The 108,407-nt window shown below is 38.5% G+C and overlaps 2 protein-coding genes and 1 non-coding gene across 5 annotated transcripts; 2 read left to right on the plus strand and 1 right to left on the minus strand.

Annotated features, from left to right (window-relative positions):
* The first annotated feature begins 530 nt into the window (after nucleotides 1-530).
* Nucleotides 531-108,015, plus strand: TLK2 (tousled like kinase 2). 3 transcript variants are annotated; one of them, XM_057536135.1, is made up of 22 exons: nucleotides 531-1,032; nucleotides 2,915-3,000; nucleotides 33,545-33,616; nucleotides 34,553-34,622; nucleotides 35,669-35,712; nucleotides 36,440-36,535; nucleotides 46,578-46,745; nucleotides 60,938-61,033; nucleotides 62,437-62,529; nucleotides 66,353-66,463; nucleotides 67,700-67,836; nucleotides 75,228-75,380; nucleotides 78,722-78,788; nucleotides 79,818-79,915; nucleotides 81,527-81,608; nucleotides 85,437-85,528; nucleotides 90,857-90,946; nucleotides 94,614-94,783; nucleotides 96,014-96,152; nucleotides 99,764-99,875; nucleotides 103,252-103,359; nucleotides 105,300-108,015. In XM_057536135.1, the coding sequence occupies exons 2-22, from the start codon at nucleotides 2,920-2,922 to the stop codon at nucleotides 105,471-105,473; spliced, it is 2,253 nt and encodes a 750-aa protein (XP_057392118.1). In that variant the 5' UTR covers nucleotides 531-1,032; nucleotides 2,915-2,919; the 3' UTR covers nucleotides 105,474-108,015. The 3 variants fall into 3 exon arrangements, with proteins under 3 accessions (XP_057392118.1, XP_057392119.1, XP_057392117.1); XM_057536136.1 differs by having other exon boundaries at nucleotides 2,918-3,000; XM_057536134.1 differs by lacking the exons at nucleotides 531-1,032; nucleotides 36,440-36,535 and adding an exon at nucleotides 1,219-1,354 and having other exon boundaries at nucleotides 2,918-3,000.
* Nucleotides 50,475-51,141, minus strand: LOC103003852 (protein LLP homolog). The gene has a single exon (XM_057536137.1). The coding sequence runs from the start codon at nucleotides 51,082-51,084 to the stop codon at nucleotides 50,701-50,703; it is 384 nt and encodes a 127-aa protein (XP_057392120.1). The 5' UTR covers nucleotides 51,085-51,141; the 3' UTR covers nucleotides 50,475-50,700.
* Nucleotides 68,847-68,918, plus strand: TRNAE-UUC (transfer RNA glutamic acid (anticodon UUC)). The gene has a single exon. It is a non-coding gene; the product is annotated as a tRNA-Glu (tRNA).
* Nucleotides 108,016-108,407: the final 392 nt, after the last annotated feature.

The raw sequence follows: 108,407 nt of genomic DNA on the forward strand, positions 1-108,407 counted from the left end.
ACGGGCTTTCTTCCTCTAAAATCCATCCTGGGCAGAGCAACCCCACTTCTCACCCAAACTCGTGGAGACCAGGGATTAGGCTGGCGCGGGGTTCGACGAGGCGGATCGGGGAAGCGCCCGGCCCCGGTGGCGAGGCCCCTCTAGCTCCGGTCCGCGACCCAGGGCGCCGGCCCAACCTCCTCGGCTGGGGCCGGTCCCGCGGGGCGAGGGCCGATTTTACGGAGGCGGCAGTGGGGGCTCCGGAGCTCCGGACCTGTCCGACCTCTCCTCGCGTCGCTGCCGGTCCGCCGGCGCCGCCCGTCCGCCCGCCCTCCCTCAGCCGCCCGGCAAGGCGGCGGCCTCCTCAGCCGGCGCGGGGTCCCCTGGTTAACCCCTGCCCGCCAGCCCGGCCGCTGATTGGAGGAGGCGGGGCGCCGGGGCAGCGGGGACCCCCCCACCTTCCTCGTCCCCTCCCCCTCCTCCCCCACTGTCGGCTCTTCCCCCACCCCCATTGGACCCCCCCTGCATCCCAGCCGTGCAAATCTCGCGAGGAAACACGCGGTTTCACTAGTGTGTTTACACCGATCACTACTAATCCGGACCGAACCGATCCGGATTAAGGGGCCGGAGGCGGGTCCTGGGCACCAGCGGTTCCGACCCCCCCGCCCTCCACGCCGCACCCGAGTGGCCCCTAGCCGAGTGGGCCCCCACCTCCCGGCAGGGCCTGGGCCCTTCTGTGCCTCCCTTGGCCTTTGTCCGGCGCCAGGAGACCGGTCCCGCGCCCCCCGCGGCCGCCCGGGCCCGGGCCCGCGTCGGGCGCCTGGCTCTGTACGCGAGCCCGGGGATCTGCGGCCTCCGAGGCCCCCCTCCCCCGCCCACCCTTTCGTGGAGCCCGGCGCCGGCGGCGGCTGCCCGGGCGGGGGGTTGCGGTGCTCAGGAGAGGCCCCGGCTCCGCCCCGGGCCTGCCCAGGGGGAGAGCAGAGCGGTCCTCAGCCGGGTCGGGTCGGGGCCCCTCCCGGGAGGAGCGTGGAGCGGCGGCAGCGGCGGCGGCAGGTGAGACGCTGAGCCCCGAGCGGGGGAGGGCGCCGGGCCTGAGGCATTAACCGTCCGGGCGACCCCCTCGGCTGAGGAGGCTGCGGCCCGGGCCCACACGGGGGCCGGCGCCGGGCCGCAGCTCCTCGGCTCTGAGGCGGGAGGGGCTTTCCGAGGGCTGCGGGTCGCTGAGGGGCCGGGCCGAAGATGGGGGAGGCCCAGGCGGCCCCGGCCTGGGAGTGGGGCCGGCGGCCGGCGGGGAGAGGGGGGCGCCTGGGCAGCTGGAGGCCCCGGCAGCTTCCCGGGCGCCCCCGAGAGCTGGCCCGCCCTCCCTCCGTGACAGGTGGGCCTGGAGTTGGGGAAAGTTTGGAGCCGGCGGGAGGCGAGGGGCGCCGGGACCAGGCCCCATCGGTCCTGCTTCCTGGCTGTGGGCTACAGGGAGGATCCCAGGCTAAGGCCCTGCTGGAATGGAACAGAGTGGATCTTTCCTTAACATGAGTTGACATTAAATGGAATAACCGCTGGGGCGTCATTTTCCGGGCCGGGCCTGAGGATGGAGGTTTAGGAAACGTGCCGAGAGACCCTGGGTCTTGAAGGGAGGTTGCAACCTCTGCCATTCCGGCCTCGATTAGGGCAGGGCGAGACGCGAGGAAGGCCACTTAGGGAAACACTCTCTCAATCTCTTTTCTTCTTCTTATTTTCTTTCCTTTTTCTTTTTTAAGATGCCTTTGTACCCTTCCGAGAATTTCCTAATTCCCTCTGTAACCTGCACTTGTCTGTGTGGGTGAAACTTTAATTTGCCACCCTTTCATTCCCCTTTGCCCCAGGCTCTCAATCCAGGAAGGGAAATGAAACTGGAGGACTTTGTAGGGGTTGTTACTGGAAATTGTGGAGGTGTTAGATTGCAGAGGAGCATGGTTCATTCATGTTTTCAGTGAACTTTTAAATCATGCCAATCATTCCAATAACTATTTAATAATATGTTCAGAGGGGTTCTATGTAATGGTATATGCACCTCTTCTACTTTTAATATTGGGGAGATTTCCAATGGGTTCTGCAAGAGTTGATCTCTTGCAAACGATGGAGGTATTTGCTGAGAGTAGCCTGTGCATTAATTGGTCGTGGAAGGAGTTTAAAAATGGTGTCCTCCTGCCCCTCCCTGCTTGGAAGGAGTGCTAAAAGCAGATGTCTAGAGAAACCTACTGCTCCAGGGAGTGGCAGAGAAAGATTTTGTAAAGGGATGGTTATGGAGCTATACTAATTTCCTGAGTGAATGCCGGTTGATGGTTTTACCATGGGTTCTCTATTAAATTTGAAGTAATTCCTTTTTTCATGAGCTACTATCTGCTCCTCAGAGCAAGGAGGCATATAATAGCATTATTTTAAGTTGTTAGCAGCTTCTGATTCATGCTGTATTTTTTTTTTTTTTTTTGCCTGCATTGGGTCTTCGTTGCTGCGTGTGGGCTTTCTCTAGTTGTGGTGAGTGGGGGGTTACTCATTGCGGTGGCTCATCTTGTTGCGGAGCACGGGCTCTGGGCGCGCGGGCTTCAGTAGTTGTGGCTCACGGGCTCTAGATTTCAGGCTCAGTAGTTGTGGCTCACGGGCTTAGTTGCTCCGCGGCATGTGGGATCTTCATGGACCAGGGCTCGAACCCGTGTCCCCTGTATTGGCAGGCGGATTCTCAACCACTGCTCAGAAGAGGACTTTTGAGCCACTTTATAATTTTAAATGTATTACTGTTTGATGCAGCACATTGTAGTTTATTACTTGTATGCCATATTTATTTGAGGTTTACCTGTACGTGACCATTCGGTGAAATGATTACTCTGAGTTTTGTTATATTTAAAAATCGGTTCCTCATGTTTTAGCTTTTATGGTCTCACAGGTACTTTTTCTTTTTCAGTAGAAATGATGGAAGAATTGCATAGCCTGGACCCCCGACGGCAGGAATTATTAGAGGCCAGGTTTACTGGAGTTGGTGTTAGTAAGGTGAGTAAAATGATGATAACAAACACTGCTTAGAGTCTAATGTAAACACATTTAAAAACTAAGAGCAATTTGGGTGGATCCTGCAGATACACTGAAGGGGAGACGATTTGGCTTACGGTTCCAATGAACTTTTAAGTCCTACCAGTTGTTCCAGTCATTTAACAGTATGCTTGAAGGTACTCTCTATGGGAGGATATACTTCTTTTTACCCTCTAATATGGGAGAGGTTTCCCATGGGTCTGTTGCAAGGATATTAACAGGATGTGTATATAGATTCTATGCCACATTTTGTCAAAGCTCAGCCACTCAGAAAAAACTGTTAATGAAAAGGTATTGGCATAGCTTCATTACGATGGACTTTCTGGATAGTTATATGTATGTAGAGTTTTGAAAAATCTGCCTCTGCTAAGTCTGTCAGTTCTCCAAATCTGCAGTTCAGCAGATTCCTCCTGGTTGTACCCCCAGACTGCTTTTTCTCTCCTTCTATTTTTCCTTCTTGTTCATTCTTTATTTTGTTCCAGGAGCATAAAATAAGATCAGGCCTCATTAATGAGCAGGTGTTAAGTTAAGCAGTGTTATGGCTTCCTATGCATTCTTATATACCTGCTACCTCACCCCTCTACTCTCGTAGGATGGCTTTAGTACAAAATGTAAAACAGATTTATGATTTTAATACAATATATAAAATATATTTGTGATGTTTTATTTAAAATCTTCACCAATCCAAGATGTTGCTTCCTTGGGCTTGAGACTCGAGAATTTTTGATCTTTGACTTCATGTGATACATTCCTTCCTGTGCTTTTCAAGAAATCTTATTTCTCATGGTGACTTAGATCTTAGTCTCATGCTTTGGTCAGTAGCGTCTTAATTTTTATTTATTTATTTATTTAGGCTGTGTTGGGTCTTTGTTGCTGCACGCGGGCTTTCTCTAGTTGCCGCGAGCGAGGGTTACTCTTCATCGCGGTGCGCGGGCTTCTCATTGCGGTGGCTTCTCTTGTTGCGGAGCACGGGCTCTAGGCGTGCGGGCTGCCGTAGTTGTGGCACTTGGGCTCAGTAGTTGTGGCTCGTGGGCTCTAGAGAGCAGACTCAGTACTTGTGGCGCACGGGCTTAGTTGCTCCGTGGCATGTGGGATCTTCCCGAACCAGGGCTCGAACCCATGTCCCCTGCATTAGCAAGCAGGTTCTTAACCACTGTGCCACCAGGGAAGCCCCAGTAGCTTCTTAAAGGAGGAGGTGTTTGTCAGGGTTTATTTGGAAAAACTGGCTGCTTTGAGGAGTCTCATAATTTTGGTGAGCTGGAATAGCCTGATAGTTTTTGTTCATTCAACAGCCAATGAGTACCTGCTGCATACTAGGCATTGTGCAGGGTGTTAGGGATGACGCCTCAGTACAGTGCTTCCAGGCCCCCCCACAGTGTGGAGAGGGCAAGTGCTGTAGACAGAAAGCTGATGCTGTGATGAGAGCTGCATTAGAGCTGTGGTGAGGTGCTACGGGAACACAGGATTTGTCACACATTTTGTAATTCTTGGTTTCTTGGCTTCTTTAATTAAGTAACTGACTTTTGTGGCACTTTGGAGCAGCTATACTCCTGACTGTTGCTGTATATTAAAGTTACGTGTGTAAATGTAAATTCTCTGATCTAGGTGAAGTAGCTTCAACTGTAAGTGAGCAGTATATTTGAGTATTAAATTGATTTCTGATTCAATTGACTACCTAATAATAACCTTTGTTGTGTCTTTTAACTGGGGAATTCACCAAAAGGCTCCTATCCAAATCTGTCTGTTCATATGGTCACCTACTGAGTAAAAGTGGGTTTGTATTCAAATTGTATACGGTTTAAACTCATTGGGCTTCCTTGTTAGGATGCTTTTCTTTCCTTCTGTTTTTAGGTTCATGGTAGCTGTATCCAAGCATACTTTCCATGGGGTAGAGCGTAAGTTATGGAAATGAGTAACATTGTGAATTTTGCTGCCCAGGCCCGACCTAAAATCATGTAACTAAGGTGTCAGAAAACTTTATCTGTTTAATAGGAGGTTCTCCCTTTGATACATAGAAAGAAGTTCCTTTATATCCAAAAGCTTTTATGCCATTAATTGTATGTTATTTTTGAAGTTTCCAATCATGGTAAGTATATTGATTAAAATAAATTTGTTATTCATGGACTAGCAGGAGAGTATTTTTACCCATAGCAAAGAAACTTGGGAAGAAAAAAAAAAAAGGCAAGTAAATTATCCTGTGTTTTGTGGAGTTAGGAAGAGGAAAAAGAAAATCTCCATTTTGCAGGACTTTTGCCTGCAAGACATTGTATCTCTCAGACCACTGATTTGAAACAGGAGTGGGGAGGTGGCCACAATACTGGGAGAAAAGGTGCTTTTGGATAAACTCCTCCTTCTAGCTTGGAATTCCTCATTATGGGTCATAATTTCTCAATGAGGATGTCACTGTGTTGATGACAGCTTTCATTTTTGCAGAGATCATGAGCACTTTCAGCCCTTGCTCCAAATGGGAGAGCAGAGTGACTTTCCTGTGATAGTGCCATCTAGCGGGACTGGTGCAGCCTCATGGGCTGTCTCTTGAGTTTCTGCTAACTATTCATAACATTTTCAGTACTTTTTGATGTCCATAGAAGGAAGAAAGTCAGTGCCACTGTGGATTCTTTCCTAGTGGACAGGGTGTTTTAAGTAGCTGCAGTCTTTGAACTTCCTGGTTATTGTAGATATTCTGTCATGTTGCCTTGAGTGTTTTGTACCTGCAAATTGGATATACATCACAAAACTTAGGCTAAAAGAAAATGGCCAAGCCACCGCATTTATTACTTTCAGTATTTAAGATGCTCTTTACTTATATTTAGGTTATTGGCAAATTAAAAATTTTCCTGTACATTGCATTTATATGCATTAATTTTATATAATTTTATGTATAATATTTAACTTATAATAATTGGTAAAACAAAGGCATTTGTTTTGCGCTTTGGGATGCACCATGTGGTTTTGTTTAAGAGATTGATGCTTTCTGTCATCAGTGAGTTGATAATAGAGGAAGGTAACCTGATGTGCACTAAGCTATAGCTGACTTTCCTCTAGTCTAGCTGCCACTTTTTAGGAGGACCTGTAGCCATACTCTTAGCATTTTTTTTTTTTTTAAAGATTTATTTATTGATTGATTGATTACTATGTTGGGTCTTCGTTTCTGTGCTAGGGCTTCCTGTAGTTGCGGCAAGCGGGGGCTACTCTTCATCGCGGTGCGCGGGCCTCTCACTATCACGGCCTCTCTTGTTGCGGAGCACAGGCTCCAGACGCGCAGGCTCAGTAATTGTGGCTCATGGGCCTAGTCGCTCCGCGGCATGTGGGATCTTCCCAGACCAGGGCGCGAACCCGTGTCCCCTGCATTAGCAGGCAGATTCTCAACCACTGCGCCACCAGGGAAGCCCTTAGCATTTTTGAGGTGATAGATTAATTGGATTATGAACCTACTTCTTCATTTCTTGTTGACTTGACATGTGAGCTATCCTTCTTTAAGTTCTCTTCCTTTAAGTGCTAGATAATCCACTTCCAGTAATGTGAAACTGACTGCACCTTGTATTCATATGTTTTCAATGAGGACTTAATGCAGTTTATATTCCCTACTCTCTCCCCTTTTGACAACTTAAATACAGGTAGTCTTGTCTCTGTGATTCTGGAGACTGTAAAGTAGGTGGATTTCCACCCTTACATGCACTGTTAACTGTACTTAGTTGAATTTTAATGCTAAGATAGTAACAAATACTCTTATAGTACTTTCTGTGTGCCAGATACTGTCCTGAGTACAATAAAAGCAATAAGTGAATTTAGATCTTTCATAACAGGGATACTAGTCTTAATAAACATTCCTTCTCTTTTTATAAGACATACTAACTAATGCCCACTGCATTGCTCCCACCAGTTGATTTATAGACTTACCAAGGGTCACTTTATGACAACTTGCACTTGTAATTATATAGTTCAATACAAAATTGTGTTAACCATTGACATATGATTGTAAAATGAAAGAATTGTTGATTCGGTGAAAACTAAGTTAATTGCCTTGGAAAGACAATATAAAATGAGTCAATAAGGAGATAAGTATAAAAATTTATTAAAAAAAATTTTTTTTTAATCTGGAAGAATTCTTCATTTAGATCCTTGGCAAGTATCTTTAAAGTTCTTGCTTCACTTTTAAAGAAATTGAAACTGGAAATTGTAGATGATGCATTATGGGTGTGGTTTGTGTAAGACAGTGTGAAACTATAGTCAGTGGATCTATAACTCAAAAGGCCTATATCAAAAGCTTGGCAACAGAATAAACATTTATATGTTTTAAGTTCAAAGAAAACGTTTAAGGTGTTTTTTTTAGGATTCCCCACTATCACTTACTTCTTTGATTAATGTCATTGGTTTCAGTTGTATTGAATGAAATGGATTATGCAGTGTGTTGATGGTATTGACAAGAAGAGCAAAATGAGAAGCCATGAAAGTGGGACTATCTCTTTTGGCACAGTAAGAACCTTCACTTTATAGAGCTTGAAGCAAGATCATGTAATTATAGGTAGTACCACATAGTAGATTATTGATGTCTTCTTAAAGAAAAATGATCTCTTTTCCTATCTTTTATAAATTTGTGAGTCTGATATGTGAACATTTTAAATGATCACATTTGATTCCTGAAAAGACCTTTAACCAGCCAATACCTTTCTCCTGTCATTTAGTGAATTGCATCAATTAGAAGATGTCAGTTATCAATATCTAGTGTTAGCTATTTCACATACCAGTGCCAGTAATTTTAAACAATGTGTTTAGGTGTTTATATTTAGTACATAGTTAGATGGTCAGTAAGCATAAGTGTTGAAAAATAGTTTATGTTTATACCGGTTAGTTTTAAGGAACTGTTGATAAATTTATTATTATGTTTGCTTTTATGTTACCTTCTCCTTTTCATTACAGATCTTCCTCGACTTACAGTGGGGTTATGTCTTGGTAAACTCATTGTAAGTTGAAAATATCAGAAGTTGAAAATGCATTTAACATACCTAACCTACCGAACATGGTAACTTAGCCTAGCCTACCTTAAACGTGCTCAGAACACTTACATTAACCTACTATTGGGCAAAATCATCTAACACAAAGTGTATTGTATAATAAAGTATTGAATATCTCATGTCATTTATTGAATACCATACTGAAAGTGAAAAGCAGAATGATTGTCTAGGTACAGAATGGTTGTAAGTGTCTTGGTTCTTTTACCCTCGTGATTGCATGGCTCACTGGGAGCTGTGCTGATGCCGCCGCCCAGCGTCATGAGAGAGCGTTGTGTCACGTATTACTAGCCTGGGAAAAGATCACAATTCAAAATTTGGAGTGTGGTTTTAACTGAATGTATATTATTTTTGCACCATCATAAGGTTGAAAAATCATTAAGTGGAACAATTATAAGTCGGGGACCATCTGTACTTTAGTATTTATTTAATTCTACCCTCATTTCACATGTAGTCAAGTATCAACTCATTTCTCTTCTTTCTCTAGTATTTGTCTGCTCCACTGCTACTGCCTTAATCCAGACCTTCCTCATTCATAACTGTAATAGCTAGTTTCTCCTAATCCCATTCATCTTTTTGTAAACTGCCACCAGTTATATTTCTAAAAATACCAATATTATTGTTTTACTCCCTTGCTTTAAAGGCTCCACATTGTCTACTGGATAGAGTTAAAACTCCCTAGCCAAACTTTTTAACTTCATGGATTGTTGTCTACTCCCCCACTGCTGGGCGCTGCTGCCTCAAACCATGACTGATCTAACCTGTAATGTTAGTAAACAGGGTTATGCTGTCTCCTCTACCGTTCCTTTTTATTTGTCAAATGAACTTCCAGTTTACTTTTCAAAGCATAATCCGGATATCCCTTCTGTATAGCTTTTCCAGATAGCTGCACCATCTACTTGCATTATCTTATTAGCACCTGATAACCTACTTTTATTATAACACATTTGTTTTCCCCATTAGTCTCCTTGAGAACATGGGTGATAACCTTTATTTCTGACTATTCAAGTGCTCAGCACATTGTATACACTGAATAAATCTTTGTTGAATTGGAAAAGAGTATTGAGAAGATGAAAATAGAGTTAATTGTCACCCATATAGGCATGTTTCTTCTTTTAATCTAGCTCCAAACTCTTGTCTAAGTTTGCATTTAAAGCAATGACATATATTTGGGCTTAAATCTTCCTTATGTTTCTTTTAAAATCTTTCTTATGCTTCTTTTACCTTCTTTTGAAATTTTTTTTTTATTTATTGAGTAATTATCTGCTATGAGAGACAAACATTCTCATACTATTTTCCCCCCACCTTCAAATTTTTGTCAGTTATATTATTATTTATTTTTAATATTCCATTTTTCCACCTTCTAGTTTGAAAGTTATGCGCTCTTTTATTGGTTACCACAGAAATTACTATATGTATCCTTAATTTATCAAAGATTAATGTTAAATCAATACCTTTGCCCTCCTTTTTGTCAATATAAGGGCCTTGAACATTTAACTCCATTATTCCTCTCCCACCTCACATGCTATTGTTCTGTATTTAATTGTATATGTATATATATTTAACTAGTAGGCTTTTAGAGCAGTTTTGTATTTATAGAAAATTGATCAGTTAATACAGAGAGTTGTCATATACTACCATCCCATCCCTCCAGTTTCCCCTATTATTAACATGTTGCATAAGTGTGGTAGACTTGTTACAATTGATAAACCGGTATTGATACATTATTATTAATGAAAGTCCATAGTTTAACATTAGGATTTACTCTTCGTGTTGTACAGTTCTATGGCTTTTGATAAATGAAAAAAGTCATGTATTCACCATTTGTATATATATTTTTAAGAGTCCACAGATTATTATTGCATCTGTTTTATAGTTACGTTTATTTTGCCTAACCTACATGTTCACCTATGTGTTTACCACTTTCTTTGTCATTCATTCCTTTTCACATCTCTGCCCTTCTCTCTGGAATATTTTTTCTTTTGCCTGAAATATATCCTTTGGAATTTCTCTAGTGTGGGTCTACCAGTGATTGTCTCTCTATTTTGTCTGCTTTAAAATGTCTGTTTTTGGTTTTATTCTTGAATGGTGGTATTTTTGCTAGTTTTAAAATTCTAAGTTGGTTGTTATTTTCTTTCAGTACATTGTTTACTATTGTCCACTGACTTCCATTATACTCTTTATTTTTAGTCTCATTGCCATTCTGTTGAAGGTAATCTATCTTTTCTTTGCCCATTTTCAAGATTTTCTCTTTGTCTTTGATCTTGTGCACTATAATGTAGGGATGAGAGATATGTCTAGATTGGATTACTTTTTATCTTTATTATTTTCCTGAGCTTTATTTACATCTGAATATTTTGGGGGAACCTGAGAATACACTTAAAAGAAATAGATTTTAGTTTTTAGAGCAGTTTTAGGCTCACAGCAAAATTGAGTGGAAGGTACAGAGATTTCCCAGATACCTCCTGGCCCTGCACATTTGTTATAACTGATGAACCTATACTGACATATTATCACCCAAAGTCCATAGTGTACATTAGGGTTCACGCTTGGTGTTGTACATTCTATGGGTTTGGTCAAATGTATAATGATATATATTTGTTATACTATCATACAGAGTAGTTTTACTGCCCTAAAATCCTCTGTGCTCCAGCTATTCATCCCTCCCTCCCCTAACCCTAGGCAACTACTGATCTTTTTAGTTTTGTCTTTTCTGGTATGTCATTGTAGTTGGAATCATACCGTATGTAGCCTTTTCAGATTGGCTTCTTTTACTTAGTAATGCTCATTTAAGTTTTCTCTGTGTCTTTTCATGGGTTGTTACCTCTTTTTTTTAAATTTTTTTTTTTTAAAGCACTGAATAGTATTTCATTGTCTGGATGTACCACAGTTTATTTATCTGTCCATTCACCTACTAAAGAATGTCTTGGTTTCTTCCAAGTTTTAGCAGTTATGAATAAAGCTGCTATAAACATCTGTATGCAGATTTTTATGAATGGTTGGATTATTTTGATTTATTCTGCTTGGAATTTATTGGATTTCTTAAATCTGTGGGTTGCTGGTTTTCATCAGTTCTAGAATATTCTCAGCCATTGTCTCTTCATATATTGCCTCTGCCTTCCACTCTGTCTTCTCTTTCTTGCACTCCATTTAAACATATGTGAGACCTTCTTACTGTATTTTCTCTGCCTCTTACCCTATCTTCTGGATTGCTGGTCTTTATTTCCCAGGGCTGAATACTGAGTAGGTTGTTCTGAAATTTCCTTGCACTTTTGTATTTCTTCTGATACCTCCACTTCTTTATTTTCTCTTTAAATTTGTCTAATCTCCATAATTCTATCCATTGAGTTTTCATGAGGGCTGGTGTATTCCTAGGTGGCTGTTACCCTGAAAGGGTAGCCCTGTGCTCTTTGTTTAAAGTGTAGGGTAGATTTCCCAGAATCCCCTCATTGGGCAGGTCCTGGGCTTTGACTTTCTTCTTTCTCCACACACTCAGGCCTCAAAGTACAGCTAGCTCAGTTTCAAAGCTTTTTCTTTAGAATTAAATCAGCAAATGCCCTCAAATAGAAATACTATTTTTTGAGTGCTGATCTTACCTTTCTGAATTCTTGTCTTATGGATTTTGGTGCAGTAATACCTTATTTCTCTTTTTCGCAGTCAGTAATATAAAATTGGTTGACACTTAACAAAGTGTACATGAACTCTTGTGCCACAGTGGTTAGAGAATCCATAACCATATCTAGTTTGCCCTTAGAGACTTTCATGGGGAATCTTGTTTCATAATTTGGACTGCTCTTGCTTTCTACCCAAGGAACACTCCTTTGCAGGTTAGAGCAGTCTGAAGGATCTGGAGTACTAGTAAAAGCTCTTCTCTTTTGGTTGATTAGTTTTGCCTGTTTTCCAGGGTTCTCATGACTAAGTCAGGCTCTTTGCTTTCTTCCCACTTTTCATACACTAGTTTTGTAGAATCTTATCTTTACTGTTTAACAATAGAACATAGTTATACTGTATTAGCCATCAGATACAAGCGGTATCATTCCCCTCACAGATATACCTTGTGCTGAGGAATGTTCACAGTCAAATGCTCACAGTAAGGGAATTTTGGTTGTTTTTTTGTTTGTTCTTTTACTTTTTGGCCGCACCATGCGGCATGTGGGATCTTAGTTCCCCAACCAGGGATCGAACCCTTCCCCCCTGCAGTGGAAGCAGGGAGTCTTAACCGCTGGACCGCCAGGGAAGTCCCTGGTTCAGTTTTTTTTTTTTAAACATGGATTTAATTTATTAAATAATTAATTTATTTTTGACTGTGTTGGGTCTTCGTTTCTGTGCGAGGGCTTTCTCTAGTTGTGGCAAGCGGGGGCCACTCTTCATCGTGGTGCGCGGGCCTCTCACTAGCGCGGCCTCTCTTGTTGCGGAGCACAGGCTCCAGATGCGCAGGCTCAGTAGTTGTGGCTCACGGGCCTCGCTGCTCCGCGGCATGTGGGATCTTCCCAGACCAGGGCTCGAACCCGTGTCCCCTGAATTAGCAGGCAGATTCTCAACCACTGCGCCACCAGGGAAGCCCCCTGGTTCAGTTTTTGATAATTTTAGAAACCTAATTGGTAATTTCCTGTGCAATTTGGAATACAGAGCTAAGAATGGGATTTCGTTATAGTCATATCTTACTCTTTTAACTTAACCTCCCTCTCCCCCCTTTTAACTGCATATACTGCAAAGTGTACTGGAATAGGAATAATCTAGCTTTGATTTCTAGTACCTTCTAAGAAGTTAATTAACTATATGACTTGGAAGTCAGTTCAATTCTGGGTGGTCCCAGTTTAAGAAAATTATTTTTGATGATCTGCACCAAAAGAGGGAGCCATATTTGAGAAAGGGGAAAACAAAACTAAAAATTCCATTTAGACATTAATACTATCAAAGAACGAGTAGTGGCGTTAAAATACAAAACCCTCAGGAACAAAGGCTAGAAAAAAATCTTGCCAAAATTCTTTCATTATGTGTATATAGACTTCTGGGAATTTGGATTGCAAATACCAAAGGAACAAGAAAAGCACTTTGTTCTGCCCGTTAAGTATACTCTGAGACAGTGGCAAGGAAAACAGAGGTGGAGCGTTTTTCTAAAAGTATTCTTTAAAAAAGGGTGATGTCTGTTTCCTAATTCTAACTAGATGAGGGAGATAAAGAGGTTGGTCATCAAACTTCACTTTTTTTTTTTAAACTGAAGTGTAGTTGATTTATGATGTTGTGTTAGTCTCTCTTGTACAGCAAAGTGATTCAGTTATATCTATCTATCTATCTATCTATCTATGTATATTCTTTTTCATATTCTTTTCCATCGTGGTTTGTTACAGGATATTGAATATAGTTGCCTGTGCTATACAATAAGACCTTCTTTATCCATTCTATATATAAATAGTTTGCATCTATTAATCCCAGACTCCCAGTCCAACCGTCCCCTGCCTCCCCTCCCCCTTGGCAACCACAAGTCTGTTCTCTATGTCTGTGAGTCTGTTTCTTTTTCGTAGGTAAGTTTATTTGTGCCATATTTTAGATTCCATATATAAGTGATATTATATGGTATTTGTCCTTGTCTGTCTGGCTTACCTCACTTAGTATGATAATCTCCAGTTCTATCCATGTTTCTGCAACTGACATTATTTCATTCTTTTTTTATGGCTGAGTGATATTCCATTGTATATACGTACAACTTCTTTATCCATTCATCTGTTGATGGACACTTAGATTGCTTCCATGTCTTGGCTGTTGTACATAGTGCTGCTATGAACATTAGATGCATGTATCGTTTTGAATTAGAATCTTCGTCTTTTCCGGATATATGCCCAGGAGTGGAATTGCAGGATCATATGGCAACTCTTTAGTTTTCTGAGGAACCTCCATACTGTTCTCCATAGTGGCTGCACCAATTTACATTCACACCAACAGTGTAGGAGGGTTCTCTTTTCTCCACATCCTCTCCAGCATTTGTTATTTGTAGGCTTTTTAATGATGGCCACTCTGACTGGTGTGAGTGGTACCTCATTGTAGTTTGGATTTGCATTTCTCTAATAGTTAGCGTTGTTGAGCATCTTTTCATATGCCTGTTTGCCATCCGTATGTCTTTGGAAGAATGTCTGTTTAGGTCTTCTGCCCATTTTTTGATTGGGTTGTTTTTTTGTTATTGAGTTGTATGAGCTGTTTGTATATTTTGGCAATTAAGTCTTTGTCAGTTGCATCGTTTGCAAATATTTTCTCCCAGTCCATAGGTTGTCTTTAAGTTTTATTTATGGTTTCCTTTCCTGAACTTCACTCTTTTCAAAATTGTAGTAAATATACATGACATAAAATTTACCATTCTAAGCATTTTTGAGTGTACAGTGCATTCACTTTGTTGTACAACCATCACCACCGTCCCTCTCAAGAACTTTTTCATCTTGCAAAAATGAAACTGTACTCATTAAACAATAAATCCACATTTACGCCTCCCCTTGGTCCCTGGCAACCACCATTCTACTTTGTTTCCATGAATTTGACTACTCTAGAAATGTCATATAAGTGGACTCATACGGTGTTTGTCTTTTTGTGACTGGCTTATTTTACTTAGCATAATATTCTCAAGGTTCATCCATGTTGTAGCATGTGTCGGAATTTCCTTTCTTTTCAAGGCTGAATAATATTATATGTACCACATTTTATTTATCCATGTATCTGTCAGTGGTCACTTGGGTTGCTTCTGTGTTTTGGCTACTGTGAGTAATGCTGCTGTGAACATGAGTGTACAGATATCTGTTCGAGTCCCTGCTTTCAGTTATTTTGGGTGTATATGCATAAGTGGAATGATTGGATTTTATTAAACTCACTCTTTTGTTGAAGCTTGACCTCCTCTAATCCCGTATCGTTGACAAAGCGCAGTCAGAAAATGGTGATTGTTTTTCTTTTAGTCCACATTTAGCAAAAGCCCTAGAAGTCTTGAAAATTTTGTTAGCATCTGCCCAACTAGTAATACTACTCAAATGGCAGTTATTTTTCCAAACGGTATTATTGGCCCAGGATGTTGACAAACTAAGTAACTTGGTGAGTTACATAGCATTGTTGAGCATCTTTTCACGTGCCTATTGGCCATCTGTATGTCTTCGGAGAAATGTCTATTTCAACGCCCTTTATTTTAACCAAAGCATAGTTTAGTTTTAAAATGGTAACAGTAAGTGGCTATCCAAATTTGCTGTACTAGAATTTTATTTTAACCAGTACTACCTCAAGTATTAAGTCCTGTGAAGACTGTTAATGTTGCCTACATAAACATAACAAGGTGATGGTATCTGTTGTAATAGATGTGACCTGTGTGACTGATAACTTTGCTTTTATAAAGAGTATGTGACTTTTATCACATAGTCTGCTGCCAGGGTTCATGTTGATTTAATTTCTGTTTTGTCTGTCTCCAGAGGAATACTAAGGATTAATTGTGGAATTAAAATGTAATCTGAAGGACCAGCTAATCTCAGGAGATGGTGCCTCTAGTTCAGGATATATTCTGTTATATTAATTAACTTCAGCAGGCAGATTTAATGTTCAAATTTGACAGAAGCTACTAGCATCAAACCAAAACTAACTTGTCCAATCTCCATTATATTAACAATTGACTAGCTAGAATCAAGGCACAAAATATTCCGTCAGCTTCTAATGAAAAGCTGTTTGACCAGCTCTGTGATAATCTGGATGAGATGAAGGAGAAGAACCATAATAGCTATATTGAAATTTTAGCGCCCAAATTTTTCAGCAGTTGAGTTCTGCTAACTCTTATTGAGTCTGTACTATGTATAGGTGTTACAGAGGATTAAAAAAAAATCAACCAGATGCACTGCGTACTCTTGAGGCACTTATACTCAGGCAGGCATGGACCCATATGTCTGTGGCACACAGCTGATGGTGGATATGGAGATGTGACGGTATTATGAGCCTAAAAGAAGGGGGCACAAGTACATATGTAAATTTACTCCCCTCCATTAAAAACAATATGGAGATGTGAAGGTATTATGAGCCTAAAAGGAGAGAGCGTAGTAATTAATTTGCTCGGGGGTCAGTTTGTGGAAGGATGAGACTTTTTGTTTCACAGTAAGATCACTATAGCTAAACAACCTAAGAAAAATTCTGATCAAATATTATTATGAATAAGTCACAGAATGATAGTATAGAATAACTTGGTTTTATTTTTTTAAAATATTTATTTATTTATTTGCCTGCACCTGGTCTTAGTTGCAGCACACGGGGTCTTCGTTGCCACGTGCGGGATCTTTAGTTGCAGCATGAGAACTCTAAGTTGTGGCACGTGGGATCTAGTTCCCTGACCAGGGATCGAACCCGGGCCCCTGCATTGGGAGCGCGGAGTCTTAGCCACTGGACCACCAGGGAAGTCCCCTAGAATAGCTTGGTTTTAAAGCTTAGCAAAACTGCTTAGGGTCTAAGGCAGAGTTTTGTTTTGTTTTTAAGAATTAATTTTGACTAGGTGATATATTTACATAGTACCAAATGCAGAAGATCTCAAAGATACACAATGAAACATCTCTGCTACGCTTTTCCTTTTTTTTTTTTTTTTGGCCACACCATGCGGCATGTGGGATCTTAGTTCCCCTACCAGGGATCGAACCTGTGCCCCCTGCATTGAGAGCATGGAGTCTTGACCACTTGACTGCCAGGGAAGTCCCTGCTATGCTTTTCCTATGTCCATCTGGTTCCCTTCCCTGGAGACAACTATTAGCAGTTTCTTGTATTTTATTTATGTGTGTGTGTGTATATCATATATATCACACATGATATGTATACGTTATATATATGTGTGCGTGTGCAAATACATATGTATATTCACCCCTCCATTTTTAAAAAATACAAAGACAAGTATGTTATATACATTATTGTGTATTTTCCTTTTCGTGTTTAAAATATTTTAGAAATTGTTTTATATTAGTACACATAGAGCTTCCTTGGCTTTTTTTCCCCAAGGCTGTTTAATATTCCATTGTGCAGCTGAACCATAATTTAACCAATTTCCTGTGGATGGACACTTAGATGGACAACACTGTTTTATTGACATAAGTAGTGCTATAGTGAATAGCTTTGTAATACACAGTGTCATTTCACACATGTTTACTGGATAAATCCCTAGAAGTGGAATTGCTAGATCAAAGGATATGAGCGTTTGTAATTTTGGTAGTTATAGCCATATTCCTCTCCATAGAGAAGAGGAATATAACTGTATTCCTCCATCAGTGAATGAGAACATTTGTTTCCCCATAGTTGAGTATGTTAAGGGAGTTAGTTAAGGGAGTCTGTGGACAGATGCTAGTGTTCCTGAACCTTGTAAAATGATAGGTAAAAACTTATATGTATGTATTTATGGCCGTGTCTTTTTCCGGGGGGACAGGTCCTCAGTTTTCACTACATTCTTAAAAAGTTCAGTGATTCAAAATAGGGTTAAAGGACTTCCCTGGTGACACAGTGGTTAAGAATCCGCCTGCCAATGCAGGGGACACGGGTTTGAGCCCTGGTCTGGGAAGATCCCACATGCCACGGAGCAACTAAGTCCATGCGCCACAACTACTGAGCCTGTGCGCCTAGAGCCCGTGCTCTGCAACGAAGAGTAGCCCCCACTTGCTGCAACTAGAGAAAGCCCGCGTGCAGCAACAAAGACCCAACACAGCCAAAAATAAAAAAATAAATAAAATTAAATCTTTTTTAAAAAAATAGGGTTAAAAACCACTATCTGGCAGTTAGTTGTTTTAAATTAGAACACAACGCTTTGAATCGTATTTCTCTTTTACAGAAGTATTTGAGCAGAAGCATGTAAGTAATTATTAGAGATGTTGTGTGGAAAGTTATTGTGTAGGAGAATGGACTAAATCTAATTCCCAATCTTTTATTATTCTTCCCTTCACTCCCTGGGAGGCCATGTTTTAAAAAGCCTGTTTTCTATTAAACTGAATTTATTAAGCAATACCTTATTTCCCCAGTTTTATTAATTAGAGCTTTAGAGCAGTATGAGGTGAGTTTTACTACATAGAGTTAATCCTTTCATCTATACTGAGTTGTTGAAATTTTAGCTAAAGTCAAGTCAGTTTATCATTTTAAATAGGCTGTGTAGGTGAAAAATAGTTCAGGACCCCCACTGTTATCTTCAGGACTTATTAGGGATCTAAGGAACAAATCTCTATACCAGATAACCTCCAAGGCCCTTTTGAGTTCTGTGTGTCAACAGTATATATTCTGAGGTTTTGATGAGGACCCATATTAAGTTCTAATACAAGTACTATTACAAATAAACTTTCACCATAACAGATTCCATAGGGCTTTCATATTTTGGGATAATGGAATTAATCTGTAATTACCGTATGCATATTATTGAAAGTCACAATTCTGTTAAGTCCTGGAGAAAAAAACAGGAGCTATCTAAAATGAATTAGAAAGTTAAAAGATTTAATTTTTTTAGAGACAGTTGGTGGTGTTATGTAAAGCCCTCTCTTTTTTGATGCTGTATTATTATTTGCTGGCTTGTTTTGAAAGGGCATTTTTCTAGGGATGATTTAGAATATTTCATGTGGGGAAAAGTGAGGTGAATCTATATGCCATACTAGATACTGGAGCAAAAGTTAAAAGGTCTTGCCTGTTAATAGCACTCAGGACAGTTTTTTAAAAAAATTGTTACATATTCTGGAATAGAACCTGAGGAGCTGTTTGTTGTACAGAATTATTTGTTGTAGATAACTTATTTTATCTAGTTCTCCAAAGTTTTATTTATTTCTGAATAGAAATTTAGAACAAAATTTTTGTTATGGGCTGTCCTTATAGAACTTTTTATAGTGACATTTGCTATAATGGGAATCTGCTTTTACTAACAAACCTTTGATTACAACGAATTTTTTTCTTTTTATTGGAGTATAGTTGATTTTCAATGTTGTGTTAGTTTCAGGAGTACAGCAAAGTGAATCAGTTATACATATACATATATCTACTCTTTTTTTAGATTCTTTTCCCATAGATCATTTGGAGGTTGGCTATGATAAGTTAAATATGCATACCACTAAGAAAATAACAAAACAGAGATAATAGCTAATGATCTCTTAGTGGAGATAAAATGGAATACTTGAAAAAATATGTATCTAAGTTCTAAAGAAGGATGGGGAGGAGGAAAAGAAACAAAAGATAGGAAAAAAAAAAAGTAACGTAGTAGGTTTAAACACAGATAATTAAATAAATTTGTAAATGGTCTAGCACTCCAATTAAAAGTGTCAGGTTAGATCATTGTTATGTGATCCAACTATGTGCTGTCTACAAGAAACCCACCTTATTTTTAACCCGTATCTTTGTATTTAAAAGGATGGAAAAAGATACCGTATAAACACTAAGTATAAAAGGATTGGCGTGCCTATAGTTGCATTAGACAAAGGAGACTTCAGAACAAGGAAAATATTACAAGGGGTAATGAAGGGCATTTCATAATGAAAAAAGGATCAATCCATTGAGAAGACTCAGCAGTTGTAAATGTTATGCATCCAATAACAGAGCAAAGCAAAAACTGACAGTTGAAAGGAGCAGTAGACGAATCCACAGCTTTAGTTGGAAATTGCAGTATTCTCTCTCAATAATTGATAGAACAAGCAGGCAAAAAAATCAGCAAGGATATAAAAGATTTGGACAATACTGTCAGTGAACTGTACCTAATTGACATTTATAGAACACTATACCCACATGCTTTTCAGGCGCACATGGAACATTTACCAAAATAGACTATATCCTGGGCTATAAAACTTGTTTCAACAAATTTAAAAGGATTAAAATTATATAGAGAGTATTCCGACTACAACGAAATTAAATAAGAAATCAAAAAGAAAAAGATACCTGGAAAATCTCCAAATATTTGCAAGTTAAATAACATACTTCTAAATAAACTTTAGATCAAAGAAGAATTCACAAGGGAAATTAGAAAATATTTTGACCTGAGTGAAAATGAAACACAGTCTATCAAAATTTGTGGTATGCAGCTAAAGCAGTGCTTTAGAAGGAAACAGTTTCAAAAGAAACATCTAAAATCAATGACCCAAGCTTCCGCCTTAAGAAGTTAGAAAAAGAGCAAACTAAGTAGGAGAGAAATAAAGAGTTGAAATAAATGAAATAGAAAGCAACTCTGAATAACCCTATATTAATTAAAGAAATTGGATTTGTAATTAAAAGCCCTTCCACAAAGAAAAGTCCAGGCCCACATGGCTTTATTGGTGAATTCTATCAAACATTTAAGGAAGAAATAATAACAGATTTTTCACAAATTTCAGAAAACACTTATGAGACCAGCATTACCTTGATACCAAACCAGGTAAAGACATTATGAAAAAAGAAAACCATAGCTCAGTATCCCTCATGAATATATATGCAAAAATCATTAACAAAATATTAGTAAATTGAATCTAGCTCTCTATATGTATCCTATATGTATGATAACACATCATGACCAATTGGGTTTAATCCCAATTGCAAGGTAGATTGAACATTAAAAGTCAATGTAATCTACCATATTGATAAAATAAAGGTGAAAAGCTGAATGATCTTGTAATAGATGCATAAAAAGCACTTGAACAGAGTTCAGCACAAATTTGTGATAAAAGCTATCAGCTGGTTAGGAATAGAAGGGAACTTCCTCAATCTGATAAAAGGCATCTGTTAAAAACCTGCAATGAACCTCATACTTAAATGGTGAAAGATTGAGTGCTTTCAACCTAATGTCCAGAACATGTCAAGGATATTTGTTCTCACAGCTTCAATTCAGCATGTTCTGAAGGTCCTAGCCAGATGCATTAAGGCAAGTAAAAGGAATAAGCTTATAGATTGGAAAGGAAAAGTAAAACTATGTTTATTTTTTAGATGTCTTATATTGCTTTGGCCAGAAAGTTCCTTTGGTATTTAAGTAAAAATAAAAGACACATTTTTCATTTTCACCAAGAACTTTGTTGAACAACGTATTCACTGTTTTGTTCTACGACCTTCTGCCATTTTTCAGGCAACTTCATAATTCCATCTTCCCAAAACTTTCTCTTCTTGAGCAAAGAACTGTTCCATGTGCATTTTACAGTCTTCCAGGGAATTGAAATTTTTTCCATTAAGAGAATTTTGTAAAGACTGAAATAAGTGGAAATCCAAAGGTGCAATGTCTGGTGAATACGGCAGATGAATCAGAACCATCCAGCCAAGCTGTAACAGTTTTTGCCTGGTTATCAAAGAAACATGTGGTCTTCTTGCATTATCCTAATGGAAGATTATGCGTTTTCTGTTGACTAATTCCAGACACTGTTCGTCGAGTGCTGTTTTCAGTTGGTCTAATTGAGAGCAGTACTTGTTGGAATTAATTGTTTGGTTTTCCAGAAGGAGCTCATAATAGAGGACTCCCTTCCAATCCCACCATATACACACCATCACCTTCTTTGGATGAAGACCGGTCTTTGGTGTGGTTGGTGGTGGTTCATTTCGCCTGCCCCACGATATCTTCTGTTCCACATTATCATACAGTATCCAGTTTTCATTGCCTGTCACAATTTGTTTTAAAAACGGAACGTTTTCGTTACGTTTAAGTAGAGAATTGCATTCAGAAATATAGTCAAGAGAGTTTTTTTCACTTAGCTTATGTGGAACCGAAACATCAAAGTGAGTAACGTAACCAAGCTGGTGCAAATGATTTTCAGTGCTTGATTTGGATATTTTGAGTATGTCGGCTATCTCCCGTGTGGTATAACGCTGATTGTTCTCAATTAATGTCTCGATTTGATTGCTATCAACTTCAACTGGTGTACCCAACCGTGGAGCATCGTCCAGCGAGGAATCTCCAGCATGAAACTTCGCAAACCACTTTTGACACGTTTGATCAGTCACAGCACCTTCTCCATACACTGCACAAATCTTTTTTTGCGTTTCAGTTGCATTTTTACCTTTCTTGAAATAATAAAGCATAATATGCTGAAAACATTGCTTTTTTTCCTTCCATCTTCAATATTAAAATGGCCACACAAAAATTCACCAATTTTGATGTTTTTTTAAAATGTACACTGATATGACAGCTGTCACAATGCAGTCTAACAAAATTGTTTCGAATGAAGTTAAAGACAACTAAGTGCCACTAGAGCCATCTTAGGGAAAAAATCGAACAAACTTTTTGGCCAACCCAATAGATGACATGATTATGCATGTAGAAAGTTCTGAGTAATTGATGTAAAAAAAAAAGCTACTAGAATTTAAGTTTAGCTAGGCTACAAGTTCAGTTTCTGAAATACATCAATTGTATTTATGTAAACTTGCAATGTACAGTTGGCAATTGAAATTTGAAAAGCAGTACAATTTACAGTAGCATCAAATAGTATAAATATAAAAACATTCCCCAAGAACAGAAGAGTGAGAATATTTCTTAGAGTTCCCTGTAATAGAAGTTGCTTTGTATTCCCATTTCATTAATGAGGACATTGAGGTACAAAGGATTAAAGAACATCATTTGTTTATGAGCACACCTTCGTTAAATACCTGTTATGTAATAGATACTGTGCTAGGGACATAGTATATAGTAGTGAGTAAAAGATTATCCCTTCACTCATGGAGTTTATAATCTAATGGAGATTGCAGGGAGAAATAGATTGAGGGTGCTGTGTTCCCAGCCTTGGTTTAGCATTTTTTATTTAGATCAGTGGTTCAAAGCCATTACCTTTTAGTTAGATCTTAAATATTGTGACTTGTTGAATAATCTGGCCTCTATGCGGGCAAACTATTTTATTGTAATATATGCCTGACAGTTTATAGAGCGGTTAAAACTGGTTGGCTTGGTTGTTTAAAGTTTCATGTTAAGGATGGTCCATGCATATCTTCCCATACTCCCATTGAGCACCAATTTTATTTCAGGCAGTATTTTACCCACCTCCCCAATATATAGTATTATTTAATCCTTGCAATATCCCTAAGGTGGGTGGTTTTTCCTTTTTTATCACAGATGAGAAGACTAGAGCTCATAGAGCTTAAGTGATTTGCCTAGTTTCATTCAGTGGTTCAGTGATTCAGTCCCACACCGACCTGACTTTAAACTGTCGGTACCAGCTATTCTCATTTTTCTATTGGTCACACCCCTGGGCCATCCCATTCTTTCCCATTCAGGAAATGCGAGTAAGTGAGATTAATTTTTATAGTGCTAAGTTTGAATCTTCCTTTTTTTTTTTTTAGAGAAAAACTTTTTAAAATTTTTTTATTTTGGCTGTGTTGGGCCTTCGTTGCTGCGCTCGGACTTTCTCTAGTTGCGGTGAGCGGGGGCTACTCTTCGTTGTGGTGCACAGGCTTCTCATTGTGGTGGCTTCTCTTGTTGCGGAGCATGGGCTCTAGGTGCACGGGCTTCAGTAATTGTGGCTCGCGGGCTCTAGAGCGCAGGCTCAGTAGTTGTGGCACACGGGCTTAGTTGCTCTGCGGCATGTGGGATCTTCCCGGACCAGGGCTCGAACCCGTGTCCCCTGCATTGGCAGGCAGATTCTTAACCACTGCGCCTCCAGGGAAGCCCGAGTGCACTGATCTTTAAGTTTTATTGAGATATAATTCACACAACATACAGTTTACTCAATTAAGGTATACAATTCAATGGCTCCAAGTGTATTTATAGAAATGTGAAACCATTACCACAGTCAATTTTGGAACATTTTCCTCACCTCAAAAACCAAAACCAAAACCAAAAAACCTTACCCCTTAGCTTTCACCCTCAAAATCCCTCTCTCTCTCAGCTCTAGGCAACCATTAGTCTACTTTTTGTCTTGATAGATTTTGCCTGTTCTGAACATTTAATATAAATGGAATCATAAAATATGTGGTCCTTTGTGATTGGCTTCTTTCACTTAGCATCATGTTTATAAGGTTTGTTCCTGTATCAGAACTTGATTTCTTTTTATTGCCAAATAATATTCCATTGTATGGATAGACCTCATTTTGTTTATTCATTCTTTCAGTCGATGGACGTTTGGGTTGTTTCCATTTTTTGGCTGTTATGAATAATGTGCCATGAACATTCATGTACATGTTTTTGTGTGCACATATGTTTTCATTTCTCTTGGGTATATTCCTAGGAGTGGAATTGCTGGGTCTTATGGTTAAGAGATAGTCCATTAAAGGATGAACATAATATAAAACTAAGGATCTATTTTTTTTTAGTCATTAGTTTAACCCTTTGAGGGACTGCCAGACTGTTTCTCAAAGTGGCTGTGCCATTTACCTCCCCACCAGCAGTGTATGAGGGTTAAACTTTCTCCATATCCTTGCCAACGTCGTATTATCTGTCTTGTTGGTTATATGTGCCAGATCTTGAGTAAATACATAGACTTCCATAGGCAGGTTGTCCAGGAGAAAAAACAAAGGATTTCTTATTCTTATTGTTGGACTTGCTTGTCTGGAAATGGATGTTAATAAGTTACATGGTTAGGATTTTGCCATTTATTTAGGACTGAAATACTACTAAAAATCATTAATATTAGTTAAGAATTTTCTTGACAGTATACTGTAATATTTTGTTTGCTTGCCAGAACACAAAGTCATTCATTTAAAATCACCCCACTGATTTGACTCTGCTATGGGGTGAAAAGGTGGTGCTAACTAATGACTAAAAAAAGTACAGAGACCCCTAGTTTTAACCCATTAGGTCTAGTCTTTAATGGAGTATCTTTTTTTTTTTTTTTTTTAATGGAGTATCTTTTAACTACCTCAGGTAGTTTGACTCTGTTGTCAGCTGTGCTCCTTTATACTTAAGTTTAACTTTTGTCTGCTGTTCTCAATCCCTTTTAAGATGCCAATTTAGTTCAAGGAGGAAATGAAGACTTTAGAAACTCAGCAAATGTTGACATTTAAATTTTTACAGGAGCGAAAGATTAACCTTTGGCCCCCACTTCTACAAGGTTTTCTTAGTTCATATAGGCTTCATTCATGTGCTAAAGGCTGATTGTCAACATTCGTATTTTAACCTCAGTTTTCATAAGTTTATAACTTGTCCACAAGGTTTTCTTTAGGCTTGTTACTGAAGTATTTTTAAGCCCCCCAAAAGTGCATTTAAGTATATTAAAAGTGTGTTGTACTTTGTTTTGGGGAGCCCTGCTTTTTTTTAAAACGAGAAACTTGACTCTTGTCTATTTTTTAAACTGTCCATTCGGTGTTTTACTTAAAAAAAATCATTAGCAGGAGACAGGGTAATCAGCTTAAATGTTAGCGTAGAAAATAGGGCTTTTACTGAGGAGTCTTAACTTATCATACTTTGTTAAAAAAATTTTTTTTTCTTTTATCTTTATTTAAAAAAATAAACTTGTGTCAAAGGCTGACTTTCAATAGATTGAAGATTAGGAATGAATCAATCTAGAGTTGGAAAATTAGAAAACAAAGAGGAAAATGGAGGAAGTAAATGGAATATAACAAAAGTGAGGACTTAGAAAGAGAAAAAACGAAATGGATGCTGTTAGTTATGTGATTAATATGAAAATCTCAGTGAAGTAGATAATTTCACTCAAAGATAGTAGAAATTAATGTTGACAAAAATAAGATGGAAAATCAGAATAGCCTCCTATAACCAAGGAAAAATCAAGATTATAAAATTATTTCCTCCTCCTCCTCTTCCTCCTACTCCTTTGAAGCAGTGCAAAAAAATCCACTCCCTGGTTACTGGTGATCTCTCCTAACCTTTCAAGAAGTAGATAATTCTAATGTTAAATAATAACATAGGAATAATAAACTTTGATAGCAAAACCTGACAGATATGAGGAAGTAAAAGTATAACCTGATTTCATTTATGAATATATAGATGTTTAAATTCAAGTAAAAATACTTGCGAATGGCTAATTATTTTATTTATTTCAGAGAGTTTATCCGAAGAATGTTGGACAAGTTCAACATTTTAAAAATGTATTAATAGGACTTCCCTGGTGGTGTAGTGGTTAAGAATCCGCCTGTCAATGCAGGGGACACGGGTTCAAGCCCTGGTCTGGGAGGATCCCACATGCCATGGAGCAACTAAGCCCTGTGCCACAACTACTGAGCCTGCGCTCTAGAGCCCGCGAGCCACAACTACTGAAGCCCGCGTGCCTAGAGCCGGTGCTCCACAACAAGAGAAGCCACCACAATGGGAAGCCTATGGACCGCAACAAAGAGTAGTCCCCACTCGCCGCAACTAGAGAAAGCCTGCGCACAGCAACGAAGACCCAATGCAGCCTAAATAAATAAATAAATTTATTTAAAAATATTTATGTAGCACTCACTTAAAAAAAAAGTATTACTGTATGTAGAGATGACTCTATACTAATATATCTAGAGTATAGTGCTACTGAATGGCTAGTAGCACATATTTTGAAGCCAGGTAACTTAGGTCTAGATCCTGGCTCTGCTTCTTGCCAGCTGTGTGACGGTGGGGAGTTCACTAAACTTCTCTTATAGTTTCCTCATCTAATAATGAGACTACTGATAGCTATCATATAAGGTTGTCATTAGTTTGCTAGGGCTGCCATAACATAGACCGGGCGGCTTAAACAACAGAAATTTACTTTCTCACAGTTCTGGAGGCTGGAAGTTCAAGATCAGGATGTCAGTAGGATTGATTGCTTTTGAGGCTTTCTCTCCTTGGCTTGCAGATGGCCACCTTCTCGCTATGTCCTCATATGGTCTTTCCTCTGTGTGTGTGCATGTCTGGTGCCTCTGTGTCCTAATTTCCACTTTGTATAAGGACATCAGTCGTATTGGATTAGGGTCCACCCTAATGACACATTTTAGCTTAGTTACCTCTTCAAAGGCCCTGTCTCCAAATACATTCTGAGGTTTTGGGGATTAGGACTTCAACGTATAAATTTGAGGAAGACACAGTTGAGCCCACATTACAGGTTGTTAGGAGGATTAAATGTGCTAATATAGAATACCTGACCGTGTAGCAAGCACTACCTAAGTATTGTTTACCATTATCATTACTTAACTATAGCAAGTAGTTATAGAATTCATATTAATAATAAATAAATAGCAAAAAGTAAAATAAATAATATATTAAAAACTTTAAAATACTTCTAGATTCAAAGGAAGTTGCAAAAAAAAAATGTACAGGGAGGTTCCATGTACCCCTTCTCTCCCAATGTGAGCACCTCATGTAATTATAGTACCATATTAAAATCAGGAAATTGACATTGGTGAAATCCACAGAACTCATTCGGATTTCATGTATACGCACATCATTTGTGTGTGTGTGTACATGTACTTCTGTGAAATTTTATCACTTGTGTAGCTTATTGTATCCACCACCACAATCAAGATGTAGAACTGCTCCAACAAGACTCTCTCCTGCTACTCCTTTGACAATATTGATTCTTCCAATCTAAGAACATACTATATCCTTCGTCTGTATGTCTATCTTCATGCCAGTGCTGTGTGTTTTGATTACTGTAGCTTTGTAATAAGTGGAAGTGGGAGACCTCCAACTCTAACTTTTTACAAGATTGTTTTGGCTCTTTGCAGTCTTATTACAGTTTTTAATGGTAAAGCACTAGAGGAGTCACCTTGAAAAAAGAAGAACAAAACAGTGTTCTTTATGGTGATTATTTTTGTTTTATTCAAAGCAGTAAAATATGAAACAAATAAGATATAAATTGTGGAAAGGAATGTATAAGCTTATTATTTATAAACGCTATGATTTATATCTAGACAACAAACTCAAGAGGAACAAACTGCGAGATGATTAGAAAGAATAACAGTTCAGTAAAGTGACTGGCTAAATGAAAATTATATAATTCCTGAATGTCAGCAGTATCAGAAAAATAGGAAAAATTGAATCCCAGTTATTTTAACTTGGGAGATGAAGACGAAGATGTCACAGTGGTGAATGGGAGTTAAACTTTGGTAACCCATAAGCTTTTATGCCTTTGGGGTTAATTTCCCCCTGGGGTTAGTAATTGAGGTCAAAGGCTTGAACTGGAACTGTATAAGGGTGGGAATTGGGAAGGGGCAAACCTGTCTATGAATTAAGACTAGTAAAACTGCCCACCAGTCCAGGACATAGGATGGAAGTGAGCTGCCTAACTTTGGATTGTGGATGTTAAAAGCCACAAGAAATGGAAACTCCAATTTTGTGTGGAAGTCCTGGGCAGGAAAGCTAATGTATAAATATGTTTGGAACTGATGAATGTTGTAGGGCACTGGCAGAGGTGACCATTAAACTTCCCTTGGGACTGACTGCTCCTTAACCCCTGAAATGTGGAGGACTCCCTCAAAGCCGAACATGAACTCATACAAAACTTATAAAGCACCTTAGTAAAAAGATGCAACAAATAGGAAAATTTACAATTGAAGGACTGATAATAATAGACTGGAACTTAATTATCTAGTATATAGTCCATATTCAGTTTCTGCCTTTGTCCCAATAATGTCCTTTATTGGTTTTGCTATCCAGAGTCAAATCAAGGATCATACATTGAATTTAGTCATGCCTTTTTATCCTCATCTAATTTAGTTCAGTTTTTTTCTGCCTTTTTTGTTTTTTAGTGATAGTGACATTTTTGAAAGATAACATTGTTTGCCTAAAAGCCTTTGGTTAGCTCCCTTACTAGACAGTAAGCTGTTTTAGAACAGGGACTGTATGTCATTTATCCCTGCTAATTAAATTTAATCTAATGATTTTATAATAATTTGGGATGCTGTGCATCAGAAAAGGATGGGGAAAGGGAGGATTAAGTGATTCTTAATCCTTTTTTTCTTTTCGTTAGACACACATACCCAAGGAACCACAAGGACCCTTGTGCCTCTTGCATCGATATTTCAAACACTACAATGTACACCACTGTTATGCACACTTTATAGTTTATGTCATTATCAGTAATTGCTAATAAAAAATAGGTTCTTCAGTTCTCTCTTGCCTGTATTCATCGCACTTGCCATTTCCTTTTTTTTTTATAAATTTATTTTATTTCATTTATTTTTGGCTACGTTGGGTCTTTGCTGCTGTGTGTGGGTTTTTCTCTATTTCCAGCGAGCGGTAGCTACTCCCCGCCGTGGTACGCGGGCTCCTCACCGCGGTGGCTTCTCCCGTTGCGCAGCACAGGCTCCAGGTGCACAGGCTTCAGTAGTTGTGGCATGCGGGCTTCAGTAGTTGTGGCTCGCGGGCTCTAGAGTGCAGGCTCAGTAGCTGTGGTACACGGGCCCAGTTGCCCCGCAGCATGTGGGATCCTCCCGGACCAGGGCTCGAACCCGTGTCCCCTGCATTGGCAGGTGGACTCCTAACCACTGCGCCACCAGGGAAGCCCCGCCATTTTCTTTTGAAAATGATGGATAGTTGGTGGGTAAAGTGGATAGTTAAAATATAGTGTACAGTTTTATTACTATCCAAGGGGGGGGCAGAATACTTCATAATGGTTACAATAAAGATAATTCACAAACGGAATATTTTAAGAATTTAGGCATAGAAAGATTCAATTTAAATTATTCTAGAATTCTTATGTAAATAAAGCTCTTTTTTTTTCAGTTAAAACATCATGGAACTCTTATTATATCTTTAAAGGAATAAGTCCTTTGTTGATTTATGTCACTGGGAATACATGATTTGATTTTATTTCTTATCCCTAGTTTCACTTTATTTTTTTATTTGCAGTTTCACAAGTATCTATGAAGCTCTCTGGTATATTGTGTTGATTACAGTTTAAAAATAGTGCTTTAAGGACACAGTGAAAAGAAAACTTAATACACCCTTAAAGGAATGTGAATTATTTCTGACGCTAAGCCTAGTAACTGTTGTTTTTTTAACAGCCTTATTGAGATGTAATTCATATACCATACAATTCACCCATTTAAATTACACAATTCATTGGTTTTTAGTATATTCACAGATATGTACAACCATCAACACAGTTTTAGAATATTTTTATCACCTCAAAAAGAAACCCCATACCCTTTAGCTATCACCCCCATGTTCTCCAACTCCTCCCCTAAGCAACTACTGTTTACTTTCTGTTTGTCTTAGATTTCCCTATTCTGGATTTTCACATGAGTGGAGTCATTTGATATGTGGTCTGTTGTGACTGGCTTTTACTCAGCAGAATGTTTTCAAGGTTTGTTTATATTGTAGCATGTATCACTGCTTGATTCCTTTCTATGGTCAAGTAATATTCCATTGTATGAATATACCATATTTTGTGTATCCATTTATTAGTTGATGGATATCTGGATTGTTTCCACCTTTTGGCTTTTGTGAGTAATGCTGCTGTAAAGATTTGTGTCCAGGTTTGTGTGTGTACATGTTTTTATTTCTTTTCAGTATGGACCTAGGAGTAGCATTCCGGGTCATATGTAACTGTGTTTAATTGTTTGAGGAACTGCCCGACAGTTTTTGAAAGCACCTGCACTATTTTACATTCCTACCAGCAGTGTGTGAGGTGTGAGGGTTCCAGTTTCTCCACATTCTTGCCAGCACTTCTTGTTGTCTTTTTGAATCTAGCCATCCTAGTAGGTGTGAAGTGGTACCCCATTTTGGTTTTGATTTGTGTTTCCCCTTTGGCTAATGATGTTGAGCTTCTATGCATGTGCTTATTGGCCATTTGTATCTCATCTTTGGAGAAATGTCTGTTTAGACCTTTTGCCCATTTTAAATTGGGTTATCTGTGTTTATTTCTGAATTGTAAGCGTTCTTTATACAGCATACAAGTACCTTATCAGATATGTGATTTGCAAATATCTTCTTTTGTGGGTTGTCTTTGTTGATAGTGTCTTTTCAACCATAAACGTTTTTAATTTTGAAAAAGTCCAGTTTATCTTTTTTTTTACTTTTGTTGTTGGCACTTTTAGTGTCATACCTAAGAATTCTTTGCCCAGTTTGAAGTCATGAAGATTTACCCCTATTTTTTTTTTTAAGTGAACTTTTTGGCTGCATTGCATCTTCGTTGTTGCGTGGGCTTTCTTTAGTTGCGGCGAGCGGGGGCCACTCTTCGTTGCGGTGCATGGGCTTCTCATTGCAGTGGATTCTCTTGTTGCGGAGTGCGGGCTCTAGGCGCGCGGTCTTCAGTAGTTGTGGCATGCGGGCTCAGTAGTTGTGATGCACGGGCTTAGTTGCTCCGCGGCGTGTGAGATCTTCCCGGACCAGGGCTCGAACCCGTGTCTCCTGCGTTGGCAGGTGGATTCTTAAGCACTGCGCCACCAGGGAAGTCCCTTTTCCTCTACTTCTTTTTTTTTTTTTTTAATTTTTATTTATTTATATATTTATGGCTGCATTGGGTCTTCGTTTCTGTGCGAGGGCTTTCTCTTGTTGCGGCAAGTGGGGGCCACTTTTCATCGCGGTACGCGGGCCTCTCACTATCGTGGCCTCTCTTGTTGTGGAGCACAGGCTCCAGACGCGCAGGCTCAGTAATTGTGGCTCACGGACCTAGTTGCTCCGCGGCATGTGGGATCCTCCCAGACCAGGGCTCGAACCCGTGTCCCCTGCATTTGCAGGCAGATTCTCAACCACTGCGCCACCAGGGAAGCCCCCTCTACTTCTTTAGTTACTGTTTCCTTTGGTTCCGTGAACATATTTAGGATGGCTATTTTGAAATATTTTTCTATTAAATCCAGCATCTGGTCATTCTCACCGGCAGTTTCTTTTGCCTGCTTTTTTTTTTTCTTTTCCTGGTATATGGGTCATACTTGTTTGTTTCTTTGCATGCCTCATGATTTTTTGTTGGAAATTGGCCATTTTAGATGATACATTGTAGCACCTCTGGGTACTGATTTCTCATCCTGTTCTTTGGGGCCTTGTTATTGTTATTTGCTTGTTTATTTGTTTAGTGACTGGCTGGATTATTTTAGTGAAGTCTGTTTTACCACCCATCGCCCCAGAGCTAAGCCTCTGATGGTATTCCTCAGGGAGGCATGGCTTTAGGTAAGCCTGCAGGTACCCTGTGGTGACTGGTACTCAGTAGGACTCTCTTTTCCTGACCAACCCAGCTGTTAAACTACACTAATTGTCCAGATTGCTCTCTTGTTTTCAACAGTGCCCTGAGGCATACATTCCTCTACAAACTAATCCAATCAATTTGGGGCTCCTTGGAAGGAAAAGTTTCTGAGGTCAATGTTTGCTATTTGTTCTGACCCCAGGAGGTCTCCTCCCTGGTGTCTTATTCCTTGATTCTCTCCTGCAAACTAGCTGACCTACAGTCTAGACTGTATCTTCATTACACGAATCTCTTTCCGCTTGCCTTTTACCAAACCCTCCCTTAGATTTAAACTTGTCCACACTCTGTTGGGAATGAAGTCAGGTCCTTTGGGAAAAGATTTGGTACTACATGTTCCAGCTTTTCTTCCCTGGCAAAATATCTAAGCCAGGGTTCTGGGGCTGGGAGTGGGGACAGTGAGTAATACTTTTCTGTGAGTGACATTCAGGCTGTAGGAACTGAGTGCCAGGAGGTAGAATGTGGAGATGGGGCACCACAGCAGCTTGTCTCTCCTGGTGTTGAACCACTGTCTCATGAGCTGAGCGGGAGGGCTGTTGGGGTCCCAGTATTCTCAGTTTACCATGCCTAAGGCAGAGCCTCTGTTCCACAAGTCGATGTTGGGCAGAAGGGAGCCTCCTGTCTTTGATGTACTTGCCTGGGACTTAGCCTCAGTAATGGGGGCTGGGGACGGGTTGAGAAGCCCGAAGTCCTGCTCCTCCCAGGAAGAAAGCCCTTGGACTGAGAGCTGGGGGAAGAGGGGACCTTGTGCTCTTGGCTGCAGCAGTCTGGAGCCTTGCTGAGATGGGGGGTTGGGGGCGGGGTTGGGGTTGGGGGTGGGGTGGGGAGAGTGGTCTTGGTTTTAATACCACAGACTTTTCACCTTTCAGGCTGAATTTTCATAGATTTTATTGAACGGTTGTTTCTTCATTTGCTGTTTGCCCTTAGGGACCATTGTCAGAGGCTTTGAATGGTGGTTTTTACAAATAATTTGCATCAGTTTCCCTGAGGAGTGAGCTAGCAGAGATCCTCACGCCATTAGGCTAGAAGTCAATCTCTTGTAACTGTTTTTTGAGCTAGCAGTCATGCCTCTTTTAAAGCATGATTCGGAAAAGCGTTTCCTTCATTATGGTCTCTGACCACCTCCTCATGAGGAACCCTTGACATACCCCGTAACACCTCAACTTTCAGATATTGCCTGTGTGATACAAGAGGCCAAGAGAATTGATTTTCCCCTGCTTATTTTCCTTAAAGAATGAACTTGCTACATGTGGAAGTACTCTAGAAGGGAAAATTTGCACGAGTTCAGAGTTTATAAAGGAAATGAAAATAGTATTAGCTAGAGAATTTTAACATGAGGACCCTGTACTATATGGTTGATTGAGTTCTTTTCAAGTTGGCTCAGAGGTGTTGCAGTTAACTCTTGGCTTCTTTGACCTGACTTAGATATCAAAATCAAATGGCTTCTCCCTCATTTTTGCTGTCATCCTTAAATAAGTTTCTTTTGATTCCTTTTTTTTTTTTTTTTCTTTTCAGGGGCCACTCAATAGTGAGTCTTCCAACCAGAGCTTGTGCAGCGTGGGGTCCTTGAGTGATAAAGAAGTAGAGGTAAGAAGCCACATCCATTGCAAGACTTCTCATATTGCCACACTTTTGGTCTGGGTTAAACCATAGCACTGCAAACTCTGGGGTCCTGTTAGGGTCTGTGTGAATGACTCCCCTTTGAGTTGTTTGCTCGTTGTACAGTTGTGATGTGGCCTTGATGGGTTTTTATTATGATAATCATAATTATCAATAAAGGGTAGAGATTTGCAGTTGTAGCTGAATTAGCCTAGGTGCCCTTGAATTTTAGCACTTTTCAGTACTTCAACAGAGTGGGTTAGTGTGGCCCGACAGACTTTAGTAAGAAAATTTGAAGTCTTTTTTTTTTTAAAGGCACACAACCTAGCTGCATAGATAGGTAACCGCTTACTTTGCACTTAGATAAAACTTTCGATAAATTAGTCAGTTGATTATGTATATCTTTCCTTTTTGGAAAAAAGGATTAGATTTAAGCTCTTTTAAAGTAGAAATATTGTGGGAATTCCCTGGTGGTCCAGTGGTTAAGACTCGGCGCTTTCAGTGCCAGGCCTGGGTTCAATCCCTGGTTGGGGAAATAAGATCCCGCAAGCCAAGTGACATGGCCAAAAAAAAAAGTAGAAATATTGTAACAGCTGCTGTCTGAGAGCCTACTATATGCTAGATGCTTGTACTACATTTGTGCTTTGTAAAATAGCTCATTTAATCTTTGCAGCAACCCTGATTTACAGATAAGTAAATTGAAGCTCTGATATTTTGAGCAGTTTGCCAAAAATTGTATAGGTGGCTTGGTTCCAGATCCTGTACTCTTTCCATGACCCTGCCCTAAGAGTAGGACACTCATTTAGGACTTGTCTGAGCCAGTTAAATCTCCTTATAAATTTGATATTTTGTACATACTCTCTAATTTTCATAATGTGAAAAATTTAACAAAATGCTAATTGTGATGTATATGGTATTTAACAGACTCCTGAGAAAAAACAGAATGACCAGCGAAACCGGAAAAGAAAAGCTGAACCATATGAAACTAGCCAAGGTAGTAATAATTTCACACCAGTAAAAATACTAGATTCTTATGTACTTAGATAGAAAATTTCCAGCTCACACTAAGTAATTAGTTTGTGCACAGGGATTCCTAACAATGGAGATTTGTATTCCTTAAGGGAATATCAGGCTGTTTATTATAGACTTGCCATTTGATACACACTTGAGGAAACAGTGTTAGTTCTTTGGGGACTCTGGTTTTTCCCTGTTGTAAGTTAACGATCTTCTCACCATGGGTATGTCTTCAGACTAAGCATTTATTGTACAGAAAAGAGGTTACATTGGAGTTTTAACTATGTCTTGCACTAGATCAGTGATTTGTTAATAAATAGGCAAGCAGAAATGGTTTCAGTCACATGGCTGTCCTTTTACCTACCCTTCTTCCATGTCAATTATTTAGTTGTACATTGGTGCCCAGTGGAATAAATCTGTAAATATGATGGTAATAATGCCAAATTTCTGTAAATAATTAAAGAAAAAATAAATGAATGGCAGGGCTTCCAAGAAATGGACACCCTAGTCTTTTTTTTTTTTTTTTCCCATATTCTTTTAATCTGCAAATCATTTTTTACTTTTTTGGGAGAAAATTTTCCCAAAGTGACAAGGTCACATAAAGTTTTTTGTGAAATAGAATAAACCCTTTTGTTCTGATGAATTTGTTTTGAATTTTTTATCCTCTTAGTTGGGGGTGTAGTTTATAGTTCAGTTTTATTTTGATGCACAGTTGTGGCATGAGTTTTGTTAGTGTACTTGTAAAAGAAAGATTAGTGAATCTTAAAGGAAAGCGAGCTGTGAAAAAGTCTTTCTTTCACTGCTTATTTCAGTCTTTTAATTTTGTGGAGGAAACTGTCTTCTATTTTGTGGAGGAAACTGTCTTCTGTTCTTATGATACAGGTATTTTGGCTCATTTGTTAAAAGTAAGCTTGACATTTGAATTGATAACAATATAGGCAGTTATTGAATACATAGTACACTTTAGTGAATGATGGTTTACTTGTGTTACTGGAAAAACTATACTTACTTTGGTTTTATTTTCAGGGAAAGGCACTCCTAGGGGACATAAAATTAGTGATTACTTTGAGGTAAGTTAAATTTTTGGAAAAAGAAATCTATAGTGAGTTTTTAAAAAACCTAAATCCCTTTGTTCATTTAAGGCTTTAGAGAGGAATATATTGCCTTTACTGTGCTCTCCTCCCCTCCCTCCCCATCTTCATCAACCCTATGCTGCCCCATCTCTATAAGAGGAAACGGCTGCTGACTTCCTAAATTTAAATTTGTTTATGATGTGTCTTTTCTGTGATGATATAAAAATTCACAAATGAGGTGATTTTTCTCTTGGCCAGACTAGGTTTCGTGTCTTACAAAGATTGAAGTGAAATGACTTGGACTCTTGTTTTGTCCTCTTCCCTTTAGTCCATTGGAACCTGTAGTAAGCTCACTGACCCATCCTTAGTGGTTACTGAAGAAGACACTAACATCCACTGTACCACTATATTCCTGCTTCATGTATTTTGAGACAAGAAGGGAAAACATTCTTCTCTTATGTCCTTTCAAAACCATGTGTACCTTCAGCTTTCTAGCCATGTTTTCTTTATATCTTGGTACATTTCTGCTGGAGCTCCTCCTTAAAATCTCGTTGAAAAGATAGCAAAATTTGACTTATATGGCATTTTCTCTCTAGAATAAGATGTATTGACTTAAAGGGGCCGTATATAATTAAGACCTGTTTGTGTATTAATCTTTTACTCTCCTTATATGAAGCCTAGTACTGTTGTGAATTATTCATATCCATTTTTCCCTGTTGGCCAGTTTGCTGGGGGAAGCGGGCCAGGAACCAGCCCTGGCAGAAGTGTTCCACCAGTTGCACGATCCTCACCGCAACATTCCTTATCCAATCCCTTACCGGTAAGCATTCACCTGGAGAAATTTGACACCTGTTGTAGGAGACAAGAAGCCCAGGAACACTCGAGCAAAGTTTCTCTTCCATTAATTACCCAAGGGGAATGAGGCATTAAGGAGAAACGTTCATAGCATTACCTATGAATCACTTAACTTAGATTCAAATCTGTATCTGTAAATTTACATTTTATAAGAGCTGACCCTTTTCTCCCAGTATAATAAATTACTTCTAGGCCTGCAGCTCATTGTTCTGTCAAGGAAGTGATTTCCAATCCAAACATTAGATTTTTATCCTTGCCAGACTTAAATGTTCCTATAACTAAATTCCTTAAAAAAAAAAATTTGGTCAGCTCCTGGCATTTGAATTATTTTTAAGGCTTACTCGGTGATGTAGTAGAGAAGCTAAAGCTACACAAATTTGGGATAGGTTTGTTTTCTGCCTATAAGTGAGATCTGAAACTCTTAAAAACATTATAGCCAAGTTAGTGGTTCTCAACCAGAGGTAGTTTGTCCCCTCAGGGGACATTTGGCAGTGTTGGAGTAATTATTGGTCAGAAATAGAGGGTGAGTGGAAGGATGCCATAGGCATTTACTAGGCGGAGGCCAGGGATGCTCTTAAACATCCTACAGTGCACAGGGCAGGCGCCACAACAAAGAACGATCCAGTCCAAAATGACACTAGTGCCAAGGTTGAGAATCCCTGAGCTAGCTAATGTAGGGTTTTGTGTTAATTTGCTCAAGTGCCTTTGGATAATTTGTTGATACCAGTAAGAACTCTGTACTTAAGAGTGTATTATGTCTACTGATGCCTCAGGTATTGCTGTGGGATCCAAGGGAAAAGGGAGATCAGGAGTTTTCATCCTAGGTCTCTGTTTAGGAAAGTTGCTTTTCTCTGCCTCAGCAGAGTTGATTAATACTACTTTTTTCCTAAATGATTTAGTCTTCTGTATTGTTAAAGTATTTTAAAATATCCTTCCCCTCTTCTCTCTCATGAAAACATGCATTCATTAGGGTGATTATAATTATTAAAGCACTTAGGAAAATGTATTCAACTTGAAATTTTTGCTATTATTTTGTCATCCTTGTCATATTTAAAAATGTTAGAAATGTTTGATGTGTAGATCTGTTTGGTTAGGTTGAGGTTTGTTAGATAACTTTCGAGGAGGCCTATATCTATATTTTTATTAAGTTTTAAACCAGTTAAAGTTTTAAAATGTTAAATGAGATTGCAGAATTATCTATTTGGGATGAATATGATTTGTAGAATTTTGTTGTCTATTACTCTTTTCTTCCTGAAAAAGATTTTTTTTTCATTTGGTTTTTAGTAGTGTGACCACCCATCTATCATGTGTCCATTTAAGTCAGGTCTTACCTGAAAACAAAAGAGATGATTCAATGATCTGTAGACATTTCTGCCACCTCTATGAATGGTGGTGGGGCCTCATCATTATTATGCAAATCTAAGTATATCTTGGGTGTTAAAATAGGAACCAAGCCTTAATTTCCTTTTTCCATTGCACTGAGAAGCTCTTTATCCTTCTAACTTAGATTCTGTGTTTCATTGTTATAATTACTGATTTGTGTATATCCTTCAGCTCCCTTTCCCCACTCTCTCTCCATCATACTTGCCTGAAAAAACTCAACCCTGGTTATCTAATTTTCCACCTTTTCCTTGTCTAAGCAGCTCAGCATGGTTAGAGGAAAACACATATACCCATGCTGACTGATCTCACTTTAAGTTCATGACCACCAACCTCATGAACCCCCTAGTTGCTGCCAGTCCTATTATATTTCCATAGTTAGTTCCCTTTCCTAGATGAATATTTCATATTTTTGTCATTTCCTGCAAGCCTCCAGCAACGCTTCCTCCTCCTCTACTATTTCAACTGATGGCTTTACTTTTTTATTTTCCTGAGAAAGCAGAAGCAATCAGAAGAGAACTTTCACATGCACCTATGCCAAATCTACCAAGTTACTTGTATCATTATCCATATCTGCCTTTTAGGATGAAAGAACTTGCCAGCCCTTTACTTGGGCACTGGTTTCCCTGAAAATTACGTATACAACTCTACTTGACATTTCCACTTACATAACTAAATGGACAGCTTAAAAACGTCCACAGAGGAACTCTTGCTCACTAGCAAAACAACAACAACAAACTGCTCTTCTTGCAGTCTGCCCTGTACTGGTAAATGACAGTTTACTCTGTCCAGTTTTTCAGATCATAACTTCATGCCCCATATCTAACCTGTCAATAAATCCTGTTTTCTTTTAAAAAATACCCAAATCCCAACCTCTTTTCTATTCTTTTGGTTCTCTGCATTAAATCTCCAAAGTGGTCTCCCTGTTTCTGCCTGTGTCTAACCTACTTTCAGTATAGTAGCCAGAATGATTCTGTGAAAAAATTAAGACAGATCCTGCTCAAAACTGTCCAGGGACTAGTCCAGACTGTTCTGGGCTTACATGGCCTAGAAGCTCCTACATGATCTTTGCTCGCCCCATCCGCCTGACTCCATGTGCTCCCCCCTCACCCTCATACCACTCCGGCCATGCTGGCCTCCTTGAAGTTCCTTGAACACTGTGAAGCACTCTTTTGCTTCACGGCCTTTGTACCTGCTATTCCCTCTTTCAGGAATAGCATGATTAGCAATCTCTTCATCAGGCTGTTGCTCAAAAATGACCTTATCAGAGAGGTCTCTCCTGGCCAACTTCTTTAAATATCAGTCCCTCTCATCTTGTAACTCTGTCCCTAATCCTGCTTTAATTCTTAGTTATTACTACCTGACATATGTATTTAAATTTTGATATATATGTAAATTTTTTCATTGATTCATATTTATACATATAGAAGTGTACACATGTAAGTCTACAGCTTAATGAAGTTTCACAAACTGTGTACCAGTACAAGAAACAAAATACCAGGCCCTCCAGAAACCCCCTTATGCTCCCTTCCAGTCGTTAGCCCCCTCCCTGCCACTGGGGATAGCCACTATCCTGACTTCTCACAGTACAGGTGGGTTTTTTTGTTTTTGTACTTTGTATAAAAGGAATCATACAGTATATACTCTTGTGTCTGGCTTCTTTCGTTCAACATTACTTTTGTGAGATTCATCCATACTGTGTGTTGTAGATCATTCATTGTCGTTGTGTGGTATAATTTTAATATTTTTATTTAATAATTTAAATATCTTAATTTTTAACTATACAATTAATCTATTGCCCAGCTTCTCCCACCAGAATGTTAATCCTGAGAGAGCAGGGATTTTGTTTTATTTACTGCTGTTTCCATCTCTTACAGTGTTTATTACATAAAGATGTAATCATTTTAACTATCCCCCCACCCCCACCGCCGTTCACATGGAATAGATATCTTGTTCAATTTTTAGTCTCTAACACCCAAAACAGTGTTGGGTACACAGTGGGGGCTCAAGACTATTTGTCAAAAGGGAAGAATGGATAAAGAATTACTTTAGCATTTTTCCCCCAAGTGATTCTTTTATATTTTTTGTTAAATACAAGAAAGTACATAAACCGTGAGCCTTTTAATGCAGGAGTTGGTAAACTACAGCCCACAGTAGCAAGCTAAGAATGATTTTTAGATTTTTTGAGTTGTATAGACAAAGAAGAATATATGCCACAGAGATGATATGTTGCCTGAAAAGCCTAACGTATTTCTGTCTGACCCTTCACAAAAAATGTTTCCAGGAAATCATTATGAGGTTAACTCCATGTAATCATCACTTAGGTCAGAAAGTAAAATATTTCCAGCACCCTGGAAACCTTCCTTGATCACAACCCCCTCCCAATACCCTAGAAACAACCACTGTTCTAATTTTTGTGATTATCATTTGCTTTTCCTTATAGTGTGACCACATATGCATCCCTAAACAAAATAGTTTAGTTTTGTCATTACGATAATTTTGTTAAACATGGCATTTAATCACAGTATTTAGATCTTCTGTATTCTGACTTTTGGCTGTTTGTTCTGTCAGTTACTAAGAGAGGTATATTTATGACTCTCATGATTGTGGGAATAGTTTGTTTCTTCCTGTGTATATATTTTTGCTTTATGTATTACTAAGTGATTCTCTTCATTTCTTCTGATACTTTTTGCTCTAAATGCAATCAATATATCTGATATTTAGTATATCCAAACCACTGTATGGTGTAAATACTTCCATTTTTATACTATCAACTTTTCATTATTTTGTTTTCAGTGTATCTGACAAATATCATATAGTTGAAATTTTTTTCTTTATTCAGTCTAAAATCTTTTTTAGGGAATTCCCTGGCAGTCCAGTGGTTAGGACTTGGCACTTTTACTGCTGGGGCCCGGGTTCGATTGCTGGTTGGGGAACTAAGATCCTGCAAGCTGCACGGCACGGCCAAAAAAAAAAAAATCTTTTTTAAACTTCAGTATTTATCCTATTTACATTTAATAAACTTATCATTATATTGGTTTTAAATATACCAGCTTCTAATTATTTTCTGTTTATCTTGCCTGTTCTATGTTACTTTTTCTTTCATTCCTTGTTTTCATTTGGATTAAAAAAAATTATTTCATATTTTTCTCCTCCACTAGTATGTAGGTCCTATGTGGTGTTTCTCTTAGAAGTTACCACAGGTATCTTTTTTTTTTTTTTTTTTAAAGGATTTTCTTATTTATTTATTTATTTATTTATTTATTTTTGGCTGTGTTGGGTCTTCGGTTCGTGCGAGGGCTTTCTCCAGTTGCGGCAAGCGGGGGCCACTCTTCATCGCGGTGCGGGGACCGCTCTTCATCGCGGTGCGCGGGCCTTTCTCTATCGCGGCCCCTCCCGTCACAGGGCACAGGCTCCAGACGCGCAGGCTCAGCAATTGTGGCTCACGGGCCCAGCTGCTCCGTGGCATGTGGGATCTTCCCAGACCAGGGCTCGAACCCGTGTCCCCTGCATTAGCAGGCAGATTCTCAACCACTGCGCCACCAGGGAAGCCCACCACAGGTATCTTTAATATGCCAAAGTTTGATGTTAATAGTATCTTTGCCCTCCTCACAAATATATGATAACCTTGATTCCATTTATGTGCTACTGCTTTGGTGGTGGTGGTGTAGGTTTATATATTGCCATTTTTTTTAGTCTCATAAAACATCATTATTATGCTGTCAGTATTCATTTAGATTTATCTATATACTTACCTCTTTCTTTGTACTTCTTCCCATTTTACATATTACACCTTCCACTCTAGGGTCACTTCCTTCTGCCTTCAGTGGTCCTTTAGTATTCTTTTAGTACAGTGTTTATCTGCTGGGGGTTAACTCTCTAGGTTTTTGTTTGCTGAGATAACTTTCTTTTGCCCTTATTCTTGAAAGATGTTTATGCTTGTATATTTCTAGATTGGCATTTTTTATCTTTTCACACAATTGAGTATATCATTACTATCATCTGGTTCCCATTGTTACTACTGAGAAAACACTTTTCATTTACTTGTTATTTCTTTGAAAGTATCTGCTCTGCTTCCCCCCATCCCCAGCTGCTTTTAACATTTTTATATGTGGTGTTCTGCAGTTTTACTGTGATGCATCCTTTTATTTTATTTTTTAATTCGTTGGGCTTCTGGTATTTGTGGGTTGGTGTCTTGTACCATTTCTGAATAATTATTTGCCATTGTCTTCAGATATTATCTTGGCCCTGTTTCTTTTTCCTCCACCTATAAAATTTCAATTAACCGTATGTTAGACTGTCTCACTTTATCACCATGCCCCTTAACTTCTTTTTTCTATTTTCTTTTGGTCTCTGTATGCTCCATTCTGGATAGTTCTTGCCTTTCAGTTCCCAAATTCTCTGTTTTGGTTTATCTAATTTGCCCCATTGAATTCTTAGTTTTTGTTATTTTATGTTCCCTGCAGATATATTCAAACTTGTCTTTTATTTTTTTAATCTAGTAGACATAGTTGTTTTATAACCTGTCTGTTAATTCTTGTATTTGAAGTTTTTTTGAATCTGTTTCTGCTGTCTCTTCTTTTTCCTAGTTGTTGCTCAGGGCTTTATTTCTTTTATGCTTTTGGTTTTTTGTCTTTGTGCTGCTCATTGTTCTTGAAAAATTATTTGTGAAATTTCTTTGAGATCAAGAATAAGATATGTTCCTCCAGGGAGAATTTTTATTTGCTTCTTTCAAGTGCTTAGAGATTCTACCCATCTCTACAAACTACTGAATTCATGGCTTGCATTTTGTCTGTTTGGTTTGCTTATTTTGTTTCTTTCTTTCAACCACCCAGGCATTATTGATTCGGATTATGTTAACATTTCTCAGGGGAGCCTCCACCTGCTGCATGGCCAAGGCAACTTCATTGCAGCTCCCTGAGGGCAGAGGAAATATTTCTTCTGGCTTACATTTTCCCTGAGGCTGTAATAACCCTTTGGAAGTGTAGCTTAAAGTGGGAAGGGTTTCATAATGAACCCCCTACTATGGGTGGGCTTTGGCCTGTGACTCTCCAGTTGGCAACATGGTGCCCTGGAAATGGAAATTCAAGATCTGCAGGTACTCTTAGGGCAAATGTGACTTTGTTTCCCTTAGGTTTTGCCATGACAGACCCCTGCTATTTTATCAACTTTTCATTGCTTTTAATATCTTTTTTTTATATTTTGTCTTGTCTTTACAGTTGTTTTCTAAGGGGAGGTTGGTACAAACATCCCAGCCTGCGATATTTCCAGAGATACTTAAAGATCTTTCAGCCCTTGGCAAATATTTATTGAATGTATAACAGAATGGTTTGTTTTAATATTGCAGCTTCAATGATACAGTCTCCCAAGTAGTGAGAATATTGTGAATGAGTATTACAGGTATTCTGGAGCCTGAATTTAAACCGTTTTATTGGTTAGGGCAGGAGTGTTATTTTTAAGGTGGTAGATTCTACTCATAGATTTTTTAAAAAATAAATTTTTTGTCAGGATCATTTTGATTAGTCTATTTTACTTTTATTTTCTAAAATGAAAGTGTTAAATAGTTTTCCCTGATAAAGGGATACATGCTGATTATGAAAGTCCAACCGTTGAGAAGTGGTAAAATATAAAGTCCTTTCCACAATAACTATTATTAAAGAGTTTAGTGGGCATATATGTGTATACATGTGTATTCATGTAGTAGATTTCCTCATTTTCATTGTATTTATTTAATCAATAGCCTTAAACATTTTGTGTTCTGTAAGTAATGCTGTAATGAATGTCCTTGTATATACATCTGTACTTACGCATTTTTTTCCTTTGGATATATTTCCAATGTATAGCTACCAAATCAAAGAATGTGCTCACTTTAAAATGTCATCACATGAATGATAAAGAAGATGTGGTGTGTGTGTATACACTCACACACACACACACACACAGACACAATGGAATATTACTCAGCCATAAAAAGAATGAAATATTGCCATTTGCAGCAACATGGATGGACCTAGAGTTTATCATACTAAGTGAAGTAAGCCAGACGGAGAAAGACAAATATCATATGATATCGCTTATATGTGGAATCTAAAAAAAAAAATGTTACAAATGAACTTATTTACAAAACAGAAATAGACCCACAGACATAGAAAACAAACTTATGGTTACAAAAGGGGAAAGGGTGGGTGGATAAATTAGGGGTTTGGGATTAACATACAACACACTACTGTATATAAAATAGATAACCAACAAGGACCTACTGTATAGGACAGGGAACTGTACTCAATATTTTGTAATAACCTAAAAGGGAATCTGAGAAAGAATATATATATATATATATATATATATATATATATATATATATATATATTCAGTTATATATATATATAACTGAATCATTTTGCTGTACACCTGAAACTAACACAACATTGTAAATCAACTGTGTGTCAATTTAAAATAAAATAAATGTCACCACATAATTGCTAGCAGGCTATCAGCAGTTTGAGAGCCCCAATTTCTGCCTACCCTTCTAATAGTGAATTTTATCATTATAATTTTTGCCAGTGAGAAAATACCTTGTTTTAACTTGCATTTCTTCATCAGTGATATTAAACATCTTTCCATATGATTAATGGCCTTTTGGATTTCTCTTTTAATGCTTATTCAGTTCCTTTGCCTATTTATTTATTAGTGTATTGTCTTACTGATGGGTAGGAGCATGTTATTTATTAAGATTGTTAACTCATTGTCATTTATATTGTAAATATTTTTTGCCTGTTTGTAATTTATTTTTTAACTTTGTTTATGTTGACTTTTACCATTCAGAAGTCAAAAAATTTGAAGTAGTCAAATTTATCAGTGTTTTTCCTTCATGACTTACTGGTTTTGTCTTATTCTTAGATGTTTCTATATGGTTTGTATTTTTACTGTCATGTTTAAAAAGTCCTTCACCACTAGAAAGTCATAAAAGCATTTGTTTATATTTTCTTATAAATTTTATGTATGCTATAAGGAAACAATCTACTTTTCCTTTTTTCTAATATCTACACACATATCCTATCATCTTTGTAATAAATTCCCACTAATTAAAAATGCACTATAATCACAAATTATACATCCATTTTATATGGGTCCGTTTCTGAATTTTCTGTGCCACTGATCAATCTGTCTGTTCCTGTACCAGTGTTATGCTCATTTGGTTAATGTTGCTTTGCAGTAAGTTTTAATAGCTGGTCAGGTTCCCTGATACCCTTTATCAAAAATTATGTGGCTAATTTTGATTATTTTTCCAAGTGGACCTCAAAATTAACTCGTGAAAATCCACAAAACAATCCCGCAAAAGAGCAAGAGAGAAGCTAGATGATCTCTATACTACCACAACACCTTCTCTTACAAAAACAGAAGCAAAAATACACAAAAAGCCCTAAGTATTGGCTTTTAGAGAAATTTGACATGTGTAAAATTTTAACTCAGGAGCATGGTATTGCCGTTTAATTTAGGTCATCTTTTATATTTGTCAGTGAAGCTGTGGGGGTTTTTTTAATGTGTAATCTGCATATTTCTTAAGTTTCCTTTTAAGTATTTCACAGATATTTTGAATCTGCTTTTTCTTCTATTACTGCTTGTTCAGATTATAATCAGTTGTGATATGTGGGAAAGCTATTGATTTTTGTGTATTTATTTTATATTTGGCCATCTTACTGAACCCTTATTTGTTGTTTTTCAGTTGATTGGTTTCCTTTGTGAATAGTTATATCATCCAAAAGTGACACTTTTTAATGTTTAATATTTTCTAATATTCATACCTCATATTGTTTTCCTTATCACTTTGGCTAAAAATTCTATGATAATGATGAATGATTATATTAGTGTATTAACCCCTGTCTAGTTCCCAATTTTAATGAAAGTGCCTCGAGTATAGCACCATTAATTATATTTATGTTTATTTCTGAAAAAATACTCTTTGTTGTGTTAAACATGGATACTTCTAGTTTTTGTGGGTTTTTTTAAAGCATTGCCCAACAATGTGCCAATCTTGTTTGGTGTCTAAAGGAAAGAATTTTGATTCTCTGCCCACCCCCACCCCCTACATTAATGTAATGAATTACATCAGTAGAGAGAATACTGAACCATCCTTACGTTCCTGGAATAAACCGTACATAATTGTGGTATATTGTTCTTTTGTTTGTATTTATTTTATATTTTTGCATATAGGTATAGTAGGGTGAGAATAGAATAGAGTGAAATGAGTTCTACCTGTAGAGTAGGGGACAAATGCCTTAACCTTTATTAATCTAGAGGAGAGAAATAGCATTTCCTTTGTAGAATTGAGGGTATTATGAAGTTGTTTGTTGAACTCTACAAAGTATCCTGCAAATTCAGAGTTATGTAAATATAGAACCATTAAAATGTAATTTTATGGCATTTGAGTAAGATACTAACTCAGGTTTTTAGATAGGTCATGATCCAGTGATAATGTTATTACGCTTTCCTTATTTGTTTGCAGAGCTGTTTTTTTAAAAAAATCCTTCTTATATCTGATAACCGTGTTTTAATCTGTTGCATGTTTTGGCAGTATCAGATTTTCTTTCTCATGTAATTTGTGTGTTTTCTTTAATGTTTTCCAGCGGCGAGTAGAACAGCCCCTCTATGGTTTAGATGGCAGCGCTGCAAAGGAGGTGTCAGAGGAGCAGTCTGCCCTGCCAACCCTGATGTCAGTGATGCTGGCAAAACCTCGGCTCGACACAGAGCAGCTGGCCCAGAGGGGAGCTGGCCTCTGCTTCACTTTTGTTTCAGTGAGTACTAAGGCTAAGTTTATGCAGATCCTTGTTTTCCTGGAGCGCCGAGATGAAGTTTGAGAAATTATTTTGGTAGACAGATGATGATTTCTAACTCTGTGTTACTTCTGAAGGTATGTGTTTGTACTCAGTCCCGCTTGGTTCAAGGGGCTGAGAGAGACTGCTCTGTCAAAGTCTGAGTGTACCATGGGAAGGAAAACACAATCTTAGGTTGACAAAGAAGAAAAGAAAATAATTGTAATAATGAAATCAAATTCCATTAGAATTAAAAATAAAATCTCCAAACTCCAGCCATCAGTTAAAGTAATATTCAAGTTAATAAAATCTTAGCGTGGGGACAGGCATGCTTACCAGTCATTTCCCCCTGGTGGTACTTGGGCAACCTACATGCTTGCCTTCTCACTTCTTCAGAGTGTTAGCACAGTTACTTTTTCCAAGAAGATTTGGCTACCTGCCTGCTCCTTTCCGCTTGCTTCTTTCTTCTTCCTTGAAGAACAAGAATTTGATTATTATAAATGTTTAACCCCCATTTTTTATTTGCCAAATTATAATGCAGTTTGGCTTAAAAGTTGTTGCTTTTCTTGGCTTCTTTGCCCTACCAAGTACCTGTTTGTTGCCAAGGATGGTATAAAGCAAGAGAAAGCTCCATTGCCCTATTCCTCCATTTATAGGGGCATCATTTAGAGCTGACGTCACCATTGATCAAAATTTCTTTCCCTCTTACCGGTTCATTTTCTCCAGTAATAATCTGTTTCCTCTTTATTTGCTCTGTGGATTCTGAGCAAATAAATTTCTAATCTCTGGGATTAACCCACATGTGATTGTATTAAGAAAGGCCATGGAATGGTGGGTGTCTTAGGGAAAGGAGATAAAAATAATAACATAATTAGATAGGGATCATTGTGTATTATTTGGATCTATTCCTTCCTCCCTCCCTCCCTCCCTCCCTCCCTCCCTCCCTCCCTCCCTTCCTCCCTTCCTCCCTTCCTTCCTGCCTTCCTTCCTCCCTCAGCTTAAAACAGCACCCATTTATTACCTCACAGTTCTGTAAGTTTGGGGGTAATTTGTTGCAGAGCAATAGAGGACTAATACACATGGCTTTATCCTTAATGCCTGTGTTTCCTCACATTCTACATCTAATCCATCAGAAAATATACTTATATCCAGAATCTGACCATCTCTTACCGTCTCCACTGCCACCACAATGGCCCACCATCTCTCTACTTTGGACTACTTTCTGGTAGTTATTACTGCTTTCCCTCAAGAAAAAGGTAATAGCTTTTTAAAAATGTACAATTTTTTTTGTTGTTGTTTAACATCAAAAGAATGGAGAAACTTCTTGTGTGAAGACAGTATAATTTTGTGCTTCAGTGGCAAAGGAGACACAACGTAAAATGGGAGAATTGACCAGTATAATATTTTGAGTGGGCCTGACAGTAGTATGGAATAGTTTGTATGAGAATGCAGTAGTGTTGTTTTAGAGAATGTTTGTCTCTCTATGTATGTATATATTTCATCGTGTGACAGGCACATAGTCACATACACAGGATTTTGATTAGCAAGAACTCGTTCCCCTGATGCGAGCCTTCCGTCAGAGGTATGGGCATGCAGGCTGGGGGCGGGTACACGTGAAGGACAACCACCTGCTCAGTCCTGTCACCTAGTACTCAGGCTGTCAGAGGAGTTGCACATGCTACAGCCAGATTGCTGTCATGTGGAAGAGAGATGACAGAGGAGTAAGAAAATAATCATGTCTGAAGAAGGAACATGGAAACAGTATAAAAACCAAAGGCCTAGAAGCTTTGGTATAGTTCTGTTTCTCTCTCTCTTTTTTCTTTTTTTTTAAAATAAGTATATTTATTTATTTTTGGCTGCATTAGGTCTTTCTTGCTCCATGCGGGGCTTTCTCTGGTTGCGGAGAGCAGGGGCTACTCTTTGTTGTGGTGCGTGGGCTTCTCATTGTGGTGGCTTCTCTTGTTGCAGAGCACGGGCTCTAGGTGCGCAGGCTTTAGTAGTTGTACCACGCAGGCTCAGTAGTTGTGGCTCGCGGGCTCTAAAGCGCAGGCTCAGTAGTTGTGACGCATGGGCTTAGTTGCTCTGCAGCATGTAGGATCTTCTTGGACCAGGGCTCTAATTCATGTCCCCCGCATTGGCAGGCAGATTCTTAACCACTGCGCCACCAGGGAAGTCCAGTTCTGTTTCTCTTTGCTTCTCTGCAGTTCCAGCCGGGATGTAAACTTAGTGATATAAAAAAGGAAAAAAGCAAAAGAGTTAACATTAATATATAACAAATGTTAATTAATAGATAGAGACAAGCAGTTTCCTTTAAAAAAAAAAAAGGCAAAGACTGTGAACAGGCAGTCTTACAGGAGGAAGAAAAGACAAATGACTAATAACAAGAAAAAATGCTTAACTGCAGCCATAGAGAAATACAAGATAAAATAACTCTTTTGAATTATCAAGTTGACAAGGATTAATAAATTTGATAATTCCTAGTGCAGGTAATAGTTTAGATACACATGCAGTTTTATACTGACTATAAATTGGTACAGTCATTTGGACAAATTGGTAATGTATCTCAGTGTTAAGTTTACATATCCTTGGGTCCAGAAATTCCATTCCCATAAAACTACACAAAGATGTTTATTGTATTGTTTATAAATTGCAAAAATCTGGAAGCAGTGTCCCTCCACAGTGTTTCAGACGAACTTAGAACAAGGATACCTGTGACCTCCATGTTGCTAAATCCAGCAATCAGTTCTCAGAACTTATTGAGTATAATTCATTAGCCACAGTTGATCAGTCCCTTCTTCTCCAAGCACATGGTCTTCTCTTGGCTTCTACTCTTTTGGTTCTTCCTCATTTCCAGGATCTCCAAACACTGGAGTGCCCCAGGGCTCAGTCTTCAGACCTCTTGTCTACCTTCATTCTGTAATGAGAATCTCATTTAGTTTCTTTGTTTCAGTTATCACCTATATGCAGAGGACTTCCAAATTTGTATCTCCTGCCCAGAGCCATGCCCTGAATTCTGGACCTATGTAGTCAGTTGCGTTTTTATGTCTAATAGGCATATCAGATTTAACATGACTGAAACTGAATTCTTCATCTTGTTCCCCCACTCCAGACCCCCATTTCTTCCACATCTCAGTAATTGTCAACTCTCTTCTTCTAATAGTTTAAAAATCTTGGAGTCATTCTAGTCTTATCTCTTTATTTTATACCCCAATTCCAAATCCATCAGCAAGTCTTACTGATTTTACCTTCAAAATATGTTCAGAATCCTGCCACTTCCACCCCCCTTAATGACTACCACTCAAATCTAATCTCCCACTGAGATTATGGTGGCAGCCTCCTAACTGGACTCTTTGCTTGTGCCTTTGTTCTCAACAGAGCAGAGTGATCCCATTGAAACATAAGTCCAGTCATGCCACTGCCCTGCTCACAAGTGTTTAAAATGGCACATAACGCTTTGTATGGCCTCTTTCCCACCACTTTTTTTTTTTTTTTTAGACAGAGTATCTTTTATTCTGAATTACACAAAATCAAAACTCCAAACAAGTACTGCTTGTACGATCCACTGACATATTTTCACATGATATATAATTTACTTTAAATCTGAGTTAGCTCAAATTTGTCAGTATAATATTATGTTTCATCTTTCCTAAGACTGAATGATTACAACCGCATTAATACTCGAGAGGATTCTGATGTCTGATAATCCCTGCATATTGGACAGCATTCAATTAAAATATCAGTGTAGCTTTCATTCATCAAAGAAAATATTTTATTCAGGTTACCAAGACAAATTTGAGGAGTTACCTTGGGCTTGAATTGAAGAAAAAGGCCAAGTTAAAAAATGGAAACAAAGTTTCCATTTGGTGGAAGCTGAAATCAATGTATACATTCTAATCAAAGACCTGTCCCATGTGGCATTTTTCAAGTTTTTAAGGGTCTACCAGGCCAAACCCTTCGCTGCCTTGATAGCTTTTGCTTTGCTTTTTCCTTTCTTTTTCTCTCGCTTTGCTTTCAGCCTTTTTCTTTGCCTCTGGTTCATCCGTACGGGGTACTGCCCATGCTGGTCTAGAAGAGTCTTTTTGTTTCTCTTAATATCAGTCTCCATTTTCATGTCATCTGTTTCATCTTTCACCACACATTGCGTTTTCTCTTGACAATGTTTGGGTTCCACCACAGTTGCTGTCTCTTGAACGTCTTTCATTAAAACATCACCATCTACTTTAAGAATACTTTTAAGTCTGCTGAGCTCCTTTGGGGCATTCTTTTTTCTCTTTTCAGCACGCATCTTCCTTTTCCACTTACTCCGTAAACTTTTAGCCATATTTTACCTGGAAAGCTGAGGACACCCAGAAACTCAGACACCGCACGCTGCTCACGCCGACCGCTTTCCCACCACTTTGACATCTGTTACTACTATCTCCCTTCCTCACCAAGTTCCATCCACACTGCCTACGTTTCTGCCTCAAATAATACCTGACATGCTCTCACCTCAGAGCCTTTGCGCTTGCTGTTGCCTTTGCCTTAACATTCTTCCTCTAGATATCAGCATGCCTTGCTCCCTCCGTTCTCTCTGGTCTCTGCTTAAATTTACAGCCTATCAGAGAGGCTGCACTGTATAAAATAGCACCACTTCCTGCCCACCCCACACATTGTGTTGCTCCTGTGCCCTATTTTTTCTTCTTGGTCTTACCACCAACTGACCTGCTATAATTTACTTCTTTGTCTCACTCCCCACTCCCACACTACCTCCCCTCCACTGGATTGTAAGCTCCATCAGGTCAGGGACTTTGCGTTGTTCACTTCTGTATCTCCAGTGCTGGAACTGGATCTGCTCTCATAGACACTCAGTGTAATTATATGTTATATGAATTAATGAGAGCATCTTTCATATAAGGACTAGTAAAATATAATACATATATACAGTGGAATGCTCTACAGTTGATCAAAGAAGTGAGATAGATATATATGTGCTAACAATGTAAGATCTATAGATAGATATTGATAAATAAAAATAGGGGGCAGCATATTATGAGTTTGAGCCTTTAAATGTTTAAAATCGTTACATAATTTTATATATTTCAACATAGGAAATTAATTTTTAAAATTATAAGCATATAATTTTCTAAATTGTAAAAATAGTACATGCACATGGCCCACAAAAAATTGAAGTGATGGAGAAGAGTAAAATTCTTTCCTTTGTGTTCCTCAGACAGACAACCACTCTTAAGAGTTTGTGTTTTAGATTTTTCTACTGAATACCATTTTAACGTCAAATTATCTCTTGTGTAATCAACTTTATTTTTTTTTGAATATTTATTTATATTTTTTGGCTGCGTCGGGTCTTAGGTGTGGCACGTGGGATCTTTCGTTGTGGCGCGTGTGCTTGTGGGATCTTAGTTCCCCGACCAGGGATCAAACCCGCGTCCCCTGCATTGGAAGGCAGATTCTTTTTTTTTTTTAACATCTTTATTGGAGTACAGTTGCTTTACAATGGTGTGTTAGTTTCTGCTTTATGACAAAGTGAATCAGCTATACATATACATTTATCCCCATATACCCTCCCTCTTGCATCTCCCTCCCACCCCCACATCCCACCACTCTAGGTGGTCACAAAGCACCGAGCTGATCTCCCTGTGCTATGTGGCTGCTTCTCAGTAGCTATCTGTTTTACATTTGATAGTGTATATATGTCCATGCCACTCTCTCACTTCGTCCCAGCTTACCCTTCCCCCTCCTGTGTCCTCAAGTTCATTCTCTATGTCTGCGTCTTTATTCCTGTCCTGCTCCTAGGTTCATCAGAACCTTTTTTTTTTTTTTTAGATTCCATATATATGTGGTAACATACGGTATTTGTTTTTCTCTTTCTGACTTACTTCACTCTGTATGACAGACCCTAGGTCCATCCACCTCGCTACAAATAACTCAATTTCGTTTCTTTTTATGGCTGAGTAATATTCCATTGTATATATGTGCAACATCTTCTTTATCCATTCATCCTATGATGGACACTTAGGTTGCTTCCATGTCCTGACTATTGTAAATAGAGCTGCAATGAACATTGTGGTATATGACTCTTTTTGAATTACGGTTTTCTCAAGGTATATGCCCAGTAGTGGGATTGCTGGGTTGTATGGTAGTTCTATTTTTAGTTTTTTAAGGAACCTCCATACTGTTCTCCATAGTAGCTGTATCAATTTACATTCCCACCAACAGTGCAAGAGGGTTCCCTTTTCTTCACGCCCTCTCCAGCATTTATTGTTTGTAGATTTTTTGATGATGGCCATTCTGACTGGTGTGAGGTGATACCTCATTGTAGTTTTTTTTTTTTTTTCAAGTGGTGATTTTCATCCTTTCTTTTCACCCTCTTATGGCAAGTATTAGTTGAAAAGCAAAAAACAAATTTTGAAAATTTCTTGGTATTCTTTTTTTTTTTTAATCAGTCATCAATTTTATACACATCAGTGTATACATGTCAATCCCAATCGCCCAATTCAGCACACCACCATCCCCACCCCTCCGCAGTTTTCCCCCCTTGGTGTCCACACGTTTGTTCTCTACATCTGTGTCTCAACTTCTGCCCTGCAACCCAGTTCATCTGTACCATTTTTCTAGGTTCCACATACATGCGTTAATATACGATATTTGTTTTTCTCTTTCTGACTTACTTTACTCTGTATGACAGTCTCTAGATCCATCCACGTCTCAACAAATGACTCAATTTCGTTCCTTTTTATGGCTGAGTAATATTCCATTGTATATGTGTACCACATCTTCTTTATCCATTCGTCTGTCGATGGGCATTTAGGTTGCTTCCATGACCTGGCTATTGTAAATAGTGCTGCAATGAACATTGGGGTGCATGTGTGTTTTTGAATTACTGTTTTCTCTGGGTATATGCCCAGTAGTGGGATTGCTGGGTCATATGGTAATTCTATTTTTAGTTTTTTAAGGAACCTCCATACTGTTCTCCATAGTGGTTGTATCAATTTACATTCCCCCCAGTAGTGCAAGAGGGTTCCTTTTTCTCCACACCCTCTCCAGAATTTTTTTTTTTAACTTTCTTAACATCTTTATTGGAGTATAATTGCTCTGCAGTGGTGTGTTAGTTTCTGCTTTATAACAAAGTTCCAGCATTTGTTGTTTGTAGATTTTCTGATGATGCCCATTCTAACTGGTGTGAGGTGATACCTCATTGTAGTTTTGATTTGCATTTCTCTAATGATTAGCGATGTTGAGCATCCTTTCATGTGTTTGTTGGCAATCTGTATATCTTTGGAGGAATGTCTATTTAGGTCTTCTGGGAAGGCAGATTCTTAACCCCTGGACCACCAGGGAAGTCCCTCTGGTGTAATCAACTTTAAACAAGGTCTGTTTACTCCCCATTATAAGAGATGAGTTTAACATACTATCACCCAGCTTCCTTTTTCATCTTTCACTTTTTTAGTTATTGTTACATTGTGTGTGGTATTTTGTTTGTTATTTTAACTATAATTGAGTTGTTTCTGCTTTATAAATTATTCTAAAACTTGAAAACACTTAAGGAGCACCTACAATATTATGGTTGTTTCATTATTGGGCACTGTAAAACCAAATGATTTTATTGGATTCACTGAGAAGAAGAAGACAGTCCTAGTCATTGAATTAGTTTTGGTTGAATGAGACAGTTTAGTTGTCAAGGTCTAACTGATCTTTTTTTTTTTTTTTAAATACATGATCTGTTATTTCCTTGAAAGCTACATCTTTTAACATTATACAAGATATTCTTAAAACCCTTAATTTTAAAAAATGTAGTTTGTAGATTGTTTTGGCTGTGGGATCCCTTGCATTTCCATATGAATTTTAGGATCAGCTTTTCAATTTCTGTAAACAGACCAGATGGAATTTATAGCAATTGTGCTGACTCTGTAGGTTAATTTGGGGAGCATTGCCTTCACAAAAATATTGTCTTCCAATCCATGAATATGAGATATCTTTCCATTTATTTAGGTATCTTTCATTTCTTTTTAATAAGGTTTGGAGTTTTTGGTGTGTAGATTTTGCCCTTGTTTTCTTTTTATTTCAAATTATTGAAAGAATATATTTATTTCTAAGAATTTATTCTTTTTCATGCTTTTGCAAATGTTTTTCAGAGGCAGCCTCTTTCAGGATTGAAAAAGTTCCCTTCTGTTCTGCGTTTGTTGAGTTTATCATGAAAGGGTGTTGGATGCTTTTTCTACATCTATTGAGATGATCAGATGGTATCTTTTTGTTCTTGAGGTCCATCCACTATTTGCCTTTTCCTCCATTAATGTTGCTTGTCATATCGTAGGCTTTTTCAGTCTTAAAACTTACCTTTTAACCTCAGAGAAACTTTGTTTTACTGTTCTTTGATTATATCTTTCCCTCTGTTCTTTTCCTCCTAAAAGCCTGTTAGATAGTTTTGGAGCCTCTTGCTGTTCATGTTTCTTAACTTTTCTTTCCTGCTCTGTTTGACTTTCTGTTTTATCTTCTGGGAGATTTTCTTGACATTGTTTTCCAGATATTCTGTGTTCAACTGTGTCCATTTTGTTACTTAGCTCATCTATTCAGTTTTTAAAATTTTGGTAATCTTATTTTATCAAGTTTATTTTTCATGTTCTTTGCTGCTTTTTCATTTCTATAGATATAGTATGCTTTTGATCCTCTCTGAACATACTTTATTTTTAAAGTTATTTTTATTGAATTTTCTGTTTTCTTTTGGATCAGGTTTTGTTTTTTCATGTTGGATCTTCCCTTTTGTGCTGTTTGTTTTCTTGAAAATGTATATATAGCTTTAGTTGAATGCAGTACTATTAGGGTGATTAGCATAGGTTGTTGGCATGGATTTTTCCCTTCAGTGGCATAGTACTGCTTCGCAAATAGCCCACCATTCCGGGGGTTGGGGGGCGGTGACTGTTATCCCTGTGTAAGCATCTCGCAAACTCTAGGCAGAAAGACCAGCTCCTTTACAAACATGGAAATAAGGAGGGCATTGTTTTGATAGGTAACTATTTCACTCTTATTGGTGTATTCCATTTCTTCCTCCATTGTGTCAGTTGTGGAGGGCAGGGGTACTGTACTTATAGCAGGAGCCCTCCCCTGGACCCACTTATTTTCCATTTTTAAATATTTACATGTTTGTTTTTTATTTAAGAGACCAGTTCTTGTGCTTTACCCTTGGGTCAGAAGCAGTAGTATCCAGGACCCTCATTATGCAAGGAAGAGATCAAGAGAGGACCCTATTGGACAGTATAGGTTTTATTTATGTATTTATTTATTTACAAATAAATAAATAGGTTATTTATTTGTTTATTTATTTATGGTTGCATTGGGTCTTCGTTGCTGCGCGCGGGGGCTACTCTTTGTTGTGGTGTGCAGGCTTCTCATTGCGGTGGCTTCTCTTGTTGCGGAGCACGGGCTCGAGGTGCGCAGGCTTCAGTAGCTGTGGCTCGTGGGCTCTAGAGCGTAGGCTTTAGTAGTTGTGGCGCACGGGCTTGGTTGCTCCATGGCATGTAGGATCTTCCTGGACCAGGACTCGACCCCGTGTCTCCTTCATTGGCAGGCAGATTCTTTTTTTTTTTTTTTTTTTTTTAATTTTATTTATTTATTTTTATTTATGGCTGTGTTGGATGTTCGTTTCTGTGCGAGGGCTTTCTCTAGTTGCGGCAAGTGGGGGCCACTCTTCATCGCGGTACGCGGGCCTCTCACTATCGCGACCTCTCTTGTTGCAGAGCACAGGCTTCAGACGCGCAGGCTCAGCAACTGTGGCTCACGGGCCCAGTTGCTCTGCGGCACGTGGGATCTTCCCAGACCAGGGCTTGAACCCGTGTCCCCTGCATTGGCAGGCAGATTCTCAACCACTGCGCCACCAGGGAAGCCCGGCAGGCAGATTCTTAACCGCTGCACTACCAGGGAAGCCCCATATAGGTTTTAAATGTCTGATAATTGTCCCATGGGTCGCTCCTGGTTTTTTTAAAGGTAAATCTCATTGTGAGGCTTTGGAGGAGCTCTCTTGAAAAGACCCAGCCTGTTTTACTGCTGATGTTTTCAGCTGTGAATTTCTTTATTTCACTTTCTCTATCAGTCTGATACCAACTGCTTTTGAATGTTTCTTAAAATTTAAAGTTTTAAAAAATTTCTGATTCTCAACTCTCCCTTGTTTCTTAGTGCTATTATGATTTTATTTTTTAAAAATCTCTGAATATCAGTAGGACTTTGGGAGATCCAGCCTGTAATCATGAATTAGAAGCTAATATTACTTTTATAATAGGAACAAAGAATATGGAAGTCTGGGGAGAATGTTTTGCAAAGTAGGGGTTGGACTAAATTTACAACTACAGTGGCCCGCTTAGCAAGGCCATCGACTTCTGTTCTCATTTCTCGAGGACATGATTCCGTAATTGTGGACTTGTTGGGAGACTGTAAGCGCTCTTTGTTTTCCAGTGTTGCACTTCTAGTGTTTAACACAGGACCAGGCACAGAGGTTCATAATTAATATCTAATGAATGATCAGAATTAGAGCATTTTTTTCTACCATGGATTCACTTGTCACAGTAGGTCCTTATATTTTTGTAGTTCTTTTACCTTTTGAAAGTATTATTTTCATTTTCATGAGGATTTGCTACCTCCTGACTTCTGTCCCACTTCCTCAGTTAACTTTCTACATTTTTACTTCTTATCATGGGGCTATTTATATGTACATTTTTACAGAGAGCTTTAATTTGGAAACATCCCCTTGAATCACATTCTAGCAATCTTGGTTTGCTGAAAGAAAACTTAGAAATGAGCACATGTTAAAAAAGCATTTTAACAAAGCCCATATACCAAAATCTAGAAGTTCATAGAAGGGCCTTTTTAGCCGGTCATGTGATTCTTATTGGCTTTTATTATAAAAGCTGCTCCAACAGTCATGTTTGTTTAGGGACATATTTTAAAAGGAGAGGGTTGTAAGAGCAACCTAATGATAACTGAAGGAGATAATGCTTGTATCATAGTGCAGTGTAATATGTGAGTTTATTTATTTTTTTATAAATTTATTTTATTAATTTATTATTTTTGGTTGCGATGGGTCCTCGTTGCTGCGCACGGGCTTTCTCTAATTGCGGCGAGCGGGGGCTACTCTTCGTTGCAGTGCGCGGGATTCTCATTGAGGTCGCTTCTCTTGTTGTGGAGCATGGGCTCTAGAGCGCAGGCTCAGTAGTTGTGGCGCACAGGCTTAGTTGCTCCGGGGCATGTGGGATCTTCCCGAACCAGGGCTTGAACCCGTGTCCCCTGCACTGGCAGGTGGATTCTTAACCACTGCGCCACCAGGGAAACCCAATATGTGAGTTTTATAATGATGGCCCTTAATCAGTAAGACAAGGTTAGATTTGCCACATTGTAGAAAGAGTGGGGAATATTTTCAGTTATTTAGACTCTCCTAGACCTGGCTCTAATCGCTGCTCTGACTTACAGGCTGTGCGCATTGTTTAACCTCTTTGAGACTGACCTCTCATTTTTTACTTCTTTGATCCCCACATCATTCTTCTCTCTTCCCCTAAGGTTCTTGTATGGAATGTGAGAACCTGAAATGACCCCATCATCTCCTTTCTTTGATTGCTTATTTCCTTCAAATCTTAACCCTGATATTACTTTCTCAAGGAATTCATCCCCAACTCATTAAGTTAGGTTATGTACCCTGTTGTGTACTCCTTTTTTTTTTATTTTTTATTTATTTTTATTTTTATTTTTATTTTTATTTTTTTATATATATATTTTTTGGCTGTGTTGGGTCTTCGTTTCTGTGCGAGGGCTTTCTCTAGTTGTGGCAAGCGGGAGCCACTCTTCATCGCGGTGCGTGGGCCTCTCACTATCGTGGCCTCTCTTGTTGCGGAGCACAGGCTCCAGACGCGCAGGCTCAGCAGTTGTGGCTCACGGGCCCAGTTGCTCCGTGGCATGTGGGATCTTCCCAGACCAGGGCTCGAACCCGTGTCCCCTGCATTGGCAGGCAGATTCTCAACCACTGCGCCACCAGGGAAGCCCCCCTGTTGTGTACTCTTATAGCACGTATCCTAATTGCAATTTTGCATTTATTATATGATTGTTTATTTAACAATTTCTTTCAACAGGTATTTATCGGGTACTTAATACATCTTCTCTTGGATTGTAAGTGTTATAAGGCAGAGTAATGACTGGGTCTGTGGGTTTTGTTTCTGTTTTTCTTGGCCACTGTGTCCCTAGCACCTAACACAGTGCTTAGACGTAGGGTGTTCTCAGTGAGTACTTGTTGAATGAATAAATAAAAATGGAGATGATAATACTGCCTACCTTACAAGGCTGTTGTGAGCCCTCAGTGTAATTATGTGTATGAAGTGCTTAGCTTGCTTGTGGCCTGCTCACAACAGTACCTGTAACTGTTGACGTGAGGTAGTCAGTGTACTGTGGTCATAGAGATCGGTTATTATGGATGCAGATAGCCCTCTATTCTTGTTCCCCCACTAACTAGCTTTGTGACCGCACGTAGGTGCTTAATATCTCGGATTTGCATTTTCTTTATGTATAAGTGGAAATAATAACTACCTTATAGGGTTTTGTAAGGACTGTGTGTGATCATGGTGATAATTGCTCAATAGGTGGTGGTTATACATTGTTTTAATGTTCATGAATAAGAAAATAATTAAAGGAATATATAGGAAGTTTCAAAAAATTTACATATGTGGAAACACTGTATTCTCTGATGAGATGATAATACTGTATTGCCATTAGCCCATAATCCCCAGAATATCCAATATTTTCTAATTATGTCTATGGTGGGTTGTACTGTGTTGGGTGCAATTTTGTTTTTAAAAGGACTTTCTGAAGTACAGGTCTTCCTTGACTTACGATGGGAATTAGGTCCTGATAAATACATCATAAGTTGAAAATATCATTCGTAAGTCAAAATGTGTTTAATACACCAAACCTACCGAACATACTGTAGCTTAACCTTGCTTACCTTAAATGTGCTCAGAACACTTACATTAGCCTACAGTTGGGCAAAGTCACCCAACACAAAGCCTGTTTTATAATACAGTGTTGAATCTCATGTAATTTATTGAATACTGTAGTGAAAGCAAAACCCAATATGATTGTCTGGTACAGAATGGTTGTAAGTGTGTTGGGTTGTTTACCCTCATGATTGTGTGGCTGACTGGGAGCTGTGGCTCGCTGCCGCTGCCTAGCATCATGAAAGAGTATTGTGCCATATGTTGCTAACCCAGGGAAAGATCAAAATTCAAAATTTGAAATACCATTTCTGCTGCATGTGTATTGCTTTCACACCATCTTAAAGTTGAAAAATCGTTAAGTGGAACCATTGTTAAGTCAGGGACCATCTGTATAATGATTGCATATTCTTGAACAGTTGAATTATATTAAGTCCTAAACCTTATAAATTTGAAAATGCCTTAGAATGCCCCATCGTTTATGTGTAAAAGTCACAGTAAGCAAGTGACAGTGTTGGAAATCAACCGGGATTTTTTGGACCACTGCATGTTCATGGATAATGTTTGAGGATTTAGGATGCTATTCTGAATAGTAGTTCACAGTCCTTTCTGCCTGGAGTCACAAGCATCCCCTGTGCTTTGGATGCTTCACCAGCCTTTCCTGCAAAAGCATATTAAAATACAGTTGACCCTTGGACAACATGGCTTTGGACTGATTGCTCAGGTCCACTTATATGTGGATTGTTTTTCAACAAATCCATTCTACAGTACTACACCATCTGAGATTGGCTGAATCTGCAGATGCAGAACCATGGGTACGGAGGGCCACCTGTAAAGTTAGATACGTGGATTTTCACTGCACTGCGGGCAGCGGGGTGGGTGGGGTGGTCGGCACCCTTAACCCATGCATTGTTCAGGTATCAACTGTACAAGTGAAAAGGGCATTTACATATTTGATAATTTACATATTAAAAAAATTCATTTATAAGCATTTGATACTTTTAACTATTTACAGTAACGTAGTCTAAGCTACCATGTCTAGCCCTTAGTTTTCATTTGAATTGTTTATACTTTCATCTTGGCTACATGGCCCTGACTTTTGACTTTCATCAGCAAGTGTTTGTTTTATATAGAGTTAATCATTTGCATTCATACAAATGTTTGTGGAGAAAGATGCAAAACTTTCTTGTGATTGGTGATGGACCTTTATTACAGGCTCAGCAAAACAGTCCCTCATCTACGGGATCTGGCAACACAGAGCATTCCTGCAGCTCCCAAAAACAGATCTCCATCCAGCACAGACAGACCCAGGTAGGTCAGTGATTGTTAAACAGAAGAGGAAAAGAAGGGTCTAGGAATAAATACTAATAACTACATATAAAATCTAGGTCCTCCCTTTGTTGTCCCTTTATTTCTCTGACTTCACCTCATTATTTGTGTGCGTCGTATTCAGAACTTGCATTATGAATATTTAGAGTCTTTTGGAAGGTGCTTTTAATTTAACTTTTTGAGGTGTTTGTTTACCTTTCTGGTGTATTGCAGCAGAAATGATTATACTGCAGCATGATGTTAAGGAAAAGACCTCTAGGCCTAGATTCAAACTCTAGCTCTGCAACTTATACCTTATCGTTTTGGGCCTTAGTTTTCTTCAGTTCAAATCATCTATAAAACTGTGGTTGATTATCATTATCTTAGTGTATACAAAACGCTTGTTGGGACAATGCTTATGGTAGGCTTCAGTGACTCTTAATTCCCTACTTTGTGAAAGTACTTAATTTATTCCTTGTACATACTCATTTAGCAAGACCTAGCTAAACTTCTTTTTTTAGAAATTTTTATTGAAGTATAGTTGATTTTACAATATTGTGTTAATTTCAGGTGTACAGCAGAGTGATTCGGTTATACATATATATGTATATGTCTATATTCTTTTTTTCCAATTCTTTTCCATTATAGTTTATTACAAGATATTGAATATAGTTCCCTATGCTATACAGTAAATTCTTGTTTTAAACTTCTTTAACATGTGGCACACCAACATAATTTCTCCTTAAACAGTCTTCAGAAACTCCTTAATTTAGGGAATGTTGTGAACGTTCAAAGATAATATCTGAAAAGGATAGTGGATATATCTTCCATTTTGTGGTATTGAGCTAGCCAAATATTATACCTGGTTTTCTTGAAGCCCGTTGACACTGTGTTGCCTTCAAGACAGGATGCTTGGCAATCTAGGAGAATTTCTTAAGATGCAAGAGCTAAACAACCCTCAGGAGCAGATTTTCAATTTTATTTGAATTAAGCTTTTGAATAGTTGAACAGACTTAGATAGTTGCATGTTCATCTCTCCCTTCTGGTTACTCTTTGTTTCCACTAGGTGGCATGTTTGTCGTTTAGAGATTTGGGTCCTGTCTCTGATGGCCTTTTCTATTCAAAGTTAGTTTCATTTCTAGAGTAGTATGTTTCTGTACTGTTCAGTGCACAGCAGTTTGAAAATTTATATATTTGATTCCAGAGCTAATATATTTTTGAAGGGCAGGTGTAGCAGAACATAATGCTTAAAGAATGGGATGAGGAAAGCAGATTTAAATTCTTGAGCCATGCGATTCCAGGCTAGTTGTGTTGTCAAGTGCTTTTTTTTTTCAGAAAAGTAATGAGAAAAATGTGATGACATGTAGTATTTTGAGACTAATCCTAAATTTGTTTTCTCTTTATAGTCTGACCTCACAATAGAAAAAATATCTGCACTAGAAAACAGTAAGAATTCTGACTTAGAGAAGAAGGAAGGAAGAATAGATGATTTGTTAAGAGTAAGTATTAAAATGTCGTAAGAGATTTTATAACAAGCACTAATTGATTTTATATATATTTTAATTATGTACATATCATAGAGATAATTACCATAGCCAAATAATAAAGTTAAAAAGTAAACATTTGGATATTTTCCTTTAATCTGAGGGAATCTGAGTAGGGAACGAGGATCAAACCTATATTCTAAACGCTGTCTTTAAACTGGACATCTCAATTATAGAATTTTAATATTTAAATATATACTAGAGGAATATATGTGTGGAGTATTGTATTTCATTGGGAACTGTGAGAATAGGTATAAAATGTTTTCCCATTTCAGGAAAATTGTTTTTTTTAATGTCCTTGAATTTTAAAAACTATTTCACAAGTACTTTTCAGCCCTGGTTTTGCATTTTGTATCTTTTATAACCTATTCATGTAAAGTGTTTTGTGCTTATAAGAGAAACTTCAAAAATAATTAATGTGGAATTAAAAATATACCTCTAGAAAATACACAGTGGTTTTTTTAAATTTTAATTTTATTGGAGTATAGTTGATTTTCAGTGTTGTGTTAGTTTCAGGTGTATAGCAAAGTAATTCAGTTATACATATACATATATTCATTCTTTTTTAGATTGTTTTCTCATATAGGTTATCACAGAATACTGAGTAGAGTTCCCTGTGCTATACAGTAATACCATGATATTTTTTGAAATACATATATATTTTTTTAATAAATTTGTTTATTTTATTTATTTATTTTTGGCTGTGTTGGGTCTTCGTTGCTGCGCGTGGGCTTTCTCTAGTTGCGGTGAGCGGGGGCTACTCTTCATTGCAGTGCGTGGGCTTCTCATTGCAGTGGCTTCTCTCGTTGTAGAGCACGGGCTCTAGGTGCATGGGCTTCAGTAGTTGTGGCACGCAGGCTCAGTAGTTGTGACTCACGGGCTCTAGAGCACAGGCTCAGGAGTTGTGGTGCACGGGCTTAGTTGCTCCGTGGCATGTGGGATCTTCCCGGACCAGGGCTCTAACTCATGTCCCCTGCATTGGCAGGCGGATTCTCAACCACTGCGCCACCAGGGAAGCCCTTGAAATAATTTTTTAATATACAGTTTGGCATATTGACTGACCCATTCTTTACAAAATTTTTTTAAGGTTTATTGTTTTCTTATTGTAAAAGCAATACGTGCTCTTTATAATAAATTTAGAGAATAGTAAAAAAAATATGACACCCATAATTCCATTACTGAGGTAAAACATTTGGTACATTTACTTCAGTAATTTTTTGAGCTATTTGTTGCATATATATAAATTTTAAAAATTTATTTATTTATTTATTTTTATTTTTTGGCCATGCCACACGGCATGTGGGATCTTAGTTCCCTGACCGGGGATTGAACCTGTGCCCCCTGCAGTGGAAGCACGGAGTCTTGATCACCAGACTGCCAGGGAAGTCCCTGTAGCATATATAAATGCATCTATACATAAATACTACCAATTTATAAATAAAGTTGGCTAACATTTTAATCTTCTCCAGTGTTTTTATTGTTCTCAAGCTGATGTTCCCTTTCCTATTCAGAAATATTTTTCCTTAGGCCTGTTTCTTTCGTTTGTTTGCTTTTCTCCATCTTTCAATGAGGAGAGCCATGTTTGGACTCAGTATCTATTTTCCATCTTTCATTGTTAGCGTCCATACTTGCTTGGGGTTGCTCTTATTCCTGTTTTTGTACACTTGGGTGCTCGTTGAATTACCAAGATTTATAATTAGATACTGTGGGTTTAAAAAATTCCTAACCTAGTTGCAGTATTGGCAGGTTTTTGTCCAGGGTAGCTCTGCTGGACTGAAAAAGGATCATGGGCTTGTCTTCTTCCTTCATCACCTGACTTTCTTAAGATTGAGAAGATGAAGTGAAAAACTGATCCTAACTTAGGACTCTTTTTTGGGGGGTTTAAAAAAAATGTCTGGTTTAATTTTCCAGGAAGTGGTATGTTCTCTTTACTCACCGCTACCCTCTTTCTACTGCCTTGTTTTCTGAAGGTTGTAGTCTTTCTTTGGGTATAGAGCAGTGCCAGTGGAATGGATATGTCAAAAAAGAAGATACAAAAGGACAGCTGCCACTTTTTCAAGTTGATGAGAGCTTGTGTTTCTGATTTGGAGGGACAGGGGGAATGACCACTGCTCTTTATATCTCCTTTCAGGCAGGCATGGACCATTCATTGAGCTTTTCCATTTTAGTTAGATGTTTGGGTAAGGCTGCATCAGGAGCTGCTAGCCAGGTGCTATTTTAAACCTGAACACAAAATCATTAGTGTTAGAAACGACAGAAATTGAGTTCTTAAAAGTTTAAATAAGCTGCCAGAGATTGATTGATGCCATAAATTTGATTACAGATTTCAATGCTCACCTTCCAAAAGTAGATTGAATTTCATATAAACATTACATGATCTTTGTTTTTGTTGTTTTTAATGTTTATTTATTTATTTATTTATTTATCTGGCTGCACCGGGTCTTAGCTGTGGCACACTGTATGTGGGATCTTTATTGTGGCATGTGGACTCTTAGTTGCAGCATGCGGGCTCTTAGTTGCAGCATGTGGGCTCTTAGTTGCGGCATGCATGCGGGATCTAGTTCCCTGACCAGGGATCGAACCCGGGGCCCCCCGCATTGGGAGTGCAGGGTCCCAACCACTGGATCACCAGGGAAGTCCCAACATTACATGATCTTTGGCTTGTAGATTTTTAAGTATGAATTAGTCACATTTACCCAAATTTACTTGTACTTAGCCTTTGGTAACGTGGTCCATAGAACTCTAGGGCTCTGTTAGAAGAACTAATAAGAAGAAATTATGTTTATGAGGAGAGTAGAAATTTGGAGATGGAAGCTGTTGTACAGTGGTCACTTTAAAATGAAGCTGAAAAGTCTCAAAAATTGAGTGTGCTATAGTATCTTCCATTTGTGCTTTTTACTGTTTCAGAAACACTTATATCATTTGATTGGGAAATGCTGTATTTTTTTCATAATTCAAGCAAGTTATTATAAAGTATCATTTATTTGCCAAAAGAGTAGATATCTTTTGTTTAACACAAGAATAAATTTAGGAGTTGCAAGTCAAAGTTGACCTTGGGTTAGTGGTTCTTCCCTTCTCTGTTATTGTAGGAGGCTTGAATTTTTCAAAGTATTTAGCCCTTCTGACCACAGCTAAAGTAACTGTGTATTTACATTCTGGTGTTCTTGAACCAAGATGCTGTATTCAACTTCTTTGTTAGTTCTGTCTTAGACGGGCATGGGTGTGCCTGGCTTCTCTGGTAAGGAACATTTATATAAATCCATGTCTCTTCTTCTTTGGAAACAAGAACAGAAAAACAAACAATTGAACATAAAGAACATTATATAGTTTTTTTTTTTTAAATTCTGTAATTTTTTGGTAGTGCTTAATCACCCTTTGGAAGTATTTAATCTGTAAGTGCTAAAAACTGCTCTTTATATGAATTTTAAACATCTCATTCATTGTAGGTTTTTTCTTTTATTTTGTGACAATTTAAGTATGTGTGATGTACTAGATTTATCTGTAACTGGCTTTGGGGAGGAATAAAATATGATCAGTAGAAAAACATGCCCACTTCTAGTAACAGAATTCATCTTTAATAAATGATAAGTTTATTAAAAGAGAATCAAGGAATGAAGTATTTACCTTCTTTTTTAAAAAGACATAGTTACTCTTACCTCTTTGAACCTTAATTTTGCTTATAATTTAACAACAAATGATTTTCAGACTCCCTAGAAACTGCTTTTGTATTAATCTATCTTCCTTGGAGCTAATTTAAAAAATTTTTTTTCCATTGAAGGCCAACTGTGATTTGAGACGGCAGATTGATGAACAGCAAAAGATGCTAGAGAAATACAAAGAACGATTAAATCGATGTGTGACAATGAGCAAGAAACTCCTTATAGAAAAGGTAAGTGATTAGTGGTGGCCTGAACTCTGTACCCCAAGATGCTTAGTGTGTGTCATTATTGTGGCTTCTTACTCTTTACCTGAAATGAAAGTATTTCAGAGTAGGGCTTCTTGGGAAAAGACTTCTCATGATTTGACAGTTAGAATTCTTTCTTGTGTGGACACTGAACCAAGTATCCAGAGTGATAATTTGGGATATTTTTTCTGATTGTGCTTTGCTTTGAGTATGGTGTTGGTTGGACAGGGGCAGCTTGTCCTAGTTGAGTTTATTCGGGGTATTGCTCTCCAAAATTCTTACATTCGTCCTATTAACTAAAGCGTGTATCCTGTTACTATTACAGACATTTAGCAATAGTTTTATGTCTATTTCAGATATGGTATTTGGAGTAACTTATGTATATAATGTGATAATTCAGTGCTTTGTGCTTTAAAAAACTAAGTTGGCATTTACTTGTATATGATACTTTAATTGGCTGATGTCTCCTTTATTATAGTAACTGATTAGTTGCAACTTGCCTTTAATAGATATAAGTAACTATTTCTTGAAAATTTTAAAAATATTACATCTCCAGTACTTATTTATCTTATAGTGGAAGTTTTAAGATGATAATACTTCCTAATGAAATTATTACAAGCTAGAGGTTTGAGACAGACGAGTGGTTTTTTTTTCTTTTTTTTTCTTTTTTTAAATTTTTATTTATTTATTTTGGCTGCGCTGGGTCTTCGTTGTTGCGGCTTGTTGCGGTATGTGGGATCTTAGTTGTGGAATTTGGGATCTTAGTTCCCCGACAAGGGATCAAACCCGGACCCCCTGCATTGGGAGCCTGGAGGCTTAACCACTGGACCGCCAGGGAAGTCCCAGACTAGCGGTTATTTTTGCTGAAATCTTTGAAATGCTGTTAAAAAGACAGGGAACACTGATAAAAGTGAAGTGAATTATTTTATTGATGTCAGAGATACTGCGGAGAACTTTGCTTCATCTCTTAATCCATTAATTTTATAGAAAGGAAATCACTTTTTTCCACATTTATAAGAGAAATAACAAGGTATATGTTAACATAGAACATTTATGGGTTATATAGAACGTTTATAGCTTTAGGGTACTTCCTGAAGTCAGTGTAGATTTAGCCAGTTGTCCTAAACTTTGAGCAGTATAGTACAAAAAAATAAACATAATGCTGTATATGAGTTCTCATAGGAAAATAAAATTATTTTCTATTTGTCGTTTTCCCCTAAGTCAAAACAAGAGAAGATGGCATGTAGAGATAAAAGCATGCAAGATCGCTTGAGATTGGGTCACTTTACCACTGTCCGACATGGGGCCTCGTTCACTGAACAGTGGACAGACGGTTATGCTTTCCAGAACCTTATCAAGTAAGTGAATTGTGATGATTAAGTCGAGAACTGAAAAGTTGGTTTGGACTTAAAAATTTTTTTGTAATTGTAGTCATTAATATCTTAGTAGTGACAGTCATCATTTCATTCAGTTTTTGTCACCACATGTGTTAAGAAATGTAGGGAATGAGATAAAGTCCTGGAAAAAAAATGACAAATAATCAGATGAATAAAAAACAAGTTCTACATTAAAGCTTAAAAGAATCAGAATCAACAAAGCTAAGAAAGAAAAATCTGGGACCTGACTTGATATCCTTTTAATTATGTAATTGATTTTCATGAGGAGTACACCCACAGTCAGCATTTATTCTGGGTCCACAGGAAAATGAAATAGGCAAAGACCCAAGGAAGGATTTCCTGAGTTAGGTATAAAACAAAATAAAGCTTTGGAAGAACTTACAGGACATGTCCCTGGGGCCCTTTAAGGGGAGAGTATCCAGTCAGCAGAGATAATCACCTCCTTGGAGGCAAGGACTGAGCCATGGGTCAGGCTGGTGACCAGCCCCACTGCCTGTGCCTCTCAGCAACTTGGAATCTTGAGCATTCCTTCACTTTATTATAACTTTGGTTTGAAACACTCAAGTATTTATTCCAAGGAGGGCGTTAACGTTTAAAATCCTAGAATTCCAACTGTGTAATATTAGCTCAGGACTTAAAAAAAACCTTCAAGTTGTAGTACCTTTTATTGTATCTTATTTATTTATTTTGATTTGATCATTTCCATTTGAGACTGGGTTGCGGGGGGCAGGGGTGGCACATTGTATTTTTAATCATGGGCTCTCAAACCTCTGATCTGTAAATCACCGCAAGTTGAAGGGTTCCATAGACTGCCTTTCCTACCTTTTTTTTCTTGCTGAAATAACTTATTGAGCATCGATTGGAGAGGGTAGAACTACTTTTGAATAGTAATGAAACATAAATAAATAAATTTATGTCTGAAAGAAAAGTACAGATACTGATATTATTAATAATATTTTGTTAATGCGAATTCCCTGGTGGTCCAGTGGTTAGGACTTGGCACTTTCACTGCCAGGGCCCAGGTTTGATCCCTGGTCAGGGAACTAAGATCCCACACGCCACACTGCACGGCCAAATTAAAAAAAAAAAAAAAAAAAAAAAGCTTTGTTAATACCAACCTCTGGATTACATATTAGTAGTCAGTGCTTTATATGTGATACATTAATCTCCAACTTGGTTTAGGTGTGTTTTTGCCTCACAAGTGCACCTCATGTATGTATATTTGGGTGTGATAAGAGGGTGTCAGTCAGAGATATAATACCGTGGAAGAAAACAGGCTTTTGAATTAGGCTAGATGCCAGAGGCTCAGAGTGGCATCCACTCTGAGCTCTATGCATAGATGATAGCAGAGTTGCACTAGGGCAGTGTAAACGGCTGCTGCAGGGAGGCATGATATCTATTCCTTAACACCCCGACTGTGATGTGCAAATTGCCCTGGAAGGGGCACACCATCCAATTTCGTTAGAATGGGACAGAAGATAAAACTTATATCCCCCATTATTGACCAGAGCTACCTAATGTTCACACTGAATTCCAGATGTGATAATGACTCCTACCAGCCCATGACAATGGTTACTCCTCAGATGGCAGTTTTTTTTTTTTTTAATTATTTATTTATTTATGGCTGTGTTGGGTCTTCGTTTCTGTGCGAGGGCTTTCTCTAGTTGCGGCAAGTGGGGGCCACTCTTCATCGCAGTGCGCGGACCTCTCACTATCGCGGCCTCTCTTATTGCGGAGCACAGGCTCCAGACGCGCAGGCTCAGTAATTGTGGTTCACGGGCCTAGTTGCTCCGCGGCATGTGGGATCTTCCCAGACCAGGGCTCGAACACATGTCCCCTGCATTGGCAGGCAGATTCTCAACCACTGTGCCACCAGGGAAGCCCAGATGGCAGTTTTAAAAATGTCTAAAGACTTAAACTCAAAAGGTTAGTGGATTTGTATAGAGATGTAAAATGTAATTACTTTTAAGAAGTGATTACAATTTTTGCTGATAGTAGCAGGTGTTTTATCTTTTTACTCTATAAGCAGCCTGATGCCCAGAAGGTTCTGGAAATCTTATGTAGTTAGAGGACAAAACAATGACTTTGCTGTAGAGCCATCGGACCAGAGAAACTGGGACTATCTAAATGAGATTCCTAACCAGGTTTGCTTCTTCTAAGTAGATAGCATTTTTTCATGGTTTTAAGTCACATAAATTGCAGACTATCCATCTGTTCTCTTGGGAAGCTATTTCTGGCTGATAACTTTTTTTGTTTGTTTTTATTTTGGCATGCCACACGGCTTGCAGGATCTTAGTTCTCGGACCGGGGATTGAACCCGGACCCCAGCAGTGAAAGGGCCATGTCCTAACCACTGGGCCACCAGGGAAGTCCCCTGGCTGATACTTACTAATTATAAGTATTTTATTTTTTAAAGTTGTGCTTTAATAAATTAATTCCCTTTCTTAATTTTAATGCAGAATTGAAGTTCTTTAGTTGTAAAAGGCTGTAGCTGATATCCTCACAAATGATAATTTTCTGTGTATAAGAAACTCCATGGCACATAATTTGGTGGGCAAGGTACCTGAACACAAGGCAGGAGTACTAGGTTTTATAGGAAGAGGCAAACCTCAAGACATTAAAAATTTAGTCAGATAATCAAATATAGTCTCAGTAGGAGCCTCAACACAGTTCTTTTGTTCTCACTTTGTTCCTTGGCTCTGTTTTGAATGATCTTTATTAAGATCCTGAAACAGAAGATTTAACTGTCTAATAGGAAGATCATAACAGATTTGTAATGTTTTTTGACTACGCTAGTAATTTTTCCTAAAAATATGTTTGAATCTATTGAAAAAGTAGCTTATTTTATAGTTCTGAGAAAGTAGTTATATTAAATACTATTGTTATTCAGGACACAATTTTTTATTTAAACAAGTCTTAAAGTCTCAAATAATCAATGGCAAGGCAATAAAAACTTTTTATTAAGATTTTCTTTATATTAAAGTAAAGCACATTAAAGTAATGGAATTTGACCTGTATACAAAATCGTGGTTGTTTAAGATGTGGATTATCAGAGGGAGTAAATGAAACTTTATAGCATTGTTACGCTAGTCCACATATTTATTCTGGTGTGTAAGGAATCATAGAATCCCATTTTAAAGTGATTTCTCCTGAACCATCTGATTCTTGGTCACAGGATCCATAGAGAGACAATTCGTTTGTTTTAATTTTAATTTTTTTATTGAAGTATAGTTGATTTACAATATTTTAGGTGTGCGGCAAAGTGATTCAGTTATACATATATATATGTATTCTTTTTCAGATTCTTTTCCATTATAGGTTATTGCAAGATATTGAATATAGCTCCCTCCGCTATACTGTAGTTCCTTGTTGTTTATCTATTTTATGTGTAGTAATGTGTATCTGTTCATCTCAAATTCCAAATTTATCCCCCTGTCCTTCCCCTCTGGTAACCTAAGTTTGCATCCTGTGTCTGTGAGTCTATTTCTGTTTTGTAAATAAGTTCATTTGTATCATTTTTTTTTAGATTCCACATATAAGTGATATCATATGATATTTGGAGAGACAACTCTTTTTGTTGATTTTATAAATGCCAGATTTTCCTTGGGTAGTATATACCATTTTACAGTCTCTAGTACACACAAAACATATGAAATCCTGGGAATCTTTAAAAATTCTTATCTTGGATATTTAGACACTATCTGTAGATCACCACTAAAATTATTTTGGTTAAAATAATGTCTGAAAATATGTGCATTTGTTTTTTAATACCTCTCCTACTAGTTATGATACAGTTTTGCTATTGAAGTTGCCTTTAATCGTTTCCTAGGGCTACCGTCACTAAATATCATAAACTGGGTGGTCTAAAACAACATAAATTTATTTTCTCACAGTTGAGGAGGCCAGAAACCTTGAAATCAAGATGTTGGCAGGACCATGCTCCCTCTGAGGCCGCTAGGGAGGCTCCTTCTTTGGTGTTCCGTGGCTTGTGGCAGCATAGCTTCAGTTGCCTCCATCTTCACATGGTGTTCCCCTATGTGTCTCTGTGTCTTCTCTCCTTTTCTTATGAGGATACCAGTCATATTGGATTAAGGGCCCACCCTACTCCAGTATAACCTTATTTTAACTAATTAAATCTTCAATGACCCTGTTTCCAAAGGTCATAATCTGAGGTTAGGACTTTAACATATCTTTTTGGGTGACACAGTTCAGCTGATAATGGTACCTAAAGCTGATGGTCTTCTTATCGTTTACAAATAATGGCTTTTAAATAGAGTTATTTAGATTTGAATGAGATAAATTTATCAGGTCATCAATACTTTTGTAAAAGATAGTGGAGGTACTTCCCTGGTGGCACGGTGGTTGGGAATCTGCCTGCTAGTGCAGGGGACACGGGTTCGAGCCCTGGTCTGGGAGGATCCCAAATGCCGTGGAGCAGCTAGGCCTGTGAGCCACAACTGCTGAGCCTGCGCGTCTGGAGCCTGTGCTCCGCAGCAAGAGAGGCCGCGATGGTGAGAGGCCCGCGCACCGTGATGAAGAGTGGCCCCCGCTTGCTGCAACTGGAGAAAGCCCTCGCACAGAAACGAAGACCCAACACAACCAAAAATAAATAAATTAATAAATTACAAATGTGGCTTACAATTGGGATTCATATAATATTAAAAAAAAAAAAAAGAAGATAGTGGAACTGGGACTTCCCTCGTGGCACAGTGGTTAAGAATCCACCTGCCAATGCAGGGGACACAGGTTCTATCCCTGGTCCAGGAAGATCCCACATGCTGCGGAGCAACTAAGCCCATGCGCCATAACTACTGAGCTCGTGCTCTAGAGCCCATGCGCCACAACTACTGAAGCCCGTGCGCTGTAGAGCCCACACCTCAACTGCTGAAGCCCGTGTGCCACAAGTACTGAAGCCTGCGTGCCTAGAGCCCGTGCTCCGCAACAAGAGAAGCCACCGCAGTGAGAAGCCTGCGCACCGCAACAAAGGGTAGCCCCTGCTCCCTGCAACTAGAGGAAGCCTGTGTGCAGCAATGAAGACCCAATGCAGCCATAAATAAATAAATTAATTAATTAAAAAAAAATGTGTGGGGCTTCCCTGGTGGCGCAGTGGTTGAGAGTCTGCCTGCCAATGCAGGGGACATGGGTTCGAGCCCTGGTCTGGGAAGATCCCACATGCTGCGGAGCAGTTGGGCCCGTGAGCCACAACTACTGAGCCTGTGCGTCTGGAGCTTGTGCTCCGCAACAAGAGAGGCCACGACAGTGAGAGGCCTGCGCACCGCGATGCAGAGGGGCCCCTGCTTGCCGCAACTGGAGAAAGCCCTCGCACAGAAACGAAGACCCAACACAGCCAAAAATAAATAAATAAATAAATTAATTAATTAATTAATTAATTTTTAAAAATGTGTGGATTTTCCCTGAAAACATTAGGAAATTAGTTTTATTTTATATTTAATAAGGGTAATTGCTAAAATCTCAATCTTCCAAAGCAGTTAGTCTTCAGAGACAGAATGTTGTGGCACTCCACTAGTACACTGTGGTTTATAGTTAAACTATATATTGTATGGTTATCTTCAGAGAGTTCAGAGTGTCTTGAACTCAGTGAGGCCCCTGAAAGGGTAGAAATGAGCTTAAAGATATTTTACCAATTTTTTTGATTGGGAAACTCATATTAGAGAAGATAAATGTTTTCCTCAAGGACATTCATTAAGTGAGAAGGAAGATTGTGATTTTACCTAAGGATTCTGTGTCTTAATCCAGAATTCTTTCAAGCCATGAATTATTCATATACATATATTTTGGAGGGAAAGGCATATCTCTAATAGTTAAAAGATTTTCTTACACAAGCAGACAACACTTGAATTAAAACTTCTGCTCTGCTGTTAAATTGACATCTAATCAATAACCCAGCTCATCTTGAAGCCAAGAGAATCGTAATATCAAGTGAATGGATATTTATTTGTGGTACTCTGTCTGATCAGGTTAACCTTGCTTATGGTGTTGCCATTTTAGATGTGGCAGGGTAAATTGTACTATGGGCATCTGCTCTGGGGTATATAGTCTTGTTTTTCTGGTTGCCGTTCTTCCAAGAAAGATATACTGAATCTGGAAAAGGTCTAAAGACCAACAGCTATAGTGTTCAGGGAAGAGGGTCGAGTAGAGTTCATTTTAGAATATAGGTTTAAAAAATTAGATTCTATCATTTTGCGAAGGTGAAGTTGGATTGAGAAAAGGAGATGGATAAAAGCATGGTAGAAAGAGAAGGTGAAGGAAGCTAGCATTTGACTGTCAGGTCAACTATGATGGGTGATTTAAAGACTTTAGTCTGTTAAGTCTTGGTATACTTTTATATGCCAAGTCTATAAACCTTAGTGTCTTTCAGGTAGCAGGATACGTGAGAGAAAGTGGATTACTTATATTGGTATTTTTATTGACTCCTAGTTTGTAAACTAGCTATTATTAAAAAATTAGACATCTTATTAGGAAATACTCTAATGGAAATGGTGTTAAATATCTTAAGAGTCTTTATATATGTTTTTTATTAATTCATTTTGCATACTATTTCCTAAGGAGTTTTTACTAGTTGAAAGGCTTCATTTTGCTTTCTCTGAGTGTACATCCTTGTTCTTAAAAAACTTAGTTTAGGTTTCACCGTATTAGTGACTGGGAATGACTTGGCTGTGGTAATGCCTCACTTAGACTGAATAAATGATAGGTCTAGAAGGAAAATCTTTTTTACTTTGTTTAGCATCCTTCAAATTTGGTATCTTTCTAGATAGAATTTGAGGAAACTATAATCCAATTAAAAAAATAAAAAGGCACTTGGAAACTTTTGTACTTTCTTTCTTATGTAAATACAGTTCTCTAATGGGTTCATTACCAGGAGTTTTCTTTTTTTTTAAACTTTGGGTTTGTTTGTTTGTTTGTTTATGGCTGTGTTGGGTCTTCGTTTCTGTGCGAGGGCTTTCTCTAGTTGTGGCAAGTGGGGGCCTCTCATTATCGCGGCCCAGGAGTTGTTTTCTTAACTGTTAAAAAGCAATCAGAAAATTTTTCCTTTTGAGTTAGAAAGTAAGGTCACAATAGAAATTTGATATTGTTTCTTCCTGCCCACTTTCCTACTCTGAGAATTACCATAATTAGTGTCTTAAAAGTACAGATTCATTCCGAAAAATAGTTCTATCACCAAATATTTGGCTTTTCCAACCTGAAGTTAAAGTCAAATCTCTACTTAAAGGGGTTTATTTTTTCTGGAGTCTATCGAATATGCAGGTAACAAATATATTTATGTTTATTCCACAGCCATGTTCAAAAAATTTTGACCTTCTTCCTCTGTGCAACATCTTTTGTATCTCTAGGCAACAGGAAAGGATAAATTCACAGAGGGAAGAGATAGAAAGACAACGAAAAATGTTAGCAAAGCGGAAACCTCCTGCCATGGGACAGGCCCCTCCAGCAACCAATGAGCAGAAACAGCGGAAAAGCAAAACCAACGGAGCTGAGAATGAAACGTATGTTCTTTATTAATGTGAACTGAGATACCATATTCTCCCCTGAGATACAAACCTCCTATTGAGTGGCACTGGAAAAAGTGATAGATTGTGGAGATTTCTAGAGCTTAAATTTTCTTTTTAGTTACATTAATGGATTTGCTCAACTCATATAAAAGCCATCTAAAATTAACTCATTTTCTTAGTCATGATCTTATATAAGGAGTTTCAAATGAGAGGGAGAAAAAAATGTCATTTAACTTGATGTCATGATCTTTGGCCACTCTTATAACGAATGTGAAGTCATTAGGTATTCAAATGATATAATTACTTACATGTGGTTCCAGGTTATGGTATGTTGGCTTCATCTTATGGGGATTACCTGACTCTATTTCAGACTGAAGAATGCACAACTGAAGAATGCTATTTAGTAGTCTAAAGAACACTAGTTAACACTCACAAATTTAGGTGTAACCTAAGAAAAAATAGGTATTATTTTAGGAAAAGGACATTTTCCCAGTAAACCAAATCTTGACATTCCCAGTACTTTTACCTGTTCTGGCAACCTGAGGAAAACACCAGTATCTTCAATTGCAGTGTAGTCATCTATTTCACTGCCAGTCAACAATTATTCCATAGCTATCATGAATATGAGGAGTAGAATATTCAGAGTACAAATGCCTTCCTTTTTCACTCCAGCCCCATGTCAGATTTTCCTAATTGATTTTTGAATTCTTGACCACTAAGAGAATCTTCCTCTAGGACAGGAGTTGGCAAGCTTTTTCTCTAATGGGCCAGATAATAAACACTTTAGGCTTTGCGCACTAGAGGGTCTCTGTTGCAGCTACTCAACTCTACTGTTACAGCTTGAAAGCAGCCATAGACAGTACATAAGTGAATGGATGTGGCTGTGTTCCAGTAAAACTTTATTTCTAGAAATAGACTGTGAGCTGAATGGCCCACAGGTTGTAGTTTGCCAACTAGGCAGGACTGCTAAACAGTTAGAATTGGTACGGGAAATAAAACCTATATATTACTTACCTGTTTAATACTTACTTGTTTAATACTTACTTAAACAGTTAAATACTTAAAACCTATATATTACTTACCTGTTTAATACTTACCTGTTTAATATATTACTCACCTCTGTCATCACCATCATCAGCCTCAAGAGGCTTTCCAATTAAAAAGGAAAAGAAGATCTACAAATAATGATGTAGAAAATCTCTACAGAATTGATGGTAGCCATGAAGTCATTTTCTGAATTGGATATTTGAATGTTTGAAATTTAAAATATGTTTTTTCATAGAAACCAGTCGTTGGTATTGTAATCAGTATTTCCATAGTGGCTACATTGGTTTTTCAAGGGAAAAAGAAATTTTGTAAAGCTGTCATTGTGGGATTTAAAGATAGCTACAAATAAGAGATAATGATATTATGTAATTTATTGACTAATATGTCTTTTGCCATTAATGTTTTCATATTAGTTCACAAAAACATATTAACCCATAATCCACCTCAAGTATAATAATACTTATATTACACCATTGCTAAAAGTTCATGACATCCCAGAAATGTATCTTTCTTCATTCCAGTGAGAAAGATGGCTTAACACCAGTCCTCACCCCATACATACCTGGTGTGTTGGGGAGCCTTTTCCTTGACATTCATTTAGTAAATCTGTGTTAAATGCTTATTATATATTCAGCCCTGTTCTGGACACTCGGGTACAGAGCTGAAGGATACAGCCCAGTCTTAGGAGCTCACAGTTTATTTAGGGGAAATGAACAGATGAATAAACTAATAATTACTTTAAGTGTTGTGATAAAGGTATACACAGTGAATAAGTTTGGAAAACATCTTCACTTCACAAGTATTTTAAAACTAGATTCTAAGTAAAAAATATTTCCTTTCAAAAAGTCCAAGTAGGAGCCCAGATTCGAAGAATTCTTCAGGCAAATGTTGTACACTTTAATCTGATTATTGTCTTCTTTCATGACTCCTATATTTATTGTGTAGGGACTCTCCTTCCAGTGTTACTTGAAAATTATTTCATGCTAGTGCATAAAACCATTGACTTAGGAGTAATAAAGTAGGCATAGGTTGTTTTTTTGCCATAGCATAATAATTAGAATTCAGTCTAGGCCAGTAGTGTGTCAGTAAGCAGTTGCCATCTGGAGTCCTGTGTAAAATCCAAGCTGGAAGGCCTTTGGTCTAGTCTTTAATAATTAGAGTATCTGTGACTTGGCTCATTCCTTTGGCCCGAAGCCAAAAACGGTCCTCTGGAGTCTTGGAGTGGGTTACATTGTCCTTTCCTGGTATTGAACCTATTTCAGGCAGAGAGAATTCTAAGCTCTGATTTTCCATTCCTCCCTTTTTTACTGGTGTGATATGGAGTAATAGATGTAAGTTTTTCTGCAGCTGTGCAATGATAGGTGTAACAGCCCTAATGGGTGTATTTTTTTTTGCTCTTTTTATCTTCTTTTAGTCAGACCTCAGAGACACTATTTTGTAGCCCTTCCTGGTTGATAGGATAGCTGTTTCTTCTTTCTCCTGCTGTTTAGAATATATCTAAACAGTGACACCTAAAACTTTAAAGTATATGTGTGTGCTTCTAGAATGTGAAGAGGGTGAAGATGGAGGAGTAGATATCACTTCTAACATGCTCATTCTTGAGATATGAGGATGCGATCAGGGTAGGTGGAACATGAAATGAGTGATTACCCATCAAGTAAGCCCTTTGAGAACTGTGTTAAATAGCATTTTACAAATTATAGATTCCTTTCATATTCTCATTTTAATAGCCACAACAGCCTTTTTAGATAGGTATCATTACTTGCTGCATTTTTAGGAAATTGAGGTTAAAGTTTCTTGCCCAAGTTCACATGGCCCGAGTTGTGCTTTGAACCCTAGTCCTCAGACTCCAGATCCTGGACTCTGTCCTCTAGGTTCTTCTCCTTGTATCAAAGTCCAAGAGTTATCAAAAATAATCAAATACGTTGGCTTATTAACATGCCCTTTATAAAAACTTTTAGACATATAATTTGGCTACCTCTCTTAATGGATTTTCATCTGAGTATGGTATGGGACAAAACTCATTTCATAAGTAATGTGAAAATTTAACTCATTTATTTTTCTCATTTTTTAAATAAATTAGACTTCTGGCTTTGAAGTCCTTCCTTCACATCACATCTGATAAATCACAGAAGTTTTCTCTTGTCAAAGGACTGCAAGATAATCTATCTTTTGGTCATTTTAACTAAGAGACTTAACATATGGTATAGCATGCGTTGGCATTTCTCTTTAAATAGGCACACTATGATTTCAAACAATTTCCTGAAATTTTTATCATTATTTTCCAGGTTAACATTAGCAGAATACCATGAACAAGAAGAAATCTTCAAACTCAGATTAGGTCATCTTAAAAAGGTAAGTGTAATGAGAAAATCTGTCTGGAGAAATGCAATTTTTAGTTTACATTTGGTGTTGAAGCTCTTTGGTCATTTGGGCAAATTAATAGCTTTACATACCTGTGGAAATCTTCAGTAGTTGCTCTGTCACACCTGTATTCTAATGGTGGAGTTCATATCTTTCAACTTGCAAGTCAACTCCAGCCACGTGGTGAGAGTGCCTTTTCCATCAGTGATGTACCAGTACTTAGTTCTGTATGCCTCATTCGGCTCCACAAGTGATTATGTTTTTAGTAAAAATTAAATATAAAATAAGAGCAGATGGTTCTAAAATTGATATTTAAATTATTTTGATGTTTTAAATCACATAGCAGCTCTTATCTCTTGTAAACTGGCTAAGAAGAGAAGGTCTTGCACCAACCATATTGAAACACAAAGGCAGCTACATAGAATTTGTTATTGACAGTGTTCATGGAGGTATCTTAGATGTAGGTCACTCATCTCTTAAATTCAGCAGCCTGTACTTTTTTGGTGGCTTTTTTGGTGGATGCTGCTTATTCTGAAGATGACCAATAAGTGTCTAATAAATTGCTATTGGTGTATGTTTGTCGTCTCCTCCTCCCCTTTCTCAGATCCTGTTAAATCAGTGGAACTTAAGGCACCAAGTATAATCCCTCCTTACAGAACAGAACCAGATAGAGAACGTGATTTTTGTTTTTTAAAAAAGATTGCATGCCTATATGTATACACACAAAATATTTCTGGAAACTTACACAAGAAACTTAACAGTGATTATATCTGGGGAGTGGGCATGGAGGTGGACAGAAGACTTTCACTTTTCCTGCTGTACTTCTATGATTTGAATTTTATTTACTGTTTTGCTGTGGGCTCGTTTTTATGATTAAAATTCTAGTTCTTAAAAATATCTTTTTCAATGCAAAACATCTTAGCTTTTCATAAGAGAGATGTCTGCTTTTGTTTTTGAAATGAGATTCTGAAACGGTAACGTTTCCTGTGTTCCGAGCTGTTTCTTTCTTTTTCACTTTAGGAGGAAGCAGAGATCCAGGCAGAGCTGGAAAGGCTAGAAAGGGTTAGAAATCTACATATCAGGGAACTAAAAAGGATACATAATGAAGATAATTCACAGTAAGCAACTTGGGAGTATGTTGGGTTGGAGATTGCTGAGCACTTTCTGACATGAATGGTCTAGAATGATATTTTTGCTTAATGTAAATTTGGTAAACCATTCCACTGTGTATTTAGCTCTGTTGTAGGTGTAATACAGTTTCATGAATAAAATTTTGATTTGCATTAGTTTAAATATGTATAAATATATTAGGTTTATATATTAAGTATACATCTATACATATATTATAGCATTTTTACACAAGTAGAGGTCACTAAAACAATACAACTTTGTAGTCGCAAATGGTTTAGATACACTGTGTATTCAGATTTACCCTCAGAGCCTTACTAAAGGGAAGCATGGGATGACAGTGTGGTGTTGTGGAAAGATTACTGGGTTGAGATGACACTCGGTTTCTGAATGACCTTTATGGGCCATTTAAGTGTTGAGATTTTTAAGAAAGACTCTCTTTAAGTTCAGCACATTAATTATAGATAAATGCCCATCTTTGTAAGTCATTTAAGGAACTGAAACTGAAAAGTAGATTACAAGTGGGAAATGGCTTCTAACCATAATCCTTTCTTCTCCCACATTTTTCTGACTCTGAAACATGGGGGTTTTGGCATGGCTGCAGCTTGTGTATTTTTGTTTGACCAGAGTGAGCCATGGACTTTGCTTTCTGTAAAGTGGCAAGCAACAGCAGCTACCATTACTGCACACTCTCTGTGTCAGGCAGAGTGCTAAGTGTCCCTGTGTTCTATCACTTAATTGTCACAATAGCCTAGTGAGGTAGGTCATCTTCAATACATAGATCTGGAAACTGGCTTAGACAAATTAAGTTAATTTGTCCAGGGAGTAGTGAGACCAAACAAAGAGTTGAAATGTGGATCTGACTCCACAGCTAACTCCCATGCAGTAATATCACCTCTCTCCACAGGCATGCCACTGTCTCAAAATCAAAATAAAGTAATTTCAGGAATATTAGTGGGGCTGATGAGGAACAGGTAGAAATACTCTAAAAGTTATTTTTGCCAGAATCTCTCATTTCTTTGTCTTATTGTTAGAAGTGGAATTCTATATGGGGAAAACAGTTATATCATGAAGACTTAAAGAGAGAAAATGAATGCACATAGAACATGTGACTCACTTTATAATGAAATCTGTTTTTAAGGCCGTGTAAACTATCTTGGAATTTTATTGTATGTAGTTGTGGAATGGTGGGAACGAGTGGTTCTTGAGTGGTTTGGAGGACCCAGGTAGCACAGTTTGAAAATCCCTGATCTAGTGTATCTCCTTCCCTGCCGCCCCGCCCCCCCCACCCCCCACCTTTACAGCAGGGCAGAAAGGGAGGGAAGTCAACAAAGGTCACTAGTCTAATTGTGGCTGTGCTGAGACTGGCACCTGTGTCTCATGACTCCACAGCTAATGCTGTTCATTGTGATTATGCTGTCTCTTTGAACTATAGAACTTACTTTAGGCTCAGAATTAGCTATATTGTGATGATTGCCAAACTGTTGGCAGCATCTGTAATCATGTGTATAACATGTTAGATATTCTGGAAATTTTGTAAACATGGAAAATTGTGTAGTCCTTGACCTCAGGATGTTGTTATATATCCGCTGTTTCCACAGATTTAAAGATCATCCAACGCTAAATGACAGATATTTGTTGTTACATCTTTTGGGTAGAGGAGGTTTCAGTGAAGTTTACAAGGTAAGTATGAGGAACTGCGTACAGGGACTGAAGGTTAAATTATTGGTTATTACAAACTTGGAGATCATTTAGAATAGTGATATAACTCTGGGTTGATATCTATTGGTTGAAATTCCAAAACATTTAAGAACCTGTATCTTTGGGAGAACTACTTCCAGTAAACTTGTTGACTAAAGCAGGATTCAATATTTTACCCTGTTTTCAAGTTTGAAAAGTAAATAATTTTAAAAAAGTAAATAATTTAAAAAAAAAAACAGGAAGGGAAAACAACACTCATTTCTGGATAATGGAATCTTTCTGCCTCATCTGTATTTGTTAGAGATGAGTGTTACTTTTATTCTTATAAGTTTTTGTTTTATTTTTACAAAATGGATGTGTTAAAAAGTTAATTCTTTGAAAACCTGTTTTTTGCTTTTAAAATGTTCTCATCTTCTAAGTCAGGGTGTTTAGTAGCACTGGTGTTCTGAAGGATTGTCCTGGCTTAGAGTACTTCAGTTGGGCCAGCAAAGAACAGGCTACTAATACTAAGCCTCCAGTTGATTTTCCCTAAATGAGGAATTCAGCCTGTTTTAAATATAGTTGTAGATATATAACATGTTCACCAGCCACAGCCTCCTTAAATTTCTCTAGATGTTTCTGGCACCTGGCTTTTAAATGCTGAATTGGTTTATTAAGTGGTCTTTACTGCATGTCCCTGGTAATTCTTTCTTTTTTCTAAGGTGTAGCCTTCACTGTTAATGATTTATATTATGCCCATATGAATTTTTATATAAGAAATCTTTTGAGTAAAATAATTAGTTTTTATTTCAGATAAAAGCTAGTTCTACTGTTTTCCCTTTTTTTTAATGTTAATTTTTTCTTGTGATGATGTATACACAAAATTTGCCATTTTAACCATTTTTAAGTGTACAATTCAGTGGCATTAAGTACATTCACAATGTTGTGAAACATCATCACTTTCCATTTCCAGAACTATAATAATATTTCTAGTGTACTGCTGGGTTTGATTTTCTGATATTTTGCTCATATTTTTAATCTGTGATCATAAGTGGGACTGGCTTATAGTTGTCTTTTATGTGCAAGCAGCATTGTCTAGCTTTGATGTCATAGTTATCCTAGAATGAGTTGTGAAATTTCTCTTTTCCCATGTTCTGGAATGCTTTGCATTACATGTTGGCTACTTGAAAGTTTGTTAGAGCTAAGTCATAAAATCACCTGGATAGGTGTCATTTTAGAGGAAAACTATTTGACAACCTTTTCAATTCCTTCTACAAATATCGAGCTATTCAGATTTTTTCCCCCTCCTTAAGTCGGTTTTGGTAATTCATTTTTTCTGAAAAATCATCCTATTTTATCTTGATTTAAAAATATCATGCATACCTTAGTTATTTCTCTTCTCTTATGAAATGTTTATTTTTGTATCTCTTGACTGATAGGCCAGAGATTAGTCAATGTTTCTTTTTTCCTCTGGAGATTAACTTTTTATTTTTGTTGATTGGATCTACTATTTGATTTGTTGTCTATTTCATTAATTTCTGTTTTCAAACCTTCCTTCTTTCTTTCTGCTTTCTTTGTTTTCATTCTTGAGTCATATACTTAGTTTATTTTTTATTTTTGGTAACTTTTTTGATTGTGATAAAAAACACATAGCATAAAATTTACCAATTTAACTTTTTGTAAGTGTACAGTTCAGTAGTGTTAGGTATATTCATGTTGTTGTGAAACAGATCTCCAGAACTTTTTCATCTTGCAGAACTGAAGTTCTACCCACTAATCAACAGCTCTCCTTTTCCTTCTCTCCCCAGCTGCCGGTAACCACAATTCTGCTTTCTGTTTTTATTAATTTGATTACTTTTAGTTAACTCATATGAGTGGAATCACACAGTGTCTGTCTTTTTGTGACTGGTTTATTTCACTTAGCATAATGTTCTCAAAGTTCATCCATGTTGAAGCATGTGACAAGATTTTCTTCTTTTTAAGGCTGAATAACCCTCAAGTGTATGTATATACTTCATTTTCTTTATCCATTCATCTGTCAGTGGACATTTGGGTTGCTTCCTCCTCTGGTCTGTTGTGAATAGTGCTGCTTTGAACATGCATGTGCAAATATCTCTTTGAGACCCTGCTTTCAGTTCTTTTGGCTATATTCCCAGAAGTGGGACTATTCCTTTTTTAAAATCATCAAAAAATTGGTTCTTGGGGCTTCCCAGTTACTTGTTAGTGATTTCTTCATATTTTTTCCTAATGTATTCTTCAAACATTTTAACACTTCTGAAATCTAAATCCTTCTTACAACGATGTGTTCATTAATGTAGTTATTCTTTTGCTGTTCTCCACTCTCCAAAAGCCCTTCTTAGATTAGTGGTGGATCACAGTGTCTTGGATTCAGAAATAGGGTTTGGTAATTGGAGAAAATGACACTTGTAGTTCATTTGTGCTCTTACAGATTAGGTGGTATTTAATCTGGCTTTTAATAGCTTGAAATGATTCTCTCTTATAGCCATGATGGATACATGCATACAGGTGGACTTCATTCAGACTCTGTAAGAAAAATAGAGTTCAAAAGTTTCCATTTGTGTGAAATAAGATATTCTGTTTGAATTGAATGGTTTTTATATTTAAAAAATACTGGTTTATGTAATATAATTAGTAAATTTTTACTGATTGCTAAAAAAATAATAAAATTAAAATGGGCTACTTGGAAAAAAAAATACTGGTTTAAATTTGGTATAAATTAGAAGTTTCTTTTATAATCAGGCCTCTCTTGTATCCTGTGCTTTCTTAGAGGTAGCTTACATCTTAAAAGATCTGTAGAACGGTAATCACCGCTATTCATGGACTGTATATCCTGTGCCTGTTGCCTTCATCTGTTCAAACATTTGTGGAAACTGGCAGATAGGTGGTAATAGTGTTGAAACTGGAGTAGTAAGTTTTTAATCTGAACTTTAAAACCTAGGAAGAACTATTCATTCTAAAAGAGTTCCTCAGTAAATTCTTTTGTATTGGGGAAATCTACTGTAAAATGCTACTTACTTTTTCAAATTGTGATTTACGCCAGGCATCTTCAAAAATCTGTTGCCTTTTTTCACCCCATAATTAATAGCACTACCTAGCTGATGTGGAACTTGCCAGCAGTGGTGGTCTTTGGGGAAAGCATGTCCCTTTCTTTGGACAGTGCTGGAGAAGCGATTTGGTGTGACTAACTTCAGACATTGTTGCGATCCAAAATTGCTTTTTATTTATTCAGTATGTAGGGGTGGGATTAAGCAAATTTAGCAAAGAGGTGTATCCTGGGGGATTCTTTCTCAAGGAGGCAGATAGTCTATGTCCCTAGCATTTCAAAAGTGGCAGGACCTCTGAACCTAAACCTGCTCTAAAAATAAAGCCTATTAAAAAATCTTAAAAAAAAAAAAAAAAGTGGCAGGACTTACTGTTGAAGAATGTCAGGTCCCATTGTCAGCTGAGGGAAGAGAGCCAGCGTAGGGAAGAAAGGTCCCAAATAGGGTAGATGATGTCCAGAAAGAGAATTGTTTAGAAGTGACCGTTAAGGCATGGGCTGTCTTTCTGTTTGTGGTGTACGCTTGGTTTTATTTTCTAAACCCCTTGGTGCCAGTGCGTCTGGAGACTTCTAAATTATCTGATCACAGGTTTCAAGAAAGATGATTGCAACTCTGAAACAAGTGTGTGTTGTGTTGTCCACTGCTGTTGTTATTTAATAATGCATTTTGGACTTTGAGTATGTTGGTCTGTTAAACAGAAGCTTCAAGTCAGTTGCCTGTAATTCTTATTAGCATTATCCAGAATATAATTTATTCCTTTTCTTTATAGGCATTTGATCTAACAGAACAAAGATATGTAGCTGTGAAAATTCACCAGTTAAATAAAAACTGGAGAGATGAGAAAAAGGAGAATTACCACAAGTAAGTTATAATAGAGTGTCTCATTTTTCAAAATTTAGTAATAATAGCTGTAGTTTGAGCACTGTGTTAAGAGCTTTACATGCATTGCTGTTGTCGTTTCATTTAATCCTCCTAACTGTCCTAGGAGAGTGAATAAATTTTCCATCTTACTGCTAAGGAAACTGATACTTAAAGAATTTGAGTAACAGTTAAGAAATGGCTGAGCTGGTATTTAAATCTAGACTTCCCTTAATCCAAAGCCAGTGGGTTTAACCATCCCCTTCCATTGCGCATCTAAAATTAGCTATAATAAACAAGTAAAGCCTCAGAAATTATTGTTGCTTGTCTGTAGAAACCAGATGTGAGAGTGTTCTTCAGTGGTCTAGGGACCCTGGGGAGCTTCGGGTGGGGTTTGTCTGCTGCTTCAGTCACCTCGTCGTAAAGGAGACAATGCGGGGCACCTGGTGTGCCTCGGTGGTACTTGTTTGACTTGTTCAGTCCCTCAGTGCTGAGCTCACCTTCCCCGTCATAGTTTGTCCGTCTTAAAGTTCTTGGTCTTCAGCGTCCAGCTTGCTGTGCTTTCCCCTCTTCAGAATGCCACTCATGGTGGCCCTCATCTGTGCTTGGGGTACGGGGTGAGAGGGTGACTCTTTAGAATGAATAGTTATTACATGAGCGGGTGTGAATGTCTTTGTTCCACTGATGTCAGGCCTTGCCTGTCTCTCCCCTGAGCTTCGGAACATTGGAGTTCATAGCTCACTTGCTTTGGAGGCCATGCAGACTTAATTTGCTGTTAGGATCCCCACTGGGTTTAATATTGTTTCCTTGTTGTAGGTACAAGTACTACATTAGACATGTCCTACCCCTGAAAGGAGGAAACAGCCCCTTTTGATATAAGGCAGTCTACCTCCTTTCTATAAAAGCAGTTTTTTTTTTTTCCTATAAATAGTACTTTGGAGGGAAAAAAGCAGTGGACTTTAGCCAACTTTTAGTTAGCTTCTAAGTCTCAATGGAAAAATAAAACATTTCTACATCATCAACCCATTCTTCAGGCATGGAGCAAGGCAACTGCTGCTCTATACCTGCTGTTCATCAGGGACCCGGGAACTCTTGCTGTTCCATGCAGATTGGCAGTGGCGCTCAGCACTGGGGGAGAGAAGGTTCCTGTGGCGTTAAGAGAAACAGGGCTTAGCAGAGGTAGGAAAAAGGCTGGTGTGTGCTCTGTGCATGGCACCCCTCACGCGTGCCCTATGTGAGAGGCAGCTGCAGTCCAGATGCTTCGGAGGAGCAGTTACACTATTAGAAGTACATTCCAGGCACTTGACATGCAGGGACGAATAGCACGCGGCAGCAAATGCCAGGGAGCACTTGAGAGAAGGAAACCACATGTTATTCTGACCAGTTAGAAAAACGGTGAGAAATGTCCTCATTATATTGAGACTCAGAGTACCTAAGGGTATAGGAACAGTTCCTGCATCTCTTTCAAAATACCCTTCAACTATCCTCAGAGGCTGTTCTGCAGCTTGTGTGCATGACCCACTCCAAACCAGCTGACTCTACAAGGGGACAACCTTGGTCAACCTTGAGGAAATAGTTCCTGTGCAGAGACTTATACAGATTTTACCTAGTCTCAGTATCCAGCTTTCAGGCTGATCTTAAAGAGAACGCTGGTGTCGAATACTGTAGTGGCTGCATGTGGGGTTGTGCTCACTGTAGCCTTCTGAAGCAGTGAGGGATTGAAGTCAGGACCATGTACCTCCTTGACACATTTGGCAAGCTGTTTTGAGTCCTGACGGGTGTAGATTGGTTCTCTTTTCACATTTGTCTACCAGATGGAGTCACAGAGCAAGCGAAGGGGGCAGTCTCGTTTTTCTGAGTTCTGCACCGGCTCAGCTGTGGTTCGCAGTGGTACCCTCCTATTCTTTGTGTCCTCACCAAGGCGGGAATCACGACTCCTGAGCACCTTCTGAGGAGCCATCTCGGCAGGAGCCGTTTCCCAGTTGACAGACACACTGGGGAGGGGGTGTGCAAAGATTTTGTGACCTCTATTCATCCTTGAGGGGAAATTCTTACAGCACTTCCACCTTTCTTTGAAAGATTTTGCTTGCTAATTGATAGGAAATCATACTGATGACTTTCAGGCTACAAAAAATAGTGAATTAGCAAAATGTTATTAACTCCCTTGAACTTAAATTAAGGAGGCTTATATCAGGCACCAAACAGATTTTAGAGAGTGCTTCAAAAATTCAGTGTTAAACTGAAAAGTAGTACACTTCAGTGTTGTGGTAACATTATAAAATATGAAAGTGCTACTGTTACCCTGCATAGTAAGGTCTTTTGATTGCTTTTCCCTTTGTGGGGATGACTTCCGAGCCCCATCTGGAATCAGAACATTTATTTGGGTAAAAAAGAAGGAAAAATTCAAAGAAAATAAAAGGTTGTTGTATTGTTTATTTCTGAGTTCTGTTCTATACCCCCTTTCCTCTCCTCTCCCCACAAACAGAAAGTAAACTGATTGTTTTACTTTTGCATTATTAAAGCATTAATAGGTATTACTCGATTTCTTTAACTCCCCAAAATAGCATATTAAGAACTTTATGGTAAGAAAAACTTCATATAAAGCTATCCACAGAAATAATTGTATCTGAAGTAGTTAGTATACTCTTTTTTTTTTTTTTTTTTGGCTGCGTTGCTACGCGCGGGCTCTCTCTACTTGCGGCGAGCAGGGGCTACTCCTTGTTGCAGTGCGCAGGCTTCTCATTGCAGTGGCTCCTCTTGGGGAGTGTGGGCTCTAGGCGCGCGGGCTTCAGTAGTTGTGGCACGTGGGCTCAGTAGTTGTGGCTCGCGGGCTTAGTTGCTCCATGGCATGTGGGATCTTCCCGGACCAGGGCTCGAACCCGTGTCCCCTGCGTTGGCAGGCGGATTCTCAACCACTGCACCACCAGGGAAGTCCAAAGTAGTTAGTATACTCTTGTATGATACTCTTCTAATTTTCTAGGATAAAATTACTGAAAGTCTAAATATAGATCCACTTAGAGTAAAAGACTAACACTTTAGTGGATAAGTTTCTTCCAGCCTCCTATTTAAGTTTCTGTATTTATAGTACATTAATCCCTTGGATGCTTAGTTGAAAGTTGAACATATAAAGGACATGGCAGAGCCTCTGCCTTGCCTGCTGAACCGTAAGGAATGGCCTTAGAGCCTGACGTGACGTTGAGGGAGTGCTTTCAGTGACACACAGAAAGTTTTCTTAGTTGGCGAGGACTTTGCCATTTTCTTTGATTCATAATTTTTGCCTCCTTTATTTTCCTCTATTTTTTATACCATGATGGAGAAATTGGTCTCTACTCTGAAATGCACAAAATCAAGAAGTTAAAAGGGCAGAGAGCTATAGATTTATAGTGTGTGAGAGTAAGAAATGACTTAACGGTAATCTGTTTAGACCATAGGTTTCTAACTTTGTTTTTTTTTTTAGAAACAGCATCACCCTTATTTTACCAAATGAAATATTACATGGAATCTTTTTTTTTTTTTTTTTTGCTGCACTGTGTGGCATGTGAGATCTTAGTTTCCCAACCAGGGATCACACCTGTGCCCCCTGCATTGGAAGCATGGAGTCTTAAGCACTGGACTGTCCCGTGGAATATATATATATATATTTATATTTATTTATTTGTTTATTTATTTATTTATTTAGGCTGCGTTGGGTCTTCGTTGCTGTGCGTGGGCTTTCACTAGTTGCAGCGAGCAGGGGCTGCTCTTCGTTGTGGTGCACGGGCTTCTCATTGCGGTGGCTTCTCTTGTTAGAGAGCATGGGCTCTAGGCGCCCAGGCTTCGGTAGTTGCAGCACGCAGGCTCTAGAGCGCAGGCTCAGTAGTTGTGGGTGCATGGGCTTAGTTGTTCCATGGCATGTGGGATCCTCCTGGACCAGGGCTTGAACCTGTGTCCCCTGCATTGGCAGGCAGATTCTTAATCACTGCACCACCCGTGGAATCTTGATATATGAAAAAGGACAGTGTGGAGCTGCTTTGGTGGGATGGGGGGTTGGGTCAAAGCTACATTTGCTTAGCTTCTCTTTGGAGGCGTCCAAATCTAGGGAGCTCCCTTTAAAATTTCTAGTCCGCTGCCATGGTGGTGCAGGCCCACAAGGCCAGAGAGGGGGCATCATGGAGCTCAGACTCAAAGCCAGGCTTCTTGATCCCAGTGCCTCCTGCGTTCTAACACTGCTCTGCCTCAGTGCTGGAAAGTTTTTTCTTTTCACAAAGACATAAAGATGCTGATGAAATTAAGCATCAGAAGAAGCAAAAACTGCCAAAAATGGCCACTTGAAAAATAAGCCTAATCAAACAAATTTCCATTGGGGAAGAATATTTAATTACTTTTAGATTCCTATCCTTCCCCTCCCTCTTCCCCTAGTTGTTCCTCAGCTTTTCTTTGGTTGAGTACTTTCTGTGTATTTTTGACATGCTAGAGTACATTTCAGAAAATAACACACTTTTTTTTTTATCATACTATGGAAAGTTTCCCTTTTCTGACTCTTGTCTTATAACAAAATGCCCCAAACTAAATGGTGCTAGATTACTTAAAATATAATAATATCCTATTACTCTCTTTGTAAGTAAGAACTAAATGTTATTCTTTTAAAATTCAGTATATGAATTTGCCAAATTATATCGTACATTTTTGTTCCTAGTCTTACTAAATAATTTTAAATTGGAAAAGTACTAAAGAAGAAAGATGTTAATACATACATACATACATATATATATATATATATATATATATATTCTTGTTATAAGAAAACTAGGGTTTCCATAATTTCAAAGTTTTTATCAAATTAGCATTTTCTTAAAGTAAAGCTGATAGTCTTTAAAATTTTTTTTTGTAAGGAGTAGGATTTAAAAACAAACAAATACAAAGCATTGCTAATTGCCTTATCTAACAGGTAATCCTTTTACCCAGTGAATTTGCATGCTAAAATTGATCCCCTTGATGTAACCCCAGGATATATAACATTTATAGATAGAAAATATCAGCTTTAGAGGAAAGAAAAAAATGCTGTCTTTATAATTTTTCAAGTTCTGATATTTGGGTATAAATATAAAAGAGATGAGATTACCGTAGAATGAACTCGAAAGGGATAAAAGGTTAGCACCTACTATTTTCTTAACAGCTTGGTAGATACTGGTAGAGAAAATAGGATGAAGAAAGATCAGGGGACTAGATCGACCTTAATGGAATGAATGTTTGGGAACAATGGAGAAGTGAAAGAATAAATTAGGAGTATCCTGGAAGAGTTCTAAGAGACAGGCCAAAATACAAAATGTTAATTTTCCATTTTGTTTACAGGCATGCATGTAGGGAGTACCGGATTCACAAAGAACTGGATCATCCCAGAATAGTTAAACTGTATGATTACTTTTCACTGGACACTGACTCGTAAGTGCTATGCCATTTTAGCTTAGCAGATAATATTATTTTCTTGCAGTGTGTTGACTACTCATGGAATAGAGTTTAAATCTGGGTCCAGGAAATGCTCTCTGAGGGGACCAAATATACTTATGGGCAAATGATCATATTTGAATTCAGATTTGGGCCAGCAAGACGTCTCTTGGCCACAAGATGTGTGCTGTTGTGTGCTGGTAAATGTTTAACAACCAGCTTGGTGGGGAGAGGCATAGGGCTGATTTGTACTGTTTGCCAATTTCTGTGGTATAAATACTCTGAACATGTCCAATTTAAAAAAAAAAAGAACAGCTTTATCGATATATGTTTACATACATACAGTTCACCCATTTAAAAGTATACAGTTCAGTGGTTTTTAGTATATTCACAGATACGTACATTGCAGCCATCACCATAGTCAATTTTAGAACATTTTCACCACCTCAAAAAGAAACCCTGAACCTTATGCTATGGTCCCCCTATTCTTCCACCCCCACTCCCTGCTGTAAGCAACCGCTAATCTACTTTTTGTGCCTATAGATTTGCTATTCTGGACTTTCATATGAATGGATCATATAGTATGTGAACTTTTGTGACTGGCTTCTTTCACTTAGCATGGTGTTTTTTCAAGGTTCTTCTTGTGTCATGTATCAGTACTTCATTCCTTTTTATGACTGAATATATTCCATTGTATGGATACACTACCTTTTGTTTATCCATTCATCCTACCAGTGGCTTAAAAGCCAGCTCACAAAAGTCCTGAAAATTTATCAGCTCTCAGAAACGGGCACAAATTGGCGCCAGCATACCACCGAGAAGCACCAGTCAAGAGAGCCTCTGCCCCATCCTGGAGACTCTGATGAGCACCGATGGGCCTTTTAAAGAAGTGCCAGCAACGTGACTTTATCACAGAATGAGAATGAATGTGGCGTAGCCCAATGCTGCATCCTAAAATATAAGTTGGTTCAGAGGCTTATAGAGATTTCAGTCCAGCAATCTCATTTTGTAGGTGGAGATTTGAGGACCAGGGAAGTTAAATGACTTGTCTGAGATCTTTAATAATCGTAGGCGTTGTTGTATTTCATTACTTGGTATAGGTAAGCTTTAGACCTCTCGGTTTATCCAGGAGTTTAGAAATATTTCAGCATTTGGAAACATTTTCTCTGTTGGAGTCTGAAATAAATCAGGAGAACATACCTAGGTCTGGCCCACAAGTGTTTCCCTCCGCCTCTCAGGCTGTTCAGCCTGTTCCAGACAGCAACTGTCTCAGAGGTTGCTGCACAGAGAGCCGGCCCACATTTAGAAGTGGCCCCAAAGGGAGACCATAATTCCCTTTGGAAACATCCACTCAGGGATTTCCCCTTTCCAGTCGCGTGCACCCAGCACAGTCATGCGTGTGGCATGGAGTGGGGTTCAGAAAACCCCACTCTAGTTAGAGAGCAGGTTTCCACAGGGTGGCTTACTGTTTTGCTTTCAGTAAGTTCCTTGAATACTAGGAAGGACACACACCACCCCCCCAAATGTAAGTACAAAAATCGTTTCAAAAATAAATATAATGACTCGGATTATCTGCTGTTTTTAATTGTATACACACTTTTAACTAATCTGAGAAATTGAGTTGATTCTGTGCTATTGTTAAGTTGTTTACTTTGTTCTTCCTGTTGTGTGTATGGTGAATTTTTATCAAAAGTAAGTCAGACCATTGTTTTAGAAAGTCTTCTGAGAGTTGTTTGGGTATTAAAAGTGAGATTTTATTTTCAGCTTGCATTGGGTCCAGAATAAATTCACTAAGCATGAGAGTCTATGCCTCAGATTTCAGCATATCAGATCAGAGAATCTATAAATTTTAGGCATATTTTCTCAAATAGGGTGCTAGCATGCTAGGACATGCTATGTTTCATAAGAAGCATAAGCTGTTGTTCAGTCTGGGGATCCCTCAGGGCTGTGTGTGTCCACATTTTGTTGCTGTGCTTTGGGAGGGCCTCAAATTGCCCAGAGCCCCATAGTGCTAGTCCTGCGCCTGTTTAATCTGAGGTGAGTTGGCCCTTGCAGGTTGTATTTACCAGGCTCCTTTGTCAGTTGTTATTCAGTGGGGTTCAGCCAATGGGGAGATAGGTGGGGGTGGGTGGAGACCCCTCCGCCCAGCTGTGGTTGCAGTTTCCCTTGGTGACTCTGGTTCTGGTTGCACCACCTCCTCCCTTTGGCCCTCTGGCCTTAGGGTGCTAATGCCTTCCTGCTCTAGATGATTTCTGGGGTGCTCACTGGCCACTTTGTCTTCTCAGCTCTTCCATCATTTCTGGGATTAGTTCCCTGAATTAAAGCCCCTCTGTTTTAAATACTGGTTTTTATTTCCCAGCTAGACCCTGAGTGATTTACCCAGATTGTCACAGCTTAGAATACTTTAAAAGGTATTCATCTCTCAGGAAGCCTTTCTTTAGCTTATAACTGCCTTGGAAGATAGACACATGACCCTTAATGGCACGAATGGTATGTAGTTTTAAATTTGGGGCTGTATGATATATGTATGATGGAATATTACTCAGCCATAAAAAGAAACAAAAGTGAGTTATTTGTAGTGAGGTGGATGGACCTAGAGACTGTCATACAGAGTGAAGTAAGTCAGAAAGAGAAAAATAAATACCGTATGCTAACATATATATATGGAATCTAAAAAAAAAAAATGGTTCTGAAGAACCTAGGGGCAGGGCAGGAATAAAGATGCAGAGGTAGAGAATGGACTTGAGGACACGGGGAGGGGGAAGAGTAAGCTGGGACGAAGTGAGAGAGTGGCATGGACATATATACACTATCAAATGTAAAATAGATAGCTATCGGGAAGCAGCCGCATAGCACAGGGAGATCAGCTCGGTGCTTTGTGACCACCTAGAGGCGTGGGATAGGGAGGGTGGGAGGGAGATGCAAGAGGGAGGCGATATGGGGATATATGTATATGTATAGCTGATTCACTTTGTTATAAAACAGAAACTAACACACCATTGTAAAGCAATTATACTCCAGTAAAGATGTTAAAAAAAAAATTGGGGTCTGTATGATATACTGATACAAGTGAAAGAAAAAAACTCATACTGTGTAATAATACATTTGTTAGAACCATCAATACTTTAAAAAGCTCTTTTATACCTTGTGTGTTTAGCAAAGAGAAATCATAGTATATGCCAATCTGGCAGGAGAGGTAGTATGCAACCAGCCCTTGCGACCTAGGCAAACCCTAGATTCTTCCTCACTGTCAGCACTTGAGGTCATATAAAATGTTTGCAGTGACAATTGTGTATTTGATCATAAGGTACTTGTTTAGAAATGGAGCATTGTGTAGATAGTAAAAGAGGTATCTAGCTTAAATACATTACGATTCCTGTCAGTATTGTTATAGTCTTGATTCAATAAGAGGTATGCCCTGGGTGAACTTTAGCACAGCAGGTTCCAACAGGAAGGGTGCAGACGCTCTTCACCGAAAGAGTAAGCAGTTTTCTTCCAGTAAACCACTCAGTTAGCTAATACTGAATAAAGAATAGAAGAATATTTTAAGGAGCAAAGAAGAAAGAAGTGAGAAGCTAGTAACCTGACGTTTTCAGTGGGGCTGGTTTAGACTTAATCTGCTTGCTCTTTTCCCACGGTCAAATGTTGGTTTATTTGTGTTTAGGTTTTGTACAGTATTGGAATACTGTGAGGGAAATGATCTGGACTTCTACCTGAAACAGCACAAATTAATGTCGGAGAAAGAGGCCCGATCCATTATCATGCAGATTGTGAATGCTTTAAAGTACTTAAATGAAATAAAACCTCCCATCATACACTATGACCTCAAACCAGGTATGTCTAATTTTTAGGAGACAGTATTGGTAGTATTCCTTTGGTCTTATAAGTGACTTTTAATTTTATAAAGTTAGGGGACTTGGCTGGGGACCAAGAAGGCCTAATAACATCTGACTTTAAATTGCCTGGGTAGTGGGAATAAGAGAGTCCTGGCCACACAGCACTGGGTTTAGGAGGGTGGGTCGTATTAAATGCTCTGGAGAAACAATGCCCTTGTCTTAGAGCCAGGGCAGTTCATGATGTCAGTCCGATTAAGAAAGAACTGCTCTGGCAAGCTCGGTTATGTTTTTTCCCATTACTCACACTGCATAGCAGTTCCTCTACTCCAAGTCTCTCTGATAAGTGCCCCCACATTAACAAATTAGTTTACACATATGCCTCCCATTTCATTAAATTCCGAGTGGAATTTTCCATCTTTTCTCATGGTTACTATCTAACATTGATAGTCGCCAGTCGAGTAGAGAGCAGTTAGACTTCTTACTTCTGTCTGTTGTTGTCATTCTGAGCTGTTGCTTAGAAGTCTGCCTATGTTGTCTGTAGACAGCTCTAACCAGCTGAGCTTAGGTGTTGGGAAGATTCCCATTTACCTCCTGGTGGGCACAGTTGTTAACTTTGCTTTCCTCTTCTGATAGCTACATGTTAAATCTCACTATTCACTATTCTTTAATGTTCTAGTATAATTCAAATGACTAAAAAATTCATCACAATGAAGTGATTTTTTTAAAAGATGGCTATTGTGTGATTGGGTTTTCTGTCACTGAATCCATTACATTTTCCTGCCCCAGGAGCTGTAGGTGGCACTGTGGTACTAGCTTAGATTCCCTTGTATGTTTTCTTTGATTCCCGCCCCCCCCCCCCCCCCGAAACTACTGTCCTAAACAGGGTGGTTAAGAGATCCTTACTGAAAGTTCGGATGTAACTTTTCCACTATTTTTGACCAACCATAGAAGTGATACTTTACTTTGGCTAGTTAATTATTTTTTTCCACTGCTCATAGTGGTGGTTTTGGCACATTAAGCAGGTGATTCTTGGAAAAGAGAAATTTGCCGCCAGACACTTAAAACTCTCCCCTAGCATCTAGAGTCCAGATCGTTTTATTCCAGAGATTTAAATGTTTGCTGTTATATGTAAGAGTTTCAGTTCAGTTGTCCTCTTCTTGCCTGTTATTACCTTGGTTTATTTTAATTAGTAAGTCTTTTTTATTCATGAAGATTTTTATCTTTTTAGGTAATATTCTTTTAGTAAATGGTACAGCATGTGGAGAGATAAAAATCACAGATTTTGGTCTTTCCAAGATCATGGATGACGATAGCTACAATTCAGTGGATGGCATGGAGCTAACATCACAAGGTGCTGGTACTTACTGGTAGGTACCTGGGAGATATGTCAAGTTGGCTGATGGAGATGTGGCTGTGCTATACTGAAGTGTTGGTAATTATTAATTAAACTACATCCTGTCTGCTTAGGCAAAAATGCTGTATACCATAGTAGACTTTTCTCTCCAAATATTTGCTGTCTTTTCAACAGTTTGACTCTTTGTATTTACATGAATTTGTCTTAATTTGTCTTTCTGTTCTTGAAAAACCATTGAGAAAGAGATTATGTGTGGCCAGGTGTTTGAGTTGTTTGTTTCCTCCATAGGTTTGCCCCTACTGAGTAGATAGAGAATGAGGTTGCTCATGTGTATGTACAGAATGGCCTTAAATTCTTTTCAGAATTTCAAATGCAGGTCTCTCTCTTCATGAGTTAATGGGATGAGGGATTTGTTTGTAGAGTTGCCTGAGGATGGTGGACTCTCAAGAACTAAGGAGTTGTGAAGATTAGGATGTAAAATAACCATAGCATCCCTTGAAATCTAAACAGGAAAACATGAGCATGGTTTACCAAGAAATTTATCCATTTCTGGCAGCCATGTTCTAAAAGGTTTTGAGCCACATTTCTTCCCATCTGTTGTCACTCATCTACCCTCAGCCACCCCACCCCAGCTAGCTCTGCCTGCCTGTTCTATGCCCTATCCTACTCTGCCTAGTATTACTTTTGACAGTGAGAACCCATAAAAGATACCTGCAGCTCAGGCATTTGACTTTGTGATTGTAAAGGCATGTTACCAGAGCTTTCTTTTCACTTCTGTGGTGGTGACACAAAGCCATACATTGGATGTGTAATTCTGAACATGGAAAAGCCTCCAGTAGCACTAAGGGAGGGGGAATACATACTGTTAAACCCCAGGGTCAGTTGGCCAAATCACTTATGTTTGAGACTGAAGGGCCCTGGCCCTTAGCAGATTAGTGACTCTCTCGGAATGAGGTTGTTGATCTGAAACAGACAGAGAAGAGGGGGACGTCAGTCCTGGTCTTACCACTCCCATCATATTAAAGAAAGACTCAACCATATCCTGCTAGAAACACCATGTACACAAAATTTCAACTTTCCCTTGCTCCGTATTGTTTGTGGAGATGGTACCTATAGTGAAAATCAGTCCCTAAATTAAAACTTTGAGATTCTAGGTTTAAAATAGAAGCTACATTTACAGTGTTTATTCACTTGGTGGTTGTTGTGGGTTCCTGTCAGTAAATGATACAAAAATATCTGTTGTTGGAAATTCTGGAAGAAGGTCTATACCTCTGTTATATAAATTCACCAGAACTTGGATTTTAGCTTTTCATTTGATAGCTTGTTCTTTTTTAAAGGTAAAGATTTTTCATGTTTAAATTAATTATCTCATTGCTGCCTATTGCTCTATTTGCTAAGCTATAAAATTCAGTGGTTGGAATTTAAATAAAAATATATAATGTTTGGGATTTGCTTCAAAGTAATCTGGGGGAGGTGGAGAGGGGTGTATATATGAACAAAGATTTGCCGCATGTTGACAATTATTGAAGCTGGATGATGTTTACTTGGGGTTCATTTTACGATTCTTTCTACTTTAGATCATATTTGAAGATTTTTTTTTCATAATAAAGAGTAAAGTAGAGAGGGAGCTACTGAGAAAATTAATTTTATGGGTTTCTATGAAGGTTTAAAAAGTCTCCATATTGGAGACTTTAATCACCATCCTCAATGTGTCATCCTCATATTATGTCCCAGACACATACAGATAGAATGGGAGGACATAACAGATTTTAAGTGATTGTTTGCGGCATTTGGTTGTTCCAGAATTCTTCTACATGGAATACTACTTTTAAATAAGTAATCCCTAGACTAGGCCTTGAGAATCATTTTTCTCTATGAGGATTTTATCATGATGGCATATGCAACCATGTTTGTTTTTTAAACACAATTTAGTGTAGTATCTTAGAACTGTCTTCTACTCTCCCTCCCACAGTCCTTGATAGGGACTTAGAATGCTTATTATTTGGGTGAAGAACTAGTGTATTTCTTTCTTTATAGATGGGGAAACTGAGTCCTAGAAAGTGATATGCCAGACTTGTACTATTAAGGGACAGTGTCTATTTGGCCAAATTATTGCTCTGCATTTGGATAAGTCCAACAACCTCTGTTCTTCCTCACCACAAACAAGAACTTACTTCTTCCCCACTACTTCCACCAAAAAGTTATAAGTACATTAAAAAAATCATTTTAGAATCAAGGTTCTATTTGTTATTTATCCAAGATCATATTTAAGTTATGTATATTAAAGAATCAAGAACCACAAAAACTTATGGTTCAGGGAGGTTTTAGTGGCATTTGGAAGAGCTGTTCTTTTTATGGATTCTTTTGTCTATATTTTTATTTCTTCGCCTTTCTCTCTCCCCCACCCCCCTTTGTGAGTTCTCTGTCTATATTTTCACTTTTCAATGTGTGTTTTGGCTAAAAGCTTTCGTTGTGAAATAATAATCTAGGTCAGTGGTCTTAATCATTTAAAAATGACTGTTAAAAATAAAAAGGAACAACGTGAAACTAAACTTCTTTTAAAAAAAAAAAAGAAAGAAAAACCCATCATCTGAACATTTTCTGCCTCTAAACTCTTGTGATTCCCTTCCAGCTATACATTTAGATTTCTATACCAGAAGCACAGCGGGGTTTATAATAGTTTTTCACAGAATTGATTTTGCCAGCATGAAATCTGCAGAAATCAGTCTGTTATCTTCAGAATTCTGCCTTCCAGCTGGGCTATGGTGAAGACTCCAGGCAATGAGGAGAAACATATTTATTTGGTTTCCTAAATGCTGAGGCACTTACCTTCCACACCATACAATTTGGTGTGGTTGGCTGTCCAGCTAGTCTTTTTAGAGGCCAGGGGTGGGTGGGGAAGGAAGGAATTCAGATGAGGATTGAGTTGGGCTAATAACTAGTAGTTTGTTTGGCTTTTTGTGCACTATTTGTTAGTCTTCCATAAGCCCCTGATCACCCTTAAAGTAGGGAATGTAAAATATCCTTTCATAATATGAACTTTAATGTCACCATTGACTATAATTGTAGTTATTTTTAGTCTAGATTTCCAAAAGAGGCTACCTTAAGAAGACAGAATAGCCACTCCCCTCAGAGATTTGTACTGGGTCCTGAATTCATTTGGACTTTTAAAATAGTAATTTATTTTGGAGACATCTTCTGCCAGCCTGAAAGGAAATCACACCACTTCTAGTTGCATTTTAATGTTTGTTGCTGCAGCTGTCATAAAAGGGAGTGCACTTCTTTTGTGCTCCCCCTCCTTTTAAAAACTTGTTGAATGACACCTTATATTAGGCACAGCACTGGGAAAGGAGGCTGGGGTGGGTAAAGTAGGAACTAGGGAGAATATTCACCTCTCTCCGTAAATAAGAAACATGTATTTTAAGGCTTTATAATAGGACATTGCCGCCTCCTTAAGTTAGAGTGTCTTTTCATCTACTTTATCCAGCTGGGTCTAAGCTGGCTTTTCAACTGTTAAGATTCAGATATTTTTATTTCTAACAGGGTCTTTATTTTGCCTTTTTGTAAATGTCTTAGATTTATACAGTCTTTTTCCTAAGAATTTTTATTTCCCTTTTGTCCCAGGTATTTACCACCAGAGTGTTTTGTGGTTGGGAAAGAACCACCAAAGATCTCAAATAAAGTTGACGTCTGGTCAGTGGGTGTGATCTTCTACCAGTGTCTTTATGGAAGGAAGGTAATGAAGACGGTTGGATGTGGTGGCTTCTGTCTTAGGTGGTGCGTGTACACGGTGGCATTGTGTGGATTATTCTCTTGTCGTTAATCATTGGGTTATACAGAATGCAATCCTGAAAGTTGTGGTTTGAAGAAAATACAGACTTTGATTATAAAAGCTTTATGCATAAGCAGAAATTTTCAGTCCCAAGGCACCTAATGAATTCTGCGGGGCTGTTGAAGACATGCATTTTTTGCTGTTCTCAGATCCAGTCTATGTTTTTTTTTTTTTTTTTTTTTAGGAGGGTAAACTGATTTAATGAAGCAAACATATTCATAGTATAAAATACTAAGTAATCATGAGAAGTGATGATACTTATTACATTGTTATGTGAAAAATACAAATTATAAAATAGCATGTACAGATGTTTCTACTGTATTTTTTTTTTAAGATTTTTAGATATTTCATGTAATGTCTGAAACATTTATATTAACATATTTCCATACAAATACAAGATTTTTAGAAATTTCATGTAATGTCTGAAACATTTATATTAACATATTTCCATACAAATGACCCAATGAAAGTTTAGTATTAGTTGTTTTGTTTGTTTTTTTATACTGCAGGTTCTTATTAGGCATCAGTTTTATACACATCAGTGTATACATGTCAATCCCAATCACCCAATTCAGCACACCACCATCCCCACCTCACCGCAGTTTTCCCCCCTTGGTGTCCATATGTCCATTCTCTACATCTGTGTCTCAACTTCTGCCCTGCAAACTGGCTCATCTGTACCATTTTTCTAGGTTCCACATACATGCATTAATATACGATATTTGTTTTTCTCTTTCTGACTTACTTCACTCTGTCTAACAGTCTCTAGATCCATCCACGTCTCAACAAATGACTCAATTTCGTTCCTTTTTATGGCTGAGTAATATTCCATTGTATATATGTACCACATCTTCTTTAGCCATTCGTCTGTTGATGGGCATTTAGGTTGCTTCCATGACCTGGCTATTGTAAATAGTGCTGCAATGAACATTCGGGTGCATGTGTCTTTTTGAATTACGGTTTTCTCTGGGTATATGCCCAGTAGTGGGATTGCTGGGTCATATGGTAATTCTATTTTTAGTTTTTTAAGGAACCTCCATATTGTTCTCCATAGTGGCTGTATCAATTTACATTCCCACCAACAGTGCAAGAGGGTTCCCTTTTCTCCACACCCTCTCCAGCATTTGTTGTTTGTAGATTTTCTGATGATGCCCATTCTAACAGGAGTGAGGTGATACCTCATTGTGGTTTTGATTTGCATTTCTCTAATAATTAGTGATGTTGAGCATCTTTTCATGTGCTTCGTGGCCATCTGTATGTCTTCTTTGGAGAAATGTCTATTTAGGTCTTCTGCCCATTTTTGGATTGGGGTGTTTGTTTCTTTGATATTGAGCTGAATGAGCTGTTTATATATTTTGGAGATTAATCCTTTGTCCGTTGATTCATTTGCAAATATTTTCTCCCATTCTGAGGGTTGTCTTTTCGTCTTGTTTATGGTTTCCTTTGCTGTGCAAAAGCTTTGAAGTTTCATTAGGTCCCACTTGTTTATTTTTGTTTTTATTTCCATTACTCTAGGAGGTGGATCAAAAAAGATCTTGCTGTGATTTATGTCAAAGAGTGTTCTTCCTATGTTTTCCTCTAAGAGTTTTATAGTGTCCAGTCTTATATTTAGGTCTCTAATCCATTTTGAGTTTATTTTTGTGCAGTCTATGTTTTGATTCTGATAATATGTACAGGGAAATATATGAAATAGTTTACTAAAGTATACAGTCTTCCCAAGAGCCATTCTTAAGGGTCCCAAGAATTGAAACTTGAAAAATCTGCAAGGCTTCTTATTGCCAACCACCCCATTAGTTAGAGCTTTTATTAATAAAAGCATGCTTTGTATTTCTGTACCAGGGAGGTGACGTCAGAAAGTACTCATTGTCTGTTACTTCTGGTAAAGGTGATACATTATTTGCATAAGTAAAAATGTAGATGGTAAACTACATCTAATGAATTGTCACATTTGTGTTTTCCTTGTGAGCATAATATCTTGTATAAATGTATATGTTGGGATCCAGTTGTATATTTATATTCTTATTTCTGCTACCAGTGTGTTTGTGTGTTTTAGCGTTCCCCATTGGGCTGTGGGTTTAAGCCATTTGGGAGTTCTGCAACTTCCTTAGACTCCTAATATTTTGATTACAATCTCCAGACCAAACTCTTAATTCAGATCTCAGCTTCCTCTTTAACTTCTCCTTGGGCTTTGTTTCTTTATTGTACCTATCTAACATGGGGAAACTATTCAGAGCTAATAGGGGTTAATTATTATTTATACTCTGATATTGTGGAAGTGCTGCTGATAATGGTGGTAGAGGTTATCTAGAAAGAATTGTGATCTCAGTAGAAACACTGTAGAGATGACACTAGGTGTGAACTTATTTTTTTTAGGAGTTTATTAGAAGATAGCAATTTGTGGCACAGATGAAGCCACTCACTGAGTAGCCCCGACTCTGTTTTTTTTCCCACTTTGTCGGTACCCCTCTCCTCTTTCACTTCCTTTCCATTTCTTCATCTGTGTCTCGGGTCTGTCAGTGGCACACATATATATTGCTAAAGCCCACAGGTATCACTCAGGGCAAAAGAGGTTGCTGGGTCCTGCTCTGAATCTGCTTTATCTTTGCTGTAAGCAAAGCTTAGCAGAGGTGTTGTGATATAGCAGATGCTGCTTCTGGTCCCAGCTCTGCCTTAACCTAGATGTTGGAATTTGAGCAAGTTACTTAAGCTCTGAGCCTTTCCATCCATTATCTATAAAATGAGAGAATTAGAGGAGATCATCTCCAAAGTTCCTTCTAGCAGTTCTTGTTGAGATGTGTCTTCTCCTTTCCTTTCTCTTTGGTTTTGAATTGTGTTCTCTCTCTCTCTCTCTCTCTCTCTCTCTCTCTCAATTAATTAATTAATTAATTAATTAATTTATAGCTGTGTCGGGTCTTCGTTGCTGCGTGCGGGCTTTTCTCTAGTTGTGGCGAGCGGGGGCTACTCTTGGTTGTGGTGTGTGAGCTTCTCATTGTGGTGGCTTCTCTTGTTGCGGAGCACAGGCTCTAGGCGTGCAGGCTTCAGTAGTTGTGGCATGTGGGCTCAGTACTTGTGGCTTGTGGGCTCTAGAGCGCAGCCTCAGTAGTTGTGGCGCACAGGCTTAGTTGCTCCGCGGCCTGTGGGATCTTCCCGGACCAGGGCTCAAACCCGTGTCCCCTGCATTGGCAGGCGGATTCCTAACCACTGTGCCACCTGGGAAGTCTGTGTTCTCTCTAATTTTAACCAGAGGCCTTCCTTTGTTTGTTTTGTTTTTATATGATAGCCTTTTGGCCATAACCAGTCCCAGCAAGACATTCTACAAGAAAATACTATCCTCAAAGCTACTGAAGTGCAGTTCCCGCCAAAGCCAGTAGTAACACCTGAAGCAAAGGTAAGTTTCGACCCATTGGCCAGCAGAAATGTCTGCTTTGCTTTCTCTATTATTTCTCTGGGTAATTTGTCCAACCCCTACCTTCTTCTCCCCCTCTCTTCCCACAACAAACATTTATTGGGTGCCTGTTAAGTACTAGACACTGTTCTAGGTAGTGGAAGGAGCTGTGACTGTGTGTCAGTGAACTACACAGACAAGGTCCCTATACTTACGGAGTTTACATTTTACTAGGTGAGACGAACAATAACTAAAAATGAATACATTTCAGGTGGTGATAAATGTTTTGAAGAAAATAAATCGGAGTAAGGGAGTAGAGAGGGGAGAACCCCCTTTTTTGATGGCATGGTCGGGGAAGGCCTCAGTGATGAAGTGACTTTTTTGAACGGTCTTGACTGATGTGAAGGTGGGAGCCATGTATAGATTTGGGAGAAGAATATTCTGAGCAGAGAGAAGTGAATAAAGCTCAGATGTGAGTGTGAGCTTAGCAGGTCCACAGAGCAGGCCGAGCAGAGGGGAGAGTAGTAGGAGAGGCAGCAGGATAGATTGTAAACTGATGGAAGGCAGTTGAAGGTTTTAATCAGGGCAACTTTGTGATCTGATTGCTGTTTCAAAAGCCTGCCCTGGCAGCTGTGTAGAGGGAAAGTTCAAGGCAAAAGGAGTTTATTTGATTGGTGCCCATCCCAAGAAAACCTTCCAGCTCCAGGTATCTCACTAAGAAAGCTTAATTTTTAAAGGCCAAAGGATCCTTATGTTCATTTCTGTGAATTTGTTATTTTCCAAATGCTTTAATAAAGCAACTATGTGTAGGCGTCTTTGCTTTTGAAAAACCAGGAATTTTATTAATTAAACATGAAAAAAATAGAAAATCAGTAGTTCATTTTATGTTTTAGATATATTAAAATAGACTTTACTTCTCAGAGCAGTTTTAGATTCACAGCAAAACTGAGTGGAAAATAAAGCATTGCCATATACTCCCTGCTGACGCAGCCACCCCCTCTACGGATGCACAGCCTTGCCCCTGTCAGCATCCTGCACCAGAGTGGTACAGCTGCTACGATCAATGGACCTACATCCAGGCATCATTACCACCCGAATGTAAAGGATGGACTTTGGATGATAATATTTTAGATTTTTAAAAATTGGTTCAATTTAAAATAATTATATTGTAAGGCTGTGATTAAATAGAACTGGCTGGTTAAGAAATGGGAGAAGACAGATAATCTATGTAAGGGCCTTTGTGTTTACAATTGTAGAAGCTGAGGCCACATAGCTCTTCGTACCTAGCACAAAGGAAACCTCCATGTTGGTAGTGAATTAGGATTCTGAATCAGTAAGTTTTTATGTCTGCAGGACTCTTGAGGAGACAAGTCCTGTTCAGGTTTTCCTTTACTATTTAGATGTAGTAGTGCCTGAGCATTTGCCTGATGATCTTTCAGGGAAAAATAAGATACACCGAGAAAGCATTTACCCATCTGTGACACACTGTAATGTTGGTCAGTGTTGGTCTCCTCACCCTGCACGTGGTGATAGTTTGTCACTACAATTTCCACTTCCTCAGGAAGTTCACACGAGACCGTGGTTTGTAGATGCAGAACTATGAAGTTAGACTGTGCCCATGCACATCAGCCAAGGCAGAGAAAGGGAGTTTTGCGTTGGTCTTTGTGCTTTGGGGACAGAGATCTTTAGAGGTCATGCCCCGTGCCCCCTCGGGAATGGCTCAGCCATCTTCGCTGGGGAAGGAGCCAGCGGCCACAGAGAGATGCTGCGTCTGGCATGTCTCTCCTGGGTCTGCCTAGTAGTTTCCGGGCAAGGCCCTAAAGCCCCTTCTCTTTAGGAGACGTTTGCTCTGGGCCCTGGCAGCTGCTACAGAACCTCCTGGGTCCCCTCTTGGGGTGCCAGGATTATCTGCTTCAGGCTTCTTCAAGAAACTTTCCTTTCAGGCATTTATTCGACGATGCTTGGCCTACCGAAAGGAGGACCGCATCGACGTCCAGCAGTTGGCCTGTGACCCCTACTTGCTTCCTCACATCCGAAAGTCGGTCTCCACAAGTAGCCCTGCTGGAGCTGCTATTGCATCAACCTCTGGGGCGTCCAATAACAGTTCTTCGAATTGAGACCCACTCCTAGCCACAAACTGTTCAACACACACAAAGTGGACTAATGGCATTCAGCAGCGGGTTTGGAACATAGCGAATCCAAATGGATCTCATGAAACCTGTACCAGGTGCTTTTATTTTCTTGCTTTTTTCCCATCCATAGAGCATGACAGCATCGATTCTCATTGAGGAGAAACCTTGGGCAGCTCTGGCCAGGCCTCGTAGGAAAAGGCCCCGCCCAAGGTTCCGGCGTCAACGGCCACTGCGTGTGGCTGCTCTGAGTGAGGAAAAAATTTAAAAGAAAAACTGGTTCCATGTACTGTGAACTTGAAAACATGCAGACTCAGGGGGGTGGTCCCTGATTCAGTGCTTCAGATGAAGAATGTGGACTTGAAAATACAAGACTGGGCTAGTCCAGTGTCTATATTTAAACTTGTTCTTTTCTTTTAATAAAGTTTAGGTAACATCTCCTGAAAAGCTTGTAGCACAAAGGCTCGGCTGGGGATGGTGTTTGACTTCGGAGGAAAAAAGTTGCTATTGCCCGTTAAAGGCACTAGAGTTAGTGTTTTATCCCTAAATAATTTCAGTTTTTAAAAACATGCAGCTTCCCTCCCCCCTTTTTTATTTTTGAAAGAATACATTTGGTCATAAAGTGAAACCCGTATTAGCAAGTACGTGGCAATGTTCATTCCAGTCAGATGCAGCTTTCTCCTCCGTCTGGTCTCCTGTTTGCAATTGCTTCCCTCATCTCAGTAGGGAAAAAATTGAGTGGGAGTACTGAGATGTGTGGGTTTTTGCCATTGGACAAAGAATGAGGTTAGAACTCTGCAGCTTGGAGTCTCTCTAGGTTTTCAACTATTTCTTCACAATTTGAACACTTGACGGTTGCCCCTTTTAATTTATTTGAAGTGCTATTTTTTTAAATAAAGGTTCATCTGTCCATGCAGTCCTCTTGGATTCTCTGAATGTAGTAACTATTGAAACTGTTCCAAAGGTAGGCAAAAAATGGGCTGGGGAGCCAAATGCTCCAGGGATCAGGAGTCCTACCCACAGTCTCGTGTGTGCTTGCTAAATGGTGTACATTTCTTGTTAGCCATGATATTAAAACTTGATCAGCACATAAGCTTTCCTCTGTTAGATCTTTTGGCAGGAAACAACCTCCAAACCCCTAAATTTTGTGGGTGTGTGCTGGTGTGTGTGTCTGTGTGTGCACATGCACGCACACACTTTGTCTAACTCACTTTAATAGATTCATTGAAGTTAAATAATCTCAAAGGAAATAGGTATTTCAAATATGAACATTCTCTTGGAACTAATTTTTTTTTAATTCGGTTGTTTCTGAGATGTATGATCAACTGAAGATGGAGCTGAAATGGGAGCCACATGGCCCCACCGTGCCCTTGAAACAGCAGAGCACTCGACAGTAGAGGGGGAAGGAGGCCAGAGTCTGAACATGTGGTAGCCAGCTTGGAATGTTACTGACATATGTGGCAAAAGGGCTCAGCCAGAAATATTTAAAGATGCAGCATTCAGGCATGCGAGTTCCCTAGGCAGGGGGGAGGGCAGTCAGGAAGGGTAGAGAGCTCTCAAATGACTCATGACTAGTATTTCTTTTACATGTGAAAAATGCCAGTAGTGACACATTTTCTAGGACCTTTGTTTGTTTTGTGGACTTGCCCCACTCTCTCCAGTGTCAGGAGATCTTAAGGGAAGATGGAGTGTTCCAAATTGGAGAGAGGTTCGTGGGTGTATTGTCGTGTGGAACTCTGAAGGGAAGGAAGTCAGCTCCAGAGTCCTTGTTGCCCCTAGCTTTCCAAAGCGATTTTATTGCAATATATATATTTATACACATGTATGTATCGTACCTTTTTTTTAAACCATTACTTTCACACTGCTAAGCAGAGTACCCATGGGGTCTCAAAGGTTGAGCACAACACCGAAAGGATGGTGTCTGTATACGTGAAGAGATGGATGAAGTTGAGACCATGTTTAAACTTACTCAAGATAATTAAGTTCTGTTCCTCTTTTCTTCCCTCTCATTCAGTGATCTTGAAGTGTTTGTTTAATTTTTAACTTTCTTTTAAGGATGAAGGAATGCTGCATCTTTAAGACTTCCCTCTAACTTCCTGCCTCCTTTCCCCCAAGTTCTTATGAGTGAAGCTGTAGGACTTTATTTGGTGATCTACTTTTTCTACCCTCATTTTGAAGAAGGGATGCCCTCTCTTCTTGCTTTTATTGGGTCTAGGGCTTGGTTGGAGCTGATTGGGCTTGGTTGAGTCTGGCCAAGGCCTCTTTCCACTACATGGATAAGCCCCAGGGAACATGCAGAATGTTGACCTTTTCTAGACTTGTAAGTAACCAGTGAAATCACTAAGTGGAGTTCTTCCATGACATATTTTGTTAATATGGGTTTCACTTTTTCCAAGGATAATCCCTCATTGCCACAATGTTGATTTACTTTAAACAATGACAAAAAAATGTGTACTAATTTGTAATTAAATCCAGCCAGACTGTTTTGGCTTTTCCCAATTTGGGGGGTGGGGAAAATATTAAAATAAGTTTTAAGAAGTGAATTTCCCAGCCTCTTGATTTTACTCTAGTTCTCCAGCTTCAAACGGGGCCCTTACCCACCTAGAGTACAGCTAGAGGAATCCTGGCAGCTGGCAGAATCCCAGTGGACGTTGCAGGCATGATGGGAATGTGGGTTCATGCAACATCTTTTATACCCCTGATGTGCCAACAGCTAGGCTGTGGGTGGGAATACTGCAGTGAACAGAGTGGGGAAGGCCCGGCCATGGCCATGAGCTCTCCATTCAGGGGTAAAGGCACTGGGCCCCAGGAAGGGGTGAATACAGGGGTCGAGGAGCGGGACTTGGGCTCTGAATCGTCCATCATGACATGGGCAGCTGTAAATAGAGAATCGCCAGTCAGAGCCGTACGCACCCCACTCTG

Source organism: Balaenoptera acutorostrata, chromosome 20, assembly GCF_949987535.1.
Source record: "Balaenoptera acutorostrata chromosome 20, mBalAcu1.1, whole genome shotgun sequence".
In the NCBI taxonomy this organism is placed as follows: domain Eukaryota; kingdom Metazoa; phylum Chordata; class Mammalia; order Artiodactyla; family Balaenopteridae; genus Balaenoptera; species Balaenoptera acutorostrata.

Coding starts and splice junctions, on each gene's coding strand:
- LOC103003852 (XM_057536137.1), bottom strand. CDS start 51,084: ATGGCTAAAAGTTTACGGAGTAAGTGGAAAAGGAAGATGCGTGCTGAA.
- TLK2 (XM_057536134.1), top strand. CDS start 1,219: ATGGGGGAGGCCCAGGCGGCCCCGGCCTGGGAGTGGGGCCGGCGGCCG. Junction 34,623..35,668: donor ACCATATGAAACTAGCCAAG/GTAGTAATAATT, acceptor TTTTATTTTCAG/GGAAAGGCACTCCTAGGGGA. Junction 103,360..105,299: donor TAGTAACACCTGAAGCAAAG/GTAAGTTTCGAC, acceptor CTTTCCTTTCAG/GCATTTATTCGACGATGCTT.